This window comes from Lutjanus erythropterus, chromosome 20, assembly GCF_056507025.1.
Source record: "Lutjanus erythropterus isolate fLutEry1 chromosome 20, fLutEry1.hap2, whole genome shotgun sequence".
Lineage (NCBI taxonomy): Eukaryota > Metazoa > Chordata > Actinopteri > Lutjaniformes > Lutjanidae > Lutjanus > Lutjanus erythropterus.
Window position 1 is genome coordinate 11,599,622 of NC_139336.1, and position 144,179 is coordinate 11,743,800.

The 144,179-nt window shown below is 37.1% G+C and overlaps 6 protein-coding genes across 10 annotated transcripts in view; 3 read left to right on the top strand and 3 right to left on the bottom strand.

Moving 5' to 3' along the window:
• The first annotated feature begins 8,319 nt into the window (after window positions 1-8,319).
• On the top strand, window positions 8,320-15,145 carry rassf6 (Ras association domain family member 6). Its single transcript, XM_084746638.1, has 10 exons — window positions 8,320-8,378; window positions 8,534-8,684; window positions 9,626-9,795; window positions 10,930-11,024; window positions 11,999-12,198; window positions 12,303-12,404; window positions 12,606-12,657; window positions 12,757-12,875; window positions 14,453-14,550; window positions 14,688-15,145. The coding sequence occupies exons 1-10, from the start codon at window positions 8,320-8,322 to the stop codon at window positions 14,761-14,763; spliced, it is 1,122 nt and encodes a 373-aa protein (XP_084602764.1). The 3' UTR covers window positions 14,764-15,145.
• A 1,945-nt stretch (window positions 15,146-17,090) lies between these two features.
• Window positions 17,091-19,930, top strand: LOC146308200 (hatching enzyme 1.2-like). Of its 2 annotated transcripts, XM_084746333.1 has the most exons (9): window positions 17,091-17,217; window positions 17,849-17,867; window positions 17,958-18,020; window positions 18,164-18,304; window positions 18,477-18,594; window positions 18,680-18,858; window positions 19,188-19,269; window positions 19,474-19,601; window positions 19,822-19,930. In XM_084746333.1, the coding sequence occupies exons 1-9, from the start codon at window positions 17,140-17,142 to the stop codon at window positions 19,827-19,829; spliced, it is 816 nt and encodes a 271-aa protein (XP_084602459.1). In that variant the 5' UTR covers window positions 17,091-17,139; the 3' UTR covers window positions 19,830-19,930. The 2 variants fall into 2 exon arrangements, with proteins under 2 accessions (XP_084602459.1, XP_084602458.1); XM_084746332.1 differs by having other exon boundaries at window positions 19,474-19,930.
• Window positions 19,931-20,184: 254 nt separating this feature from the next.
• Window positions 20,185-26,625, bottom strand: LOC146308201 (cystatin-8). Its single transcript, XM_084746334.1, has 5 exons — window positions 26,470-26,625; window positions 26,159-26,347; window positions 21,438-21,589; window positions 21,214-21,315; window positions 20,185-20,505 (listed from the first exon to the last, which is right to left on the bottom strand). The coding sequence occupies exons 2-5, from the start codon at window positions 26,241-26,243 to the stop codon at window positions 20,410-20,412; spliced, it is 435 nt and encodes a 144-aa protein (XP_084602460.1). The 5' UTR covers window positions 26,244-26,347; window positions 26,470-26,625; the 3' UTR covers window positions 20,185-20,409.
• A 6,979-nt stretch (window positions 26,626-33,604) lies between these two features.
• il11ra (interleukin 11 receptor subunit alpha) lies at window positions 33,605-89,276 on the top strand. 2 transcript variants are annotated; one of them, XM_084746515.1, is made up of 12 exons: window positions 33,605-33,744; window positions 69,191-69,287; window positions 76,630-76,696; window positions 78,288-78,454; window positions 79,150-79,264; window positions 79,506-79,669; window positions 81,670-81,833; window positions 82,669-82,813; window positions 84,403-84,488; window positions 87,036-87,148; window positions 87,308-87,387; window positions 88,113-89,276. In XM_084746515.1, the coding sequence occupies exons 2-11, from the start codon at window positions 69,191-69,193 to the stop codon at window positions 87,384-87,386; spliced, it is 1,197 nt and encodes a 398-aa protein (XP_084602641.1). In that variant the 5' UTR covers window positions 33,605-33,744; the 3' UTR covers window position 87,387; window positions 88,113-89,276. The 2 variants fall into 2 exon arrangements, with proteins under 2 accessions (XP_084602641.1, XP_084602640.1); XM_084746514.1 differs by lacking the exons at window positions 87,036-87,148; window positions 87,308-87,387; window positions 88,113-89,276 and having other exon boundaries at window positions 79,482-79,669; window positions 84,403-84,551.
• Window positions 89,277-122,641: 33,365 nt separating this feature from the next.
• Window positions 122,642-128,713, bottom strand: tmem267 (transmembrane protein 267). Its single transcript, XM_084746004.1, has 3 exons — window positions 128,644-128,713; window positions 125,361-125,825; window positions 122,642-124,025 (listed from the first exon to the last, which is right to left on the bottom strand). The coding sequence occupies exons 2-3, from the start codon at window positions 125,766-125,768 to the stop codon at window positions 123,690-123,692; spliced, it is 744 nt and encodes a 247-aa protein (XP_084602130.1). The 5' UTR covers window positions 125,769-125,825; window positions 128,644-128,713; the 3' UTR covers window positions 122,642-123,689.
• Window positions 128,714-138,527: 9,814 nt separating this feature from the next.
• Window positions 138,528-144,179, bottom strand: part of cntfr (ciliary neurotrophic factor receptor) — a 282,491-nt gene continuing 276,839 nt past the window's right edge. For all 3 annotated transcript variants that reach the window (XM_084746326.1, XM_084746325.1, XM_084746324.1), the window contains 2 exons: window positions 142,309-142,435; window positions 138,528-140,058 (listed from right to left, as the gene is read on the bottom strand). In XM_084746326.1, coding sequence (XP_084602452.1) covers window position 140,058; window positions 142,309-142,435 — 128 coding nt within the window. In that variant the 3' untranslated portion in view covers window positions 138,528-140,057. The remainder of the gene's footprint in view (window positions 140,059-142,308; window positions 142,436-144,179) is intronic.

Genomic DNA, 144,179 nt, shown 5'->3' on the forward strand with positions numbered 1-144,179 from the left:
TGGTCAAATCTGTCAAACCAACAAGCACAAGGAGACTTTGGCAGATGCTGTATGTTTATTGAGACTTGGATGTCTATGGGTGAGTCAATAGTATTCAGTGGCACCAGCAACCCTAATTCTGCACACTCTGTGCATACACTTTTTTTTTTAAAATTATTTATCATCCTACCTTAAAAATAAAACTGGGACAAAAACAGCAGATTGTTTCTTTGAATTCCTTTTTATTGACTAATGTGCTGTGGATGCTGATGTCAGTGAGAGCTGTTTCCTGGCTTTCATTTTGTTCTGTTTGCCTCAATATCTTATTTTATTCTCCACAACAATCTGACAACCCCTTTCGGGCTCTAGACCCACAGGTTGAGAACCACTGTCTTATGTAAAACACACATTATGTGGTATACATAAAGCAGATAAGCTACAGTACATGATTTTGGCTGCTCTTTCACTGATGACACCCACCACTAGATGACGCTGTCATGCAGGATCATTTGTACTGCCTGACAGAATGCAGTAGTATTGTATTACCATTTTTTTGTCTTTTTAACAAAGGTAACACACCACTGACGTATCTTAAACACACACAAGGAAGTATTACTAGACCAAAAGAGAAAAAGGAAAAACATTGCGGTGTCAAACTACTTTTCAGCTGGGGAGCACTGACTCAGCAGAATAAATCTGGACATCATTAGTACTGATACTCTGACTCCCTCTGCTGACACAGAAATGAACTGCCCTGATCTTCAATCAAATACACTGAATCATGTGTAAACATTTTATTTTATTTATTTCAGGCACTGGAAAATGAAAACAAAAAAATCAGAAATTGGATACTGCATTTCTTGCAGTCCTGCACCCCCATGGACCCCACAGAGTTTGCTCCACCAGGCTTCAGCCTAAAGTGTTTGCATTAGATGCATCCAGTCATCCTGTTCGCTCTCTTAATTGTAGAGTATCGAATTACACCGTTTTTCTCATAGCAGTTGGAATAAACAGCTGTTTTCTCTTGAGAGAGCATAAACACTGAGGCATGGTTACACTTAAAAGTCATATGTGACCCAGGCAATCTTAACGGCACCAGAACAGACTTTTGTTAATGACAAATGTTTGTGCAGAAAAATCTGTTGTTTATCCTTTTAGATCTTTCAACGCTCCTGCTTCAGGCTAGTGCTTTACAGAAACTAAATGTATTCTGTGTTTGGATTAGATATAGGGACATGTATTATTATGAAAAAAGAACAATTGCAATTCTCTGCAAGCCCAACCATCAAGAAAATGAAGGTCCATTTGTTCCAATAAAGATGCAACTACATTAATGTACCTGTGTGGCAAGAGTAAAGCAGATTATCTTTACCATGCCATAAACATCAGCAGATTTCTGTTCTTTATACCACTAATAATGACTTTATCTATACTGGCTACAAAGTACCTCACAACAAACATAAAACTAACACATATATAGTACAAACAACTACATACAAATACAAATTCACAGAACAAATACAGTAAAACACAGGATGAATCCAGTCAAGGAAAAGCGGTTTTAAAATTTTGTCATTTTAGGAGTGATTTAAGTAAGAATAAAGATCTTTTCCCCTGATTTTTAGGCTTGACTTAGAAAATTACTAATAGTGACCTATATCATACAGAGGTTCTCAGTCAGCTCTTGTATGGTGTTAACAAGGCAAAAATATGGCAAACAGTCAATCCATACATGTCTTATAGGTGATCACTTAAATGATAAAGGGCTTTGTAGATAAGAGTTATTTTTCTGAAAACATTATTCAGAAGATGCAGGAAGCAGGATAGGAAGCCTTTTCATGAAATGTGACAATGACATTTCTGCAATGAGGCTTTATGGTTAAGACAAGGATGCTGACTGTGAGGAAATTTGAGAAAGGTCTGGGCCTATAATAATAATATATAATGTAGAAATGACAATCTCCTACGGTCCCATAAAGGGATTCAACAATCTAAAACAGCATCCTGTCTTTAGGTTGCACATTTGACCCAATTACTTTGTGTATCAGATGTCTGTCGTCTCTTTATCTTGTATGAACTTGCAGCTGTCATCTGCTAGGACCAGCTGCATGCTGTCTGTTCTTCAGTGCTCCCACTGGCAGCCTCTTAGTTCTAGAAGGCCATCTTTGGGAAGCAAAGATTTGATGATTTGTGGTCTAGGTTGATACTAGGAAAGGCAGCTTTATTTATTACAGCACATTTCAGACAGAATTCAAGGTGCTTTCCATGGGTAATGAAAAGCCCTAGAATGACATTCAAAAACAGGCAATAAAAAACAGTAAAAATAAATATAAAATGTAAGCTGTTCAAAATGAAACAACCAAAAACCAGTCATTCAAAAATACAGGAGAATGGCAGAGGTTTTTCTATTATTTTTATTCTGATTTTAGCATCTAATGTTGGAGTGTGTTTGAGATTAATCAAGAAGTTGGTTCCAACTTTGTGCAGCATAATAACTAAAATCAGCTTCATCCTGTTCTGACTTTAATTGGCTCCTAAAGATCTATGTGCCTTATTGGGTTTCCATTCTTGAAGGACATCAGAAATGTATTCTGGACAAAGATTATTGATGTGTGAATGCCTGGTAGGAGTGTTCTGAATGAGATGAAGATTTCTGACAAGACAGGAGACTTACATTACATCACATTAGACCACGCTGCTGGAAATGAAAGAGTTTCTCTAAATCTGGTCTAGGTAATTCTTGTTAATTTTTTGAGATGATAATGTGCTGATTTAGTTAGTGCCTTGATGTGGCTGCTGAAGTTTGGATCTAAGTCCTGTTAAAATGAAAAGATTTCTAACTTTTCATTGATATAGCTCTTGAATCAAGAGCAGGCAATAACTAATTCTTTCTCCCTTCTGTCTTTGTTGAGGGGAGTTTACTTGCTGTAAGCATTGATAGAGTGAATCTAATCAATTGACCAAAGATGATACTTGAGTATCATCTGTGTAGCTGTAGCTGATAAGCATCATTATTGTCATGTGTGATTGACGTTAGGGGGCATGTACATGCTGAATTGTCGTGGTCTAAGAATTGAACCCTGTGGGACTCCACAAGTCACAATGATCCACACAGATTTGTCCCCAGTACAACACCCTCTGCCTCTGAGGCTGCTTTCACACGTAAAAGTCCAGACCAAGGTCCAAACCAAAGTTATTTTTTTTTATTTCATATTGCAGTTATTCAAGCAGACTAATGTCATACCTGCTTCTGTTGTCATCACCAGCATGGCCTGTGTCTCCCTATATTCGCCTCTGATTGGTTCGTTGACGGGTGCGCATCTGACATCGGTGTGTTTACAACTGGCAGGTTTATGGAGAAAGATGAATGAACAGATTTACATCGATGTCACTATGATATTATTATTATGGCACCATTACCAGTAGTAGCAAAGTTAAACACCAGCTGAAAAGGTTTTTCCAGTTGACTTTTTGTCCCACTGTGTTCCTGTGGCTCACTTTGTTTTGCGTTGTTTTTCCTTCTTCTGGCTCCGGCTGTTGTAATTTCCTGCAATTGGTCTGAAAGTCTGAAACATTTTGCCAGACCCAAGTCCGGCTTTTTGGTCCAGACCATGTCCTGGGGGAGGTTTCACACCTGTAATTTTGGTCTGGGTCAAACAGAAAAGTCCGAAAGTCCGGACCAAAAAAGGGAGGTGTGAAAAGGCCCTGAGACATGATCTGAACCAGCTGATCATACTAAGAAAAGTTTGGTTGGAGACATTTTCTACATTTATAGATGTCTAGGTTTCATATAAGCATTCTTTCTAATTCATTTTATTGACTACATCTCTATCATCTAACACAAAATCATAGTCCACATTTTATTCTTGAGGAGCTTTTGATGAGGACAAACCATGAAAAATAACTTATATCAAACTGTCAATCTACTGGTTAGCTCCCTAACTATCTCCCTTTCACTCTTTCCAGGCATGCACACACACACACACACACACACACACACACACACACACACACACACACACACACACACACACACACACACACGGACAAAACAGGCGAGTCATATCTGGTGTCAGTTCAGTCTGCCCCTCCCTCCCAACGCTGTTTCAACGTGTTCTGCAATAATTAACCAGCTGCTGCAGTGTGCTACATAACCTCACCTCCTACCACATGCTCTGTACTCTGTACCTATGAACACACACACACACACAGACGCACACAAACACAGACACACACCCACACACATACACACACATACAAGGTACAAGACCTCAAATATGGAGTGAATCAGCTTTATGTGCTTGGAGATTGAAAGACCGACCAGGTAGGAGTGTGTGTGATCACCTTTATTTTATGCTTCAGAGGTGTGTTTTAGAGTGTTTTTAGCATATAACAACTTGAATTAATTCATTATTTACCTGAGTGTATCCATGGTCATCTATGGTCGTGTCTATAGTTAATTTAGTGTATACGACTGTAATAGTGTGCTGTGTTACGTGTTACTGCTTACAATTTTTTAACTGTCAACTTCACAAAACAAGTGTTAATGTCCCAATTCTAAATTGACAACTGTTAAAAGTTAGCATTAACTATTAGCATTAATAATGATCTCCTGTATTTTAATTTGTTAAAAAGACACAACAGAACAGTACTATGTGTCAATCAGTGTAACACTGTGAATGCTTTTTTTTTTTTTCAAAATTAAACAGAAACCAAAAGAGGGACTGAGTTTTAACAGGGGGCACCATCCTAACATTACATCTTAAGGTGAAATCTGTGCATATAAGTTTGAAAGAGAAAGTGATTGAATACAGTACAAAGGTACAGGAGTGGAGAAAAGGAAGGTAGAGGGGGGAGTGACACACAGGAAGGCAATAAAGAGAAAAACTGGGTGTGTCATCGTGTACCTTGGCTTTTTTCCCGCTGGCTATGTTTTTCCAGCTCACCATTATACAATAAAAAAGCTTGTCACTTACTGTGTACATACCCTGCACCCTCTATTCTGCCCTCTGTATCAGTGTGCCACTTGGGTGGCTTAGATATTACATTACATTAACATTTTTACTTCTCCAGCAGCAGTTCTCATTATTACAAGAAAACTTTAAAGGGATAGTTTGGATTATATGAAGTGGGGTTATATGAGGTACTAATCAATAGTCAGTGTATTACCTACAGTAGATGCCCGTTGCATGCCTCCAGGTTGTAGAGGCACAGAGGGCTACCAGCATGGAATCGAAGCAATGTACTGTTGTACTCAGCGTGAGCAGCAAAAGGTATTTTAGCCACTTAAAAAAGTCAGTGTAAAAAACTCTATATCAGTGTAAGTTTACACTATATTTAGAATATTTTCACCCCTTTGCTGTCACACAGCCTTTTCTGACAGGACTGACAGCTACTATACAAGTCAAATATTGCTCTCTCCAAACCAACCAAACTCTGTGGGTGAAATCTGTAATTTTACCTTGCAGAACACAGTAGTTGCTACCATTTCCTCAGTGTGTTAGTTTGTTTGTTTGTGTTATTGGTAGACTTCTGTGTTTTAAAAGGATAGTTTAGATTCAACAAAATCACACAAACAAAGCAAACTAATAAAGTCAGGCTGCAGTAGACCAGTGTGTTCTATGAGGCAAAATCACTGATTTTGCCTGTGGAGTTTGGTTGGTTTGGAGAGAGTGATAATTGGCTTATATATATTACAGTGGTTTCCCCATCAGAAAAGGCTGTCTGGGATATCCTGGTAGCTCGGTTGGTGGGCATGCGCCCTATGTGTTGAGCCTGTGGGTCCTTTGCAGCAGCGGTGGATTTGGTTCAGGCTTGCAGCCCCATTACTGCATGTCGTCCTCCAACTCGGCATCTACTGTAGGTCGTACTGACTATCAATAAGTAGATTATCTGAACTATCCCTTTAAACTTATATGGCAATACTTTACTAGAACTGAAGTGGAACTCTCCATTTTATATCACTCAATAGTGGGAAGCAGCAGTGACACATGACTGTAAAAATTCTGAACAAATTGTGTTTTGTACAAATGACCTAGTTCTTTTAAGCTGTTTTAAGACTGATAGACTTGTTTTGCGAGATGCTTTGGCTCCCAGGCTTAAAGGAGTTGTTTTCCTCTGAGCCAAGTTTAAAAGACCAGTAATAGAACAATACCTGTGTTGGATTATGAACTCTTACACATTATTGACTTTGCAATGTTGACCATTTATCAGTAGTTCTCCTTTTTTGTTAGCTTTGCTTTGACTTAAGTTGCCTCTGATTCACAAATCACACACAGGCACACACATGTAGACTCACACACTCACACAGTTTGGATGTATTTGCTCCAGAGGGACCTGAAAACCTGCATGTTGAGTCTTGAACGGCACAGTGAAGTGTTCACATTAGTTCAAGTCAGAGATAAGTTCATGCACGTGGTGTACCAAAAACAGCACAATAATCCTGTCTACCCCTTCTTTCTTCAACACTTTACTTTCTTTATTTATTCTACAGTGAGGATGATTTTTTTTACTTTTGAAAGCACAGGAATGCCCCTCGTTGTGTTTTTTTCAAACAGCAACTCACTGTGTGCAACCTGGATTTACAAATGAGCGAGTGAGCAGCTCCAAAACAGCAGATGGCAGCTGTGTGCTGTGGTCTTGAGTCCTGCACCTGATCAGCTGACCATAGATCCCTTCTGAGATCCAGAAAATGTTTCTCAGCATGCATCATGCATAGAAGGACCTCTATTATTATATAAAACAATAATTTTACCTTGTGCAACACAGGAGATAATGGTCTTGATCATTGAGTTTTTCTCTGTTTTTGTATGACTTTGTACCTATTAATCATCTAGACCCAAAATACAGTATGTCAAAATAGAGCCACATTTAAAAATACTTGAATTACCCTTAAAGAGTTTTAAATGTCCACATAGATATTAAAGTAATATTGACAATATTTTTTAATTTGTTAACATCTATCATACATCTCACTTATCTTAAGTTGCATTTAATGTTAGAAAGAGGGTGTCATCTAGAATGAAAAGCTCTTTAAAATTCATGTATTTCATATGTGAAACACATTTGACATGTTTAGGTAATGTAATGTAATAAATTCAGACACCCACCATGTTGCACCGCCGTGTTTCTAAAATAGCCCAGACCTAAACACTGGCTCTCAATAAGGCCTTTCACACTTTTTGTGAGTTTTGCTGCCGCCATAGTTTCTCCTACACACTTGGCAGGCAGGTTGCTTGCAATCTGCTATTTCACTGCTACTGAAGATGCCACTAAATTCTACACACTGGTACCTTAACATGTGAGATGTAAGATATCACATGTGATGCCATGTTTCACATGTAATATTACATGTTTCAAAGCATGTGTGATACATTCACACATTTAATTACATATATTTCACATGTGTGTTCAGTACAAGCATATCAGTCTTACCAAGTGTGGGATTTCCTACATTTTCCTATAAACATTTCTTGGAAAACTGCATACTGCACCTTTAAATTTTGTTTTTGAACTGTCAGTCAGAGAGTGTTGTGGCAGGGTTGCTGGGATGACAACTGCTGAATACCTGGGATATTTCTTACCAGCAAACAGGCTGAGACAGAAAGAGGTGGAACGAGTGAAAGAGGAGATCAAATAGGACGGACTGCTGTGTCAATCACAGTAATTCTGATGGAAAGAAGAAAGACAGAAAAAAAAAAATAAAAACACTACAGTTAGAAAAAAATAGAGAAGCCACGTGGATACTCCAACAATCTGTGTTCACAGGCGCAGGCTTCAGCGTCTCTGACCGAAGAATAAACAAATGGCCGGGTCTACACTGTCATCACTGGTTACTGGGTGGAGTACTGTTATTAAATCTCTCGGAGACCAGCAGAAAAAAAAGAAAAGTGAAAGAGTAAAGGCACGACTGAAGGGAGAGAGAGAGAGAGAGGGATAAATATAACACAAAAACTTCAGAGAGAGAGAGAGGGAGAGAAGGTGGAAAGAGATATTTAAAGCACTGGAAGAAGAAAGACAGAGAGACAAAGAGACAGAAGAGAGGAGAGCTCTGATTTGTCATGTTAGAGAAGGTAAGACTCTAATTATATTGTTTATTTTGGGAAGGAGTGACTCTGTGTTGGTTGTCGCTCATTTTCTGTGCAGTTCCTCATTTTATGTTGACACAGTGCTAGTCAGGTGTTATTTACAACAGTAACACGCTCGCTGAGAAGCAACAAGTCTGCAGCTTCCAGCGTTTGTCTCCTGCTTCAAACCCAGTGATGTGATTTCACCAGCTGTTGCTATGAATGATTTGTTCTTCTTGTTTTTTTCTCCCTGCAGTAACTGATCCAACCAAAGATGAATGAAGCAGCCCGTCTCCAAGTGATCCAGGCAGGGGACATGAGGACACTGTCCAGGTGGGTCACGGTTTGAAAACACTTTAGTATATGTAATATATAGGAATTAGCGAACATGATTGTTCTCTTGTATTCCCTGAACAGACAAATGTTTTCCTGTAAATCAGCCAGATTTGGAGGCTGAATACAAAAATATTACATGTTACATAACTTGCGTGGGGCTGCTCTGTGCTGAGTCATGTTCTGCAACGCCATGTGTTTAGTCATTCATTGCTGTTGTGTTTCAGAGCAGAGTTTCTCTCACTATTGGCAACCTACAATTGCTTCCTAAAGGACCAGACTCAACTGCACCTCAGTTACTGTCAGGTATATTATTATTATATTTGAAACGTTTTCTTTTTGTGTTTAACATCAGTTCTGGTTTTCTTCCAATCAGCCTTCACACATTTTTCAAAACTTTGCAGGGAGTCACAGATGGTCTACAAAAGCCCTGAGAGGCAAGCGAGAAAAAAAAGTTGTGATCTGACTTGTTTTCTCTCCTTGGTTTGTGACTAAAGAACAGGTGGGGAAAAGGGTTTTGGCAGGATAATTTCTTTTCACCATATTTTTAAAAACTTTTTTCACCTGTGAGATGCTTCTTTTTTCTTGGTGTTTGTTGTTGTAATGCTCATTTTGGCCCCAAGAGGCTGAAATGCACCACTACCCCATGTTATGTGCCTTGTCTTCAGAGCACATGGAGAAATTAAAACCCTCATGGAAAAAAACGTAAATGCTTTTTGTCCTATGTAGAACATGGTGTAGTGGTGCACGTCAGCCCCTTGTGGCCAAAATGAGTATTACAACAACAAACACCGAGCAAAAAATAAATAGATCACCTGCTAAAACTTTTTTCACTTGTCCCACACATGGAAAAAAAAAACATTCAACAATGTTGTATTTATGGCTTCTATTACATATTTATAATTTGAATTATATAATTCATTTTTAAATCATTTATGGGGTAGTGGGAGTCAGTTTTATGGTTTTTTTAGAAGTTGGGGTGGACATGTCTCCTCCATCCTTAAGCCTTAACAACAGGAGAAAAAACAATTTAGAATCCAGACTATTTTCTTCTCACTTGCCTCTCAGGTCCTCTGTAGGTATCAAAGGACTTACTTCAGGAAAGGTGTAAACATAAGTAGTCTTCAGGACAAATTTATTACTTATTACATAACTGCTTTTGGATTTGGTGCATTAAACAGTATTGAATGAATGTATGACTGTAATTACAAACTGAACAGGAGTCTCTGGGTCTGTGTCTGTAACAGGGTGATGATGGAGAGGTGGTGGTGGAGGGCTTCCTCAATATCTCCTGGGGAGTGCGGAGACCCATCAGGCTGAAAATACAGGACGACAAACAGATTCTTCCCTTTGCTCCTCTGATCTCACCTGATCCCGTCAGCCCAAACAGCCCAGTCAGCCCAATTGGAAATAAGAGGTGTTTTTCACCTTTTGTGTAATATCGTGAATATGCTGTATGTATGATAATAAGCTTATCTGGCCAACAGCCTCATGACTGTTTTTGGACGATTTGAGAAACAGATGGTTGTTCATTGGCATTAAAAAAAAAGAAAATAGTCACTCTGTAAGATTTTCCTTTAATAAACTCAAATTTCCTAATGGAATCATCTCAACATGATGTAATGTCATCTGCGATTGACCAGTTAAAACTGGACAAAGAATGATGAGAATAAACAAATGGGCCTAGAATTTCTGGTTAGTGGACTGATCAGAAATTTAAAATAAATGACCAATCCCATGGCTTGGTAAGCTATTTGTCATTGTCCAACCTTGACAAAATACCTTAACATTTTATTTTTAGAACAATAATGCTAACAAAAGCACTTTTGATATTCAGCAACATGCAGATGCAGCCGTGCACCTAGAATCACCAGGTGTCTATGAGAGGGCCAGTACCGGCCCATTGCAGTTCCCTGCTAGGTCCCAGCCTGGTCCTTGGCTATAATGAGATTGTTCTGACCAAATGTAAAATCTGTTTAAATTTTGAAAACACGCTAGAAAGAAGGCTAAAAGAGACATGCCTTTTATTACTCATTATTCTTCCATTCTATGCCAAGAAAACATCAAAAGATGCACTTTTACAACAGAGCTATGTGAAAAAGGAAACAATACTGTCAGGAAATGAATACTATCCAGGAAGAAATGACTGTCTGTGCAACTGTGTGGGTTGCACTAATCTTCAGTCTATCTGCTGCTAACAAGGCAGATTTGTCTAGACACAGAGCAAAGGATTTTATATTTGCCAACTATACTGACCACTATCATTCAAGCTCCCTAGCGCGTGGGCTTGAGATAGACAAAAATTGTTGACTAACGACCTGTAAAGTGAACACAGCACAGTAGAGAGATCATGCTGATATTTGGGCAGAGCTTAATCCAGTTAAAACAACTCTACATGAGCAAGACTGAGTAGTTCTTGCTACAAGTCATAATTTTCAGCGTGTTCGTCCTTCATGCAATATGCAATAAAGAGATCTTTTAAACAAAGCTGTGTGAATCAAATATTTCACGCAAAGATTAAACAACTTAACCTTTCCTCTCTTCTCTGCAGGGGTATGACACGATGGGGAGAATATGTTGACCTTCACCAGATAGATGAGATGGCCGAGACACCACAGGACAAAGTAGTCACCAGCCCCTTACCAGGTTCTTTTTTTTTAATTTTCCCCCATATTTTCATCCCGTTTTCATTAAAATGTCATCTTAAAAGTTGCATTACTGTACATTGCCACAACTGACCCTTCATAAATCCTGCCCTTTTTTCGTTATGTGCTCCAATAGTAGTTGAGCAAGCTTGGTGTCTGGCAGAACCTCGGCCAACTTTCTCCTTTCCTGCATACAGTATATTTTCCCCAGAATTACAAAGGCATGTCCCCTTCTACTCTGCCTCTTATCTTTCTCACGCCAAAACCTATTCAACCCTACTCAACTTGGCCCAAACCAACAAAGGCAACCGCATGAGCCAATCAGAGTCAGAATAGGGCAGGTCAAGGCTTTGCCATCCTGGGCAAAAAGAAATTACCTCCTGTACTTAGATAAACTGTTTGCTAGGTTCAGCTATGTTGAAAAGAAAAGTGAATTTGTGAGTTGGTTAAAAGATGTTGCTGTGAAAGTGGCAAATAGTCACATTTTAAGTTTGCAAATGTTAGCAAAACACCAGCTAGTTAGCTAGCTAGCAGTTGATGTAGCTTGCTTTTCTTAGTGTTAGTTTTTCTTAGTTTAGCAGTTTTCTACAGAACACAACACTAGCTAGCTCGCCAACAATTGATGTAGATTACATAACTAGTCAGATAGCATATTGCTAACATTAGTTAACTTAAGATTTGGTTTTCTTTTTAACATTGGCGGGCCTAGTAAAACATATTTATTACAGGAAATGGATCAAAAGAACGTTGACCGAGGTTCCAAAAGGTTGTACAGATTATTTCAAGGACATAATATCTTGATTAAATCCTGATAGAACGTATAATAATAGAAATAAATAAAAAATAAAAACTCATTGTTAGTTCTGTTTTTCAGATAAAAATCAATTTATTGCTAACACTGTGATTTACCGGTGTTATTAACTCCAAATGTTGAATATAAGACGTATTACTGGTGTGTCTCTGCACACTCCAAAGGCCCAGTTGTTTATGAGAGCACCACCCTGCGTCCTGTGAGGCAGAAGAACACAGACCTGGAGGCGGAGTCCAACCTGTTTCGCTGTATGAGTGATGCCTCATTAGTCAAGAGGAGGAGGCCTAAGGGAAAGTCAGCAGCACAAAGAGAGAAAGAAAAACAGCATCGCTTTTCTATCAATGGACACTTCTATAATTATAAGGTAGGTTTCTGCTGTCCTTAATCATCTCCTTCCTTTCCTTATTTCTCTTGTTTCCTCACTCCCATCTGTCCTGCAGCTTACAAATCTGTCATTGTCCTCTGCAGACCTCCATCTTTACACCATCCTACGGTACTTCAACCAAAGTTCGTATCACCAGCAGGATGACTACAAATGAGGTCATTGAACAGCTGCTGAACAAGTTCAAGGTGAGCCTTTGGACACTTGGAAACTTTCTTCGAACTGCAGCAGAAATCACAGACTACTAAAGAGTATATAAAGTACTTAAACAACAACAGCAGTAAAATATATCACACAAATTAAAATGCATAATGCAATAATAGACCTCAGATCTTTACAAGGATTTACAATAGATGTTAAAGTATTTTTCTTGTTTGTTCGTCCCTCAGATAGAGAACGATCCTCAGGAGTTTGCTCTTTACTCTGTTCACCAAAGTGGAGGTACTTTGTTTTTCATAACAGATACACACTCAGTGAAATAATTGGACACTAAGTCAGTTTTAATGCTTCACCGATGATGTGTTTGTGCGTGCCGTCCAGAAAAGAGGAAGCTCAGTAACAGGGACCAGCCCTTATGGGAGCGCATACTACAGGGACCCTCTGATGACATCATGAAGATCTTTCTGATGGACATGGACGAAGAGGAAGTCAGCAATGATGTGAGTGTTGTACCCATGCCTCCTGAGGGGCTGAGGTACTTTAAAAAATCTTGGCCAAATAAATTAGTGGTGTGTCCAAAATACCTAAACCCAGAACTGGAAAAATATGAACTTGCTCAACTTCGTGCATGCAGGTGCTCCAGTGAAGCTTCATCTGAATTTAATCAGAGAAAATTTTCCATTGTATATTGATGTCTGTCAGGTGTTGGAGTCAGTCCCTCAGAATAAAACACCAGGACTTTTTCCTGTGCCATTCATCATAGAAACATAACACAATTTTTAAAACACACAAGTGACATATGTTTATGGAAATGCTGCATGTGTAATTATTTAGTGCATACAGGGTATAAATAAAATACTTGTATTCATTATGTGTTAATACAAGGGAAGAAGACAAAGGGTTAGGAAATAAGGGATTAACATTAATTTTGTGCTTAAAAGGGATTTAGAAATAGATTATACTGTACGTAGTTTTTACTTGTTGAAAACCTGTTAATCCTTGTAAGGTAAGGTAAAAAGGTAAGTAAAAATACTTCAGGAAATTAGAAGAAAAGCATATTTTAAATGGAGAACTTATTATTATATATATATTCTTTCAGCTGTGCATTGTTGTTGCTGGTGAACAAAATATTTGACTCAGCCTGGGAAGCAGAAGGGTGTGGTTTTTATAGTTATAACTATAAAATAGTTTGTAGTTTAATAGTCACTTTTATGATTTTAAACACTGGGCTGTTAAATAACGTTTCATTGTTTTCCCCTTTTACACTGCAATCACAGTGCAGTTACAGGGTATATAAACGTCTGACTCATTTTTATGACGCAGAGGTGGTGAAATTCATACAGGCTGCTGGTACCCTGTTTGTACCTTCAGTATTATTCAGAATGTAAAGGGTCATTTAAATTTACTTTTTTTTTTTTTTAGCTTGTTTGTAGCTTTGTTACTCTCTTGTTTCTTTCATTTCTTCATGTGAACCTGTAAATACCCAGTCAGTATTAGTATTATGAATGAACAAAGTATTTGGGCTTTGATGTAATTTAATGCATCACCAAAGAGATGTAAACATGCACAGTATTCTTGTTGGATAGTAGTTGAAAATGAAGGCCTGTGTTACTCATATTTAACCTCTATAGATACACACATCAGAGAAACAGTGATATCTTGGATTTAGCATTAAGTAGTAGTTTAGAGTTAGTGAATGTATTAAAGAAAATGATATAATAGGATATAAAGGAATAACTATTGCACTTCTTATTGAGGTAGCAAAGAATAGAATGGTGCTTTAAATAAAATAGAACATCCTTCTTTTATCATGCAAATGAGGATGTCCCTCTGGTAAGGATCATTATTATTATTTGTTTATTATTTAGAATTGGCAGATTTACTGTCCATGAGTCATAATTCAGTAAGTGAAAGCATAAATGTTGGTGTCTCGTTTGCTATTTTTGGTCAAGTTTCTTCTGTTTTTTATTGCCACAATTCTTTTCCTCTGTCTTAATATTTCCCAGCAGATTTACGATAATTTTGTTGCCCTCTCCTCTCCTCTCCTCTCCTCTCCTCTCCTCTCCTCTCCTCTCAGGTAGCACAGTATCTGAACTTGGAGCTTCCCATCCTTGAACAAGTTCTACTGAAACTCAGAGAGGAGGAGAACAGAGAGGTTCAGAGGGTCATCAGCAAGTCAGTACATCATATTTTTTTGTGCACAGACTATATTAATTAATTTGACAGTGTTTGAAAACACATTGTTGTAGTAACACTACTTCAACAGGTGATGGCGCCAAAATGTCCAGTTAACTCTGCTTTGTGTGTGTCAGGTACCACCACCAGCACAGACTCTTGTCCCACATCCTGAGCTCTAAGACGTCGCCTCACATTGAGACCAGCGTCTGACTGCTGCGGATCTGAATCACTGACATGGGACAAATCATTCATCACAAAGATAAGGATGAAGGACGAGCTATGGATGAACTCTGTACATTTTTTTTAACAGCATCTGAAACTTTATAAACAAGGTTCAAGTTGCAAAAGTTTGGATGTGAAATACAAAGGTTGGAGACAGAATATGACATACTGACACAATCACAGGTAAAGATGTAAGGGTACTTTTTCAGGTTTAGAGCCAGAGTCACTAATATCATTTTTATTCATCGTATGACTTCATTGCATCATTTTTTGAAACTGTAAAATACAGATGAAATGGTAAGATGCTGCTGTAAATAACTGTAAATCAGCGCTGTGTGTTCATTAATAAATATAAGTTGTGGGAGCAGAACGCCCTCTTGTGTTTTGTGTTCTCAGTTTGTGGAGTGTGCCACTGGAACTTTTCAGAGGTTAATTATCATGAATGAATTAATCCACATACATAAACATCTGGAATTGATAGTATAACTTCCCATCTTGTCATGTCATTTTCCATTTTCCATTTTCCACATTTTAAAATGTAACTTCCTTGTATGAATCCATGCATACAAAATACTTCCTGGTTTCTGCTGGTACTTACTGTAGCACTGTAATGGAAACAAGACAGCGAAGAACAAGGAAGTAAGAATTAATTTTGCTATTATTTATGTTTGCTGTTTAACTTTGAGTCATTTAGAATAACTGATGATCACTGTGGTATTGATTCTATCTGTTTGTAATGTGATGTCGCAGATTAACCTGGACTCCCACTTTTTCAGTTTTGACTGCGCACTTGTTTGCCTTCACTGACTGACTCCCTGTTGCAGACATCTTGGTGCTCTCCAAGGACACCAGTGACACTTATTCGACCTTATCTGCTAACTGTTGAGTCCAAACATCTACCAGAAAAGCCTCTTACCTCCCTGTGTACAGGCAAACATTTATCCCAAAGATACCAGATATGTCTGAGTGTTTGGGTAAATATATATGAGATAATTCCCAAAACATCTAGATTGTTTCCATTCGTTCAAATGGAGCAGCCATAACAAAACAGCTGACTTTTCTTAAGCTTAAAATGACTTTAGGGGGAAATAAGGGTGTGTGTGTGTGTGTGTGTGTGTAAACAGAACACTGCTTACAAGTGGAAAACACTGTCATCCTAATAGTTAAATAACTGTGTAGTGTCGAGTGAGCTGTTTAGTGGCAAAGCCTTTATAATCTCCTGCCAGCCCCGCAGACAGCCTCATATTACCCAGCACTGAGTGTAATTTTCCCCTGACATGATGAATAAATGGTAGCTGGTTGTTTTATTGAAGGATAGAGTTTCCATATGATGTTTGCCAAGGAGCCCAAACCAACGTACCTTTTAGAAATGGAAAGAGTGTGTGGCATGGCTTGGCTTTACTGCTGCAGTTGGGGTGGAGGTTCACGCAGAAATGTTTGCTGGGGGATTCCCATCTCCAAAGAAAAGTCAGTCATAACTTTTACTGAAATACTAAATGATGATATTAAATTTCTCTTTGTCAACTGGGCTTTAAAATTGAGGGAGGGGATTCAGTTTGTGTTTTTACAATGAATGTACCAAAGTACTTCAGAACACTTATTGTCCTTTGTTTTTTAAATCTATATACTAAAAATGTATACTTCCAACTTTTGCCTCCCATCAGGCAGGAGAAGTAAAACTATAAAAACCTACATTTTCAGTTAGATGATATTTGAAACCCCTTGGTGTAGACAAGTTAGTGTTGACCAGTGCATTGTTAGTTTGCTTTGTGTGTTCACAGTGGGTTAGGTCTTCTGTAACTGTGTAAACACGTCAGTCAAGTGACTTCAGTAAAGAAGTACAGCTTGTCCATATAGATCTAATGCATTATCAGCGCTTTTATATTAAGATATCCATCAATTCTCCAGTCAGTATCCCTGATAAGCTTTTTAGTGATGCCATATAGATCCGGCGTTGGTTCCCAGGTACTGCACAATGGCTGCCCCCTGGTCCTTGTACTGGGATGTGGATGGGATAAATACAGAGAATGACTCTAACTCTGAATCTCTCATTCTCCTCTGTGTGGTTGAATATGTCACTATAAGGTTGGCCTTTACCTTTACCTTGTGCCTGTGTGTATAAAGTACATGCATACAGAGCTTTTTATCTTAATTTTACAGAGCCTCGTCTCACCGCCACCTGAAAAGCCTCAGGGAGTTCCCTGTTTCAGCTTATCCTTTCATTAAAACGTTTGTTTAGGGGTCAGTGTATTTTCTCAGCAGTAAATCTGTTTACTTGTCCTCCCTTTTCAGCTGTATAAAAGCTAGACTGCAATCTTTGTGATCACTTATTCCCAAGTTTTCTTCATCCACGCAATCTTCAACATGAGGAAGATGAACCTGACTTTCTTCTCTGCGGTCCTGGTCCTGCTGCTGGGCCTTTCAGCGCAAAATGATTCCCTGGTAAGATATATGCTGCAAGAAATGCCTCTATTTGTCTCTGTATTTTCCTTGTTTTCTGATGTTTAAATTCTATTAAAGAAAGTGAGTAACAAACGATAAACCCTCAACAAATTACAGACTGTTCCAAACATCTCACTGAAAACAATGATCTCAACTCATTCTCATCTACTTTAGGAAAAACCTCCCAAAAGACCATTTATGGCTTCATGAGCCCAGAACCACATAAAGTTGGGGTAGGCAGTCTATTATAAACTTTAAGCATAATGTAATTAAAGTGGTCTGAGAGAAGACTAGACTTCGGCTCTTCCTCTTGGTTCTGTTTCCAGGCTTTAGAAAATCTAGCCAGTGACGGGAGACTGGCCAGTCACAGGCTGGTAAGATAGTTGATTTCTAAGTCTCATTCACAAAATGTATATATTCAATGACCTGCGTTTCAGTCATCCTCAAACTATCAATCCGAAGCATACTTTGAGAAATTGTACACAACTCTTTGTGACACACCACCACAGGACAAAATACCAAGTTTTGGCATTTAACAGGCTAAAAAGGAAGGGGCTTGAAGGCAGTGGCGGGTCTTGACCAAATTCAATAAAGTTTTTACTTTGTTTATGTTCACTTTGTGTCCCTGCAGGTGCAACCACAGGAGGATGGTAATTGATTTTTCTCATCACACCTGTTTAATTGCACATATTTTTGCACAATGTGTCTTCATGTTTCATAACTGAATCTTCTATTTTTAGATATGAGGACAAAGAAGTCTCCCCATTTAGACATTACTTCAAAAATTCTAGAGGCAAATAAAGGTATGCTTGATTTGTTTGGGGAAAAATGTCAATACTGTGTCCTCACACACTCACATTATGCTCATAGCTGAGCCGATCAAAATGTTACAAATATGAATTTGTGCATCTAGTGACCATGCTCCCCACACACTGTCTCACTCCAGGTATCAACCATATTCTGGTGGAAGGTGATGTTGCTCTTTCAAAAAAGAGGAATGCCATAAAATGCTGGAGCAACTACTGTAAATGGAGCAAATCCTACAATGGACTGGTTGAAGTACCCTACACCCTCAGCGATTACTTCTGTACGGGCTCAGGAATTCATTTTTGAGAATAACATACAACATACAAAAGTTTTTTTTCAACATGTAGAAAGGAAGTGTATGGATGCTTATTGTATTCATGTCTGAAATAGATCTAGGAAGTTTGGCATATTCTCCTATCAATAAAATGACGTTGTTCTTGTTTTTATTGCAGATGACAATGAAAGGGCCTTAATTGAGAAAGCTATGGAAACTTTCCACAAGAAAACCTGCGTTCGCTTCGTTCCTCATCAAGGCCAGGCCGACTACCTCAGTATTGAGAGTGAAATTGGGTGAGTGCAGAGAGGAGAGGTGATGTTTGGCAGCCTGTAGAGTACGCACACTAACATGTCTCTCTGTTTTAAAATTGAACTATAGGTGCTGGTCGAGTGTTGGAAGAAATGGAGGGCAGCAGGTGGTTTCTCTGTCTGTGTACGGCTGTCTCGATCATGGGATCATTCAGCACGAGCTCCTCCATGCACTTGGCTTCCACCACGAGCATAACAGAAGTGACAGGGACCAGTATGTCAGGATCAACTGGGAAAATATCCCAAAACGTGAGCTCTAAGCCAAAATGCAGCTTCACAGTTGGCCACTAAATATGTAGCACTGACCTAAATTAAATAAGTGATATTCAGTTACTATATTTTTCAGTTATTATCGTTTATATGGAACTGGCAATGCACATTGATTAACCAGTTAGAGAGAAGGGATGATATAAACAGTGATATGATACGATAGTGATATGATACTTTAAGAATAATTTTGAAGGGCCATAACTCCAGCAACACATTGGGAGTATGTCCAGTTGAACCAAGCATTCCCACTATAGGATAAATTTGAGACTTAGCAAAATTTCAGAATTTATTTTTGTTTTATCTTACAGTGCAAGCCTTCAACTTTCACAAAATGGACACCAACAACTTGAACACACCATATGACTATTCTTCTGTTATGCATTATGGAAGGTAACATCTCTTTATGTCATTAAATGTTCTATTGATAGCGATATTACTGTATTTTAGTTTATTCTTTTTTTTTTGCATATTAGCAAGCAGCCTATATACAAAAAAAAATTTCATGGGGAAATATTTTACAACTAAGGAATAAATTAAACAAGGCCAATTTTCCATCAGTATATAATTTTTACTTTATTTCATTTCTTTCTCCAGGACTGCCTTCACATCACAGTATGGAGCAGAGACCATTACTCCCATTCCACATTCCTCTGTGCCAATTGGACAGAGGGATGACATGTCTGATATTGATATCCTCAGGATCAATAGGTTATACAGATGCAGTGAGTACAGTAATCCCTAAGACAGTTAAAGTATCAAAATTGATTTATTTTTTTTTAAGGCTTTTCAATGTAGGAATTTCTAGAGAGAGTGGTTACACACAGAAAACAACATGTCATGTAAACGTAAAGGTCTGAATTTTGGGGTTAGGTTCATGTTTTTGGCACAGGATGAACAAAGGCTTGGCACTTTGTGGTGACTCATCTCTTTCTTTCTTTTCAGACATTTGAAAGAAAATTAAGACAGCTCTGCTCTGCAATGTATACAATCACATTTTTGAATCATTTATTTAAAAAATCCCATCAGTTCAATAAACATTGATTTAAAAATCCACGTGTCCTTTCCCTCTTGCCCACAACACCCTTAATCATGATGAATGACTTAATTAAATCTCAAGTAAGCAATGATTTGCTGTTTTTACATTTTAAGCTATGATATCGAGTGATCTCTGCGCATACACAGTCCACAAAACCATGAAATAAATGAACAAGGAATCAGACATCATAATATACAGCCCAGCTACAAGCCACAGACAACAAATAATCTACATGTTATAGTACCAAAAATCAACATCCCAGCTCTTGGTCACCTTTTCCAAGCTAATTTTATGGAGACCTTGATTTGTCGTTGCTGTAAGGGGTCCATCATTTTGTCATAACTCTATATATATGTATGGATCCACCTACTTCCATCCACCAAAAGATATTTTTTCAGAAAAAAAAAAACATAACATTGTTTGTTTGTATCAAAATGTAATAAGGTAGTCAAAGCTACAGAGCTAAACCATAAAAAAATAGGACTATTAAAAAGTTAAGCCTTGTTTTCAGTCTTCCTGCACTTGTGATGTTCCAGCTTGTGTTTGTCATTGCGGGGGTCAAAACTCACAATAAAACGGCACCTCAATTCCTGAAGAGGGAGAAAAAACATTAACCATTATATAGGCATGGTAAAATCTCCAAAATGTAGCCTTTGTATTTGTATCTGTCTAGGCACTGTCAAAAGTAGTGGAATTACACTAACACATTACAACCAGTACTGGTAGTTACATTTCTAGGAAGGTGCATGACAGGCTACGATGTTGGCTGCAGTATAAGGTACATGACTACACTGTAGCTATGGCTTAGATTCAAATAATAATTGCTGAGTTAAGGCTTATTTATGCTGAATGTTAGATACACATTTGGATTATGGATCAAGCTTTATGTCCATACTGTGTGTTCATTTCAGCAGTCAGCACCTGTTGTCATGCACCAATATGTTTTCAAAAATCCAAAAGTATTGGAAATGATGTACAATTATGTATGTATTTATGGTCATACCATCGCTGTTAAGAGGTACATTAATACAACCACCTTCAGCATCACCATGTTTTTTGTTGTCAGAAACTTTTTCTTCTTCTTGTTTGTGGTAAATTTTGACCTAACTTTGGTACAGCGCCCTCTAGTGGATATAAATGACATCCATGCCAATGCAGAGGAAGTATCAAAGTATGTGGAAGTTATGATTACTTAATTTAAAGTGGATGTATCTATTTCATACTTTAATGCATAAATAACCCTTCAGTTGAATGTAACTTCCTAAACACATACAAATGCACACACAAACCAGATTTACCTTTTTCTCAAAACTGCAGCTTGTCAGGTCATGGTTTTCATCCTTGCGACACTTGGTTTTTCTCAGGACTGCGTCGATCATAAAGTTGATCACATTGGTCGTCTAAAAAGATGAGCAGACAGGGGACCAAACTATTTAGTACATGTGACACTAAAATAAGATAACATGGTGGCGACATGGTGTGTTGTATGTGAGTTCCTTTGTTTCTGAAAGAGGAATCTAACCTGAACTTGAGCAGAAGTGACGGAGACCAGCTTGAAAATCTTCTTGCTCCTGGACTCTTCGTTGAACGTCTGCACAGCATACTGGATTGCCGCCTTAACATCATCTGCCTCTGGACTCTTCTTTCCCCAACCACCCACAAGAGCCACCTTTTCTGTGAGGAAATCAAACACAGGCACAAGCTAAACTTAACAGAACTGCATGACGGATATTGATTAAGTGATGTGTACTTCATTCATACGAATACACAGTCGCACACCCAGTCAGCTGTGTTATTATTGTGTGTGTTCCCTTAGCGGTTTTTATCCTCCTTCATCCTGAAAATTTGCTGTTTCAGTCCAGAACATCAATCAAGGAAATTATAAGACCACCAAATCCTGGATTCATCCAGTTTTACGCTAAGTATGCTTGTTTTACACTGCCAAACCATCTGCACTACTCCGCCAAACCAAGCCTCAATCATCAGGCCAAGGATATAAAGCAGGTTTGCTCAAGCAAAGACAAGGAAAATTTGGAGTTAATAGTTGCGGTTCTTGGATCTTGGGTGGCCTAGCTCATGCTGGTTTTGGTTAGTTTTGGTAACAGTTTTAAGCCACACCAGTAGTGGTGTAACTCAAGAGATGGCAATGTCAGCTGATATCACTTTGGTCCTATTCTCACATAGCCAGACATGTCTCCACACTGCTCAGCACTGTAGAAAGGTCTGGCTCTTCACATGATCCATCTGCTATCGGGGCTTGCTAGTATTTCTTTAAACCAATCACAATTGTTTTGGTTTAACGTTTGCATGTGGGGAGACAAGCCCTGGCATTATAATGGCTAAATCCCTACAAAAGAAAGGGTGACAAACACTAGCTTGTCTACCTTTGTATAATTAGTGACCGGGCGCTGTCAGCATGTAGGTTGCTAGCATGGAGGTTAATGTTTTCCATAGTGATGGGGACTTTGAAAACACAAATAGCAGATATGTTCGATGCTGCCTGAAACATGCAGCCGTCGGCAGGCATATACCCACAGTGATCACAGGTTGTTCTGATAAATTTCTCAGCAACAAAAGTAAATGCTAATGTAATCTCTATAAACATATATCTGCGCATAAAAGCAGAATGCTAAAATGTCCTCAGATGATAGCCAGCGGTTTCCAAGATTGCTGCTAATGCAACCTGAACATTTCCTACTGCTGCAGCTTCACATAAAAAGTATTTAACTGGTGAAACAGGTTGACTTTGATTATGAAGTAGTAACAGGAAATGCAATGTGTTTGAACTTATCAGTTAGTGCTATCTCTCATTTAAAAAAAATGCATTTACAAAACAAAACAATGGTCATTGGCTGACAGCCAGTCGGTTTGAAATATTGCAGCGAGGTATTGAACAAGAAGGAGCAACAGGCTGCACGTCTCCATTTCCTCCTCCTGCTGCGTGCGGCATTAAAATTGGACCACCATTCCTCACAGATTGATGGGAAAAGGCTGTTGCTCCTCCCACAATTCTTTGAAAAATTGCGATATTTTCTCTTTAAATTTGGTTCAAATGTTCATGTCCCCCTCAGGATGAATTGTTATTATTGTATTGATCCTGTAATCTTTATCTGACAACCCCATCAGGTCAAATTTTAATGTAATTTTGCCCTACTTAGCAACATGCTAAACTAAGATGGTGGACATGAAAATTTTAACATGCTGATGTCTCTACACTTGTTGCGAACTATCTTGCAGATTACTGGTACCACCTCAAATACTAACTAAGCATCTGTGGAAAATCTTGTTATTCCTGCCATATAATCACGGTTGCGTGATCCAAAACAAAACATCAAGGCAGGGCGTATTCAGAGTTTCAACATATCACACCCAACTTTGCAGCTGGTTATGAGACATCAGAATGACACCACACTGGAACCTTTCAACTCACTGCAACAAATTAATGCTTTTCCTAAAAAATGTGAAGTTGCTCTTTAAATGTACTTAGGATCAGAATACAAATATGTAAAATCAGCCATGATTGTATGATGTTACATGTACATAAAAGAAACAAACTGAGCAGATTTTATTCTTTTATTATTTTCTGTTAAAATTCCCTGATGTAACACTGGATTCTACTGTACATACAATAATATGGATTTTATGTAATTTTACTTCAACCAAAATATCAACTGTCAAACCAAGTTTGACCACCAGACAAAGACATACTACAAAAAATCCCCTCATTGAGACCAGTAGTAGTGGGTTTTGACTGCAACTTCTATCATTTGCACATTTTAATGTAGCAACAGTTTCCATTTTGTGCTGCAGTGTCGCTCTAAACAGTATAACAAACTATTCCATAAAAGTTGTAAAGCATAAATGAAAACAGAATTCAACGATTTACCAATCCATTTTGATCTATATTCAATTTGATCACTGCGACATGTTCCAAAGATATTGGGACAGAGTTATATTTACCACTGTGTTACATCACTTTTTCTCATAAGCATTTGGGAACTGATGACACTAATTTTTGAAGTTGTGATAGTGATATTCTTTCTCATTCTTGCTTGATATACAACATCAAGTGCTAAACAGCCCCGGATCTCCACTGTCCTGTTATGCGCTTCATAATGCGCCACACATTTTCAATGGGAGACTCGTCTGGACTGCAGGCAGGCTGGTTTAGTACCAAAACCCTTTTACTATGAAGCCATGCTGTTGTAAAAATGTGTCATGACATTGTCTTGCTGAAATAAACACGGATGTCTCTGAAAAAGACATGTCTGGATGGCAGCATGTGTTTCTCCAAAACCTCAATGTACCTTTGAGAATTAATAGCGCCTTCACAGTTACCCATGATGCCATGGACACAGATGCTGGCTTTTAAATTTTGCACTGGTGACAGTCCGGATGGTCCATTTCCTATTTAGTATTTAAACCCTTCCTGTAAATGTTGTCAAAAGTGGAAGTGACGCAGCACAGTGGTAGACATGTCTCTGTCCCTGTGATGTTTATTCGTTTGAACATTAATTATCTTGTATTTGTACTTTTCAATTGAATAGAGGTTGAAAAGTTTTTTATAAATCGTTGCATTCCATTTTTTTTCCCCATTTTTCCTGCATTGATATTTAGTTTTATCGTTTTGAGCAAGTACAGTACATACCCTGTGCAAACCTGACTCTGTTTCACTGCTCAGTAAAACCATTTCACTAACAGAAGCCGCTGATGTTGTTGAACAAATTGGGTGAATTGGTACTGAGTGGCTCTGATTGATTATTTTTCATTCCCAAACACTTCCAAGCCAAACCCCAGTCTGCCAGATTAAACAGTGACTGACCAATGACGACTTTCTCTGACTGCTGGATAAGCCAAACTTTGTGACTCACTCTTCCCAACCAGACGGCAGTGAAGAGTCACTGTCTACAGACTGAGTGCATGAATGCACCGTTTATTTTGCCATTTCCTCATACAGGCACACAATTTAAATGCCCGATGAAAGTTTCTTTAATTGTTTAAAATAATTAAAGGTTGAATCACATTATTACTGAACATGACACTATTAATCTGCTCATAAAAGAGATTAATACTACAGTTTTTTTTCAGTATTACATGTTTATATGCTTTTCCTGTTCATCTACATTCTCAGTGATTAGATCAGATGAGAGGACAAGCTGACAGGTACAAACTCTCTGACTTCTGTGTCATTACCTTGAGTTCTTGCTATGACTATTTTTGTTGCTCTTATGTTCATACAGCTTTCATTTTATTGGTTGTCTTTAAAGTGCTATGAAAACACATTATTTGTTTCATTTCATTGTGACACGAACGCGCAAAGTTGAACCGGCAGGTACAAACATTTTGTTTGACTGGTTTCTAGATTGTGATTTTGGCACAGATGCCCATACTGCCCTCATTGTTGCATATACTGATGAGTTGCATATTGCATTGTCCTTTGAATCAGCCTGTATAGTCTAACTTACTGCACTAACTGTCATCACAAATGATCCGGACACACATTACATTTTATGTTTCTAGAATCTCAGTGACTCTTATAATTCATAATGTTACCTTTTTCAAACAGTCTCATATTATACCAGTAGACAATGAGAAAGTTATGTGCAAGTAGAAAATCCAGATTTAAGGGTGCACTTTCCTCTTGACCTCAGCATTAACTAACGCCAGTTTATATAAGACAGTACTATAAGGAGTTTTAACTAGCAGATTTAAACATACTGTCATTTCAAAATTCAAAGAATGTTTTAATCTTATAATAAATGTTTTCGAGCTGGAACAATTAGTCAGTCAGATGTCAACTATCAAATTATTGCTATCTATTTCAATAACTGATTAATCATTTGAATATTTTTTAAGAAGAAATGTTCAAGTCCATGTCAGCTTCACAAATATTAATATTTCCTGGTTTCTTTTCTCCTCTATGAGGAGTAAACTGGATATCTTTGGGTTGTGGACAAAACAAGACATTTAAGGAAGTCATCTTTGGCTTTAGGAAACACTGATAAAAAAAAAAAAAATTCTGACCTTGTATGGGCCAAACAACAAATTGAGAAAATGTACCATCAATGTGTTTGCAGGTTTTGTCATCAGTCTGTTTCTTGCTGTTTCTTGCAAAGTCTCAACTTTGTTACCACTTTTTGAAAGTGACATAAAGCTCCAAAGTTTGTCTTTTCTTTTACCTCGCTTGCCTTTCTGTATCACCCCATGTCTTCACTCATTTGTGTCATCCATATCAGCACTTACTTGTAGTGACAGGTTCCTCCACAGGCTGATCTCCCATACACAGCTGGACAACTAGGCATATCAGCACTGTCAACGGGAGCGACATCTTTACTTAACAACCAAGGGATAAGACTGGTGGTGGTTCAAAACTCCAGAAAAAGTCTTCAGATGATGAGGACACTTTACTTCAGCTGAACCGCTTGCAGAAAACTGAAAGAAGGGAGACAATGAAGAAAGTTATTTTTAAAAAAGCCAACTGAATATACAGTAATAGAGTCAGACAGTGTGAAAAATGACACTTAAAAGATAGAAACAACATCACAAATCTTTACCTGTCTGATGTTGAAAAACTAGGACTTCACCGAGTGAATGCTGGAGCAACAGTGAGCCTGACTGAGAGAACTAATGTGAGTGAGGAGGAGAGAAAAGGGAGGGTGTCAGTAGTGAATGGCAGCGGCTGTTCAGCATTTAAGCTTTGGCATGTTTAGCATAAGCCAGTGAAGACCACACCCACCCTCTGCCAATGACGCCATGTAAGGATTGAATGTGAGTGTGTGTGTGTGTCACAGAGAGTGTGTATGAGGCTGGGTAGGTGGGGTGGGTGTCAGTGTGGATGATTATCAGATGTGTGCCATTGTGTGTGTGTGCACTGGCGTTTCCGTGCTCTTTGTGTGTTGGCATTCCTGTGTGTCATGTGGATGTGCAGCCTGCTGGTGTGACGTGTCTGTGTGAATGTTGTTGGTTTCTTTTCACAAGTGGACGAGGCACTTTTGAGTGAAATGTGACTCACGCTCAGCTGGTTATACCTGCGGTGAGTCACAGTGCAAACTATAGCGCACAGCAGAGCCACATTACATCTATATCCTGTCCAGAACATGTGCTTGTTTTGTTGTCGTAAAGGGTTTGAACTGCACAGGCATCAGCGGGTGGAACTGAGTGGGATTAATGAACTGGAAGGGTGTTTGTTAAGGATGCCTCTCACTCAGCTTTAAAACAGAAACCCATAACATGAAGAAGAAGAAAACATTGGTTAATTTCTTGCAAATGAAGTGATTCTTTGGTCCACTGGGGGGCAGAAGACCCCAACAACAAGCTGACATATTTTTGCCTTATGAAGATTTTAAAGGTCCAGTGTGTAAGATTTATGGGGATTTACTGAAAGAATATGGCAGGAATGGAATATAATATTCATAAGTATGTTTTCATTAGTGTAGAATCGCCTGAAAATAAGAACTGTTGTGTTTTCATTACATTAGAAGCTGTTTATATTTACAGACACGGATCGTTTTTCATCATGGCTGCCATGTTGCACCGCCATCCTCCAGAATGAACAAATAAAATACTGGCTCTATAGAGGGCCTTGCGAGTTTTGTGGCCATTGCAGTTGGGCTTACATGCTTGGAAGGGGAGGGTGAGGCTATTCTGTTGTTTGCAATCTACAACCTCATTGCTAGATGGGCTGGGTGGTACACTGGTGAAAGGTGAGCCAGCAAACGACTTGAGTGTTTTACACATACTATTAACAAATACTGCCCTTGTATACCCTTGCATAATGTCAGAAAGGTATAAAGATATGAAAAATAGATACTACCCAAGCTTACCACTAGATGCCACTATATCCTACATACTGCTGCTCTTCTCTGTTATATTTGACTCTGCTAACTTTGTCTGTCTGCTGTTTTGTGCTTGTTTATTCAAGCTTTTTGCTGAAAACAGCATTCTACTGCTGCTAGAAACAAAATTTATGAAAGCGATGAGACTGAACTAAACCAAGACAATGAGCTATAACAGGCTAAAAAGCTCTGTGGAGCTGCAGAGTTTAGTTAAAATCTTGCATAGCATTGTGAGAATTTGACTCACTAAACAGATTAAAACAGTGTCAGAATAATGTGCACACAACAACAACCATATTTATATGAATATACTGCTATTTGGTGCAGGCTATAGGAGGATGGAGTACTCATACCCACTTTTATCAGTGAAAGTCTCAGTACTTTTTATGTTAGTGGTTTTTAAATGTCATGAAACTTTCCACTCTCTCAACTCTCAGTTTTAAGTTTGGACTGTGGGCGTTGTTGGTAGCATGAATAGTTGCTTGTCCATTAGTTGGCAGGATAGAAAACCAGTCAACAGATTTTTTATGAAAAGAAACAAGTGATATTTTTTGCTTTTTAATGGAGGTTCAGGCTGTTAACGATGCAAGATGAGGCAACCACCATTACTTTCTGTCCCACTGAAGTAAGGCTTAGCCTTTTGGTATAGTACTACAAATAACAATAAAAAGGCAATTAAGTATCAGTAAACAGGCTCAAGAAGCATAAAACTGTATACACTAAAAAAATAGCTACATAGGTAAGATGATTACATTCCTTACAAATAAAATAAAGAGCACAATCAGATATTTTCTGTGGTATCTGGTGTGCATGTACTGATATAGTGTAAGCAAATTCCACTCTGTCTGCAGTTGAGTCTCTCGTATGTAATGAGTCAGAATGCACAGCAGGGGGAAGCAATACCTCATCACATTATTCAACAGGTGGACAAAGTGCTGCATTTTCAGAGTCAGGCACTGAATCAACAGCTGTGTTTGATGACAGATATGCTTGAATTCAATGAGTAAATATTATGAGCAGTCAGTTTTAAAGCACTGTGGCCTGGAGATCGGAGCAAAAAGTCCTATAGAAAGGGTTATGTCTGTAGTTCATAATCCTCAATAGTCAGTGTGTCTTTCAGCTACTCCAGACAGTTACTCATGACTGTTAAGTTACTGTATGTACCTTAAGATCTTGAAGAAAAGTCTAAATTTTGGATTTTAAGTAGGTTAACTTTACAAACTAGTCAGTTTAGGTCTTTGTTAGACAATAAAACATGACCGTCATACAGCACATTATTATAAACTTATTTTATCATTTATTTTACAGCTTGTGTTATAAACAAGCATCAGATAAATAAATATAACTGTCATAACAGTGGTAAATGTTAGGAGGAAGATTTAGTTCCTACTTAAAAATGTATAATATGCATAATAAAAACAGAACCACACTTGCTAATGTGAAGCCTTGAATCCTGATGCACAAGATTGCAGATGTGTATGATGGAAGAGGTTTAAGATAGTAGACGTAAAGGCAAAATGAATAAAGATAGCTTAATGATATTCAAAAAAAAAAGTCTGACAGCTCTGGTGGAGGAAGTGCAGATAAAGACAGGTGAGACAAAGGATAGGCAGATGACAGGTATGTTGGCTCATATGGTGATGTAGATGGCAGATGGACGAGCAGATAATCTCAGGGCCAGACAAACAGAAACAGTTGAAGCATGCAGATGGAGGAGCAGTCAGAAAAACGAGGAGCAGATGTAGTCCAGTCCAACGGCACCACAGACTAGGGCCTCAAAACACACAAAAGATTTGAATTAACGGCACTCTCACATGGCCTAAACAAAAGTGTAACACAATATTACATTAAATTGTGCAGGTATTCTGACCCAAAAAGCGAACATTTTTTAAAAGAATGTAAAAATCAGAGCAAAGTTCTTTTTTACGCATGCATGGAGTTCACTGCTCTCCTGCTCCTAATGAGACTGAAACTTTTTCCAACTGCTCAGGGTCAGTAAGGGGCTGTCTGGATTTGTTCAACTGGAAATCCCCCTTTTCAGCGGAATAATTGATGTCAGTGTTGTTTGCCTAATGAGTGGACTGGACACCAACTGACACAATTTTCATCCAGATTCTTCCCGTCCAGTCTGTCCAGAGCGAAGGTCAAATATACTTCACAAATAAACAGTCTGAAATAAAGCATGAATCTACTATTATGACTGAAAAATGTTACAGGGTCATTATATTATTAAATGTGCAGTATTTATACTTTGAAAAAACAACTTGATTGCATTTTTCTCTTATCATTAAGGTCATACCATTGTATATATGTTGGTGGAGTTTTTTTTCCTTCTAACATATGGAGGTTGTCTGTAGCTAATCTCACATACTAATGGACCCATCAGCCTAAAAATTTGTTGTGTACATTTATGACTGTATGCTCAAGGGCCTCTTGTGGTTGCAGTAATTCACAATTCTTGGAAATCCTCAGAAAAACTGCTGCTGATTCCTCACTCCTCTTAACCAGCCGGTACGGGCTGCAAGTCATTAACGATTCTAAGTTAAAACAAGGCTTACCTACTAGTGGTGTTGAGTAACTACCTAAATATTATGTGTAATTAAATTATGTTACAGTTGCTGACAAAAGATATGTAATTAAATTACAATTACTAATCAAAATGTTGATGATTACAAAGGGGGTACATCTGAATATTCTTTTCAGGTTGCCTGGTGGAGATCTTTTCTAGTTAAATATAATTTTTTGTGTACATAACAACCCTGTCTATTCTGCACTTTTATTTGTTTAACTTTGTTGTCCTATCCCTAGCTGTTACCTCTATACTAGAACAACAGAAAACTGCAGTCAAATTCCATTTATGTGTACACGTACTAAAAGCTGATTCTGATGCTGATTGCACTTCTACTATACAGTATATTGGCTATATTACATGAGAAATATGAAAAAGTAGTTCAAGCAAACGGACAGTAAAATCTTTATGAATTCTGTATTAAATGCTCCATAATTGTGCAAGACTGAAGATATTACAGTACGGAGTTATCTGTTTATTAGGCACAACTGTGCAATTGAGTGCAATACAATATGACACCCGTGTTATTAATCTTCCCTTTGTGAAGCCCAAACTCTTCAGTTTCTGTTGACTGTGCATCAGAGAGGTGCTGATTCCAGCCTGCGGTCATTCTGAGGCTTTGTATCAGACGGTTACACTGACAAATGTGTTTTCACATCCGCAATTCACGAGGGAGTACAAAAGGTCACCGCTTTGGATAATGAGACGTTAGCGTCATCTAATTTATTGTCTGCGAAAGCATACAGCACTGGCACCATTATTGGATTTAATGTGTTTTTGTACTCGTAACAGGTAAGCGACATAATGAGTGAAAGAATAAATAAATAAATAAATAAATAAATAAATAAAACAGGGACCTGTCTCAGGCAGAGTACAACCTGTAAAAGCTGGTTGTACTTCAGTCCATATCTACATGTGAAGGGGTTCTCGGTTTTACTGAGTAAATATATATATTATATAATGATTTGTTTTTGGTTCAATTGCCTGAGTGATGCTACTTGTTTAGCTATTTGACAGCCAATCATGATCTGTTTGGTTGTAATGAGCTGGTTGAGGAAAACAACATTTGTGGACTTCAGTTTCCACAATATATTCAGTGCCTTTGTACACATGTGTAAACAATTAGCGGGAGACAACAGTGTACACAAAATGTCCCTCACGTCCTACATGTTCCAACCACTAATTGAGATAATTGATGTTATCCCAATGTGTTTATCTTGGAATTTAAGCAACTAATAAAAAAATGATCCAAGTTGAATATAAGTGAAGGTCAGCATGATAATATCAGCAAAAACTTGTTTGTTTATTTTCACATAATTCATATTTATTCATCTTAGTTTCACATCATATATTTCCCCTGGTCATCCATGCCTGTCGTGCAGTGGCTCTATGCCTCTCAGTTTCAGAAACCACTGCCTCAAACTAAGAAAGAAACTCATCATGAAAGCAAAAAGTTGCATATTGTTGCATTATTTGAAAATAACCTAGATCCAAATTAAATACTATTACATTTATATAGTGTTTTTAAAAGCTTTACACCAAAGGCACACCAAAGGGCACGCTAAAATCTCAAGACACACCTGCACTCATATCCATGCAAAATAGCCTCTACAACCAACCTAACCAACAGAAGCAACAAGTACTACCCGAGTGAAGGCAGAGTTCCCAGAGTGTGGGTGGAGGGAAAAAAAAGGCGTTAATCAATCTGGGCCTTTGATGTGTCACATAATTCCCATCATACTGCGCCAGTGGCAAAAACGGGTTCTGTTTGACTGAGGGTTTTTAAAGGATTTTTTTTTTTTTGAGTACAGAATTTGCTTCCCTTGTGAGGCAGCTGGATTTGCAATATCTCAAGATCACGTGGGAATCCATCTTGTCAGGCTTCAGGTTATCTGTTTGTGTCTGCACCAAAAGCGGTGCGGCCAATCAGCATTCTAGCATCCTGGGCACTAGGACACCCATAAGTGAATTAAAAATTCAGTCATAACATTTTGTGTAGTTGTATATTGCTATAATCAGATATGGTTGTCACAAAATCCCACGGCACACCATTTGGGAGCAACTGCATTAATACATTAAAATCAAGTTTTTTAATAGATATGTTTACTGATTTGCTAGAGCAAAACAAAACATAACATTTTCAACCCCACCTCAAGAAAAACAGAGGAAAACAACACCTAAAAAACAACGCATTAGCTCACAAACATGGATATGAATACATGAAGTAGACAGCACATAATGTAGGACAAACAAATTTAACAAAAAAATCCATATTACATAAACCTTCTAGTGAGTTTAGTAGAAATATCCAATCCTCTATAATTGGGGATCACTAACCTCCATGCCAAGGCCCCCCAATCAGCATTAGCTTATAGCAAGGTCCCCCTTTTTCAAACTATATCTCAAAACCCAAAACGGACTGTCTTTTTGTCCTCTGCTGGGCCAGTGCTTCAAAGGAACACTGATGTTTAGACAGTTTTTACTTGTAGTCATTCTTAACTTACAGTGGGAAATCCACACTTTATGTATGCTTTATCATCCTTGCAAGTTTTACTACTTTTACTCAGAAGTTCTTCAGCTGAGCTTTTGTCAGTATTTTTTCCTTTTCAAAAACATGTTCTTTTTTGTGTGTTACCACTAAATTTCAAAAGCAGAGCATAGCAGATAAGATTTTTATATATTTACAGTATATTATTATGAATTATACTTTATATTAATTTTCATAATGATCATTTGATCTTACTTAAAACATTGCCAGCATCTTGCTGAGGCTGCCCACAGTGGGCCTCTCCTCATTTTGAAAATCACTGCAATGTAGAACATAAGAGGCTCCTGTGTTCTGATTATCAATTTAGTTTAAAAAGAGAGATTAAAAAGGAGTAATTGTAATATTTTAATCACTGGCTTTTACAGGTAAACTAACTGCATGGTGCATACTTAGTTTGGTCATTTCATACATTATTCTACAATAATTCAAGTTAGTTTTCTTAAAAAAAAAAGAAAAAGTTTTGTACACAATATCCAATCGGGCCTATCACCTATCACCTGTTTTCTGCAAAGTTTCACCTGGATAGTGACGCAAATATCAAAACCATCAAAATCCTGCATCTATTTCTTATCCATGCCACATTCCTCAGCCCTCAGGACAGGGATCACTGCTGATAGCTCAGCCTCCATAATCCCTTTACAGTTAGGACCCGCCCACTCGGGCAGATGATTGACAGCCGGCTCCTCCAACCAGGCGTCGGCCGACTTGTCTGGCCTCCGGTCTCCCCTCCTCCTCCTCCTTGTCCGACTTTGTTGCTCTGTTGCCCCACTAGCCCGTCTCCAGTCTCTCCGGGGAGCCGAAGAACAGCTCGAGAAACTCACAACCATGGAAGGCGACAATATAATAATGCCTGTCTGACTCGGCGACATTTTCCAAGGTGAGTTTTGTGGTTTTAAACTGCTCGAACCGGAGCGGAGGAGGGAGTTAGCGGCTAGGAAGCTGCGTGTGTGGGGGGCGAAAAGTTTATCCGCCTCACTACATGGGACAGGAGGGAACAGAGGGGAAATTACTCCAATGTTATTCACTGTGAGGATGTGTCATGCTGCTAGCTTACATGTTTGTCTCTCTTTAGCATGTGTAGCACACTGAACACTTGCTATATAACATGTCTTTTAATTTTAATATTATTCCTCCAACAGCGGTACATAAATTGATGACTTAAATTCATCATGTGTGGTAATTTTACGTCTGCTAATTGTGAGTTAAACTGAACATGGGCTGTTTCTTCCCTGAGAACTGATGAAACGTTTCTGCAGCTGTGTTTTGGGTTCAGTTTAATTTACACTTTTTGTTGGTGAGGTTTGCAGAAAAAAAACACTGGCAACACACAACAAAATCATTAGATGTTATTGAGGGAATTTGGCTTAATTTAAAATGTAATATATTGTTAAAATTAATGGACTTTGATAGACTAGAGCCCGACTGATGTGTCGGTTGACCAATATTATTGGCTTAGTACTGGCCTTTCCCAGCTATATTGGTCTAAATCGGCAACAACATAAATTTTGTTCGATATGAAATAATTTTTTTATTTGTTTGGTTTTATATGCAGCAATTAATGTATATTTGATTTTTTTTTCTTAATTCAGGTGTAATTTATAGGTATGTTTTACTCTATTTGTGTTTCTTTATTTACAGTTATTTAAATACCAGAGAAAGTTTACTGTTTCCGTGTACTGTTGCCATTTTGGACAATAATATTTACTGCTAAATGTAAAATATTCTGCCTCCATTACGTATCTTCATCACCAGTGTTAACCACTTTTGAGGAATCATTGCAAAAGAATTGTATTCATGAATATAGTCTATATTCTGTGTATAATATTCTGTACAAAGAACTAGGGCTGCCACAAATGATTATTTTCATAGTCGATTAGTCGGTTGATCATTTTCCCAATTAATTAATTAATAGTTGTTTGCCTATAAAATGTCAGAAAATAGTGAAAAATGTTGATCAGTGTTTCCCAAAGTGCAAGATGACATCCTCAAATATTTTGTTTTATCCAGAACCCAAAGATATTCACAAATAGTGTGTGATTAATTTAGTAATGGATTAATAATTGACTAATTGTTGCTGCTCTGGCCAGTATATCGATATTGGGATTTTTTAAACTCTCTAATTGATGTATTGACATAGACCCCAAAAATCAGTATCAGCTGGCCTCTAATAAACTCAGCCTATGTATTAAGTTTTGTTGCAAGTGTGGGTTGTGAGTTATGGCTTCATGTGTCTGCAGCTCTAAATATTGGTCTTTTTACATGTTAAGTAAGGTTGACAGCTCAATACATCAAAAGCAATGTTGTTGCTTTGGTTTTCATTCATTTGTTTTGCTCATAGCTCTCAAACACAACCACAGGACCACGCTTGGCAGTGTGTATATGAAGCATTGAAATCTCTTGGAGTCATCCAAAAGCACTTGTTGATGTGATAAACAACATTAAGTCTTCTTCCTGCTCCCTCTTTTTGTATAATTATATGCACAATTATACTCATGGGGCAACAGCAAAGGTTAATGCACCGAGTCCGCAATTAGAAACAAATACTGTGCACATGTATAGAGAGAGAGTAAATGACAGAGACAGTGGGACGGGGTCTCACTACAGATGTGCATTCCTCCAGCCAGTGGAGTGATCAAGCCTTAAATAGAGCCCAACAGGAATGCAAACAGACCAAGCAGAAAGACGAAGCCTGGGGGCGTCTCGGGAGTAGAACAGGGAAGATAGGTGGTAGAAGAAGAAGGGCAGAGAGACAAGGCTTTGAGCTCTTCTTCTCCAAATTACTTCAGTTTATTGCTTTTTATCAAATGTCCCCCCATTTTAAGCGGATTGTGGGTCAAAGTTCATGCCATATCTTCTGTAGCCTAAAGCCACTAAGAAAGTCAAGGTTAAGTTGTTCAGGAGGAGGGTTTAAATGTGGGATCTGTGTTCTTGCTTCGCTGTGTAACGTTGCACATTGCAGATCAGTGGCAGAATTTGAACCTTACCCACAAATCCTGTAACATGACGTCAGCATTCACTTGTGTTTATCAACCAGGCCTGTCTGTGATGCTTCAAAGAGATGATACAGTGAAAATATGTTGAACAGAGCACATTTTGTAGAGGACAGTGAAGCAAATTTTCATTCATGTGTTGATTTTAGTTCGGAGTCCTGTGGTTGGTCTTTTTTTTTTGTTAAATTAACAGAAAATTACACATCTATGGAGTCATGTTGTATGCATGTACATAATGCATGAAAGCTAAGCTGAAGGTAGAGATTACTCTACGCTTGAGTATTAGGATATTATGCTTTGTGATACCACCTCGATTCTCAAAAACACTTTATTGTGATACATGCAGAGATTCCTGGCAGTGGTCCATTTTGTGTTGTGTCTAAACCCCTGACTGCAAGATAACAGTGTTGTTATCTTTGCTGTTCTGACTGCAATTAAAAGTAAAGTTTTTAATGAATATGGTGGTGTGTTCTTTATGCTATGATAATTGTCCTAAAATGAGATAAAAATAAAAAAATAAATAATTTAAATATTGCCATGCTCACAGTAATGCAATATATTGAAGTGTAACCCCATATTGTGATGCATTTCATATCACCATATTCGTGCCGTTACACAGCTCTACTCTTTATTTTGTGTTGCTATATGGAATAATATATACCACAATTTAAATTAAATGTAAAAGCATTTTTTCCTTATTTATATGTTTGGCCTATACATTGAATATTTTTTTTAACATTTTTGTCCAGGAATTGTGGCTCTCACATTGTTACTCCTTGTTGGTTTAAAGGGGGGGGGGGGGGGGGGGATTTGGGGATTAATGAAGGATTTTAGTTTGATGTAACAAGCTCAAACATTGCTCAAGGTGTTATTGTCTTGTTCAGTAGAGAGGACTCGTGATCAGTTGTTGGATGGTCAGAGGTTGGCATTTCAGGGTAAAGTTGTCCCTATCACATTTGGCTGTTTGAATTGAATTGGCCAAATCATAATTGACTGTACTCACCAATTTATGACTTTTCCTCTTTTGTGGATAGGTGATTTGTCACTTTGTTGCTTGAGAAATGGAAGTGAAGTGTTAACACTTTTGGGCTGTAGTTTGTTGAATGTCTTTTGACCAGTTGAAGGCAGTTTTATTTCTGCATTCCTGTATTGGAGTAAAACGGAAAGATAGTCTTGTCTTGCTGATGTTTTGCTAATATGTCCCAGCTTTTCAGTGGTTCTCAGTTTGATCACTGTTTATTCCTTTGCTTTAAAATCCATTCAGTTAATTTAACTTCATCAGCTGAGTCTATGCAGAGAGACTGGCTAATGGAGTCACTGTGGGCTCTGTTGAGAGAGGAGCCAAACACCTGGCCACTCCCTGCAGCATTTTTGTCAGTTACAATAGTGTTTACTGTCAATGGATTTTACTTCAGACTGGGTGGCCCAGTCGGGAAGACGTTCCTCCTTAGTTTTAATCTCCAGCTTGTCTGATTCACATTGCATTAAAGCAAACTGTGTAGCAGAACATCAGGTCTTCCACTCTCTTGACCACTTTACCGCTGTGAAAACTAAATGTACACAGAGGAAGAAAAACGAGAGACACCAGGCACCTTGCTGTTTACCTCTGGGAAGTTAGTCTACCCACGGATTCCCAAGTCTTCTGTCTCTATAAAAGGAAAACTGGAGTGTATTTTTCGCTTTACAAACATTGTGACCAAAAATCTGTAAAAAGAGTATTTAGAAATACACTTGGTGAACAAATGTGTTCTTTGGATTTGGGGACTACAGGGATGTCCAAAAAAGAAAGGGAAATCCAAGGTGCTCGGATTTATGAGAATAGTGAAATACATTATTTCAAATATGGCTGAGCCAGTCAGGATGAAAGATGAAATATACAATGTTGCTAAAAGTTAAAAAGTGTATGCACATTCAGTCTTTGAAGCAACAAATGTGAAACTTTTAGTTTAGTTTGGCTCACAGAACCTTCATTGTAATCAATGTGGTTTTTTTTCTTATCAAATTTTTATGAAATAACACTTGATATGACTCTAGCAAGCCAAATTTTGTATAAAAAAAGTTATTTGCTAGGTTTCTCAAGATAAATACCTCTAGATACAGTTAAAAGGATAATTAGAATAATTTTACTGATCGATAAACGGCATATTAGCTGCAGATGCCGGTCTGCACACCATACTTGCTTTTGAGAGCGAGATTTGGCTCATATAATGGCATTTTTCCATCAGAAAAGGCTGTCTGAGACCGAGTTAAAGTGATGAAAATAACAAATAATGATTTTTTTAATGATGGACCCTTTTTTTAAGTGTCTAAAATACCTTTTGTTGCTGGCCCTGTCCACAGCAGGATATTGCTCCAATTCCGTGCTGTTACTCTTTCTCTGCTTCTCTCTTCTCTTCTTCTTCTACTGTTGGCAACACACTGATTATTGATAACTACCTGATACAACCCCACTTCAAATAATCAAAACTATTCCTTTAAGGGTGGGAGTAACTCTGTAGGGGTAGCTCTCAAGTTATCACCCAGTTAATTAAATGAATTTTTAGAGAACAGTAACCAAGACAGATTTAACAAACATCTCTCCCATTATTCAATCAAAAAAAATCCTTAGCTTTACTCTGTCATGGATTCAGACTTTCCCTTTTTGCTGTTGGGTAAATACAGACATACAATGATTTAACTTAATCGACTTCAGTTCAGCTCAGTTCAGCTCAACTCACCTCCAAACACCTCATTCTAGTTTGAGAAAGGTACTGTTATTCAGCTCTCCTTCTGCTTCGCCTGATTCCCTGCAGACAGCTCCCACTGGCAGTCCAATCTCTGCACTGGCTCCGGCCAAAAACCACATACGCACACACATACACACAAGTATGCAAAGGCTCCACTTAGGCCATCATTCAGACTCGTGCATCCACATATACATGCATTGAGACAAACTCAGACGATCCAATACTTTTAGTGCGCACACACTCGCATAATCACAAGCACACAGAGCTAAACTCAGTCCAAGCCTCCATATTCTCCTCTCCACACTCATATTTCACTAGTCACACACAGAGGGCCCACGGCAATCAACTTTAAATTAGAGAGAAAGCTGCTCCAAGAACTTTGGAGCACTGCTTGCCAGGTCTGAGGCCATACTGTTCCTGGGGTGTGTGTGTGTGCACGCGTGTGTGTGAGACAGACAGAGCCAGCTCTTGATATTAAACCAACTTCGAGGGGCCTAGAGTGGGGTATTTCTCCTTCTTTGTGCTGCTGTTCATGCACTTTTTATCTCGATTCATACTCACTAGGAGCTTTGCTCAATTGTTAAGAGTATTTGACAAGTTTTTCTGCAAGAAGGAGTTGTAAGTTATAGAATCACAGCCAAGCTTGCTCATTTCTTTATCTGCTATGATTGTCTTCATTTGTTTCAGTTCCCACGGATCCAAGCCAAGATCAAGTCACTTGATCATGTGGCTTGGGGTTGTGGCTTCTTTTGAGGTCAACTGACCAATAAGGGAGTGATAGTGAAAGTGTAGTATTTGCTGGAGGGTTTTTCTATCTAAGAAACAGTGAGCCATGCTCCTTGCTGAGCTAAAGCTGTTGCCTATTCTGCAAAAAAACTCGCTGGTATGATGGGTGACTGATGATTGAACACATAATGGCAGCTCTGCAAAGGCACCCTATACTCACTCTTTCATATATGGGAACTGATGCCAAACATCTGAAGTGTTCTGCATCTGTTTTAGATTGAAGAACTTATTTTTGCCAGCAGACTCCATTTTTGACTCTGGAAATATCTCCACATCATCTTCATCTGGCAAGTTACGATGTAAAAGATTATAATGGATAACTCCTGTTTAGGCTATAAGACTATTAAAGAACAATGCTTATCCAAGAAATTCAAGGTATTTCAAGATGAATTCAACATAGAAATGTTTAAGTGTTTTTGTTTTAAACGACACATAAAGACAGTGAAAAGAACAAGCTGTGTTGCATTAATATTAAAATCAAAACTGTTTTCAGAGTTTGATAGGACTCAATATCAAGCGTGTTATGGATGATTGATTATAATTTGAGTCACCAACTCTTGTTTATTTCAGTTACAAAAGCAGTTTTCTTACTTGTAGGCTACAGAAATACTATCTCTGAAACTTCAGTTTGAAGCCAAATGAAGGCATCATGTTTGTTAATGATTAGCTGAGGTATGATTGTCTGTGATTTTGTGGATTTTTGTTATCTTGTTTTGCATTTATTTAGCTTAACATGCTATCAACAGCTGTAAGGGAAGAAGCTGCAGGAGTATGAAGTTTCAAGCTGCACTTACGTAATGGATCCATTTCTAAGCAGGATGAGATCAAAGTTTATTGTGCCCACTAATGCCCATCATCTCTTTGTTTACTTAATCTTAATACGTACTGTAGATGTAGTTGTTCTTACTTTACCACCGAGGCTATTAGTTTACAAGAGTGAAGACATTAGATACAGTATTATACCTTAATTCTGAACAGCAATACATTTAAAAGAGTTTTTTAGAGTTTTTCACTTTGGTTGTATGAGGTCCTTGCCCATAGTCGGTATATTATAGAGGCAGCGGGAGTACCAGTGTTGGAAGTTAAACAATGTACTGCTGAGGACGTGGTCAGCAGCAACATCTATTTTAGCCTCCAACAAAAAGGCCCACCTAAAAAAGTTATACCAGTGTACGGTTACACTATATTTAGGATATTTTTGCCACTTTACCTTGCCAACAGACAGCCTTTTCTGCGCAATGCCATCTACTGTAGGTAATACACTAATTATGGATAAGTACCTCGTACAACCTGACTTCAGAAAGTCCAAACCATCCCTTTAAGGGTAGTCTTCCTCATTAGGAAGTGCTGACCAGTTATTCACAGTGGCCAGTAACCCCAACTATAACTCTAAAAGTGTTATCCTCTCTCATCCTTTGTCCGGAGATGGTTTTTTAATGGGATCAGAGGTCAGTTTCTGTCATGACAAGGTAGCCTCTACAGTGGGCAACATAAGGGGACTGGTTGATGCTGGCAGCTCTGCTGTATGCTTATCACTTGTCGGGGTGAATAACTGGCTGTCCTGAAAAACTGCGTGCTCAGAAAGTTCCAGGAAAGATAAATGTTAAAGACTGTCCTTCCCATGCAGATATGCTCTGGTCCTCTACATACACCCACTGCAGGAAAGTTTAACCTAGCATTATTTTCTGCTGGTCACAGGGGAAGATAAACCCCAAATTCACTGACTTCTTTTACCATGAATGCAACCAACATACCAATATCTCAAGAATTAATGACTATGTAAGAAATACTGTGCACGTTAGACATATTGCTGCAGCTGTGCCAGTGAAAGCAACATCTGTTAGGTTAGCCATATATTCTGTAACTACTACTCTGTCCAGTGCAGTGTTGACTCTGAAAATACAGCTAACTGGGGAGATTATTAGAGCTTGGCAGTATATTGGCCTGTGCTGGAAAAACGCTCTATTGATTGTTCAGTATAAAGTTCTACCTCCAAATCATGAGCAGGTACTTGCCAAACCAGCATGAAGAATACCGTGGATTGATTTACAAGGTGCTGTGGTAAAAACGCTACCAGCATTTTGGCTTCTTGCTGTTGACTCCCACCCTGCAGGTGTTCATATTTACCGTCGCTGCCATCCCGAAAGTGTTCTGTTTGTGAGCGAGTGGTGTCCAACTTGAAATTAAAGCAGTTGTTCACCTGAGCACATAGATCTACCATCTTGTTATTTGAAGAGATTTAGTATTGCAGACTCACTTTGCTGTTTCAGTGGGGTACATTCTCAGAAGTGAAATCAAGAGACCTGAGAGCTAAAGGGGAAGATGAGAAATGGAGGTCTTATGTTTGCCTTTGTTAAGTGTAAATAGTGGTTTCATGTCTGTCCCCAGTACAAGTTAGGCAGCCAGAGAACTTCATTTTGTTGTGTCCACATTTTCTAGTGAAACCAATAGCCCGTACGGTGGAGTTTCATAGTTTTATTTTACTTTGATGTACAGATTTTTTGAAGTGTGTCAGTGCTACCACTGAAACAAGTACTGCCACAGTACAAAAGACATTGTTTTGGAACCAGAAATCACTAATCTCTACAGTGTGGCTTGGAGGCAGTTTATGCTGTGGCTTGAAAGACACTGACAATACTGGCGACAGCATGGTTAAACTTTAGATAGTGTGGGTAATTCTGTCACTGAGTCTTTAAGAGATAACGTTAGAAGATGGAGCTGTTTAAGGTTGCAGGTTCTGATTCCCCAAAAAGTGTGGAGACAATGTGGCATCAAGTATTGGACGTATACAAATCTGTGGCACACACGGTTTAAAAGGGACATTTAGCTAGTGTGATTAATGTGTCTTTATGTAGAGTCATCTAAAGCAGGAAGGTGGAGAATCAGTTTTGAATATGTCAGCTTGTGCAGACCATATTATTGATTTATTTGTATTATTATTTGCATGGGATGGAAATTGGAGTGTTGCCTGTAACATTTGTAACCTTTAGACCAAAGGTTGGCTCTGGAATAGATCTGAGGCAGTGAATTGATTTATTGATCAGCAAAAAATCAAATCAGCAGTCATTGTTAAATGTCAAATTGATTAATCATTTAGTAAAACTAAGTAAAAAAGGAAATCCTTAAATGTGATAATTTGACAGTCTTTTGGTCACATACGGAACCCTGCATACTGTATGTTAACAAACAGGTTTTGGATTTTGGATTCTTGGTTACATACAACAACACATTTGAATGACTCAAATTTGGTTTTGGAAAATTGTAATCAGGTTCTTTCACCATTTTCTGACATTTTTTTTAGACAAAATGGTTAATTTAAAAAAAAGGGCACAATAACCATTAATGAAAATAGCTTAATTGTTAGTTGCAGCCCTTGTAATGTGATTTATTAGTTACAGTTTTTTCATTATTTCTTTATTTTAAAATACATTGTCAGCGTTTTTTTTTTAACTGTTTTGCCCCCTCTACACTGTCTTAAGTGTATATTTTTAAAATAAATTAGCAGTTTATGGCAAATTTAAAGTCCCCCTTCACTCAAAAATGTGTGCTGCTTGTTGTTACTTGACCTGGATGTTTGAGCTTCACTCAACAGAATGATGTATGGGCAGATCTTGTTTTCTCATTCATGAAAGAAGAGACTTTCTCTGTGCTCACCTTTAATCTCAGTGTAACACCTGGATTTACCAGCACTACATCACTAGCTAGTCATGGTCGACAGCATGCAACTTACACAAATGTTGTGTGGAAACTTGACACCTCAACACGGAAGAAATCTCATTGAACTTTTGAATGGTCATTATTTGCATATTTGTAGATTCTGGAGTTTTAAATAAGGGAGAAATGGATGCAATTTTTAACTAGTTAATTGAATTCTGTTGTTGAAAAACCATGCAAGGTGCAAATAATTGTTCAAAGCACATTATTATTAAATGTCTTAAAATGTAGCTTTAATAACAATCAATGTTAAATTGTTATATATCTTTGTCTAACAGTAGTAAAAAGGAGAGATGATTGACGAAATTATCATATATTGTATTATTTTGTATGGATCACTTTCTGTCTGCAATTGCCCGGAGAGTAAGAGAGACTAACATGAAAACACACTGACAAACACCCATTAAAAGCAAAACTAGAGCTTGTTTTTCATCCTGTACATGGCCTAATTGAAAAGATGAAAACAAGCCCTGATATATCCAGTTGTGCTGACTGAGTACAGACATTAAAATGAAGAATCTAAAGGAGAGGAGAGTCTAGATGGCTGGCACAAGCTAAAAACACTCCTGTTAATGTTGCTCTGGACGAGAGTTTCAACTATATGGCTAAACTCTAATGGTGCTTGGTCTACTTTTAGAGGACGCCCTTTGTTTGAAAATGTCACCACTCATCACTTTGGGTAATGGCATCATCTAAATCACTAAAAGAGAGTGAGATGTACCAAAGAGAGTATTTTAGTGGACCACTTTGTGTTCATGTGTTTCCGCGGCAACAAGATGACTATTTTTACTGCACAGGTCGTACATAATTGATAGAGTTGTCTGTTTGAATTACGTGACAGAAGTTATGATTTAGTAACGATGTCTCGTGGGTAGCAAAAGTGTGTGTTTGTGTGTGTAAGTGTTATGACATAATTCCGTTGGAACATCTTTGGAAGATAAGTATGAACCCGCAGCAGCCTTTAACACACATCCTCTCTATATTCCCTCTTGTTCTTCTCTTTCAGTTTTCTTTTCCCCTCACTTCCTCTTAACCTTTCTCTCCCTGTTCTTCCTCTGCTTTTTTATTGCTTCATTTGCTTTCCACCTATCTGTCTGCCACCCTTGCTTTCACTCCCTCCTTGCCCCTGCATGTGTTTGTTGTCTTCATGGAGCGTTAGAGGATATATGTGTGTTATCGAGCATGGTGATCATATCTGATTTGGCAGGCAGGTGACAGAAACAAATGAGAATGAAGCCAAGACTACAGTCACAATGTTTCAGAGATGAGTGCATGTTCACGCAGTAGATTAAAGTCGCTAAATTCTCATTTTTTGTCTGTTTTTCCCCTTGTATTAGTGCAGAAATCAATTCTAATATTGTTGTGCCATTTTAATTGGCTAAAACTAACCAACCTTCACCATAAGGGTGGCATCGGGACACAGTCACATTATATAAGTTGTCATGAGTGATTGTGGAGGAATTGCAGCATCCTGGTGTTAAATGATGACCTTTAATTTTTTAAAGGACAGGACTACTGTCAGATGTACTATAGTTGTGCAACACAGGAAGGGTAGGAACACACACTCTTGTCCTCCATCCTCCACCATGTAGAGTCTGAATATACATGTACATTGGAACTGAACTCTTTGATAGAGGGTCTTGGCTCATGATCAGCAACACCGCATAGTGTCATCTGTCAGCACAAGCACCATAACTACGTCAGTCAGCAGCCGTAGATTTGATGCTTATGACAGAAGCAGCAGGAACCTTGAAAGACAATCTGTGAGGACCTTCTCATTTGAAAGCAAATTTCGATACCTAAAGAGTCATGACAGTTATTTTTTTATTTTGCTGTTCAGATATTTCATACTTCATTTTAGTCCAGTTATCTGGGTTGAGTAAAATGCTCAGAGTAAAAACAGCTGTTCTCAGGTCTTTGAACAGCTGCTTCCTTCAGAATGATTAATTATACCATAAGGCTGTTTTCTTTTTGTTAAAATGGATTTTATAAAATAGGTATTAACAATAGTATCATTCAGAAACTGGTTTCAAAGACACGGTTTCAGTACTGTTAGCAGTTTTGAAAATTCCTTAATGATACCTTACCCTAGTGAAATGGGAAGACACAATCTGAATACAAGCTGTATGTAAATAGGACCTGTGAGCCATCATGTGCAGTTTAGTTAACAAGTCTGTGTTCTGTAGATTCATAGACTCATGTAGATTCATTCATGGATTCATTTGCTGTGATTCTTCTTAAAAGATTTAGAAACATGTATTACTAGCATAAAGAATTACATAATTAAGGGCCAATGAATTGCTGGGAAATTGTTGCTGATTTCAATTGGTCCGAATCACGTCGGAGTTCTGAGCTCATACTTATCATATTTACCTTGAATCGTCGGTAGATCAGACTTGGCTAAATATGGCATTGTCTGCCGACTGCAGATTGCTGGAATCTTTCTGCCAAACTGAATGTTCTTTTGAAGACAGTTTTATTGCCTGTCTTATGGTTGGTTGCAATGAGTCAAGCAGCCGGTGTCGACATCAGTGCATTTCAAAAACACTGCTCGGACATGAAAATCTATCCTTTCAATCTAGAATAGATAGATAGATAAGAGAAATGATCCTAAACCTTTGTTTTTTTTGCCAAGTGTATGGCATTAAAAACATCACATTGAAGATGATAGATAATACATGGCAGTCAAAAAATACTGCAGCACGGAAATATGCAGCAAGCACTGATGCTTCATTTTTTAATAACACCACTCTATTTTCAATCATCCTAAGGATTACAGAAGCAAACTGTTAGTAACTAGTTAACTTTCGGAGGTTGGAGGACAAAGCCTTTTGTGGGCAGGGATTCAGCTGCTATTGTTAAAGCTGAATTGAAAAGACCAATCTTTTATCTATGTAAAAACTGTGAACAAAGGTAGCTACGCTGCCACCAAAAACTGTGTCAGTAAATTAGGCTGAAAAAAGGGTGTAAAAACTGTGAATGAGACAAAATATCAAATCAAATTCTGCATTGGAGTGTAATGGAGAGAAGAAACAAGCCTCTGTGTCCTGTCCTGTGGAAAAGCATAATTGACAACCATATGGACTCTGTTTGGTTGATTTTTAAATGGGTCGTTTTCCTGGGACAACATGAAGCTAATGTGTGAGATAACATGTCTTACTTTTTAATATCTGTAGGTCCATTTTCCATCCCCCTGTATGTGTTCACACTTTTAGAAAGCACATAAAAAGAGTTTAAACCCTAGAAATGAGATAACAAGTCCAAATATATAAAAAAAAATATTGTAGTTTTATCAATATTCTTTACTCTTGGGTAAGGAGGAAAATATGGGATATCAGTTGAAAAGAAAATGACAGTGCTATGCAAACAGACTTACTGAATAAATGATGACGTACATGAGTAATGTAAACACAAGTGAAGCGAAAAATGTGGCAAACATCAAATCTGTGTGCACTGATAAGGAGACCGTTGCCTTCCTCAAATGAGTACATGATAAAACAACAAGAAATGCCGTATTTCTGTCACGTTTCCATCTGGTTTCCCATTGTTTGAGGTTTGACTGGTTTCTGCAACATTTTAATGCAAAGTTCAACTAACTTCTACTACTTTGATATTAAATTTGTGTACGTCATATTAAGTTCAACATTAACATGGATCAAGCATCAACATTAACATTAATTGGTCATTAGACCTATTGACAATAACTTGATTTTACAGCCTAATTAATTTTTGTACAACCCCAATTCCAAAAAAGTTAGAAAAAAATAGTTAATCAGTTTGAACAGTAAATATCTTGTCTTTGTACTGTATTTATTTGAATACAGATCGAAAAGTCTTTGCAAATAATTTCATTCTGTTTTTATTTATGTTTTACACAACATCCCAACTTTTATGCAGTTGGGGTTGTACTTGAAAGCTGAAAAGCCACACATTATCTTGCGAAACTTGTAAACATGCTGTATTTTCTAATAACATGTTATATTTGGCGAAGGTTGTCGGTTGTGGAGTAAAACTAATATGTGAGCTAGCTCATGTAGAGCTTTTCTGGTTTGACAGATTTTAACTCTGCAAACCTCCCTCCCTCTGATACTGCCTTTGATCTTTAAACAGGCTTTTTAATCTGTCTCCTGGATCGCTCAAGAGACACACACGCACACACATAAGACACGTACACACAAACAGAGTGTGTCTCAAAATCAACAAACTTAGAAACCAAATCATGGCGGTGCACTGTTAATCAGCCTCCTATCTGCCTTACTATCTCAAATGAGCGGGTTGGATAGTAGGCTGTTTGTGAGCCAGGTCTGTGCATCGTGCAGCAGAGCCAAACAGTCTGATGAGGGCTTTCTCTTTACTCATCTGTTTTGAAAGAAACTTTATTATAGTTTATGTTGCATCCTGTTTCCAGCAACTAATCCAGACCTGTAATGAGGTTGCTGATGATTTTTTTCTTGCAGAGGCCTTTCTGTCGATTAAAGTTGTAACCTACTTAGCGTATTGTATTAGTTCACCAAACATATTTGCTCTGATGTCTGGTATTGTCGGAACAGTCATGCTTTAGATTCTGCTGTGAACAGTGCAGATGAGCTTATTGAGTCTTCATTTCACCCTGACAAATATAGGGTGTGTTTGCGCCACTGTCTGACCTCGACTGAATAGTCCTACTGTAGATTCTCCAGTGTATACTGCAGCTCATGCGTCCATGTGTGTGTTTTGCCTTAGCTTGGTGTACAGCGTATGGGGGCTGTTTGCTTTACTGTGTGATCTTCTTGCCTGATGCAGTCAGAGAGTGTTTGATTCAGCTTGGCATAAAAAAACCAAGCTGCCAAAATTGTTTTTTTTTTCTTTTTTTCCCGTTTGTAATGGTGGTTTAGAGTTGATGCTCAGGATGATATGTGGTAGCCCACCAATGTAGCTTATATAAAACTTTTTTTACTTTATTTTGCACTTTGGATTTTGTGCCACCAAAATGTTAAAAGCAATGAAGATAAGGTTTGCATATTACACATTTAGAAAGAATACAAAGTATCCAAATGCATCATTCATAATTTCAACCGAGGGCTGTGTATTAGCAAGAACTTTTTTACACAGTCACGGATGATAGATGGCAACACAAAGCAGAGGCAGCATTGCGGACAGTTATTCTTTTTTCTGACTAGGCTAATTGACGACGCATATCATTGACAATACTTGAAGATTTTTAAAAATTCTTTGTCTTGTCTTGTGGTGCCACATATTTCAAGCTATGTCCTGTACGTAATGGCAAGATGTCAAATTTGGAGCATATCTTTTATTCTGATTTCCACCTGGATATTTTATTTAATGTATATACAACAGTTGATGTATCTGGACATGGTATACTATATGAGGCAAATGTTGGCTTAGTATTTGAACCGGTATAAAGCATATCAAAAGATCTCCAGATATGCTTCATGAACGATCCATATTCTTGCAAGAATTTAAAAATGATATCTCCCAATTTTCTTTTCTATCTCATTTCCTCTTTCTCTGCCCTGCTACCTCCTGCCTTCTCTTTTATTTTTTCTACCCCTCTTTTCTCCTTCTCTGACTTTCTTTCATTTTTGCTCACACTTTTCCCTTTTCTTCATCTTTCCCACCCCCTTCCCTCTACTTCTCTCTCAATTTCAGGTCTACTATTGCTCAATCTGCAATGAATAAAATATAAGCAAATCCCAAATGATGAGTGCAGGATTTAGAAAAGCGCAAATCACATGGAGAGAATTACTCCCTGTGGTCAAATGATGCAAGTTCATCATGCGTTTAACTTATTTTTGCCTTTACACAGTTGAAAAGGGAAAACATGTGACATACCCTAATTATAAACACAACAGCACAATGTGTACCAAAGGGGGTAATCCACAGGATTTTTTCTTTTGGTCGTTTGTTTTTATTTGATATTTTTTTCTTTGTTTCCATTTTTCCATTTGGTTTTGATTTGTTTCCTTTGGTGCAAAGAGCTCATTAGTTTGATTTGTTTATATTTTTCTTCTCCATTGTTGGTGTGAAAGCTCATTATTCTGGTGGTTTTCCAACATACTTTACAGCAAATGATGGTGTGTTGTCTTCAAGAATTTATGGCTGCTATAAGGCCTATCGAACCTCAGTATCTTTTTGCTACTGGCTGTAATGTGTCTGTAGCTTCATGACAGCTTTTGATTTAATCAGTATGTTGCTGGTTTTAAATGGTTTTATTTAGGTAAGGGTCTTGTACAGTTGCTTGTGCTCAGGCAAAATTTATCATTCAACTTTGGCTTCTTTAATTAAATGAAAGAAAGGATTTTTAGAATATATGTTAATACATCTTAGGTATCAGTGATCACTCTACAGTTGTTCTGTGTTCATTCCAAACAACCAGACATATAAAGTCACTTCCTGCCAGTGGATTTTGTCTATTAAGACCCACCAAGTATTTAGTTTAGAACATCCTAAATTAAATTCTTTTATGACCTGTATATACATTCAGTCGCTGTTGTGTTTATAGAAGTCTGTGACTAGCAGAACAGGCATTTACTTATATGAGAATGTGGATTACATCAAGGTTGGCCTCTTCTGTACATCTGTGTCAGTCTTTTTTTTTTTTTCATTTTTGTTTGTCTCGTTTCCAGCAGCATTTTTGAGCAGGCAGTCAGACAGTAGTAATCAAGAAAACATGGCCCGTTTTTATGCTCTCATAGGATAGTTTTTTCCTCTGGTTTGGAGTCTGCTGTGACTGGAAGTTAATCTTACCGTTTCACTGTGCCCTTGCGGATAGTTGAATAACCAGTGAGGTGCATAAAACACAGCTGATTTCACCCTGTCTGTCTGTTTTCTCTTTCTCTCCCTGTTTCACACACTTCTGGTCCATCTATTCTTTCTCAGCAGGTCTATATCTTTCTTTATTTTTCTCTTTTACTTGTTTGTCTCTCTCCATTCTTTTACCTACTGTACTAAACTGTACTTCTCTCCCTCAGCGTGTCAGGACAGTCAGTCAGCCAGTCGGTAGTAATAGGGAAAGCATGGAGTTCCCAGCAGAGTGACTCATCGCTCCAGCGAACAGGGGTCGTGTGTGTGTGGGTGTAGGATGGCCAAAGTGTGTTTGTGTGTGTTGGTGGTGGTGGGGCTGTTCTATGTGTGTGTGTGTGTGTGTGTGTGTGTACCATAACATGTTTGTGTAATTTGGGGGTATGTGTTTCCCATGTTTTTCCTTCCTGTTGAACACATGGCGAAGACTCTTTTCCGGCTATGTTAAAGGTCATCTGTCGGTGAAAGTCAAACACACATTAATTCATGCATACACAAACACACCCACAGCCATAAGGATACCATGAAAAAAAAAGTATTTTTCTTTACTGCCTCTGTAATGCTTTATCTCTTTTTCAGTATTTGTCACATGACTCTGATATTCGAGTTTAACTTATGGTACAGTGACTACATGTCTTATTTTGGCATGTCACATATTATTTTCAGAATTAGTCAGGGTACTCAAAACGGCCGTCATTTGGAACATGATTGATACTATACATGCTCGAGGACATTTTCCAAAAGAAAGTTTACACAACTTGAAATTTTTCACTTTTCTGCCTGTATGACCACAAATATATGAATAGATAAGGCCAATTTCAGTGTTCCAGAAATATAAGAACTGTGTTGCTGTTAATATATTGTATATGGATGTTATGAAAATATAGATATATGGAAAAAACATGTTAATTTTCATGGATTTTGGGGAAATAAACAGGAAGTGGGATACAGGGTTCAACATTAACGTTTTTTTTTCACTTGTACAGTCAAGCAAGTGGGTAAGAATTCTACTTGCCCAAATCCATTTTCACTCTCCCCTATACAAGTTATTTTATTCATTAGCAGTTATCAGATAATGCCTTTGACAAGCCATGTCTGTGGTACTGCGTACCCAGGTCAATCCCGTTCTTCTGATGAAGAGCAATCACACTGGAGTATGCAGTGAACGGCTGCGTGTTTTTTGAACAGTGATATACTGTGGTAATCAGTTTTGTGATTACCTAATTAGCCTCAGTGTTTAAGCCAGACAAGGGGTTGTCAGCAGCCCTCTCAGCTGTCACGCAAGCGAGATGCTGCTGGCTCTTGTTTTGGCACCCCAGCAATGTTTTTTTTGGAAACTTAATGTGCCTTGAAATAAATTACCCCATTTTATCCACCTGTCAAACTTGTGGTAAACTGTGCAATATAGAGTGGGACTTTTGCCCACATCCTCTAATGAGTGGTAGTGCACATGTGCAACTCTGTGATATGGTCACTTTTTAGTCAATTTTACCACTCACCCAATCAGGCAAGTGAGATGTTAGATTTACCATCCAGTTGTGGCATTTTACTTTTCCTTCAAGGTGAGTCCAAGGGTCCTAGGGTAATGATGAAATAGTCTTAACAAGACAACTATGAGCCAAGTTATAAAGATGTATACGTATGATGTCTCTGTGTTTGACTGATTTATGAGAGTGAGAAGGAGTGAGATATTTGACATAAATTGCATCGATCAAGGTTCACTGAGAAAATGTTGGATTTTTAATTATTTCAGTTGTATTTTTTTATCTTCACTAGATAGTTTGTTGGAGTTGGACGTGCACTATTTTTTACCTCCAGGATGCTTTGCGGTCAAATTTGACCAATTTGTCTTATTACAATGACATAGTGTCAAAGTGAACAAATGACAGTGTTCCTGAAGACAACACAGTTTATCATATTTTTGTGTGTATTCATGTGCATGTGTGTTTCTCAGTGTTGCATAAAACAGCAATCTTCAACTATCTGCTTCATGTCTTTATAATTGCTCCCAGCAGTAGCATGGCGCCAGTCAAATGTGCGCGCTTTTGCACACACACAGAAATACACAAACTCTCAGCTCACACAGCAGATCATCAGAGTGCGGCTGAGCAGAACTGGGCAGAGTTAGTTGGCAAGCCAACTTGCTGGCTTATTGACTTGGACTGAGTTTGGTACAGCTATCGTCAGCAGCATATGTGTTTGAGTGTTTGTGTGTGTGTGTGTTCATGCATTTGATACATATACTTTTTTCTGGATCTGATGATAAGCCACCAACCGACACATGACTGATGTATCTATCGCAGTCAGAGTTTAGTTCAGTGTCTTATCCATGTACTCCGTCTCCATCTTTTGGTCTCTGCCTCTCTGTGTCAGCTTTATTTTTTTTTCCTTTTTCTGATGATGGATTGGCTGTGCAGGGCTAGGATAATAATTGATCACACAGCAAAGATGTGTGTCTGTGTATGTGCCTGTGGCTGTGTCTGTCTGTGAGGCCTTGTTGGATAACACAGAGCAGATGTGGGTGGGTAGGTGGGTGTATGTTTAAAGAGCCTGTCATTGGCTCATACAGAGCAGATGTTTGCTGGGCCATCGTCTTCCTCTGGCTACCAGCAGTATTGATTCAAACTGTTCTGCCACATTTCAGGTACTGAACCAAATGGCATGAATTAGACTAAGAGTGCATAAATGCAATCACACACTGTTGGGTTGTGTGGTTCGTCATAGCACAGTGATAAATCAATTGACAGATGTTTAGGTTAGTATACAGATGACTGGGAGTCTTAACTAGGACACTATCGCTATGGAATTTTCCAAACCGCAGTGTTGCGGTTTACGGTAATATTCTGGTACTGCCAGCTGACTCCAGTTGAATGTAGTCCAAACAGTTAAGCATAGTTAAACTCAGCCAAACATGTTGAGAGGTGAGATCACATCCACAGTTGACTTTGTTTGTGGAAAAGTTTCCTTTGTCACCTTTTCGCACTTGGTTCATTTAGGTTCACTTTCCACATTTACAAGAAAACCAGAGCTTGTAAACAAATGTCAGAAGGACTTCTGCTTTTCTATAGCTGGTTTGGTCAACATTCTGATTCCTAATTAACTGCACTTCAGTCTTTTTTAAAGAGCATGAAATGCAGTTGTTTACTGTTAGCCACCCCACGCTAGTATTAATGCCACTAGTACAGCTAGCATGTTCCGTTTGGGTTTTTTGTCCTCCACCCAATGGCTTGTAATGTTTTTTATGAAAATTTTACAAAACAGTAGGGCTGCACAATGAGTTGAAATATTATCTAAATTGCAAAGTGTAATATCCACATTGCAGAAGCAGCAATATTGTGATAAAGGTGAAATGCGTAACAAAACAGTATTGTTATGAAGTTCTGTAGTGTTACAGCGGTGCCCTAACCTACAAATCTTGATTTTTTTTTTTTTTTATCCATATTGTGCAGCCCTACCAGACACTCAGTAGATTAACATTTTTTGGGGGTTGGTGAGTGAAGCAAGCCACTTAAATATTTTAAAAGCATTTAGCTGGTAGCTAGTGCTAATGCTGGTCCCTACTTGGTTTCACAGGAAATTATAGCTACAGTGGAAGATGCACTCATCATTTAAATCTATCAGTCTCTCCTAGAAGGCATTCATATAGTTCAAATGCTAATGCATTCAAATAGTTGTATAACAAATGAAAAAAGAGCTTGAAAGAGTTCAAACCCTGCTTACTTTCTCACTTCCACACAGATGGTCGATCACGGTGTGAAGTATGTGTGAATGTTGGAGTCCCATTTTGGGAAGTTACAGAAAATGTCGGAATCAGCCATCCCAATCCACCGTCGGAAAGGTGTTGGGGGAGGGGATTTCCGAAAGTTATTTGACCGTGCAACAAGCGCTGGCGCCTTAAGTCTCTGGGAATAGCTACAGCTTACATTTGCGACAGCATCACCTACTTTAAAACTGAAGTAATGCTGAAATAGACTAATGACGGTTACACACCTAATACGCAAGGATGCATAGTTTGCGTGATATGGAGCATAGAATGATGAATGATATTCGAAGTATCTGAATATAAACAACCACAACAGTGATTTTCTTAGCTGCTTACATAACTGTGGGAATTCAGAGACGCACAAAACACCGATTAAGAATATTGGCCTGGCAATGGTGCAGTTGCATGTTTAGTGTGAAAGGTTGGGTGCAAGTCACTCTTTGCAAAGCATTCAAAGCAGCGTCTCTCTCCCAAAGAGTGACCTGAAAACTGTGATACCTACTGAATCATGACTTTGCATTCTGTTACACCTTGAGAAGAAGGTTTGCCATGGTTCATGTTGGCAGCCAAGAAGTTTTCTAGTAGAACATCTGTTTGGCCACTCTGTTTGTGGTGCTTTGGCTCTGCCTTGCAGGAGTGCTTGAGAGCCCCTAAGCTGGAACAAAATGTCTTGGCTTATGTAAGTGATTTTTAAATGTAGACTTTCAAAAGTTGGACATCTCACTGGGAAAAAATAAACCCTTCTCTTTAGGTTACAGAAATGACATCTGTCGTCCTTGCTCTGAAAAAACAGATTTCTCATCTCCACTACATTGTGTAAAAAACCTTCAGGTGATTCTTTATTCAGGTTAATAATATGAACTGGGCCTCGTCAGCTAATTCACAAAGTGGTATTTTTAATATTAGAGCACATGGATGCCACTAAATGATTTATAAGCTGAGGAGTTCTAGTTCTACAGTTTGGATGGAGCATTTGATGTCATCAAATTGTTATGCAGGTTTCTTTGCATATAAATTTACTTTTGTGCTTATTATAGATCAAACATTTAATTTGGTCCTAAGTTTTCTTTTGAGGTGCAGTTTTACAGTAGTAATTTGTTTCCTCTGCCAACAAACTGCTGTTTTCTCAGGAGATTTGACTAGTGATGCTCTGTGGTTAGCAGTGTGACTCTGCCAGTCTTTAACCATTTTGAGCCCTCAGAGCCTCTTCGGATCTTCCTTTCCTTTCAATACCAGAGTGGCTCTGTTTGCATTAGCACATGATGGTGTTAATGATGGCTATGTCTTTTTTGTTTGTTTGTTTGTTTTTCGTTTTCAAAAAAAAAATTCTAAGCAGTGTACACCTTGCTGCATGCAGGAGATTGAAAGTTGTTTGTGGTTGGCTATAGGCCTAGGAGTTGTCATCTAGTGCTGCTCACACTTTCTCTTTCACACTTGTAGGTCATCATCTTTCAGTTAGGGATGACTCTTTAACCCTGCAAAATTGAATAAGTCACCACACATTTCCTTAAGAAGAAAGAGGAACTACCAGAAAAGTTCAACTGATGTGTGATCAGCAGACTTAGCTGAGAACTTCCATCGTCAGCTAAACTTTTGTAGGTCATCACAACAGCTAGTTGGATTTCCATGTTCTATATTTCATTGTTAAAGTCAATGTGGACTTTAGTATGAAGTTGATGTTGAATAAAAGATAATCCACTCTGAAGTTATTGTAATTTTTCCCCAATGATTTGACATAAATCAAGTTGTTTTTAGGACTGAAATTTAGTATTTTCTTGTCAATAAAATGTCAGAAAAGGGCAAAACATTACCTGAACAGTTTCCTGGAGCCCAAGATTGCATTCTCAAATTGTTTTTCTTGTAAGATAAGATATCCGATTTACAATGCTATAAAAGAGATCAAGATATTGGACTGAAAGACACTAGTAAAACTGCTTACGATTACGTGTATACAATCAGAGTATCTCACACAAGCCATAGTCAGTGTTGAGCAAGCCATAATTAAGGTCTTCAAAGAACCATAAGATTTATACTAATCTTCAGCTCTATACTCAAAATACAATGGAGTCAGAGGGCTTTATTTTCTCGCCAGGGTCATTGCCGTTTTTAAAAAATATTCTTGTGGTTGTTTTATAATATTTTGGCAGGTACTAAATTACCGATATTTACCTCCTTCTCATGGCTGACACCAATAAGATAATAACAATTCTGCAGAACAATTTTCTGATTTTGTATTTTTGCACACCAGAAGGTAATAAAAGCCCAGCATGTAGTGAGCAAAGATGGATTATATATTGTTCCACAGCACTGACCAAACCAAGTTGAACTAGCATCACTATTATAACAAAAACAAAGAAGAGTTCTGAGGGTTCAAATGTACATTTAAAAAACACTTGGCAACTACCTTTTGGGTTTAATAGGGCATTTTGCCTCAGAATTCAATTTAAATGCTTTGACATGATCTGTCAAATCAGACACATTATTATAGCTAGTAATTTCATTATTGGAAAAATAAATAGTAATACAAATTTCCCATTATGTGATGATTTATCAACAAATGATGGAATCATGTACACAGAGACGCAATTATTTTCCCCAAAAAGCCACAATAACATGTCATCACATTTAAGGAAATGAATCATACACGCCTAAATACCGATTCAAGATTAAAGAAAAGAATGGCAAAAATGTGGGTTGGCATTCTTCTGAGATTCAGGTTGATGCGTGATGATTTTGGTTGGTTTCAATATTGATTTGTCATCAAACTGGAAAAGCTTTGGTAAACTCAATGGGATATCCATTGCATAACAGAACTGTCAAAACAGGACAAAATCAGAGATCAACTTGATTGAAGTGTTGGACAGCTGTGTATTCTCTGCTGGTGTGTGTGGCACATCATGCTCTGTAGTGTTTCCATGGGTTTACAGTCTTATTCACATGGACATGTACTATCACAAATCACACATGTATCACAATTGTACTGGGAAACATCCATGTGGGTACAGTTCAGGGGATGTGTGTGTGTGTGTGTTTAGTTCAGCCTTCATCCCATTATGCATTTCAGCGTGTGTTTGTTTATATGCAAGGCTGGCTTCAGTATTACAAACTTGTAGGCTAGCTGGATTGCGGTCCTCATTCAACCGTGTGTGCGTGTGTGTGTGTTTGCCTGTGTGTGAATAGCTGGCATATGGTAGCCATCTTGCCCTGGCGGCAGAGCTGGAGGAAATTCCAGCGTTGTAGAGCTAAGGCCAAGATACTGCCGCCGCACACACACAGACACACTTGCACACAGCACAGTACAGGTTTGTGATACTTGCGCCAAACACACACACAAAGTAATATTGTTAATTTTTTAAAGGACTAACAAGGAAAATGCTTCTTTCAATACCGAGCCAAGAGCGTTTTTTTTATTTTCTGATTGCCTAATGTATAAATACTTAAATAATATTCTCACTCTTACTCTCTGTTTCTCTCTCTCTCACACACACACACACTCAGACCTTGGTCTGTGGATTGGCTGGGTGCTATCTCTGTACACACATGGCAGCTATTACTCCTTGTGTGTTTAGGCTTGGGCAAAAGTTGGAAGTGAGCCTAGAATCTCGACCAGCAGCTCAACCGCTAGATAGTACTGGCTCAGCTTAGGTTCTGTAGGGTCTGTTTTTCTGTTTTCAGTGTTAACCATGGCTTAAAGTATTTATATAAGCCTGTCTGTCTTCCATGTATCATTGTAGGTGTCCAACTTTATGTAGGCTATATACTGATGTGATGCTTGTTGTGGTGGCAAATGCCAATAAAATCCTTTGTTTTGCATAGACTCTGCATTATTCTTGCCATAGTCAAACTTAAATGACACATATTGTGAGTGGTTAAGTGCAGTTTGTTCAGAATTTTAAGCATATACAGATATACAGTCAGAAGTGTATAAAAAAAGGTTTAAAAACAAGCAAATAAAAATCACAATAAACTGTAATATTAAATTGCAATATTTGAGAATCGCAATACATATCAAATTGGCACCCGGATATCCCAACCCTATTGTCCCAACCCTAATTGCTATTTTATACACACATAATATATAGGAAGCCTTTGCTACGAAGTATATAGGCTACATGTCAGCATAATTTAAAGCCTTAAATTTGGTACCTGTAGGCCAACATGTTCGCCTTCTCATCTCTTCTTCCTTTCTGTTTTTCTGATCTGTCTCTCCTCCCTGGCTGGCCAGATATTTCCAGCCATGCTTTGGCTTCCTTGGTAACAGATTTCCTATGCTTATCGTCTTTTCTTATCCTCGTCAGGAGCACGGCCTCTCATTTTTCCACTTCACCTCTTTCTTTATCTCGCATGCACTTAAGACCTGTCCACATTAGATGATTTTGATGTCAGAGCCTGACTGAACCGTTCTGTCTCTCCGTACTGGATACTAATAACATTTATCTTTCTCTCTTTATGTCTTTTATCTGTCTCCTGTCTTTTCTTACTCTTTGATTTAAACTCTCATTAGCTATTGCTAGGATCTTGACTGGATCAGTCTTGGTAAATTTTATGGTGCCTTACATTGCATGTGCCCTACCAGTCTGGACCAACCAAATGTTAGAATTTGTAAAGAAAACTTAAGTTCAGTGGGGCTCCAATTGATACTCAGTGCCACACAAAGCTTGTTTATTTATCAGGGTTGTATAACAAAATGTATAAACATTTAAAGTCTGACCAACCATTAGGTTTAAGTGTTTCCCTTCAGCTCAACAGTTCATCAGATTATCCTGCAGAGTGAACAGGCACAGCATGGAGACGTCTGCCTTTGTCCATGTTCAATTATTCCACTGGGACTCATGTAGCTAAGTGGGGAGAGGAAAAGAGAGAGAAATTTCTTTTTGAAAATATAGGCTCACACATACCTTGTTTACTATTACTATTAAGCATATTTTTGCGTCTATTTTATATTTGGCTCAACAGTGACATCCCAGGCAAATGGAAAAATGTTTGTTAGGGTAAGAACAATATCAGGCATTGTGTGATCTGTTGTTTTCATGTGTGTTTGGCGCCCATCTGTGCTCCATTTCTCATGTGTTAACACCTTTCTGATGGGACGATAAACATGAAGTCAAGAGCAGGCGCTCTGGCCAAATGCTACAAAGGAAAATCTCTTAATAAAGCACAATGAAGGAAAGAGACAAAAAGCAAACAGAATTAAAACAGCTGCTAAAAAAGCTAAATATAATTTGCAACAGTCAAATAGATTTTGACATTGAGTATTATCTGGGAAACAGTAAGTATGACAGTAGAGGCAGAAAAAAGACAGAAAATAGTGTTAGCTATCTTCATATACTACAGTTTGTAGTTTATAATTAAGGCTTATGGTTTTTGACCTTAAAAGAGTTTTATGTTTGTCTCCTCTTGTCATTTATTCCACTGATGTGCTCATACATAAACACTGCATGTGTCTCTATATCACACTAACATACAGATAGACACACACACACGGAGAAAGACACACGTCCATAAACAGACAGGGAGCTTCACATGTGGAAATACAACACATACACCAACACGTCAGTCAGCAGTGTTGTTATCGCCTGGAAAGGTCAGACGGGCAGGGTGTGCAGTGGTTTCCATGGTGACCTGAGTAAACACCAGCGCCATTGTAGTCTACCGCCACCCTCTTGGCTTGACCTCCCTTTGTTGTTGGTTTAGTGCATGAAATGCACACACACACACACACACACACACACACACACACAGAACACATATTCTCACACACACAGTAACACTAGTTCTCTCACGCTAACACACACACACACACACACACACACACACACACACACACGCACGCATAAATCTCTTAGGTTAGCTAATTCCTCAACTTGTCATCATTTCCTTAGTCTTGAACACAGGTACCCACACTGACACACACAAACACAAACACACACTGATGACCAAGTTGTGTAGGCAGTGGGCTAAATTAAACATTAGTCTTTGTTAATCTTTAATTTATGGCACAAAGTCTAATGACCTGTCCTCATGAACAGGACATCCTGTAATCATTTGTTGTTATGTCACTGGTCAGCAAAACAGCTGTGTGTAAGTGTGTGCACAAGACATACTCTGGCTGAATACATTTCTGACCTCAGAGACGTTTCTGTGTAAATTTATTAGCCTGTTTTTTGAAATTTTAACTAGTAACATCTACATTTCTGCCCATCTGTTCATTTTGTATTGAAGCACCCGTTCTCTTCCTCCCTCCCCCCTCACTCCTTTTTTTCCCACTTTTCTCTGTCTTCTTCCCGTCTCACTGTCTTGCTTCGTCTCTTGTAAAGTCGACTGAATGTGCAGTGGCATGCCAGAGTGTGAGTGAGTCACCATGTGGGATTGTGCTGCCACAGAGAGGACTGGCTAAAAGAGAGCCCTTTTGGGATTGGATTACTCATTGCCAGCGCGCGCACACCTCATTTAACTATGGACTTCTTTTTATCATCAACTCCAGATTTGCACTTAAAGAAGTAAATCATTTGTCCGTCTGTCTTTCCTCACCACTCCTGTCCTTGATTGATTTCTCCCCGGCGCGTCTAGGCACAGCTATTGTTTGACTTTTGCCAGGATACCTCAGCTTTCACCCTTGACCTCATTATTGCTGCTGGCTCGGATGGAATGTTCTTCACCCAGGAATTTCATAATGTTCTGTTTCTGTAATTATTCTTAATCACTCTGGTTGTGGTTCTGGTGTGGATCTACCAAAATAGGAGCACTTTTATTTCCAAGAACAAATTGTGTATTTGGCTCTTTGCTGTTGTTTTGCATCTTTTTGCATGTGGGAATACTTCCTGGTGACAATATCCATGGCTACATTCCCTTGTCTATTCTAGTTCTCACTGGAAGAGTTACAGCAGAAAGGTGACTGTTGGGAGTGAGTCACAGAATAGACTCGTGATTACACACTCACACACTCACGCAAAATCTATGGAAAGAAAGAGTGTTGAAATTTGAGAAGCTCATAGTGGTCCTTCACATTGTTAGCATACTGTTGGGAGTTGTACTCCCTAACATGGCACCTCTTTTGCATTGAACATTGTTTTTCAGTAATTAGCAGACTAAGTGAGGGTAGGAATTTAATCCCTAGCCACCTGGCAGGAACCTTATATACCTTAGAGGCATCATAGCCTACTATGGACGTGTTTACACTGGATGAAAGAGTGGTTTTTCACATTTAGCTTCAGAAAAACCTCACCCAGCTGCTGAGGAAAGTGGTTTGTGGTAACATCAGGCTTATAGAGATTCCAGGAGCAGTATGACTTCCAGAGGGAGTTTCGGTGTATCATTAATGCTGATAGGCCGAGGAGTGAGCTCAGTTGTGCCATCACTGGTTTCACTCAACTGTCATGGGTTTGTTTCTGTTGCATCAGAGGAAAAGAGAATTTTATTCCCAGGAATTTAGGTAAAACCTACACTGCCGATATTAAATTAAGCTTTTCTTTTGTTCTTTTTTTCATATTCAACAGACTTAAATTAACATTTCATGTCCAAAAAGGGGGAGGAAGAAGCAACATCCTTGAAACTAATCCATCAATAATCAATGAATCACATAAACCCACTCTGATCCCCAGCAACCATCCCCACAACTAAACCAAACAAACAAACAAACAAACAAACATAGTGTGCCCCTGTACTGCTTGTCTGGCATGATCCAAGCCTGCTAAAACCCTAACATGTCATTCACACACCGTCACACCACACAGATGGTGTGTACATGCACATGAATGCGGCTTGAAATTTAGCATCTACAGTGAAGGTTTAGGGTAGAACCATGTTGTAAATGACATCTTTAAGGTCAACTTGGCATGTTTGGACTTGTCGAGACTTGGATTACAGCAGATCAGCACTATGGAGACATTTAGGTTTTTTTCTGTTGTTTTCTTTACATTTGAAAATCTGTGTTTTTTGGACTAAAAAACTAAACCCAACCTTCAATCGGTGAGAGAGTGAGTAGTTAATGACTGAATTTTCATTTTTTGGTAAACTATGCCTTTAACATGCTTTTACATTCCCCTTCCTCATTTCTGTACCTCGCAGAAATAATTTGTAAATCTTCTTAAACTATGTGATTTTTTTTTTTTTTGACTTTGTTTGATTTCTTCCTCCAGTCCATTCCATATGTGTACTAAGAGTCAGAAAAAAATGGCTCATTTTCCCCCACTCTAAAAGATTAAGGGCCGATGAATACCATATTCTCAAATCGCAAAACTCAACACAGAGATAACATTTACGGTATCTAACCCCCCAGGTTTGGTCTTTTCTTTGGCTGAGGGAGCACAGTTTGGTATAAAATATGCTGATTTGATGATCCTCTTAACGTGGCCATTTGCCAGTAATAGCTCCAAATGTTTGGGTGGAACCTGAGATAGTCAATGTAGACATGCCTCTGCATTCATTACACAGAGTTAGAACAGATCCACCATACAGATACAGCAAAGGTATTAGAAAAAACTACTCATGCAACAGCTGACGCTAAAGTATGAGCACGAACATGTTGCTTAAGGGCGAAAGGGACAGATTAGCACTTTTTTCTCAGAGCAGCACTGTTCTTAGAAATCTTTGTGTAAATAGGTTTACTGGACCTTGTACTGTGTGGATTAGAAGTGGAAAATAAAGAGTTCCTGTGCAGGAAAAAACAAGTAGAGAGGCTGAAAATAGATTGCTAAAGATGGAGGTGGGGTACAGATAAGAGAGTGCAAATGGGAATTGATAGAACGGAAAAATTACACAGGAGTGAAGGAAAAGGTAGAGGGAGATGGACCTTGCATTTTCTGATCTCTAGTTCCTCTGGAGGAAAGCAGGAAATGGGAAGAGGGTAAACCATTATAAAATATGACCTAAATATGTTTACTGAACCTTGAAAGTTCTGGCATCAGAGGGATGGAAACCGTAGCCAAGGACTGAATGCGGAGCAGAGTGAGAAAAAAAAAAACTGTGTGCCGAGGTCTGAAAAAGTAAACGACAGAGACTGAAAGTGGTGGACAGTGGGAAAAAAAAAAGTGTCCTTGGGATTTACCATCAAGCTAGAGTTTGCAGACAAGCATCTAAATCAATATTCCCTTAACCAATTTCAGCCCATCAACAAATATTTACTGCTTATATTCACTAGAGCCAAAGGAGGAAAAAAACATATTCTCTACTCATTTATTTATTTATTTTCATGCAAACAAGGGCAATTTCCCATTCACGGAAAATAGAGTCCTAGCAATGACACATAAAGAAATCACAGCTGTTAAACTGCCATTTTTTGTTGGACACACTGACATATGTTAATGCATGGAAGGAGCAACATGTAGCAAGCGCATATTCAAAATGAGTGCTGCAATCAAAATATCATAGAGGTTGATATTGAGATCGATAGTTAGTATACAGTCTATAGTAGTAGTGAGTTGTTTCGGCGCAATGGGATTTACAAAGGAGGACACTGTAGCTGTAGCATTGTTGTCAGAAAAGCTAATATTTCTTACCATGTTTCCTTAATCTCTGATGACTTATCATAGTCATTTTCTGATTTATTACTGAAAATACATTACATATTTTTCCTTTAAAATGACAATAGATGATAATGAAATAAATAATAGCTGATTGTGTATTATTATTACTAGTATTGTTGTATTATGATAGATTTTTTACAATCCTGTCCATCAAAATGACAGACATTGGGAAACTTTAATGCAACCTCTGACTGACATACCCTCTGTGTTCCCTCTCTCTGTCAGTAAAAGAGTCCATTGAACTGAAACACTTTTGAAGACCCCTGCTCTACTTGCATGTTACAACATTTCCTCCTCTAGCTCCGAAGCGGTACTGAAAGTACTGAATTTGGTGATTTATTGTTGAGGTGGATTCAGAGAGGTAGATTTGCTTCACAAGCACTTTGAATTTGTATGGACATTGTGTTTTTTCTTTCCCTGACTCTTCATTGATTATCCTGACACAGCAAGCTGCAAACTTTTTTCGAGCCACTGTACAAGCTGATGGGGTGTGTATTTAATACTTTAAAGATGGCGTATCCCTTAAGTGATATGCACAATCAGAAAAAAGCAGTGCATGTATATGTTTTGCATGTCTAATTTTACTTGGACCTCAGTGGGGTGTGAACTCCTCTGTCCATGTAAATAAAGAGTTGACCAGTGAACCAGCTGAGTCGCAGGTACAGAATGTGCTGCATGTAAAGAGGCTTAAGAAAGAATGAAGGGAGGGATGGAGAGATGAAGAGGAATGTAAGCAAGCGAGGGAGACAGGAGTCAGTGAGATTTGAATTTGCTGAGTGAGCTGTGTGAAGTTGCAGTGCCGTAGTGGTGAATGTAACACGGCCATGCTACATCATAAGACACCAGTTGAAGCAGAGGTTATCTCTGCTCCCCTATAAAGTTTTCTGGAACTCTGTGTACATATTTAGGGAATAAGATTTTGTGCGAGTGTCTTAGTCTCAACTGTGCACTTTTCTTCATCTGTTTTTGGCAGATGCTCATGCATGCACCACTTGACTGGAAAAGGAGGTGATGAAATCTTCTATCCATTGATCAAACTGAATTCAGTAATGCGTTGCATGTGCATTTTGCTCTTAAATTGCTAAAATATGTTTTGGAGGCCAGGCCAAGGTGATGTAGATTAACAAATGGTTTGATAATAAATGGGCCATGATACTTTTCCCACAGTGGTGAAGTTGTTAATGGTGTGTTTTATTTAAGAGGATCAAACTTTTTAACCTACAACACAGCTAGTGTGAGAAGTAATAGAAAAAATGTCTCAACAAAGAAAGGACAGGCATAAAAAACAAGACAAAGTGAAAGCACAGTTATTGAAATTTAGCATTAATGGATGGTTTTCTTTTAAGCTGTTTTAAACGTTTTATAACCTCACATAAACCAATTTCACAGGCAATAAATAATGCTGTGGCAGAGAGTGATGACATTTGAGAGTCCATAAGAAAGACAGACTGCTCAACCTGTCGCCTGGCACCATTTACACATGGACAGAAGAAGTTGGACAGTAGTTGGGATGTGTCTATGTAAAGTGAAGGTGAATGCAGGTTTTTTGACACCATCATACACCTCTGGTTGTTACAGGTGCTTGAAACCAATACATTTCAATGTGATGTTTTGAAGTTTTAAAATAAGTGCTTGGATTTTTGATAAAGACCTCAAAGCGGCTTGAAATTGTAACTGTATTACCTTCATAATGAATAGTTTGGTTTTTAGATAAAGAAATAAAATAAGTCAGATCGAGCCCATTTGCTTTTTGCCTTTTGCACTAAATGAAGACAACTCCTCCCGAGCCTCCCAGAGTGTAGCCACTCTGCACGTGTGGCTCCATTTGTGATCTGTCGGTCTTCGTTCATTTGTGCCTTCTGAAGGAGCAGCCAGTGAGAGGCTAACAGGTGAAAACATGCTGAGAGATTTCACTGAGCATTTGCTTGAAAATTAAAATAAAAATGAGAAGGATTTTGACATCTAAGTTATTTGTCTAGTGATTGTTTAATGTAGGCTCAGTCAGGTTGTATGGGATGCCAGGTCTATAGTTTCTCATCCTTATTTAGAATTCTATCTTGAAACATAATTTTGGTTGTTATACTGTAGCATTGATTTAATGTGAAGAAATGAAATTGGGCCTAATCATTCCTGGTGCTGGAAAAGCTTGAAAACGCTTGAAATTTGCTTGACTTTGACTTCGGAAAAGGTGAAGGAACCCTGTTTGGTTTTTGTCCTCAGTTTTCCTGCCTCTCTTTTGTTTGGTAGCGTCCCATTTGCTGAAGCCAAAAGTCATCGTCCTATTTTACTTACACATCTGTCACATCATCACCCGTATTAATGTTAATCAGAATCTGAAATGTACCTACAGCACAGTTCATCTAAAATTCACCAACACATTGTCACCATTGTTTAGACTCTGGCGGCCTCTCAGCACTTGTTTGAACCAAACATAACACCTTGTTCTCCTGATGAAAAGTTCTCCACACTATATTTATTTTATGGTTTAAACAAACTGATGATCTGTTTGGCAGCATGCTTGCAGAGATGCCAAGAAGAAGAGGTTACAGGTGCAATCTTAGCCACCGTGAAGGTTTAAAATGACTTAACATTTTTTCCAGTGTGTTTGTGTCAATCAGTGTCGCACACAGCTGTCAAGGCATTGATCTGTGACGCAGCTCTTCCAAAAAAAGAATTGAAACTGAGGTGTTTGTCTTGATGTATTTTGGCAGCGCATCTAAAGTAAAGTAAGTAAAACTTAAGAAGCAACCCCCATCATATCGTAGTACAAGACACCTTGTTTCCATCGTTTGTAGAGCTGTCTGTCAAGATTTATGACATACGATGTTCACTTAACAATACTCATAGCAAACTGGTCTTTGTGAGCTCTCTCTGGCCACCAGAGAAGATTCAAAAGTGCATAAATCGCTGCATGACTTGCAGTCAGTCTTTGGAATAAAATGCTTCATATAGTGACCCAAAACCTTTTCCTTTATGCAAAGAAATTTGAAAAGGAAATTCAAATTGCTTAAATCCCTTGCTGTGGTTGGCTACACATATGCACATTTGATATAATGATTTAGGGCTGAACTAAGAATTAGTTTGATTGTCAGTTGATCTGTAGATTATTTTCTTGATTAATAAATTAATTGTTAGGTCTATAAAATGTCAGAAAATGGTAGAAAATGTTGATCAGTGTTTTCCAAATCCTAAAATGACATTCTCAGATGTCTTGTTTTGTCAGCAACACAAAGATATTCAGGAGGATTTCTTTTTGTATGCAACAACTCAAAAACTCCCAGTGGTAATAAGATTTAAAATGACATTGAATAAATGAGAGCATCATTTTTTACCTTGTGTGGGCTTACCTACTTGAGTGTGTCATAGTGGTCTACATCAAAAAGAAATAAAAACCTCCACCGTAGTTGGTGGACATTACTTCATCCCACACTCGATTTGTTTGCCTACTCTTCTCTCTGTCTGCCTTATGTGTTCATGTTGTAAGAATCCAGACCACAGTCACTGAAGGTGTAAAAGAAATTATTATGTAAGCTGTCACTGTTACTGCGATTCTCTCTTAACTCATCACTCATTCATCCCACATTTTGTTCTTTGTGAAGCAGAGTTTTGTTTGACATTGAAAGGAATCCAGTCAAATAAAAGAAGCGGCCTTTACTGCTTTGTGTTGACTTCATCAGACTATTAGTCAACCCACAGAAAATGTCTCACTTGGTCTCTTTAGAAACTTGGCATTGAATGGTTGAAAAGGTGGAGCAAGATGATGAACAGAGGAGAACTCATTTCTTCTTTCAAATGTTGAATGATCACTGCTGGCTGAAAAACTGAATTTCAGTTCAAACCTTTCAGGCTTAATGTAATTTTATTTTTTATTTATATATACTGCACTCTGTGGTACATGTCTTTTGTATGCAGTTGTCTGGGTTTAGATGCTCTGGACAGATTTGTATAGCATTTTTTCTAAACATTTATAAGATCTTTGATGAGGCCTAGTTGCTTTGAAATCAATAATGCATGTGGAGCTTGCGATCATGATTTACGTTCTCTATATATCATTCTCCTCATTGACAGTTGCAGAAAATGTTTAAAGATATATAAGGTTATATAGAGTTTTAGTGTGCTGCAAGCTGTTTGTTCATTTTTCAGTTGTATTTCTTGTCTTTGACCGGCATTTAATCGAGGTTTTCTATCAAGCAGTCACTGTTATGGCGCTAATTTCACCAACATCCTATTTGAACAAGAATCACAACATGCTAAGGACATAACGAAATCATTTTTATGGGCCTTTAATCTCCCCCTGCCAGTATGGTGGTGCAATTAAAAGTGTTGATGTCTCTTGTGAGGATATGTCACATGCAGCTCTATAAAGAGAAGTGGCACCACAGATAAGATAAGTGTGTTTGGCAACAGGTGTGTGACTTGCTTGGCAGGTCACAAACACATAGTCTTTCACTCTTTATCACATGCATAGATGGGTTTTTTCTGTCTCCGTCTCACACACACACACTCACACAGAGGAGTTTCCGATGTCAGTAGTTCAGTTGTCATGTGTGTTCTGAGGCTGAATCAGTTAAGATTGTGGGTGCATTAATAGCTAATGCAATAAAGAAACAATAAAGTGTTTGTGTGTGCGACACAGAACAGAAATGTGAAACACACTACACACAGTGTTTCAGAGTGTCAGTGATCTTCATGAATACAGCTGTCTGTTGTAAATGCCACTTGAGGATAAAAATATCAGCAGCATCACATCACACTCCTACAAGTCTGTCACACTGTTCAAGACAGATAAAGTGTAGATAATTAATTTTTTTATAGTCATATACTGTAATGTACAAGGGCTATCAATTAATCTGTTGATCATTTTCTCAGTTCATTGATTAGTTGTTTGGTCCATAAAATGCCAGCAAAAAATGTCCACAACCCAGATATATTCAGTTTCATGTCTTAGAGGACTGAAGGAAAATATCCACCTTCAAGAAGCTGACAGAACAATCCTTTCGGGTCCAAATCAGTTTAAATTGCATGTATTGTGTCTGCTACAGCAGACTTTTTCAAAGTCTAGGACTGTGGGCCTCCCTGAGACAAAGCTTGAAAAAGCCCTGCCTCAGAATTTAAAAACCTCTGTTCTAAAGCATGGCTGTAGGAGGTGGGGTGGTTGTATATTTAATGCCAGTCTGTAACAGTCAAAATTGCATTGTTTCTCTATCTTTGTAGACAGAGTAATTCTCATAGGCATGCATGTTAGCATTGTCATTGTATGTTAACATGTTGATGTTTAGCCATGCTAGTATAGCAGAACCTGTTGTCCTGTTTACCATAGTGCCACCGCCAGACAATTATTCTAAACAAATGCACTTTTATACTCTACTGGTCTCTATTCTTTATGTATGCACATCTTGGTTGGATTATATAGCAAATGTGTTCAGTTGATTTATGGCACAAAACTGAAAGATGGATCTGTTCTCCAGCACAAGTGGAACTAAAACTTTACTTTTTCCCAGAGTTTCTGGGAAAAGCAAAGTCAGTGGAAACAAAAAAAACATTTCCAACATATTTTCCCTCAGTTTTTTATTGGAAATGTGTTTTTAATTTAAGACTTGCACTAACAGTTCCACTAGAGAGATAGAGGCTATCAGTTGTCTTGATCATTGTCTTTGCATTTTTGCACTTAATTTGACATAGAATGTGTATTACTAAGGAGAGGCAGGCGCTGTTTGATGTGTGAAGTGATTACCTGCAACATGTAGTTACAGAGCAGTTTTTACATTGGTATGTAGTTGCTATAGTGAGGAAATTGACCAGAAAGAAAGAGAAGTTCAGACTGTTTTTTCAGACTTTTTCTTTTCATACCAATTTACTTGTTCAAAATGGACTCAAAATGATGATGATGATGATGATGATGATAATGCTGTTGCTGATGTTGTTAGTGCTTACTGCCAAACCTTTTAGGTTTTAAATAACTCCTAATCATTTTTCCTCCTCCTTTCCAAACTCTCTCTCTCCCCCTCTCTCTCTCTAGATGCCAGGCCCTTTGTCCAGTCCTGTGTGTCTGACAGTCATCTGGTTTTTATCTTGGTCGCTGCGTCCCGGTCGTGCTCAGATTCAGACTGATGAAGGTAATGCTGGCACACGTATGCATGCACACCACGCAGAAAGACACGTTTTCATAAGGACACATTTAAAACACATACACATAGAAACACACAGTCTGGTAAGGATCAGGCACAGGCTTCTTTATGGACTATTTTGGGCGCTCTCGACTTATCTTGGCTCAAAGTACTTAAGGGATCTAAAGCTACTGCAGAAGAAAGGAGGGAGGAAACACATCCAACATTTAGAATAAAAACTGGATACACTCTTAGAAATAAGGGGTCCAAAAGGGCTCTTCCTGAAGGACTAAGGTTCCTCCCAGAACCATTTGCTTCTGAAGGACTTTTTTTGAAGAAAGGGTCACAGAGAGAACCATAAATAAATGAGTAAATAAATAAACCTTATATGATGTTTCAACAAGATAAGAAGTTCTCTGATCAAGACTTTTCTTAGTTCTACCTGCAACCCAACATAAAAACGTTCTACCAGAAACCAAATAAGGTTATCCTATGGGGAAAGACAAAGAACCCTTTTTTGTACGGTGTTAAGAAAAGTCTTGATCAGAAAACTTCTTTTTGTGTTGAAACACACTGTTGTTCATTTTAATGGCTCTCTCTCTCTGTTCAATTTTGGAGTTGCAACTTCAGTTTTTTCCATGTTGAATTGGAAATCATGTTTTCTTGGATTAGCCTAGCACTCTGCAAACAAGAAATCTATTGTTTAAGCGTTTTTCTTACCTCACACAGCACTACAGGGATCTGTCTGGCATTAAGATATTGACTCTTGTTTTGCTCTCTCTTTTTTTTGAAACACCGTTCTTCCCTCTTTGTTTCTGTCTCTTTTTACATCTCTCTATTATTGTATCAGCTTCTAAAATCAGCCAATTTAATTGATCCAACAATAAGAGCACTCACCCTTAGCCCTTCAGCTGAAACCGTCAAAGTTTTCCCTTCCCATTAATTCTACCCTACAGCAGCTCCACGGTCCTTTTTTATTGTTTGGAAAGTACTGAGTTTCATCCAGCTTGCAATTTCTGTCCACCCTGCCATCTGATTTCAATGTCAGGAGAAACTTTCAGCCTTCCCATGTGCATTATAGTGTGTGCGTGTGTGTGTGTGTGTGTGTGTGTGTGTGTGTGTGTGTGTGTGTGTGTGTGTGTGTGTGTGTGTGTGTGTGTGTGTGTGTGTGTGTGTGTGTGGACTTGTGTACTTAAATGCATGTTAGTGTGTTCATATGTGTGTGTGTGTGTGTGTGTGTGTGTGTGTGTGCACACATGCACATGTCTGGGCCCTCTTGCCAAAGGCAGAATCAGATATGAGTGGAACGCTGCGGGTTTGGGGAATAATGTACTTCACTGCCAATAAAACATGAATACACACATTCAGACCAGCCAACTCTTAGCACTGCACCACGGCCTCAGGTAACACACACACACACACACACACACACACACACAGAAACAGAGGAAAGGGAGTTTGTGTGTGTGTTTTCAGTGGTTAAAGGAAAAAAGAAAACCTGGTTAAAACTGGTGGGAGACACATTGAATAGAAAGACTAAGATAGAGGGAAAGATTGACACAGAGGGAGAAATAATTAGTAAAGAGTCAGGAAGATTTTAATAATATGAATTATTGAGATATTAAATTTAAGAGGAAATTCCATTTTTTAGCACTTTGAAATTCTTGACTTTTTTCTTGTTAGTACAGGGCTTGACATTAAGCTTTTTCAGCCACGTGCCTGACTGAAATAGCAAATGTAGGCCTATTTAAAACTCAATAAAATCAGCAGGGATTTAGACAAATATGTTATACTTTTATTCTTTTATCTTGGTAAGGTTTAGAGGGCAGAACTTTTACTTGTGAAGTATTTTCAGTGGGGTTGGTTTTAATGCTTTTGCTTAAGTAATGCACCTAAATACCTGCACCTCTGGTTAGCACACCCACAGCCTAAGCACACCTGTGGGAAGGCCAAACCTTCCCTTTGAGGAACGTTGCATTGTGGGTAGCCCGTGCACGTGACAGAGTCTAGTGAGTTTATTGTTAAAGTGAGTGTTTCCTGATGTGTGAAGGGTAGTTATGTTTCTATAATCAGCCTTGAAGTGTGGAGATAAGTTCAAGCTTCAGTATCATAGTTACTGAAAGCCTGTGTGTTATTTTTGCTGCCACAGAAAATAAATAAAATGTAGCTAGCAGGTAGCTCAGCACTTGTTGAGCATAAAAGATGGACACCTGGTTGAGAGCTGACAGAATCTCCTGGTTATACTCTAAAGCTAATCACAACACTCAATGTGTAGAATTTAGTCACATCTAGCGAGGAAACATCTCCCCTCACCCTCCCTTACCAAGTATTCCATTTCTACCATATTCTGCAAATAGATCCCCTAAAATGTTACACAGTACCTTTAAACTGAGACCTCCAGAATTCAGGTCTGTGAAACAGCTCATCCTGTCACTCTGTGACACTAACGGTAGCTCAGGCAGGTGCAGGGCAGAGCAGTCAGCAGTCTGCATGGATGGAGTCAGTTTGATATCAAAACATTGTCAGACCTGACTCAGCTGCAGTTTGTCATTATTATTAGTATAACTGGCTAACTAAGCAGCTATGGTACTTTGAAGTGGCATAATTATGTTGATTATATTAAATATACATTCTGCAGCTGCATGTTAAGATTATTTTTTAAACAATTAAACTATCAATTATTTTTTTCCATTAATTAATTCATCTATTGATTCATTTGCTGATTAATCAACCATTTTTTTTTATTATTCAATTATATAATAATTAATTTACCTAAAATTCACATCAATAACTTGTCTCATTAATATTTCAATATTTTATTCAATCATAATCCTGAAAAATAGCCACATGAAGCACATTAGTGTAATGATAATAGGGGCATAATTTAAAGTTAGTCTAATTTCCACCCTATTTAATAGACTGTCAGATGCCTGATCAGAAAATACTTGACTTCAAATCAAAAGGAGCTGTGATGCATGTTAATTTAATAACTAATTACTGTACACTGTTCACTGAACTGAAAAATTTGTATTTTGACTGAAAACTTAAATTGGTTATGATGTGGAGTTATTTCATCACGGGAGTCATGCAGGTAACATGATCACTGGGAACGAATTTTTGCATCAGTGTGACCCAAAGAAAATACTTTTCTTCATTTTTCTGGTGACTGAAATGAATTATAAACTGTAACTGTCTGTAACGTTATTTTTAGCCATTTCTCATATGTGGCTGATGAAGTGAACAGAAAGTACAAAATGGCCAAGTAACACTGTTAGATGACGTGATGTAAAGTTAACAGCAGCAGTGCAGACATCACTTTTAACATAGGGTTGATGAAGACACTTCTAGAATATCTGTTTAAAATGACTTCTTTTTTTTTTTTTTAAGTTATGTTTTTGGGCTTTTCTTGCCTTTATTTGATAGGATAGTTGAAGAGTAGACAGGAAAGAGGGGTTAAGAGAGGGGGGGTTACATGCAGAAAAGGGACGCAGGCGGGAGTCGACCCAGCGTCTGCTGCAGAGGACTGACAGCCTCCATACATGGGGCGGACGCTCTACCAACTGAGCTAAACAGCCGCCCCTTAAAGTGACTTCTAAGATGGACTTGAACAGAAAGATGTTCCACGTGTTGTTTGGGTGATGATACTAAGTAAACAGGGCGATGCTGCTGCAGCTGCAGGAGGGCAGGTCTCTCAGTGCTTCACCTCCAGTGCTTGTGTGGAGCAGCTGTCCTGATGAGATAAGTCATATCCAGTTTGTGGAGCTAAAGACAGCCAAATGGTTGTGTCTCTGTCTAAAATACTCCCACACTTTAGATGATTGCGGCGATGATTGCTCTTTGCAGCTTGTTCTCCGGGTGAATCCATGCTCTCACCTGGGGGCTGTACTACAAAAGATACACAATCATGTATTGTTTAGCACTGTGCAGACCACAAATACACGCCCAAAGTTCAAGTGTGATCATCTGACTGCTCTTATTATCTGTCGTGTTGCACTGTTTCACTGTTTCAGCCATTAAGCTACTGATGAAAAATGGCATCATAATTGATAACCATGAATAAAACTATTAAAATGTCAAAAAAGAGCGCTTCCCTTCAGATTAAAAAAAATCATAATAAGGTGTATTTATCATTGTTCACAGTGGCCCATAAATAACTGCTGTCTTATTAGCTCATAAGCCTTGTGTTGTGTGATAAATTGTTTCCTACAACAGAATAAACAGGCTTCCATTTGCTTATTTCTATTTTTTTAAGTCTCAGTAAGGTTCATTGTCCTCCTCTCCGTGTATTTGTCTCCTCCACTCCGCAACCACAAAATCACTGTGGAGTACTTAACTGCTCTTTTCTCCAGCTGTTTCATTTTGCGTAGCCACTAAAACAACAGCAGAGAGGCCAGAAAAGTGAGCTTTAGGTGTCAGTGAAAACCAAGTATTGAAAAGGCCTTCAGTAAAGCCTTCTACTTGAGTATGTGTAAAATTTAATTCAGAATTAACTTAGTTGGTCCCTGAAGGGCAGATGAGGTTATTGCAGCAGGTTAAACTAAAATAAATATACCAATACACAAAATTTAATAACAACATCCTCAAAATGCTTGCCTGGTCCCTTTGAGCGTCACGAGTCATAAGTGATGTAAACAAAAAGGTCACATTTTCAAGACCCAACAAAATATTTCATCCTTCGGCATACCACTTCAATCCCTGTAAGACTTGTGATAAAGAGAGTAAAGGAGATGAAGACAGTTTTGTATGAAAAATGAAGGGGAAAAACAAAGCAAAGACCTGGGATAAATTGTTTGTTACCAAGGGAGGAGAGGCCAGCAGGGAGTGTGCATGCCTGAGTGATTGAGGTTTAGAATTAATGAAGGTGTGTGCGTGGCAGACTGGCAGTCAAAGTGATGTTTTTCCACTCCAGATCTACTGTAAATGCCAGCTTTCATATTATGGAGCCAAGCAAAACATGCACACACATACACGCACACACTGCAGATAGAGTATCAACTCAGCAAATTACTACAGTCACCACAAATATTTGCCCAGGTATACACTGCACTTACTATCAGCACAAATCCACACTACTGATGGCAATTGCATAGTTTAGTAGCTTGCATCTCATCATTTAAAGGTCCATTGTGTAAGATTTATAGAGATTTATTGGCAGAATATGTCAGAAATGGAATATAATATTCATAAGTATGTTTTCATTAGTGTATAACCACCTGAAAATAAGAATTGTTGTATTTTTGTTAGAATGAACTGGAAGCAGGTGCTCCTCCATAGAGTCCAGCATGTTGCTCCGCTATGTTTCTACAGTAGCTTAGAATGGACAAACCGAGCGCTAGCTTTAGAGAGGGCCTTTCACATTTTGCATGAGTTTCGCAGCCAGTGAGATTGTCCTACACACTTTGAAGTCGAGACTGAGATGACGTGCTTACAATCTGCAAGCTCTTGGCTGATGCCACTTAATCCTGTGCCTTCAAGTTATTGATATAAATGGATGTCCTGACCTGTCAGATATTTTTTAGACACAGTAATGGTACTCTTGAGCTGGTGGAATGGTAAACCTGTGTCATTATGTAACAGACAAATCTATATAAAACGACAAGGCTACATCAAGTTTGTCTGCACATGAAAGGAAGCAGATATCTATGGTTGTATGCGTCCAGGCTTGGAGATGAAAGGTGTGTCACAAACCTAGTTCTATGGGAGTACATGGCTTTTTTGTGCTGCCTAAAATGTTTCTTGGGTAAAAATACTTACCATTAAAACTGCAGATAAACTTGAAGATATTTATGGGAAGATACCACTGGAGGTAATTCTGGGCAGAAATAAGTAAAAAAAAAAACATGCTGCATTCAATTTTACTGGCTGCCTTCTTCCAAATTCACCTGACAGTGCTGCCCCATTTCAGTGGTTGCTGTAGAAATGTTTCCTATTTTTTTCACAGAATGTTGTTATTTTGTAAAACTGAGGACTGCACGAAGTGCACCGTTTGAGTCAGTATCATACGGGAAACAGCGACACGTCAGTTCTGGAGTAAGCAGCAACTTTGCTGTGCATTTCTCTGCACTGGCCAACAAGCGATTCTGCTCCTCTGTTCTTTTCCAATCACACATCGAACTAATCTTTATAGTAACCCCATGATTTTGAACCATTTTGTGTGTTCCTGGATAAAAAGCAGACCCTCGCCTTGAATAATTATCTGTGAGGAGGGGCTCCCCTCCTGCCATCTGCTCTCCCTGTCTGTAGACACAACTGAGTAATATGCGACATAAGAACATAATTTCAAAAACACAACCACAAACAGCAGTGATACTGTTTCTAATAAATGTAGTGGATGGACAGCTTTTGATATCTCATCGTGTGTGGGTGGGGGTCTGTGGAATGCAGCTCCAGGAGAACAGCAGGAAGAAAAAGAGAAAAATCAACAGTAGTCGGAAATCATGGGAGGCATATTTCATCATTTATCAGAGTCAGATCATTTATATCATATATAATATATTGTTTATAGTAGATTATCCGTGTATTCTCTCACCAGATTCACTCATAGAGTGTGGAAAAAGTAGAATAGACCCTGATCGTGAGCCAACTGCAGAGCTATGTGGCACGCTCTGTGTGTACAGCCTGGTTGGTTAACATGGGTGGTGACTGGAAGCAGGCAGCACTTTGCTGCACTTTCACATACTGGGTGTCCCCTGTGTCAGTCGTCAGTTTTCCAAAATCCATAGCACTCCAGTCACTTGTTTAGTTTGGGTCGTTGTGAAATTAGTCCATGAACTCAAGACTATGTTGAATCCTCTGTAGTCGATAAATCCATCTTATGGACAACCAAATAAAGACAGTGACTCACAGAAAGAAGCTCAAAGTTGTGCCAGTCAACGAATTTGAAGCGTTGAATCTCAATCAGATCAGCAGCACTAGTCATTTTTCAAATTACAAGGGATCATGTTTTTCAGTGCTTGTGTCAAAAATGTATCTAAATGGAGTTTTAGAGCAAATTGTATCTGTATCTTGTTGTTATCTTCTTAACTGCTTCCTTGTCTGTAATTGAAGTGGATTAGCTGATACAAAGTATTATCATTATAATTGTGATAATAATAAACTTTCAGGAAAAATAAAACAAACGGGAGCAGCTTTATACTCTGTGCCAAAGTCTGCTCGGCCTAGTGTCTGCAGGATCCCTAACCTTGTATGGTCATGTTATTGTGATAGTGTTTACACCGCTGTAAATGGTGGCGCTTAAATCACATTAATACAGACAATGCAGACACACAGTATGTCAAATTGAGCAGTGTGCAGATACTGTAAGCCAGACAACAATGTGCTTTAATGTTTTATGTGATGTCTGTGTTTGCAGTGTCAGGCGTGCAGTATGGGCGCTTGGAGTCAAATGTGACACTGGCATGTGGAAAGTCACAAACCGGGTAAGGAAAACTATATAGCTGTTGCATTTATTGCCTTCATACAGGAACAATTTCTTTCAATTTTTTCATAAAAGTTTTATGAAACAATGTATTTATTTTAGATTTTTCCTTTTACACACAAAAAAAGATAAAATACAATCAGGACTAAGAGCATCAAACATCACTTCCCCCCTCCCCCCTCCAAAATGCCCATAATGGACAAGATAAAAATGGTAAAACAATTTGAATAATAAAATACTGGCAATAATGCGTAATTTATAGTAGTTTTCGCACACTGCAATAAGTGTTACTGGGAGAAAGACAGAAGCAAAACTGAAAAAGTTAAAAATGAACATTTGGAACAGCCAGATACAGACATACTAACAGGATAAATCATGCATTATGTTCTCTTACATAATACTGCAGCGTACTCATCAATTTGCACACATAAAGAGGCAAAAATAGACTAGAACAGAGTGAAACCACAAGGCATTTTAAGCTAGAGGCAGTAGGAGTAATGGTCAAAAGTTAACAATTTCAGTAGCCATCTAGCCATATTCATATACTCAATTAAGCATATTCTTTTAGCTTTCACTGAAATATGCAAGTACTTTAATTGCCTTCTTCAAGAAGAAAAGAATAATAGTGAACATCAGCTAAACCAAAGTGTTGCCCAAAGTGTGGCCTGTGGTCCAGTGTTGAACTCCCATAAGGTCCAGTGAGCCAGCTGCTTTTTAACATAAAGACTATGTAATGTATTTAGTTTGATGTTGTTTTGTGATGTGGTTATACATTTTGTCTGCCTGCCAGGGGCCGCAGATGCATATTAGGTATAAAGCTAACTCTGGCTCAACGTTTGTGTTCTGCATTGCCTCTTTTAAATAAACAAATCTTTAAACTAGACCACTGTGCAGCACCCAAGCCAGCACTTTGGTAAAGGGCACTTAACCCAACATACATGTTTTAGCTGTTGGGGGAAACCGGAGGATCTAAAGGAAATGCCCATGGCCATGCCCACAAGGAGAAGATGCAGACTAAAATTTAACTTTCAAGTGAAAAAAAAAATCAATTTTCTTTTTTTTAATTAGACAATAAATCACTGTTTTTCCTGTTTATTTTCTGTGATATAAAATGCTCTTTAAATATGTAGGCTTCATAATTATTCATTATTTTTCATAATGTTAGCACGAAGGGCAGAGTGACACTTGGGCACCCCTTATCTAAACCATCCTTTCTAAGAAATGTCATTAAAACAAATAAGATGTCATTAAAAAACTGAAGTGTACAAATCATATGAAAAGACCTGATTCTACTATCAGGTACTATGTGTGTAGCATGTGTGGCCAAAGCCTCATATATCATATTCCTCTGAGCAATAGACCTCTGTTGTTGTCCAAAACTTAAAAAACTAAATGGGATTCATTAGCAGTAAGTAGCAGTAAATAATTCCAGCCATATCCGTTAAATAAAAGTTGTAACATGTCGATTTAGCTATTTGAAACTTGTGATAATGTCTTCAAAGAGTTCCATCTTGGTTAAGGTCTTGAATTGAGCATATGGCTTGCTTATTAATTGTTGCTTAACTACTAAACTCTAACATGTTCCCCACCAGGATACCTGTGGTGTGGCATCTCAACCACAGCTCACTGTTACCATCGCACAAAGTGACATCAGATGGAAGCTTAGTCCTGCTGCATGTTGACCACTCGGCGCAGGGCAACTACAGCTGCTATGACGACCGGGGGCTGCTCCTCCACTCTGTCAAACTCAGGCTGGGCCGTAAGTGTTTTTGTTGTGACTTGTCCAAGCTCGTGGCCCCTAATTTTGGAGTTATTACACTTTTAACAGGTCTGCTTTACTTTTAGCCTCACACCATGGGACTGCAGCTTTAAAAAAATGCTTTTATGTGTTTTTATGTGAAGAGACAGCATCCCAATCCCTCACAGTTCAGTTCATTCTTTGGATAATTCAGAATTAAAGGAAGTTTCTGTTTCTCATACTCGGACATTCTCGTCCCTCTCTAGAGTTTCAACATACTTTCCACTGTTTCTTGCTCTCCCCATTGTTTGAATGAGTTTATTCTTTTGATGTTTAAGCTTTGCTGGCTTTCTGGTTGTAATAACACATCTTAGTACAATAGTGACAATGAGAATAGCCCTACTGGTCCTCAGAGGAAACGGGCTTATCGCCTGTGACATGAACAAAGCCCCCCACTTCCTGTAAATGTCTCAAACAGGAAGCGGCTCCCTAAGTGTGCTTCCTTTTGAGGGATGGGGAGTTTTCCATGGTACTGGCCAAGCCTCTCCTGACATATTTTGGTTCATGATAAGGACACCAGGGCACAGAGCTGTTCATTATAGACTCGAGGACAAGACAGAGAAGCTTTCAAAATATTACGTCTGGTAGGGTCCTTAAAATAAAACAAACTAACTCTCTGTCCTGTAAACGAATCTGCCCGACTCCCCTTTTCCCAGATCCCCCCGGGCCGCTGAGCATTTCCTGTCAAGTGCCCAACCACACGCATGTTCGCTGCTCCTGGGTGGAATCAGTAAAGACGTTCCTGCCAGCCAAGTACAATGCCTCCTTCAGGTAAGGGCAGGGTACTGCAAGTGAAACAGTAACGCCCAGGCCCACATTCAGAATGGGCTATGAACATGCTAAATATAGTGCCTGTGCCACAGAGTGACATTTTGAATGTAGTGTATTTAGTGTGAGTCTGTATCCTGATGTGAACCCTGTCTATGCCTCTGTGCTTCCTCTCTTTACTCTGCCACATGTGGAAACTTTTAACCATAACACATTACAGCATTGGTTATCCAACTTATTCAAGGGGGACCGATCATGAGTGGAGGCCATGTGCCATGGACGTCGTCCGCAAGCACTGTGACGTATACCACCCAGCCTTCTGGCAGACCATCCATACCCTGCAGATCACAGAAACCAACGGCCTGGGATCTGAGACGTCATCTAGGCGTGTTAAGCTACATGAGCTGTGTAAGTTCAAATAAAGCACACAAGCATCTGTTGTCATATTTTGTGCTTCATAATGCACCACACATTTTCAACGGGAGACCAGCCTGGACTGCAGGAAGGCCAGTCTAGTACGCGATCTCTTCCACTATGGAGCCTCGCAGCTGTAGTGTGTAGAATGTGTCTTGGCATTATCATGCTGAAATAAGCAAGGATGTCACTGAAAAAGATGTCTGGATGGCAGCATATGTAACTTTCAGCATTAATGAGGCCTTCGCAAATGTGCAAGTTATTATTTTTATTATTATATTCACAAAAAAGTGTTTATCAGTCTGGACATGAGACAGGCTGGACAAGCGAGTATAGGCTGAGAAGGATTCGCAAATCATTGCATTCTGTATTTATGTCCCAACTTTTTGGGAATCAGGGTTGTAGTTGAATAACTTTCTTTGACCATGTTTATGTGGTTAACTTCTGAGATAATAAACTACAGGGTGTCCACAAAGTGTACTGTGTACTCAGTGGTTATCAAAGTTTTTAATCATGAAAGATCACTGATGCCATTGCCTCCATTGATGAGGCTATGCTACAGCGAACATGGCAAGAAATCGAGTACTGTCTTGAAGTGCTTCTTGCAACTAATGCTGCCCATATAGAGGTGTATTAAATGAGGCAAAAAAAACTTCAATATCTACTCTTCATTTTAATAATTTACACAGATTTGTCTGTTCATTTGCTTTTGTAATAAATTTGTTAAATTGTAAAGAGACTTTATGGACACCCTGTATTTTGAGCCATAAAAGGAGAGAAGTTATTTTTTTATTTTAATTTTACCCTTACTTCTCTACTGACATGTATAGAAAACCAAACCTGACATTCCTTGCACTTTTCCATGCAGGTATTTTATTTGTACAATTTATGTATGACCTGTGAACCACTGAGCACATATTAATAATATTTTTTCTTTGTTATATTTTGTTATAACTTTGTATCAAATGTACAAAAAAAATGTAAATTAGATCTTTTTTGCAATGTAATTTGAACTGCGTTTTCTTCCAGTGTGAAGTAATTGGTAGATTACAAAGCTATGCTTTCAAAGTAGCTTCCCCAACTCCGTACACAGTGTTCATGTCTTTATAAAAGCTAAAGAAGGCATCTGCTTTTCCTGTTTTCCAAATTTCCATATACATATACCTTTTCATATTTATATACATGTATTAGACTGATTAGACTACATGAGCATTGCAAGGCACATCCATGGATGCACACAAACATGGAAGAGCAAACGTTCATGTAAAGATAAAATGAACTCTTCATTAAAGAAAAGATGATGTATTTTTTATACATTCATACAACACCCACATACACATCCACAGACTTACACACAAAATGTCATCATCTCTAATGCTGTACATAATTCTTCCACCCTGCTCTTGTGACTGTGCCCTTTTGGTCCTCATTTAATGACCTCAATTATCTTGTTTTGCTGCATGACGTTCCTGTCACTCTCAAGCAGAGCTATTGAAAGTGCCCTTGAGACAGTCTGCAGAGATAGTGGAAGCTGCTCACCCGTTTTTCTCAACCTCTGCATTGTTTTTTATCACAGTGGTTTGATATGCGCTTCATAATGTGAATAGAGTCTGGGGACAGCATTCAGAGAATTAGTATATGGTTCTAGTAATACCACGGTGATGTAGGCATAGAAAAAATGGCAAGTTGACCAAGCAGTTTTTGATTCAATGTTGGATTCACTGTAGTTTTCTCAAAGCCTGCAAAGACATGGCAATACAAGGTCAGTTCATCAGAGAAAAAATGACCGCACCAATAAAAAAACACAACCAGATTAAGAAATCGAGCATTTATATCTGAGCTTTGGTTTGCTTTGTTACATTTTGCCATCTTGTAATCGAAAGTAAATTACTTTTCTAAATTGTGTCTTATTGTCTTTTAAATAGTATTCCAACCACAATGGAAATTGTTTTGGCTGAAACTCACATTCTTTCTTTATGGCTCTTTCTTTGCAGTGAAGCCAGACCCTCCAGAGTCAGTGATGGTGAAGGAGCTAGAGGGCTATTCAAAGAGGCTTGTTGTCTCATGGGACTTTCCCTCGTCATGGCCGCTCCATGATGCGTTCCCGCTTGTGTTTCAAATCAGATACAGGCCTCAGGGCTCTATATACTGGTCAGAGGTTAGTAAGCATTGTTGATGGGGGTACAGTATCATAGACTGTGTAAGAAAATGCAACTGTAGCTTCTCACATTTTATCAGCAGTTTAAATAAAATAATTTGTTTACTTACTGTCAGTGGTCACAAACCTAAACACCTTTGGTCATTATTTTTGTAACCTAAGACAATCACAGAAAATGACACTTAACAAAAACAAAAAGAAACATTTTTAAAAAATGGGGTTGAAGTGAAAATGTCAAATGATTCCTTTATTAAATATTGAAGGAGACAAACCCTGCTGTCTCCACCAGAAATCAGTCCTCATGATCATCATAAACTACTCAAGTTTAAAATGTGGTTTTGCAAAATTTTAGGTCGATACATTTTTATTTTTTGTTGGTTCCTCATCACATCAAGTGATGACTTACTGCAGGTAGTAGGTTAACTTGTAATGACATTTATAAAACATATATGTACAATCTATTCTTGTCAAATGACTGTCATTCTTGAAAGGGTTAAGTCGCTTTTACAAATTAAGTCCCTATAAAGGAACTAAAAGAAAACAACAGGAATGTGAAAAAACAACAGTTTCACTTTTCAACCCAAGTCTGGCATGCATCCGATGAGTCTCAGTCTTCTTTCAAATGGTTTTCATTGAGCTTTTGCTTGGTGTGTCATTCAGAACACACACTAAAGCCAAAAACAATTTAAAAAATATGTTGGCAATGTAGCGCTACAGAGCTGTTTCCTGATCTGAACTTTCGTGACACGTTGATGTGATGCCACCATCAGGACATCAGTTTTTCTCTCTGTTCACTGCTGCTTTCTTTCTTCCTGTCTCTTTCTCCATCAATCAGATTTACTCTGAGGAGAGTCCGGTCGTAATTTTGGACGCTCTGGCCGGCCACATCCACCAGGTTCAGGTCCGAGCGCGAGACGAGCCGAACTCTGAGAGCCAGTGGAGTGAATGGAGTCCACTGCTTCTCGCCAGGCCCTGGCAAGGTCAGAAAAAAAAAGACCATCCACCACCATTTTGATAGGTCAAGCCAATTTATTTTTAGAGCACATTTTGAAGATTTTGATAAAATGTGCATTAATAGTTAATGAAATTGTAACTACTTAGATCTATTCAAAGTGTCATTCATTTTTCAAGCAAAAAAATATCCCAGAATCCTGATCGATTGATGATCTTGAATGTGGAAGTTTACTGTTTTTCCTTACCTTAACAGTGCACTAAACTGATTATCTTTGGGTTGTGGACTGTTGGTCACACAAAACATTTTTGGGTGATTTGAGTTTCAAACTATTTTATTATGTTTTAATAAAAATCACTAGTTGCAATGCTGTATGTTGCACAGAAAACTAATGAATAATCAACTTGGATCTCTGTATTAAGCAGAGATGCCTCTGGTGTCAATATACAAAGATCACTTCTTGACTTCATAGATATAACAAGTGTTGAAAACTTTGCTGCCAACACGCACCAGGCAAAAACAGAAAATATATCACATTGGAAACAAGCTATCATTGTAATTAAATCCTTGATGTAATTGTTGTCCCCAAGGTCCAGGGTGGGTGGGGTGGGAGGGATCCAAAGAGAGCAGGTGGGTAAGGCAAATGTTTTTATTTTTTGTGTTTAGTTTCTTTATTTTCTCATGGTTTCTTGCCAGTTTCATACTGATTAATGCATGGCCATTTGTGATTATATTAATTTACTATTTTGATGATCTATCAACTTGTAACCCCACCCGCTACAATATTACGTTTACAAATAAAAAAAAAACATAATTTCGTAATGAGTGTTAAAACAGCAAAAAGAAAGAGTTGGGTCTAACCCTTTCTTTTACTGGTAACCAGGGCAGTGAAGGAGAGATGTAATCTCTTTTCCTGGTACCTGTGAGGAGTCTTGTTGCTGCATTTTGGGCTTGCTCTAGGTGAGATAAAACTGACTGGCATAGAGAGAACTGCCACTCCTAAAGTCTTCACATCCATACACAGGAAGGAATGATTTTAAATTTTGCAGAAGTCTGACTCATCAAATATAGACTGTGGGTATAAGCCTGCTGTTTGCCGCCTATTACAGGCAGCATTCTCCTCTCCTTCCGCTATCTGTGTGCTACAGTTTTTCAAAAACGGGAATCCACAACTAGCCCAGCAATCTACACACTGAAAATGGCAAGTTACCCTAACCTGGTCACTGATGGTACATATGTAAATAAGCTAATCATTAGCCATTTTTATGCCAGGGCTCACCTCCACGCGTCAAGTTCCCCCACGATGACTGTTCTGCAGGGCACCATCGCTGCATCCTGGGTTTTGTGCTGTTGCTGCCCAAGATGATTGTGATTGGTCAAGATAAATACAGACAATAATAATAACAGTACTGTGGAGATGGCTGTTCAAGACTGATTTCGCATTGATCTGGTTGGGGATACACGGTCATGCAGCAAGCAAACTGTATCCCGTCTCTAATACTATGACCTTAGATTTGCAGTAGTTTAACAACAGAATTGGTACTTTTTGCATTTTCGTCGTTATTCACTTGAAAAAATGCCTAAAAATGTGCATGTGTGTCTGTGTTTGTTGTACAGTCTACACCACCCCTGAACCTGCAGACGACCTGCCAGATCCAGATCTTTTCCCCATCAACACAAAACCTGAAACCTCCACTACAAAGTCATACAGTAAGACTCCTTTGTGTACTCAAATGATAATTGCTTTGTGACTGTATCCAAAAGCTACATGTGCTTGTGTTGTAGCTCAGCAGTAGTACAATTACTGTCATTACTGTTATTGTGATCCTGCTACTTCTTCTACTCCAGTTGTTTCTACTACAATTGCCAAAGCTGACACTATAATAATTGCTACTTCTGCTTAAAATACAGATACTCTACTGTTACTATAATTATTACTGCTATGTTAAGTACATCCACCGCTACATTGCTATCTTTGCCAGTATTACTACTATCATAACTGATTTGACTTGAATGTGACTTTTGAAATAAGACAAGGCTGTTCCTTGGTTGTTTTCAACCAAATTATTTGTCCTCAGACTGTGTTTGCGCCTGATAAGGTAGATTATGTCAATCATAGCTAATCAAACTGCAGGAAGAGTATACTTTTACCTCACTTGTCTGGCAGCAACAAGAGGCCATATTAGGCATTAATGCAGCAATAAGTCATTGTTTACTGTTTTTATACTCTACATAGAACAGTGCATGTGCCTCATTCCTGGTGTCATCACCAAATTGCATATAACTGCAGTAAATTGTACCTGCAGGGTGTTATGTTTCTACTGTATATCCTCTCCTGGATGAAAAGTTAAGTACATAGCAGCTCACATATATAAATGGGCAGAAGCACAGGAAAAAGCAACCTACATTTGCAAGCATTCACATCTTAACCGTATACATGCAAGATATACACAAGTATACACTTGTAAATATACACACACACACACACACACACACACACACACACACACACACACACACACATTCAGTATACACAAAGAGACAAATAACACAGTTCTGGCAGCACAGTAGAGGCTGAGAGTTGGCTGTGACTGACACCGTCAGATTTCTTTTAGCTGGTCTGCTGGGAACCAGATGTCTTCTTCTGTTTTCTGAGCGTGTGTGTGTGTGTGTGTGTGTGTGTGTGTGTGTGTGTGTGTGTGTGTGTGTGTGTGTGTGTGTGTGTCCACTGTCATCTGCAGATGTGCTCGTAAATTGTTTTTTAATCTTGTAAATACCAAGTGCTTTTGCACATTTTAGTGTTGATGTGTATGTCTGTGCTGTACGTTTCTGTTTTCAAAGAGAGTTGTTTACTTCTCTCAGAATGATAAATGCATGTTTGTGTGAAAGCTATAATGGCTGATTTTAAATTAACTTCTCACCAGAGACTAATTAAATCAGAGAACACACACATACCACTTTTTTTCTTTCTTTTTTTGGTCTCAGACACAGAAATGCTAAAAATGAAATGAATGTACAAAAGTATGGAATTAATATTTCACAGGGTTTTTGCTTTTGTACATGAGTTAATGACAAGAAATCTTCCTTTAGATCACAACTTCTGTTTTTCCTTATTTCATTACAGTTTTTTTTGTAAAGATTTGCTTATTTAACATGCTTGCTTTGCAGTGCTATTGCAATACACAAATATCACCAATTGTGCATGAAAAAATAAATAAATTCAAAAGGAAGGGAAAGAAAAGACCCTTATATGCACACACAAACATACCTGCAATACAAAAATAATCATTATAAACATAGTCATGATACTACATATACTTAATTATAAAGGTAGAACAGCAATGACACGATGACATATATGACGTGTAACTTACCTGTTGTAGTTAAGTAAGAAAATATAGAATGGAAATAAATAAAAATAAAAATAAAACACACACACACACACACACGTATATATATATACATATATATATATATGTATATATATATACATATATATATGTATATATATATATATATATATATATATATATATATATATATATATATATATATATATATATATATATATATATACATATATATATATATATATATATATATATATATATATGTATGTATATATACATACATATGTATATATACATATGTATGTATATATACATATGTATATATACATACATACATACATTTATATATATGTGTGTGTGTATAGAAATCATTAACTCGATTCAACCATAGACTGTATATTTAATAGGATTTCAACCTATGTATTATACAGTCTGTGGCTCACACTCACTATTTAGACTGCACTACTCACAGTTGCTACATACTTTATTGCTCCTTGATGTATAAATCAGCAACTATTTTTTTTGTCCTTCCACTTTTTTAATATTGTGTTATTAAAATTTGTTGAGATATTGAGGGAATTTTTCTGAGGATATATTGAAATTGAAAATTGAAATAAATAATTTAAATGAGTAAATTCACAAGGGTAGAATATTCATTTGTCTTGTATTAATTCTGACTATGAGCAATAATGGAGGATCCACCCAACATTTCACCACACTTAAACATCTGTCACTTCTATGATGCATCTGTTCCTCTGTTTCCCGCTCAAACCTCCTCACCAGCCTTTCATCTGTGATTCAGCTCTCTTCTCTGTTGCATCAACTTTTCTTTTCTCTGTATCTCCCCCCTGAGTGTTTTGTTGACCCCTCCTTGTTGTTGTCTCTCCCTCCCCCTCTTTCTCTTCCCATTCAGATCCTGCAGAGGATGAAGGTAATTTGGGTTTGGTGATTCTGCTGGTTTTGTTCTCCGTGGTCATCCTCACCACCGTCCTTTCCCTCATCTTTGTTGTGTGGTAAGACACACACACATACACACACATACACACACACACACATATATCCCACATCCACAGGCCACAGCTGTGTGGTCTGTCTTTTTTTCTCTCTTTTGCGAAGCATGACATTTTTAAGATTTTTTTTCTTGGTGTTTACTTGTTGTTTTATATTTCCAGGGTGAGGCAGAGACGGCGCGATCATGTGACTATACAAGAACTTGCTTCTATGGTCAAGATGAAGTCCATGCCAATCTAATGTGAGACATATAATTTGTTCTTGCACATTGTTGTTGTTTTGTTTTGCATTTTATGTCAGATTTAATTTCTTTGTCGCTGCACGTGTTATGAATATGTTGAGTTCTCAATGATAGGTACACATGGTTGTTTGTGTTCTTAGTTTAGCTTTTTTAGCAGATTCAGACTTCGAAGCTAGTTAAAATCCTAATTAAGTGTCACTTCATTTAGATTTATCACTATACCACAAAAAGCCCTCAAATGGGAGCACAACCAATGAGAAGAACGCAGTGAAGCTCTGCCTTAGTGAGAACTGAAATGGTTCAAAGTGCTGCTATAAACAACATTCAGACAACCCTTCAGATAGCCAGCCAACTTGTGATTATAAGCCTAACATACACACACACACACACACACACACACACACACACACACACACACACACACACACAAACTCACACACAGATTATAACCTTGAAAGTATGTCTGCATATCTCTCATCCTGCTCTGTTATTTAAAACTGTGCTTTTAAGGCAGCGCTTAATTACATTATGATTTATTCATGTTTTTTAAAGTTGCCATTTTTCTTCCATTTTCCTCCATCTACTCTCCTTCATATCCTCTCTTCTTTTCTCTAACTTCTTTTCCTGACTTTCGTCAACTTGTTTACTGTTCCTTCTCCTCTCCTCTCCTCTCCTCTCCTCTCCTCTCCTCTCCTCTCCTCTCCTCTCCTCTCCTCCCCTCTCAGGTTGATTTCAAGCATCTTCTCCTCATCAGCCCGTTCTAGGGCTCCTCCTGAGAGTCAGCCTCTGCTTTTACCACTGTAGAATGCTGGCCATCCGTATATCATTACACTACCCAGAATGCATCAGCCAGAGTCCATCCAGGACCACAGGGACAAACCTACACAAGGACGTTTGCAGAGAAGGGTAAAGTTACCCAGCATATAAAAGCTGACTGAAGGGTACTTTTTGTGAGATTTCCCTGGACATATCCAGTGGACACATCTAACTGCACTACCCACAATGCATCAGTAGACTCCACCTACATGTCCTACATTGGGACAGGGAAAACAGACCCTACTCTGTTTCTTTAAGTTCACTACAGCAGCTGCCATTCTCTTCTCAGCGGACTGTAGGAGCAACACTGCGTCAAGATGTCTGAGTTCATTCACAACCGATGCTGCTTCACGTGGACTGACTCCTCAACAATTTTGGAGATGAGTGATATTTTATTTTTTTAAACATTTGAACTTTTAAGCAACAAGTAAGGACAGGAAGTGCAGCTGCCAAACAGGAGAACATTTATAGGCTTTTCTGGGACAACTTGCCTCGATTTTTCACCCAGAACTCCTTGCGTTCTTTTGTTTTGTTTTGTTTTGAGAACCATTGATTCAGTGTGCGTCCCTTATTACATCGACTGACCGACCGACTCAAATGCTGTGAAGGAAGCATAACTTCTGCCAGTCTCTCTGTGTGTGTGTCTGATGCCAAAGCAGCAACTTACGGGCATTATGGTCTCAGCTGAGGGGCAACCTGTTACTGGCTCCTGACCTGAGGGGAGGACAAGGAGAATGAGGTCCGGGGTGGGTGGGTTGGATTATCTAGACTCATTTATGACAGTTGATTTCATGTTGCATGATATGCTTGTGTTTGTTGTTTGATGTCTTTAGCACAGGTGATTCTTTTGTTTCTTTTGTTATACCTCTTTCTGTCCATCCATCCACTGTTCCTGAATGTGTGTGAATGAAAGACACACTTGCGGAAAAAGAAAGAGAGAGTTAAGAAAAGAGAAACTGGCCTTTCACAAACCACCAGCATTATGAAATTACACAGATACTTGGTTAGCTAGAGAATATTAAAATATAGATATTCAGCTGTCCTGTGTAGACACCAAAGAACCCCAAATAACTTACTTACTTTTTAAGCGATCAAATATTCTCCTTGCAGGATAAAAACAGTCAAGCCCAGCCTGGTTGATCTTATCTTAGTCTATAGCAAATCTTTTTTTTTTTTAAACATAAAGCCTTTAAAGAGTAACTAAACACCAGGATGAAAAGCAGTGTTGTGCTGCCCTCTGTAGTTGAAAGACGACGCACCCAGCACCACTGATGGGAGTGGTCAGAAGTGTGTTTCAATTTGTTGTGCCATTAAATACACAAACAGTGACGTCACAGGGTCCCCAGGTACACCTTAACATCACTGCAGTGAGGTTAGAAGTTAGCAACTATAGGTCATCAGATCACGATTTTCAGTGGGTGTTGATTTGTTCTTTAAAATCAGGATGGCGCAGTATCTTTGTGGCTCACAGGTAGTCGAACAGTATAATGATGTTTTTGGGTCTCTCTTCTGAAATACATGCTTAATATGACAGCGTCCACTGTAGGACTGAAATGTAAAATTTTCATTATCAGTTAATCTGTTTAATCTGTCTGATTATTATTATTATTATTCCACGAAATGTCAGAAAATAGAGAAAAAGTCCTGATAAAAATTTCCAAAAGTTTAAGGTGATGTCCTCACATTACTTATGTCGGACAAGGCCCAGTATATTAAATTTACAGTGATATAAAAGTGAGAAGAGCAGCAAATCCTTATGTTTGAGAAGCTATAACTGGAAAATATTTGGCACTTTCTTGTTAAATGTTGAATCAGTCAGTGAAATATTACTACAAGCAATTCCGGGCTTCAAACTTTTTCATGGTTCAACAAAAAGAAGCTGTTCTAATGACCCAAAATCTAAGCTGCAGGCAGCAGTGAACCTGTTTCAAGCTTTGAAAAATCACTTGCAGCACTTACAAAACTGTACAAAGTGCTGCTATTTGCGCCCCTTTATTGGTTGTGAACGAAAAGGACATTGATTATTAATTTACAACTATATTAATTATGATTATAATAGAAATGTGTATCTCAGTCCCTCAATGCTTACCAAATTTGGTGTAGACAAAGTCGAAATCCAAAAAGAAGATGTCACATACTGTTTTTCACATGTATGCACATTAGCAAAAAAAAAAAAAAAAAACAATGACAAACTTTTATGGTCCAAGAGGCCTTTTTGTGGAGCACATTGATTCTACACTTGCAGGGTTTGAACGCTGATTATCACAACATTTGTTGACTGACTAATAGATTAATCAACCTTCAGCACTAGACCTTTGTTACACAATTAAAGTTCCTATGATGCCTTTTTAACTTGATAAGACTTCACAGTGTGATTTCGTTGGTCAGTCAGGATCACGTCTGGTGAGACTGATACTACCTGCAGATAAGAGGAATAATGGGAAAATAAGAGGCATAATTTTACTAGAGTTTATTAAAAAATTAAAGTAAAAATATAACTGTTGTGGTTACATTTTAAATTAGAACTCAGTTACACAAAATAAGTGTTAGTGATGAAATAAAAAATATTTTGTAGTTTTAAAGGTAGAAATGCATGATAACAAGCCGCTTTGTTTTATTAGGGAAAGCTCGCAGGCTAAAAAAGCACTTTGTTTTCCACCAGAGTGATTCAATGAAAAATCATCTTACCTAAAAGAAAAATAAAGTCTTTGAGGAAACTGCTCTCATGACCAAGACGTTTTGGGTGTCTTCTGGATGGCGCTACTGTGGGTCAAAAGGAAATGAAGGTGGATGCAGAAAGCGCCGCAAGTTTTGACATGGGGTTCTTTTCACATGGTTTAGTAGGCTCTCACAATCACTGCTACCATCACCACAGACAAGGATGAAATGGCTTGTAGGCAGTTACTATGGATACGTATGATCCTATGCACCACTTTAAGTCCAGATGAAACAGCGCTTCGAGAGTATCTAGTTTCCGTATCGTGACGTATTTCTGAGTGAAACAGGACAGGCGGGCAAAAGATAATGTGAGGAATTTGATTTGGATGTTGAAAGGTGGGCATGTCTGTGTCTTGCATCTTGGCTCTGTTATTAAGAGTTAAAGATTGATTGATGGGTGGATGTCATGATATTATTGGTTGGTTTGAAGCTGCGTAAACACACATATGTTGTTACACAGGACAAAAACATGATTGTATTTTGATACAAAATACAAATTGATTTTTTTGGCTCTTTTTTGGGATCTGAATGTTTTAAAAAAAAACATTTTTCATTTCATCTAATAACAGAAACGAGATGCACCAGGAAGCTTACTCTGCATTAAATTAGAATTATTTGGCAATATGTTACAATTTTTTACATTTTTCAGTGCATCATGGACACAAATCAACCACAGAAACAGTAGTGATACGTATTGATTCTACTAATCTGACTTCATTTGGTAAGAATATGTCATATCCATGACAGACCAGTCAGGCCTTCACCAGCTGGTCAATTATCTCGTGAAAGCTGAGTTTATGTAGCTGAATGGCAGCGTGTTGCTGGGTGGGTGCAAGCATGAGATGAGCACAAACACGACTGGCTGACAAGAGCGACTCTCGCTCACTGTACTCGTGTCCCACGTCCCACCGACTCGTGGAAAATGAATGATTTCTGGGTGGCCAGTGCTAACCGTATGAAAATCCCCAAATACCTCTAGTACAGTTTATCTGGTTTAGTTTTAGTGCTTTTGACACCTGCGCCTACAAACCTTGTGTCCTGGCTGACTTTCTGCAACAGATGGAAGTGAGAAGCTCTACTGTTTGAGTGGGTGCTCTCAAAAAAAAAAAAAAAAAAAACTTTCTCTCTGTCTGTCTTTCTTTCTTTTGGTCTAGTGGTTGGTTATATTCTGTTGATCCAAAGCTGTGTAGTTATCAACCAATTGATTGATTGATTGATTGATTGATTGACTGACTGTGTAGTTTGTGTCAGAAACACAAGGTGCATCTAAGTCAAACTTTTTCCAGTTTGACGACTGTATGTTCTCTCAAGCTAGCTCCACATATTATGCATGAATCCAGTTGAAGCTTTTTTGTATATTATTGTATCACATTTAAAAAAAAAAAAACATTTCATGTATGTTTATTATAAGTGATGTTTATATGTAGAGAAAAAAACATATTCATTGGGGTAGTTTCACAGACATGGTTTAACTCAGTTTTATAGTTCAGTATATTATATACAGTTTAATTCTGAAATCTACGGAAGCCCGGAGAGGAAAGTAAGGTGGAAGAAAGAAGTTCATTCATGTTCTGATCTAAATTGTTTTCTCTCCTGAGTTTAGGAATTTAACAAGTGAAAAAAAAAAGTTTTTCTTCCAGGATAGTTGTGTTAAATTCTTAAAAATCTTTTGATCTGTTGAAATTGTTCATGTTTTATTCCTGGTCTGAATTTCTTCATGCACTCTAAACACAAGGCATATGTATTCTAAGTAAGTTATGTAACATCACTGTCGGTCTTTATTTTAGGCTAGAAACGTATTTAGAACATGGGGTAGTGGTGCAGTTCAGCCCCTTGTGGCCAAAATGAGTAACACTGATGATCCTGACCAATAAATAAATAAAAAGTCACCACCTCGTAAGTTTTTCCCCACCTATTCCACAAATAAAGAAAATAAAATTATATTGATAATAAGGAACTTAGAAAGATTATCCTGGTATAAGTAGGAGAATTTTTTGGGGGGGATCAGACTGATCAGAAAATGGATCACCATAATTTTCTTTTTCTCACTTGCCTCTCAGGGCTTCTGTAGAAAATCATTAGGCATAACACGCATTTTATTTAATTGGAGAGTAAGATCTTTCTTATTAGTATTCTTTATTACTGTTCCTATTACTTACATTGCCTTTGCGGTTTGTGTAGTAATTCCAGATGACATTGCATTATAAAAGCTCAAAAGTAACTGAAGGGAGATTCCCACACAAAAGTAGTTTTGGTGACTGAAGGTAATCCATGTCTGGAGAACCATCCCAGCATTGTGTATTTGTGTCTTTCTACCCAGTTATATGAAGCTGTGTTGCTGTACGATTACTGTATGGACATTGTGTTTACTGAATTCATCCAACTTGCTTTACTTTAGTGTTCAGTTTCATTCTTTTTTTTTTTTCAGTCAGATGAATGGCAGTTTATTTTTTAGCACCTCTTGAGGTCCTGTGACAGCATTCACAAAGAGTTTTATTTTCAAATTAGATTTGACAGGGATCTGACCTACTTTCTGTTTGAATCGGAGAGGAATGTTTGCAGACAGATATCAGATGGCTGAGTTAGAAAATGATAAAGGCAAAATATTCCATAAAAAAATCAAAATGGTCAAAATGACATCAAAAATTCATTTTATTAAACTGGATTTGAAAATTGTTAACTAGCAATGAATGGGCCAGTAATGAATGAATGTAAGATGGTTTTTATGTCATTTTACCTCCAAATATTAATTTGCCAATAATTTCCTTCAGTGTTTAATTAAATAAATTTTTCCTAATTTTACCTGTAAGGTCTGGTTGAAGTGACTTTAATCAAGATCATGGACACACTACCTGCTCACTCGTAACTTAATGGGGTAGTTTGGATTATTTGAAGACGGGTTGTATGAGGTACAGTATTTACTGATAGTCAGTGTTTTACCTACAGTAGAAAGGGGTTGTCTAAATGTAGGCTATAGTTTTACTTTGCCATCAGAGCACTCTTTCCAAAGGGAAACCACTGTTAAATAAGCCAAATATTGCTTTTTTTCACACCAACCAAACTCCACTCATTTTACTTTGCAGAACACAGTAGCTGCTGGTCTGTCGCTGCCTTGATTGGTTAGTTTGTTTGTGTTACATTGTGTGACACTGGTGTTTTAAAAGGTTAGATCAGAGTCATTGAATTCACAATTGCAAAAACAGTAACAGATCAAGGCAATGCCAAAGAGAGAGTGATATTTGGGTTATATATCGGTGGCTTCTCATTGGAAAAGGCTTTCTGAAGGCAAATATTTTTAAATATAGTGTATGGCACATATCCATACACACACTCACACATAGTACACTGCATTTTAGCCTCTCATTTTTTTAAGTGGCTAAAATACATACATATATAGTGTACCTCATACAAAACAATCCAAACTATCCCTTTAATTACTGTAGTAGAGTGCTAAAAGTGACATGAGGAGAGATATTTTGCTGGGTTTCACAGGCAACAAAGTTAATATTTTTACAATCTAAACAGGAAAATCAAAGTCAAATTATTTTTTCCCTCTTGCTGAAAAAGGTTTTTATGATACGTTTTTCAAAGGCACTTTGCTAGGTCAAATTTTATAAATAAACCATCCATGAGATTGAATTTTATGCGGGTCATGTGCAGTATTAGTGACTGTTTTTTAACCCTGTCCATCCTGTATTTAAGGTTCATCTGTTGTCTGTAAGTATCGAGTTCCACCTTTCTGTTTCACTCTAGTGGTGTTTTCTGTTTTTGTCGACACACTTGTGGTATTCTCACTCTTTCTATGTTCCTCTGCAGTATGTGATGGCAGATGGAGCCTGTTGGTTTTAGTTCTTATAACTCAAATTACACTCAGGCATCCATTCTCAGATGTACATAGTCCTACTTTTGGTTTTTGTTTTTTTGTTTTTTGCTTTATGTGTACGACAGATATCACCATAAGCTGTTTTTTTCTTCCTGTCCTTGTATGTGTCTGTGAAATAAATACTATTTTATCACACTTCTTATGGTTTCCAAGCTTTCTTCGATATCTTCTATTCATCTTCCACTAAAACTGCACCTGTGTGCTCATCAGAAACAAGTTTGTCTGTTTGCTTCTTCTCAGTGTATTGGTTGGTTAAAACAAATGACAGTTCAGTGTGGCTGGCTGTAACACTGGTGATAAATGTCAGCTGTCTGACGTCCAGAACATTTCAATTGCCCGTCTCTTTCTCACGCTGCTAGTATTGTTTGTGTTTGTGACTCTCCAAAAATTGACCGAATTTCCCCTAAAGCCTGCTGCAGCCTCTTTCATGAAGTTTCCATTACCTGATTGTGATGGTTTCTGATGAATTCCAAATGCTCCAGCCGGCTTTTGTTGTCTTTGTGAAAGGGTCTTTTAAACATGCACAACTGGGGGAAAGTTGCCCTGGTATTCTGGCTCCACTGCCCATACCGCAAACATGCCGTCATGGAGGCTTTAGCATCTTCAGGGTGTAAGTCTCAATTACCGGACTGTATTCTTTATTATTCTTCTGGTTGCCATTATGATGTGGACCACTTTATGCCTTTGTAGATAAGGAAACCTTTCCTGAGGAATGTTTTGCTTCATATTTCTGAGGAACCAGAAATATGAAGTACAAAGTGAGTTTAAACCCTAAGAACAATGGAGAAGACAGTGAAAGTCGTTTTATGTAAGTTGCGTTCAGTGGAATGGCAGCTCTGACTCAGGCCAACACTTCCTTCCTGCTGTGTTCAGGATATTCCCTATTAGCGGCAGCTCAGCACAATGCTTTGAGAGAGTCCCAATACAAGCACTCAGCTGCTGGAGGTCAGCAGCACGTGCTGATAAGTGCGGATATGTGACATTCTTATTAACGGCAGTCACTGTGGTCACAAGTTGCAGTTTCAGGATAAATGGCCAAGTAGTTGTGTCTGCTGATGCACAGTACTACAGGACACCCTCAGAATGGACACAGTTTAGTTAAGTTTAGGTGCAAAAAACTACTTGGTTAGTTTTAGGCAGTGTTGTTATCAAGATCACCAGGGTTTCTGCAAGTGTAAGCAATCTCAAATCTGATTTTTTTTTAGGCCCTAAAATGTCATAAAGGGAAACACTGGCAGTTATCATGTCATTATCCAGTGAATGTTGATGGTAAAGGTAGTCAATTGAAGCAATGAGTTCCTCAGTGTGCGCTATACTGGTCAAGAAAGGTCATGGACAAAAGGAAGAACAACAGATTTTGCAGAATTAGAGCTCCATTTTTTTCAGTCAATATAGCATAACTGAGAAATTCATTGCTTTAACTGACTTCAACTGACATTTACCATCAACACTGACTGGACATTCACATGACAAGTGCAGGAATATGATTTTGACAGATCTTAACATTTGACTGGATGATGAAGTTACGTTTATAACATTGCTTTAATTTCAGTCTTGCTTTCAGGTGTGTTTTGGAGAAAATAAATTATTGATTATGGTGTATCAGCTACAAAATCAATCCAATGTGATACCAGTATCCACAAATACAAACAATGCAGCCCAACATTAAAACCTGAGATGCACTGAATTTTGCATGTAGTGGCTAAATATCAGTTATATGTGAATAAATCCATTCTCTCTGCAAGTTATCCGGATTTTCCTTCATATCCTTTGTTCTCTTTTTGCAAGTACAGACATGAAATAAGTGTTACATTGCATTCATAATCATTTTGAAAAGATTAAGTCTTAAATTTAACTTGTCGAAACCTGCAGAAACCCTGATCACCTAACTCAAGACCGAGTCCGAGACCAGAGTGTATAAGAACAGTGTACTGAGGCTGAGACAAACCAAGACTTAGCAGGGTTGAGACCAAGATCAGACCAGTGCAACTCCCTCACTGCATGACGCACTTGAGATAAAACTGATCTGAAACATGCGCATTCTCATAAACAGTAACTCGCAGAAAATAAATGAAGTGAAGATCCCATGTTCTATGTGATGCCCGTTGATAAGATTCCTTACTCCCTGAACTTATGAACCCTCGAGGCAAGATGTTTGCAATCTGCAAATCCACCACTACATGCCACTAGATCCTACACACTGGTCCTTTCAAAAAATGGTTTGATTTTGTATTTCATATTTTGTGTAATTAAAAATAAAATCAATTGAAAACAGAAAAGCAAAAAGGCCACTTTATTCATATTCTGAGTCACTGGCTTGACTGTGTTTTCACAAATAAAGCCTCACTTGAGCACAGTGAGATTTCAGCGGATTACAGGCCTTGTTTTGCCACATCTAAAATCATATCAGAGGAGGGTTCAGAAAGCATTTTAGCCTGAGGTACGATCAGACTGAAAAGAATGTGCAACATTTTGCTACGGGTTCCGGATTTCAGAACATGTCCTCAAAACTGCGTGCAATGTGCTTTGAGGTACATTTTCTCTCGTTTGGTGGGTGTATCAGAGGCATTATCCAATCTACAGCGACATGTAAACATCACCGAATTTAGGAGGGTAATGTGTTTAACACACCACTGTTTCCATTTAAATAAATGTGTTACCTTTTGTTGGGGCTGAACACAGACCTGGAACAAAGCAACCTTGTAAATTACCATATCCAGCATCAGAATATGAAAAAAAACAAAAAAAAAATGCCTTTTTCCTTTCTGTTCTCTAGTGAAATTTCAAGTTAAATACTGAAAAGGACTTGCAGTAAATTGTTTGTGTGGTGCTGGACTGTTTTTCTGTAGCAAGAGAGAACGACTCACCTCAGGTGACTGGACTAAAAAGCACATTTCTACTACTTAACATTGATTTCATTCAGTGCATTTTCTTTCCAATAAGGATGGGCAATTTGGCAAAAAGAAGAAAAGTCATAACAAAACATGTCTGTTTGTAATGAGGATGATGTCTGTGCAGAAATCAGCATGTTTGCCTTTTCTACAATGAGGTCTGACTGTAATTAACCCTCTATGGTACACATTATGATGCCAGTGAGGGAAAAAATGTTTGGAGTGTTTTTATGTCTCAAAATAGACTAAATAAACATAATCTGAAGAAATTTTATTTTTATTTTTATTTTTTGGAAGTTTTTGGGGTTCGTTGCCTGTAGGCAACATTGTACCATAATGGTGCATAAGTGAAAAAGAACGTTCATTTTCCAATTTGAACATGGTTTATTTCATAAACATATGCAAAAATATTCAATAACATCAAGAAGTCACAATTCATTTTAAATTTTAAATTAAAAAGAATTATGAAAAGAATTTAAATATATGTATGTATGTATGTATGTATGGTCATATATATGTATGTATATATGTATGTATGTATGTATGTATAGTCATATGTATGGTCATATGTATGTATGTATGTATGTATGTATGTATGGTCATATGTATGTATGTATGGTCATATGTATGTATGTATGTATGTATGTATGTATGTATGTATGTATGCTCATATGTATGTATGCATGGTCATATGTATGTATGTATGGTCATATGTATGTATGCATGGTCATATGTATGTATGTATGTATGTATGTATGTATGTATGTATGGTCATATGTATGTATGTATGTATGTATGTATGGTCATATGTATGTATGTATGTATGTATATATGCTCATATGTATGTATGTATGTGTATGTATGTATGTATGTATGTATGTATGTATTCATGGTCATAAGTATGTATGTATGTATGTATGTATGTATGTATGTATGGTCATAAGTATGTATGTATGTATGTATGTATGTATGTATGTATATATGTATGGTCATATGTATGTATGTTTGTATGCATGGTCATATGTTTGGCCATATGTATGAATGTATGCTCATATATATGTATGTATGTATGTATGTATGCTCATATGTATGTATGTATGTATGTATGTATGTATGTATGTATGTATGTATATATGTATGGTCATATGTATGTATGTTTGTATGCATGGTCATATGTTTGGCCATATGTATGAATGTATGCTCATATATATGTATGTATGTATGTATGCTCATATGTATGTATGCTCATATGTATGTATGTATGTATGTATGCTCATATGTATGTATGTATGTATGTATGTATGTATGCTCATATGTATGTATGTATGTATGTATGTATGTATGTATGTATGTATGCTCATATGTATGTATGTATGTATGTATGTATGTATGTATGGTCATATCCCTCTATGGTACACATTATGATGCCAGTGAGGGAAATGTGTTTTTATGTCTCAAAATAGACTAAATAAACATAATCTGAAGAAATTTTATTTTTATTTTTATTTTTGGAAGTTTTTGGGGTTCGTTGCCTGTAGGCAACATTGTACCATAATGGTGCATAAGTGAATAAGAACGTTCCTTTTCCAATTTGAACATTGTTTATTTCATAAACATATGCAAAAATATTCAATAACATCAAGAAGTCACAATTCATTTTAAATTTTAAATTAAAAAGAATTTTAAAAAGAATTTAAAAAGTTTCTTGGCTAAATGTTGCCTGTAGGCAACATTGTACCATTTAGGAACAACCCATTGAAATAAATGTGTAAAGTATAAAACTTTAAACTACTTAAATATACAAAGATAACCATTACCATAACCATTTGAAAAACAAAAACAACAAATTCCAGTGTTTGATCATCACTGCTTCATTTCAGTGCATGTTTTGTGTCAGTCCCCTGTGTCTTTCCTGACATGTGTTGCCATCACTTGTGGTGTTGCTGCTCAGTGCTTATGGAACTCCATGAAGCAGTTTTTTTCAGGAGTGAAGCACAGGCAGGTGACACATTTTGTGCACTGTGATTTCACTATACCCTTACATCCAGGGTATCTGCATCTGCCCCTTTTCTCCACCCAAATAGGCCAGTGGTCAGTGTTGTGTTTGCTATAGTGATTCCATAATGGTTCACTGTTACAGGCAATATTGCAACTTTCCATGATGGCACGTTGTTGCCTCAGGGCAACAGCTGCATTTTAACAAGTTTCCACTATTAAATTAGTAAATAAGTTGCATGAAACTATCAAAACAAAGTTTATTCACCTATTAGTGTGAAGACATTTTTTTCCAGGTGGAAAAGGGACAGGAAATAACTTTTTGAGAGTCTTTTTTTGCAGCAAGATAGCAGAGCTGTCTCCTTAGAAAAAGCTCGCCAAGAAGGGTTTCAAAATCGCTTCCTGGAGGTCATGTGACAAATTAAAGCATTGTTAATGGTTCCCTATGGTTTTACCTCTTTTTAAAGTATCGCATCATTTAAAGGGATGCATTGTGGAGATGTGACAGGGCAAAAATGGGTTTGTTGCCTGAGGGCAACATGTTACCATAAAGAGATATGCTCATATTTATGTATGTATGTATGGTCATATGTATGGCCATATATATGTATGTATACTCATATGTATGTATGTATGCATGGTCATATGTATGGCCATATGTATGTATGTATACTAATATGTATGTATGGTCATATGTATGTATGTATGTATGTATGGTCATAAGTATGTATGTATGCATGTTCATATGTATGTATGTATGCATGGTCATATGTATGTATGGTCATATATATGTATGGTCATATGTATGTATGGTCAAATGTATGTATATATGTATGGTCATATGTATGTTTATATGGTCATAAGTATATATGTATGTATTTATACTCATATGTATGTATGTATGTATGGTCATAGGTATATATGTATGTATGTATGTATGTATGTTCATATGTATGTATGGTCATGTATGTATGTATGTATGTTCATATGTATGTATGCATGGTCATATGTATGGCCATATGTATGTATGTATGTATGGTTACATGGTCATATGTATGTATGTATGTATGCTCATATGTATGTATGCTCATATGTATGTATGCTCATATATATGTATGTATGTATGTATGCTCATATGTATGTATGCTTATATGTATGTATGTACAGTATGTATGGTCATATGTATGTATGTATGTATGTATGTATGGTCATATGTATGTATGTATGTATGTATGGTCATATGTATGTATGCATGGTCGTATGTATGTATGTATGCTCATATGTATGAATGTATGCATGGTCATATGTATGGCCATATTTATGTATGTATGTATGTATTCTCATATGTACGTGTGTATGTATGTATGTATTCTCATATGTATGCATGTATGTTCATATGTATGTATGTATGCATGGTCATATGTATGTATGTATGTATGTATGTATGTATGTATGGTCACATGTATGTATGAATGTATGTATGCATGGTCATATGTATGTATGCTCATATGTATGTATGTATGTATGTATGTATGTATGCATGGTCATGTGTATGTATGTATGTATGTATGTACGTATGTATGTATGTATGCATGGTCATATGTATGTATGCTCATATGTATGTATGTATGTAAGTATGCATGGTCATATGTATGTATGTATGCTCATATGTATGTATGTATGTATGTATGTATATATGTATGTATATGTGTATGTATGTATGGTCATATGAATGTATGCATGGTCATATGTATGTATGCTCATATGTATGTATGAATGGTCATATGTATGTATGTATATATGTATGTATGTGTGTATGTATGTATGGTCATATGAATGTATGCATGGTCATATGTATGTATGCTCATATGTATGTATGTATGTATGTATGTTTGTATGTATGTTTGTATGTATATATGTATGTATGTATGTATGGTCATATGTATGTATGTATGTATGGTCATATGTATGTATGTATGTATGTATGGTCATATGTATGTATGTATGTATGGTCATATGTATGTATGTATATATGTATGTATGTGTGCTCATATGTATGTATGTATGTATGTATGTATGCTCATATGTATGTATGCATGGTCATATGTATGTATGTATGCTCATATGTATGTATGTGTGGTCATATGTATGTATGTATGCTCATATGTATGTATGTATGGTCATATGTATGTATGTATATATGCTCATATGTATGTATGCTCATATGTATGTATGTATGTATGTATGGTCACATGTATGTATGTATGCATGGTCATATGTATGTATGTATGTATGCATGTATGCTCATATGTATGTATGACCATATGTGTGTATGTATGTATGTGTGTATGTATGTATGTATGGTCATATGAATGTTTGCATGGTCATATGTATGTATGGTCATATGTATGTATGTATGTATGTATGTATGTATGTATGGTCATATGTATGCATGTATGGTCATAAATATGTATGAATGTATGTATGTATGTATGTATGTATGTATGTATGGTCATATGTATGTATGTATGCATGGTCATATGTATGTATGTATGTATGCATGTATGCTCATATGTATGTATGACCATATGTGTGTATGTATGTATGTGTGTATGTATGTATGTATGGTCATATGAATGTTTGCATGGTCATATGTATGTATGGTCATATGTATGTATGTATGTATGTATGTATGTATGTATGGTCATATGTATGTATGTTTCTATGCATGGTCATATGTTTGGCCATATGTATGAATGTATGCTTATATGTATGTATGCTCATATGTTTGTACGTATGTATGTATGTATGCTCATATGTATGTATGTATGCTCATATGTATGTATGTATGTATGGTCACATGTATCTATGTATGCATGGTCATATGTATGCATGTATGTATGCATGTATGCTCATATGTATGTATGTATGTATGTAGGTATGCATGGTCATATGTATGACCATATGTATGTATGTATGTATGTATGTGTGTATGTATGTATGGTCATATGAATGTATGCATGGTCATATGTATGTATGGTCATATGTATGTATGTATGTATGTATGTATGTATGTATGTATGTATGTATGTATATATGTATGGTCATATGTATGTATATATGGTCATAAGTATATATGTATGTATTTATACTCATATGTATGTATGTATGTATGGTCATAGGTATATATGTATGTATGTATGTATGGTCATATGTATGTATGGTCATGTATGTATGTATGTATGTTCATATGTATGTATCCATGGTCATATGTATGGCCATATGTATGTATGTGTGCATGGTTGCATGGTCATATGTATGTATGTATGTATGCTCATATGTATGTATGCTCATATGTATGTATGCTCATATATATGTATGTATGTATGTATGCTCATATGTATGTATGCTTATATGTATGTATGTACAGTATGTATGGTCATATGTATGTATGTATGTATGTATGTATGTATGTATATATGTATGTATGGTCATTGTATGTATGTATGTATGTATGTATGGTCATATGTATGTATGCATGGTCGTATGTATATATGTATGCTCATATGTATGTATGTATGCATGGTCATATGTATGGCCATATTTATGTATGTATGTATGTATTCTCATATGTATGTATGTATGTATGTATTCTCATATGTATGTATGTATGCTCATATGTATGTATCTATGCATGGTCATATGTATTTATGTATGTATGTATGTATGGTCACATGTATGTATGAATGTATGTATGCATGGTCATATGTATGTATGCTCATATGTATGTATGTGTGTATGTATGTATGTATGCATGGTCATGTGTATGTATGTATGTATGTATGTATGTATGTATGCATGGTCATATGTATGTATGCTCATATGTATGTATGCTCATATGTATGTATGTATGTCAGTATGCATGGTCATATGTATGTATGTATTCTCATATGTATGTATGTATGTATGTATGTATGTATATATGTATGTATGTGTGTATGTATGTATGGTCATATGAATGTATGCATGGTCATATGTATGTATGCTCATGTGTATGTATGCATGGTCATATGTATGTATGTATATATGTATGTATGTGTGTATGTATGTATGGTCATATGAATGTATGCATGGTCATATGTATGTATGCTCATATGTATGTATGTATGTATGTATGTATGTATGTATGTATGTATGTATGTATGCATGGTCATATGTATGTATGTATATATGTATGTATGTGTGTATGTATGTATGGTCATATGTATGTATGCATGGTCATATGTATGTATGCTCATATGTATGTATGTATGTATGTATGTATGTATGTATGTATGTATGTATGGTCATATGTATGTATGTATGTATGGTCATATGTATGTATGTATGTATGTATGTATGGTCATATGTATGTATGTATGTATGGTCATATGTATGTATGTATGTATGTATATATGTATGTATGTGTGCTCATATGTATGTATGTATGTATGTATGTATGCTCATATGTATGTATGCATGGTCATATGTATGTATGTATGCTCATATGTATGTATGTATGGTCATATGTATGTATGTATGTATGTATGCTCATATGTATGTATGCATGGTCATATGTATGTATGTATGCTCATATGTATGTATGTATGCTCATATGTATGTATGTATGTATGTATGGTCACATGTATGTATGTATACATGGTCATATGTATGTATGTATGTATGCATGTATGCTCATATGTATGTATGTATGTATGTATGTATGTATGCATGGTAATATGTATGACCATATGTATGTATGTATGTGTGTATGTATGTATGTATGGTCATATGAATGTTTGCATGGTCATATGTATGTATGGTCATATGTATGTATGTATGTATGGTTGCATGGTCATATGTATGTATGTATGTATGCTCATATGTATGTATGCTCATATGTATGTATGCTCATATATATGTATGTATGTATGTATGCTCATATGTATGTATGCTTATATGTATGTATGTACAGTATGTATGGTCATATGTATGTATGTATGTATGTATGTATGTATGTATGTATGTATGTATGTATGTATGTATGTATGGTCATTGTATGTATGTATGTATGTATGTATGGTCATATGTATGTATGCATGGTCGTATGTATATATGTATGCTCATATGTATGTATGTATGCATGGTCATATGTATGGCCATATTTATGTATGTATGTATGTATTCTCATATGTATGTATGTATGTATGTATTCTCATATGTATGTATGTATGCTCATATGTATGTATCTATGCATGGTCATATGTATTTATGTATGTATGTATGTATGGTCACATGTATGTATGAATGTATGTATGCATGGTCATATGTATGTATGCTCATATGTATGTATGTGTGTATGTATGTATGTATGCATGGTCATGTGTATGTATGTATGTATGTATGTATGCATGGTCATATGTATGTATGGTCATATGTATGTATGCTCATATGTATGTATGTATGTCAGTATGCATGGTCATATGTATGTATGTATTCTCATATGTATGTATGTATGTATGTATGTATGTATATATGTATGTATGTGTGTATGTATGTATGGTCATATGAATGTATGCATGGTCATATGTATGTATGCTCATGTGTATGTATGCATGGTCATATGTATGTATGTATATATGTATGTATGTGTGTATGTATGTATGGTCATATGAATGTATGCATGGTCATATGTATGTATGCTCATATGTATGTATGTATGTATGTATGTATGTATGTATGTATGTATGTATGTATGCATGGTCATATGTATGTATGTATATATGTATGTATGTGTGTATGTATGTATGGTCATATGAATGTATGCATGGTCATATGTATGTATGCTCATATGTATGTATGTATGTATGTATGTATGTATGTATGTATGTATGTATGTATGGTCATATGTATGTATGTATGTATGGTCATATGTATGTATGTATGTATGTATGTATGGTCATATGTATGTATGTATGTATGGTCATATGTATGTATGTATGTATGTATATATGTATGTATGTGTGCTCATATGTATGTATGTATGTATGTATGTATGCTCATATGTATGTATGCATGGTCATATGTATGTATGTATGCTCATATGTATGTATGTATGGTCATATGTATGTATGTATGTATGTATGCTCATATGTATGTATGCATGGTCATATGTATGTATGTATGCTCATATGTATGTATGTATGCTCATATGTATGTATGTATGTATGTATGGTCACATGTATGTATGTATACATGGTCATATGTATGTATGTATGTATGCATGTATGCTCATATGTATGTATGTATGTATGTATGTATGTATGCATGGTAATATGTATGACCATATGTATGTATGTATGTGTGTATGTATGTATGTATGGTCATATGAATGTTTGCATGGTCATATGTATGTATGGTCATATGTATGTATGTATGTATGTATGTATGGTCATATGTATGCATGTATGGTCATAAGTATGTATGAATGTATGTATGTATGTATGTATGGTCATATGTATTTATGTATGCATGGTCATATGAATATATGGTCATATGTATGTATGTATCTATGTATGGTCATATGTATGTATGTTTCTATGCATGGTCATATGTTTGGCCATATGTATGAATGTATGCTTATATGTATGTATGCTCATATGTATGTACGTATGTATGTATGTATGCTCATATGTATGTATGTATGTATGTATGGTCACATGTATCTATGTATGCATGGTCATATGTATGTATGTATGTATGCACGTATGCTCATATGTATGTATGTATGTAGGTATGCATGGTCATATGTATGACCATATGTATGTATGTATGTATGTGTGTATGTAAGTATGGTCATATGAATGTATGCATGGTCATATGTATGTATGGTCATATGTATGTATGTATGTATGTATGTATGTATGTATGTATGGTCATATGTATGCATGTATGGTCATAAGTATGTATGTATGTATGTATGTATGTATGTATGGTCATATATATGTATGTATGCATGGTCATATGTATGTATGGTCATATGTATGTATGTATGTATGTATGGTCATATGTATGTATGTATGTATGGTCATATGTATGTATGTATGCATGGTCATATGTATCTATGGTCATATGTATGTATGTATGTATGTATGTATGTATGTATGTATGTATGTATGTATGTATGCTCATATGTATGTATGTATGTATGTATGCTCATATGTATGTATGTATGTATGTATGGTCATATGTATATATGGTCATATGTATGTATGTATCTATGTATGGTCATATGTATGTATGTTACTATGCATGGTCATATGTTTGGCCATATGTATGAATGTATGCTTATATGTATGTATGCTCATATGTATGTACGTATGTATGTATGTATGCTCATATGTATGTATGCTCATATGTATGTATGTATGTATGCTCATATGTATGTATGTATGTATTTAAGCTCATGTGTATGTATGTATGTATGCTCATATGTATGTATGTATGCTCATATGTATGTATGTATGTATGGTCACATGTATCTATCTATGCATGGTCATATGTATGTATGTATGTATGCACGTATGCTCATATGTATGTATGTATGTATGTATGTAGGTATGCATGGTCATATGTATGACCATATGTATGTATGTATGTGTGTATGTATGGTCATATGAATGTATGCATGGTCATATGTATGTATGGTCATATGTATGTATGTATGTATGTATGTATGTATGTATGTATGTATGTATGTATGGTCATATGTATGCATGTATGGTCATAAGTATGTATGTATGTATGTATGTATGTATAGTCATATATATGTATGTATGCATGGTCATATGTATGTATGGTCATATCTATGTATGTATGTATGTATGGTCATATGTATGTATGTATGCATGGTCATATGTATGTATGGTCATATGTATGTATGTATGTATGTATGTATGTATATATGTATGTATGTATGCTCATATGTATGTATGTATATATGTATGTATGGTCACATGTATGTATGTATGCATGGTCATATTTATGTATGTATGTATGCTCATATGTATGTATGTATGTATGCATGGTAATATGTATGACCATATGTATGTATGTATGTTTGTATGTATGTATGTATGGTCATATGAATGTTTGCATGGTCATATGTATGTATGGTCATATGTATGTATGTATGTATGTATGTATGTATGGTCATATGTATGCATCTATGGTCATAAGTATGTATGAATGTATGTATGTATGTGTGTATGTATGGTCATATGTATGTATGTATGCATGGTCATATGTATATATGGTCATATGTATGTATGTATCTATGTATGGTCATATGTATGTATGTTTCTATGCATGGTCATATGTTTGGCCATATGTATGAATGTATGCTTATATGTATGTATGCTCATATGTATGTACGTATGTATGTATGTATGCTCATATGTATGTATGCTCATATGTATGTATGTATGCTCATATGTATGTATGTATGTATTTATGCTCATGTGTATGTATGTATGTATGCTCATATGTATGTATGTATGCTCATATGTATGTATGTATGTATGGTCACATGTATCTATGTATGCATGGTCATATGTATGTATGTATGTATGCACGTATACTCATATGTATGTATGTATGTATGTATGTATGTAGGTATGCATGGTCATATGTATGACCATATGTATGTATTTATGTGTGTATGTATGTATGGTCATATGAATGTATGCATGGTCATATGTATGTATGGTCATATGTATGTATGTATGTATGTATGTATGTATGGTCATATGTATGCATGTATGGTCATATGTATGTATGTATGTATGTATGTATGTATGGTCATATATATGTATATATGCATGGTCATATGTATGTATGGTCATATGTATGTATGTATGTATGTATGGTAATATGTATGTATGTATGTATGTATGTATGGTCATATGTATGTATGTATGCATGGTCATATGTATGTATGTATGTATGTATGTATGTATGTATATATGTATGTATGTATGCTCATATGTATGTATGTATGTATGTATGCTCATATGTATGTATGTATGTATGTATGTATGTATGTATGTATGTGTATATATGTATGTACGGTCATATGTATGTATGTATGTATGTATGGTCATATTTCTTTATAGTACACATTATGATGCCAGTGAGGGAGATGTGTTTTTATGTCTCAAAATAGACTAAATAAACATAATCTGAAGAAATTTTATTTTTATTTTTATTTTTGGAAGTTTTTGGGGTTCATTGCCTGTAGGCAACATTGTACCATAATGGTGCATAAGTGAAAAAGAACGTTCCTTTTCCAATTTGAACATTGTTTATTTCATAAACATATGCAAAAATATTCAATAACATCAAGAAGTCACAATTCATTTTAAATTTTAAATTAAAAAGAATTATAAAAAGAATTTATATATATATATGTATGTATGTATGTATGTATGTATGTATGTATGGTCATATGTATGTGTGTATGTATGTATGGTCATATGAATGTATGTATGCTCATATGTATGTATGCATGGTCATATGTATGTATGTATGCTCCTATGTGTGTATGCATGGTCATATGTATGTATGCTCATATGTATGTATGTATGTACGTATGTATGTATGTATGTATGTATGTATGCATGGTCACATGTATGTATGTATGTATGCATGTATGGTCATATGTATGTATGTATGGTCATATGTACGTATGTATGTATGTATGTATGTATGTATGCATGGTCATATGAATGACCATATGTATGTATGTATGTGTATATGTATGTATGGTCATATGAATGTATGCATGGTAATATGTATGTATGGTCATATGTATGCCTGTATGATCATAAGTATGTATGTATGTATGTATGTATGTATGGTCATATGTATGTATGTATGCATGGTCATATGTATATATGGTCATATGTATGTATGTATGGTCATATGTATGTATGTTTTAATGCATGGTAACATGTTTGGCCATATGTATGAATGTATGCTCATATGTATGTATGCTCATTTCAATCAGGAGAGACTACGAGTAAAAGAGAAATGGTTTATTGGCACATGCATGATATATGAAACATCAACAGTCTTTGGCGGTTAGACCTCAATGAGGTGAAACAATATGTATATATAAATGGGGGTGATGAAGCTGTAGTGAAGAGAATCCCCCGGGGTCTAGACACTGGTGGTGGTGGTGATGATGAGGTGCAAAGCAGAGACTGGTGAGGTGAAGTGGCTCTGGACTCCTGCTGCCTGGACCTGAAGACTGGAGGAGAGGGCGTCAGGGAGGATCGAGGTGAATATCTTCTGCTACCTGGGTCCAGTGACTGGAGGAGAGAGGGGTGGAGGAGGGTCGCGCGATTGACTGAATGACAACTGATGGAGCAAAGACAGAGGCGATTTAAAGATTTGGCAGCAGCAAATTGACTGGCTATCGCGACCGTGGCAAAATCTGAATGGATGGTAAAGACGAAGGTGAACGCCCACAAACAGCTGATTACAGGCAATAGGAGGAGAGAGGCGGAGTAAAGGAAAGTTGTGAATGAAGGCAGCGTAATAGAAGGTCTTCCTGATTGAATTTACGCTGAGCTACATATGTATGTACGTATGTATGTATGTATGCTCATATGTATGTATGTAATGTATGCTCATATGTATGTATGTATGTATGTATGTATGGTCATATCCCTCTATGGTACACATTATGATGCCAGTGAGGGAAATGTGTTTTTATGTCTCAAAATAGACTAAATAAACATAATCTGAAGAAATTTTATTTTTATTTTTATTTTTGGAAGTTTTTGGGGTTCATTGCCTGTAGGCAACATTGTACCATAATGGTGCATAAGTGAAAAAGAACGTTCCTCTTCCAATTTGAACATTGTTTATTTCATAAACATATGCAAAAATGTTCAATAACATCAAGAAGTCACAATTCATTTTAAATTTTAAATTAAAAAGAATTATAAAAAGAATTTATATATATATATGTATGTATGTATGTATGTATGTATGTATGTATGTATGTATGGTCATATGTATGTATGTATGTATGTATGTATGGTCATATGAATGTATGTATGCTCATATGTATGTATGCATGGTCATATGTATGTATGTATGTATGTATGTATGTATGCTCATATGTATGTATGTATGCATGGTCACATGTATGTATGTATGTATGCATGTATGGTCATATGTATGTATGTATGTATGTATGTATGTATGTATGTATGTATGCTCATATGTATGTATGTATGTATGTATGTATGTATGTATGTATGTATGTATGCATGGTCATATGTATGACCATATGTATGTATGTATGTGTATATGTATGTATGGTCATATGTATGTATGCATGGTAATATGTATGTATGGTCATATGTATGCCTGTATGATCATAAGAATGTATGTATGTATGTATGTATGTATGTATGTATGTATGGTCATATGTATGTATGTATGCATGGTCATATGTATATATGGTCATATGTATGTATGTATGGTCATATGTATGTATGTTTTTATGCATGGTCATATGTTTGGCCATATGTATGAATGTATGCTCATATGTATGTATGTATGTATGTATGTATGCATGTATGGTCATATGTATGTATGTATGTGTATGTATGTATGTACAGTCATATGTATGTATGTATGTATGTATGTATGTATGTATGGTCATATCCCTCTATGGTACACATTATGATGCCATTGAGGGAAATGTGTTTTTATGTCTCAAAATAGACTAAATAAACATAATCTGAAGAAATTTTATTTTTATTTTTATTTTTGGAAGTTTTTGGGGTTCGTTGCCTGTAGGCAACATTGTACCATAATGGTGCATAAGTGAAAAAGAACATTCCTTTTCCAATTTGAACATTGTTTATTTCATAAACATATGCAAAAATATTCAATAACATCAAGAAGTCACAATCCATTTTAAATTTTAAATTAAAAAGAATTATAAAAAGAATTTATATATATATATATATATATATATATATATATATATATATATATATATATATATATATATGTATGTATGTATGTATGTATGTATGTATGTATGTATGGTCATATGTATGTATGTATGGTCATATGTATGTATACATGGTCATATGTATGTATGTATGTATGCTCATATGTATGTATGTATTCTCATATGTATGTATGTATGTATATATGTATGTATGGTCATATGTAAGTATGTATATATGATCATATGTATGTTGAAATTGTGTATGTATGTATGTATGTATGGTTATATGAATGTATGCATGGTCATATGTATGTATGGTCATATGTATGCATGTATGATCATAAGTATGTATGTATGTATGTATGTATGTATGGTCATATGTATGTATGTATGCATGGTCATATGTATGTATGGTCATATGTATGTATGTATGTATGTATGTATGTATGGTCATATGTATGTATGTATGTATGTATGTATGCTCATATGTATGTATGTATGTATGTATGCATGTATGGTCATGTGTATATATGTATATATGTATGTATGTATGTATGTATGTATGGTCATATGTATGTATGTATGTATTGATGTATGTATGTATGGTCATATGTATGTATGTATGCTCATATGTATGTATGCATGGTCATATGTATGTATGTGTTCTCATATGTATGTATGTATGTATGTATGGTCATATGTGTGTATGTATTTATGCTCATATGTATGTATGGTCATATGTATGTATGTATGTATGTATGTATGTATGTATGTATGCATGCATGGTCATATGTATGACCATATGTATGTATGTATGTGTATATGTATGTATGGTCATATGTATGCATGTATGATCATATGTATGTATGTATGTATGTATGTATGTATGGTCATATGTATGTATGTATGCATGGTCATATGTATATATGGTCATATGTGTGTATGTATGTATGTATGTATGGTCATATGTATGTATGTTTGTATGCATGGTCATATGTTTGGCCATATGTATGAATGTATGCTCATATGTACGTATGCTCATTTCAATCAGGAGAGACTAAGAGTAAAAGAGAAATGGTTTATTGGCACATGCATGATATATGAAACATGAACAGTCTTTGGTGGTTAGACCCCAATGAGGTGAAACAATATGTATATATAAGTGACTGGTGAGGCGAAGTGGCTCTGGACTCCTGCTGCCTGGACCTGAAGGCTGGAGGAGAGGGCATCAGGGAGGATCGAGGTGAACATCTTCTGCTACCTGGGTCCAGTGACTGGAGGAGAGAGGGGTGGAGGAGAGTCGCGCGATTGACTGAATGACAACTGATGGAGCAAAGACAGAGGCGATTTAAAGATTTGGCAGCAGCAAATTGACTGGCTATCGCGACCGTGGCAAAATCTGAATGGATGGTAAAGACGAAGGTGAACGCCCACAAACAGCTGATTACAGGCAATAGGAGGAGAGAGGCGGAGTAAAGGAAAGTTGTGAATGAAGGCAGCGTAATAAAAGGTCTTCCTGATTGAACTTACGCTGAGCTACATATGTATCTACGTATGTATGTATGTATGCTCATATGTATGTATGTATGTATTTATGCTCGTATGTATGTATGTATGCTCATATGTATGTATGTATGTATGTATGTGTATGTATGTACGGCCATATGTATGTATGTATGTATATATGTATGCATGTATGGTCATATCCCTCTATGGTACACATTATGATGCCAGTGAGGGAAATGTGTTTTTATGTCTCAAAATAGACTAAATAAACATCTGAAGAAATTTTATTTTTATTTTTATTTTTGGAAGTTTTTGGGGTTCGTTGCCTGTAGGCAACATTGTACCATAATGGTGCATAAGTGAAAAAGAACGTTCCTTTTCCAATTTGAACATTGTTTATTTCATAAACATATGCAAAAATATTCAATAACATCAAGAAGTCACAATTCATTTTAAATTTTAAATTAAAAAGAATTATAAAAAGAATTTATATATATATGTATGTATGTATGTATGGTCATATGTATGTATGTATGGTCATATGTATGTATGCATGGTCATATGTATGTATGTATTCTCATATGTATGTATGTATGTATGTATGTATGTATGTATGTATGGTCATATGTATGTACGTATGTATGCATGGTCATATGTATTTATGTATTCTCATATGTATGTATGTATGTATGTATGTATGTATGTATGTATGTATGGTCATATGTATGTATGTAAATATGCTCAAATGTATGTATGCTCATATGTATGTATGTATGTATGTATGGTCACATGTATGTATGTATGTATGTATGTATGTATGTATGGTCATATGTATAACCATATGTATGTATGTATGTGTGTATGTATGTATGGTCATATGAATGTATGCATGGTCATATGTATGTATAGTCACATGTATGTATGTATGCATGCTCATATGTATGTATGTATGTATGTATGCATGTATGCTCATATGTATGTATGTATGTATGTATGTATGTATGTATGTATGTATGTATGTATGGTCATATGTATGACCATATGTATGTATATATGTGTGTATGTATGTATGGTCATATGAATGTATGCATGGTCATATGTATGTATGTATGTATGTATGTATCGTCATATGTATGCATGTATTGTCATAAGTATGTATGTATGTATGTATGTATGTATGTATGTATGTATGTATGGTCATATGTATGTATGTATGCATGTATGGTCATATCCCTCTATGGTACACATTATAATGCCAGTGAGGGAAATGTGTTTTTATGTCTCAAAATAGACTAAATAAACATAATCTGAAGAAATTTTATTTTTATTTTTTATTTTTTGGAAGTTTTTGGGGTTCGTTGCCTGTAGGCAACATTGTACCATAATGGTGCGTAAGTGAAAAAGAACGTTCCTTTTCCAATTTGAACATTGATTATTTCATAAACATATGCAAAAATATTCAATAACATCAAGAAGTCACAATTCATTTTAAATTTTAAATTAAAAAGAATTATAAAAAGAATTTGTATATATATATATGTATGTATGTATGTATGTATGTATGTATGTATGTATGTATGTATGGTCATATGTATGTATGTATGTATGTATGTATGGTCATATGTATGTATGTATGCTTATATGTATGTATGCATGGTCATATGTATGTATGTATGCTCATATGTATGTATGCATAGTCATATCTATGTATGCATTCTCATATGTATGTATGTATGTATATATGCTCATATGTATGTATGCTCATATGTATGTATGTATGTATGTATGGTCACATGTATGTATGTATGCATGGTCATATGTATGTATGTATGTATGCATGTATGCTCATATGTATGTATGTATGTATGTATGTATGTATGTATGTATGGTCATATGTATGTACGTATGTATGTATGGTCATATGTATGTATGTATGCTCATATGTATGTATGCATGGTCATATGTATGTATGTATTCTCATATGTATGTATGTATGTATGGTCATATGTATGTATGTATATATGCTCAAATGTATGTATGCTCATATGTATGTATGTATGTATGTATGTATGGTCACATGTATGTATGTATGCATGCTCATATGTATGTATGTATGCATGTATGCTCATATGTATGTATGTATGTATGTATGTATGTATGTATGTATGGTCATATGTATGACCATATGTATGTATGTATGTGTGTATGTATGTATGGTCATATGAATGTATGCATGGTCATATGTATGTATGGTCACATGTATGTATGTATGCATGCTCATATGTATGTATGTATGTATGTATGTATGGTCATATGTATGCATGTATTGTCATAAGTATGTATGTATGTATGTATGTATGCATGTATGGTCATATCCCTCTATGGTACACATTATGATGCCAGTGAGGGAAATGTGTTTTTATGTCTCAAAATAGACTAAATAAACATAATCTGAAGAAATTTTATTTTTATTTTTATTTTTGGAAGTTTTTGGGGTTCGTTGCCTGTAGGCAACATTGTACCATAATGGTGCGTAAGTGAAAAAGAACCTTCCTTTTCCAATTTGAACATTTTTTATTTCATAAACATATGCAAAAATATTCAATAACATCAAGAAGTCACAATCCATTTTAAATTTTAAATTAAAAAGAATTATAAAAAGAATTTATACATATATATGTATGTATGTATGTATGTATGTATGTATGTATGTATGGTCATATGTATGTATGTATGTATGTTTGGTCATATGTATGTATGTATGCTTATATGTATGTATGCATGGTCATATGTATGTATGTATGCTCATATGTATGTATGCATGGTCATATCTATGTATGCATTCTCATATGTATGTATGTATGTATGTATGTATGTATGTATGGTCATATGTATGTATGTATATATGCTCATATGTATGTATGTATGTATGTATGTATGTATGTATGGTCACATGTATGTATGTATGCATGGTCATATGTATGTACACTACCATTCAAAAGTTTGGGGTCACTTAGAAATTTCATTATTTTTGAAAGAAAAGCACTGTTTTTTTCAATGAAGATAACTTTAAACTAATCAGAAATACACTCTATACATTGCTAATGTGGTAAATGACTATTTTAGCTGCAAATGTCTGGTTTTTGGTGCAATAGCTACATAGGTGTATAGAGGCCCATTTCCAGCAACTATCACTGGTACAATGTGTTTGCTCATTGCGTCAGAAGGCTGATGGATGATTAGAAAACCCTTGTGCAATCATGTTAGCATACCTGAACACAGTTTAGCTGGTTAGAGAAGCTATAAAACTGACCTTCCTTTGAGCAGGTTGAGTATCTGGAGCATCACATTTGTGGGGTCGATTAAAAGCTCAAAATGGCCAGAAAAAGAGAACTTTCATGTGAAACTCGACAGTCTATTCTTGTTCTTAGAAATGAAGGCTATTCCATGTGAGAAATTGCCAAGAAACTGAAGATTTCCTACAACTGTGTGTACTACTCCCTTCAGAGAATAGCACAAACAGGCTCTAACCAGAGTAGAAAAAGAAGTGGGAGGCCCCGCTGCACAACTGTGCAAGAAGATAAGTATATTAGAGTCTCTAGTTTGAGAAATAGACGGCTCACAGGTCCTCAACTGGCAGCTTCATTAAATAGTACCCGCAAAATGCCAGTGTCAACATCTACAGTGAAGAGGCGACTCTGGGATGCTGGCCTTCAGGGCAGAGTGGCAAAGAAAAAGCCATATCTGAGACTGGCCAATAAAAGAAAAAGATTAATATGGGCAAAAGAACACAGACATTGGACAGAAGAAGATTGAAAAAAGTGTTATGGACAGACAAATTGACATTTGAGGTGTTTGGATCACACAGAAGAACATTTGTGAGATGCAGAACAACTGAAAAGATGCTGGAAGAGTGCCTGACGCCATTTGTCAAGCATGGTGGGGGTAACGTGATGGTCTGGGGTTGCTTTGGTGCTGGTAAGGTGGGAGATTTGTTCAGGGTAAAAGGGATTTTGAATAAGGAAGGCTATCACTCCATTTTGCAACGCCATGCCATACCCTGTGGACAGTGCTTGATTGGAGCCAATTTCATCCTACAACAGGACAATGACCCAAAGCACACCTCCAAATTGTACAAGAACTATTTAGAGAAGAAGCAGGCAGCTGGTATTCTATCTGTAATGGAGTGGCCAGCGCAGTCACCAGATCTAAACCCCATTGAGCTGTTGTGGGAGCAGCTTGACCGTATGGTACGCAAGAAGTGCCCATCCAGCCAATCCAACTTGTGGGAGGGGCTTCTAGAAGCGTGGGGTGAAATTTCTCCAGATTACCTCAACAAATTAACAGCTAGAATGCCAAAGGTCTGCAATGCTGTAATTGCTGCAAATGGAGGATTCTTTGACGAAAGCATAGTTTGAAGGAAAAAATTATTATTTCAAAAACAAATCATTATTTCTAACCTTGTCAATGTCTTGACTATATTTTCTATTTATTTTACAACTCATGGTGGTAAATAAAAGTGTGACTTTTCATGGAAAACACAAAATTGTCTGGGTGACCCCAAACTTTTGAACGGTAGTGTATGTATGTATGCATGTATGCTCATATGTATGTATGTATGCATGGTCATATGTATGATCATATGTATGTATGTATGTATGTATGTGTGTATGTATGTATGGTCATATGAATGTATGCATGGTCATATGTATGTATGTATGTATGTATGGTCATATGTATGCATGTATGGTCATAAGTATGTATGTATGTATGTATGTATGTATGTTTGTATGTATGGTCATATGCATGTATGGTCATAAGTATGTATGTATGTATGTATGTATGTATGTATGTATGTATGGTCATATGTATGTATGTATGTATGCATGGTCATATGTATGTATGTATGTATGTATGCATGGTCATATGTATGTATGTATGTATGTATGGTCATATGTATGCATGTATGGTCATAAGTATGTATGTATGTATGTATGTATGTATGTATGTATGTATGTTTGTATGTATGGTCATATGTATGTATGTATGCATGGTCATATGTATGACCATATGTATGTATGTATGTATGTATGTGTGTATGTATGTATGGTCATATGAATGTATGCATGGTCATATGTATGTATGTATGTATGTATGGTCATATGTATGCATGTATGGTCATAAGTATGTATGTATGTATGTATGTATGTATGTTTGTATGTATGGTCATATGTATGTATGTATGTATGTATGGTCATATGTATGTATGGTCATATGCATGTATGGTCATAAGTATGTATGTATGTATGTATGTATGTATGTATGTATGTATGGTCATATGTATGTATGTATGTATGCATGGTCATATGTATGTATGTATGTATGTATGCATGGTCATATGTATGTATGTATGTATGTATGTATGTATGTATGGTCATATGTATGCATGTATGGTCATAAGTATGTATGTATGTATGTATGTATGTATGTATGTATGTATGTATGTATGTATGTATGTTTGTATGTATGGTCATATGTATGTATGTATGCATGGTCATATGTATGTATGTATGTATGTATGGTCATATGTATGTATGTATGTATGTATGGTCATATGTATGTATGTATGCTCATATGTATGTATGTATGTATGTATGTATGCTCATATGTATGTATGTATGCATGTATGGTCATATGTATGTATGTATGTATGCTCATATGTATGTATGTATGTATGTATGTACGGTCATATGTATGTATGTATGTATGTATGTATGTATGTATGTATGTATGTATGGTCATATCCCTCTATGGTACACATTATGATGCCAGTGAGGGAAATGTGTTTTTATGTCTCAAAATAGACTAAATAAACATAATCTGAAGAAATTTTATTTTTATTTTTATTTTTGGAAGTTTTTGGGGTTCGTTGCCTGTAGGCAACATTGTACCATAATGGTGCATAAGTGAATAAGATCCAATTTGAACATTGTTTATTTCATAAACATATGCAAAAATATTCAATAACATCAAGAAGTCACAATTAATTTTAAATTTTAAATTAAAAAGAATTTTAAAAAGAATTTAAAAAGTTTCTTGGCTAAATGTTGCCTGTAGGCAACATTGTACCATTTAGGAACAACCCATTGAAATAAATGTGTAAAGTATTAAGTATTAATATACAAAGATAACCATTACCATAACCATTTGAAAAACAAAAACAACAAATTCCAGTGTTTGATCATCACTGCTTCATTTCAGTGCATGTTTTGTGTCAGTCCCCTGTGTCTTTCCTGACATGTGTTGCCATCACTTGTGGTGTTGCTGCTCAGTGCTTATGGAACTCCATGAAGCAGTTTTTTTCAGGAGTGAAGCACAGGCAGGTGACACATTTTGTGCACTGTGATTTCACTATACCCTTACATCCAGGGTATCTGCATCTGCCCTTTTTCTCCACCCAAATAGGCCAGTGGTCAGTGTTGTGTTTGCTATAGTGATTCCATAATGGTTCACTGTTACAGGCAATATTGCAACTTTCCATGATGGCACGTTGTTGCCTCAGGGCAACAGCTGCATTTTAACAAGTTTCCACTATTAAATTAGTAAATAAGTTGCATGAAACTATCAAAACAAAGTTTATTCACCTATTAGTGTGAAGACATTTTTTTCCAGGTGGAAAAGGGACAGGAAATAACTTTTTGAGAGTCTTTTTTTGCAGCAAGATAGCAGAGCTGTCTCCTTAGAAAAAGCCCGCCAAGAAGGGTTTCAAAATCGCTTCCTGGAGGTCATGTGACAAATTAAAGCATTGTTAATGGTTCCCTATGGTTTTACCTCTTTTTAAAGTATCGCATCATTTAAAGGGATGCATTGTGGAGATGTGACAGGGCAAAAATGGGTTTGTTGCCTGAGGGCAACATGGTACCATAGAGGGTTAAGCAATTTCTGCGATTGCTTAATGTCAGAACCACTGACATATTTTAGTCAGTGGTCTGGACATAATAGTGAGATTAGCTCGTGTTTACCAGTCATTCTTTCCCTGCTCATTATCTCACTGCACTTCATTTAGCGTGTACGTGTACCATTTAAACATATACAGTGTGTATTGACACAAACTGATTATATATACAGGATATATTTTATTGAGATAAAAAGAACACTACATTAAAATCTTGTTACTATCTATACTGGTTTTACCATGGAACTCAAAACTGTCATAAAAAGCATATTTAACAAATACAAAATGAAATTCAAACAAAAATAACTTAAGATGTGCAAAATTCAATATAATATTGCATTAATAAAGGTCACATTGTAAACATAAGCAGCAGTAAAAGAGAACATTTCACTGAAAATGACAACTAAAATGGGTCAGCAGCCATTAACCCTTTCTTTCCAAAATTCACTTTGTTTAACAGGTGTAGTACAGTGCTTCAAATCCTTTCTTTGTACCTTCCAAGAGATAAAAGGGAAATATTTTCTAAATAATTAAAACACATGATAGTGCAATAGCAGCAAAACAAAGACACCCACACAACTAAAAGCATAAAATTAAAGTAATATCTGAATGTTTTTATCTATAACACACTGTGCAATGCTCAGACTTTTGGACCTTATTTTTTTACCAAATTAACAAATTGTGAATTCCTGTGGCTCACTGCAGCACCCTAGTGGACAACAATCATCACTACAGCTTTAACAATCAGCAGCTTCACATGAAAGAAATATGAATATGAAACTATAATTAAAGAATAATTATTCAACTAAAAATCTGCCCCAGCTCAAGAAGATCGAATCAGACTCTTACCATCCATCACCTACAACCCTTTTACACTCAAACCATTTCAATTACATTCAAATAACTATGAGTTCCTAAAATCTATTAAAATCCGCTATCCACTCTATTACAACATATTAGGATTATGCATCATTTAAAATATAATAAACAGCACAGTTATGGAATAAATGTGTGTGATCCATCTACATCTAAACAAGTGTGATGATGTCCTCCTTCCTACATCTAAATGTTCTGTGTTACAGTGAATAAATAGTTCAAATAAAACAGTCCATGTCCCTTTTGCAAGTCATGGTTTCACCACTGAGAAGCCAACTGGGAATTTCAGCATCAGTCCTGAAACAGTATCATAATGAAAACACTGCAGTGGAACAACACACAGCAAGTATAGCAGGCTATCAACAAGTAAGATGAAGATATTACCAGCGAAGCAATCATTCCCTTCAATGTATTAAATGTCAAAAATAAAAATCCAGCATCTTTCCAGTTCCACAGAGAGGTCACTTAGGACACCATACACCTATCACTGACACTGAAATACAAAATCAACAGCTGTCAATTCATTCTTTGATTTTGCTGCAACAACTGAGCCACATCTTAACACTCTGAAGTGGACTTTCCTGTTAAAAAAAAAAAAAAACAGCAGTTTTGTTAGTTGTACAACAGTGGAAAGCCAGAAAACAATCTGAACTGTGCAGCATCTTCAGCACAGTGTCTCTTCAAACTTGTCACTTCCGAGGTTGATTCATGCACACAGCAGAAGAGCCAGTTCACCTCTTAACAAATACAACCAACAGAACTGGTGCTTTAGATTAAACTAACACCAGTGTGTTAGCAGCTTATCCAAACTTTTAACAGTTAAAACAGGTTTTGCTGTAGGCACACTGACCATGTTTACATGCACATTAATTTTTCACTATTATTTAGATAATCACAATATTCTGAATTTGATCTAGGTCATGTAAACAGCATATTCTGTCTGGATATTCTGAATTATAGCAGTATAGCATTTTCCAATTAAGATATGTGGGATACACCATTATTATTCAGGTTTTAGGAGCATTCTTTGGACATGTTATCAGCACATTTGCATCTCAACAGGGGTTTTTACCTTTAGTTTGTGACACACGTCCTCTTACCTTTTTACAGTCAGCTCTGTGTGTTACAAGCCAACAGTTTGCCGGGCCTGCGGTAGAGATACACGCACAAAAGAAAAGCCCACATTTCTGATCTGAAGGAGGAGCTCATCTACTTTTAAACATTATGTAAAACGTGGATCTCAACAGGTTTTTGGACATCCCCAAATATCACAACAGCAACTTTTTCAAGATGTGATTGAATGAATGAAAGAGGGCGGCTGTGTTTGTACAGTCGAACAACTCCGCCAGTGGTGCAAAATTTTGGAAAAGTAGTATTATGATGCAAATAAGAAAAATGGTTTAAGCAGCTTCAACTGTTCAACTCTTCTATAATCGGAATGTGCTCAGCTAAATGTAAATGGGAATATTAGTGGGAAATTAATTTTTATCAACCATGTGAACAGCTTCTTAGGAATGCTGTCTTTTTCTAAATAAGGGCAAAAAACTGAATAATTTGTGCATCTAAGCGTAGTCAATGCTGCTGTTTTGAGAATAAGAACTAAATCCAACAATGCCAATTCAAGTCAAAAAACAAAGAACAACATCCTAATCCATGACCACTGCTGACGAGTTTGGCACTGAAAACTCTTGATTTTCAAAAACTGATTTCTACAAGAAAAGTTACCTTTGACTGGACAGTAAGGCTCATTCAAGCAGCAAAAAGAGAGTCTGTGGCAGAGAGGCCAAAGATCAGTTTTGTTTTGTGGTTAATAGTTGGAATATGGTAGTGATTTAAAACCCACTCAACAATTAAAGTATAATACATTAAAGTTCACTACTATGGCAGGTGGAGCGATTTTTAAATGCACAGTAGATTAACAAGTGGTGAGAGTGACACTGATAACAATATGCCAGTGTGGTTGACCTTTGGTTGTTGACATTTCCTTGAGTGGTCTTAGGACGAGGACGGATGGCGATAGTTCAAGGGTCAAGGAATAATATGAACACTTCTGTGATTGGTGGAGGTCAAGTCTCTCTTGTAAGGGTTTTGGTAGATGAACAGAGAGCAGGCAGGCCTCTGCAAAACCATATATCAAAGCTTTAAAGGGTCACTCCCTAAACACTGAAGACAGTTATTAGAGATAAGATTAGATAAGCAAATAGGATTCTGATGCACTTCCATCTTACCAGAAAAAAAAAAATCTTAAAGAAGAATGACTGGCACGCATACTGGAGCATTCCTCTTTCAAAAAACTCATTTGTTATTTTTACACACGTCTTCTTCCATTTAAATTTGTTTTGTTTGTTTTTTCATTATTATGACAGTTTCCTCGTCCTTAACTGGAAAAAAAAAGTTTGTTAGCCAATATTTCTCTTCACCTAAGTGAAAAAACATGTTAAGTTCCTCTCCCAGCATTGTTGTTTAAGTGCCACAAGTGTTTTCTCCAGTAATTTCAAGTATCCTAAAGTTGTTTCACACAGCGAAGAACGTTTTTTTTTTTTGTCAGGAGATCCGGATCAGATCAGCATTAGATGTCATCAGTGACGTCTAAACATCGATGGCCACCCCATGTTTGGTGGAGATCACATCCCTGGTTCCTGTCAGATACATGAGCACTGAACACAAGTGAGGAAGCGTTGCTGTGGTGCTGACGTACAGCCAGTAGGGGAGCGGTGCCGTGTTGCCAAACGGGCACACCCACAGGCCGTGGCGCACGGCATCCCGGACATGGTGCGTCGCCATGGAAATGAAAAGCATCCATGGCAAGGAGCACCACGCGTCTTTGAGGCGTCCGATCCACATGAGGAAGCGGAGGGAGAGACAGAAGACGGGGATGAGAGAGGAGCAATGCAGAGGAGGACGCTGGGGGAGCGAGACAGCAGCCTGAAGGGAAAGAGGGAAATACCAGTAAGTATTCTGCAGGATGTTCCTCAGTAAAATAATATCATTCCACAATGTACATGCACACTGTTTGCTACAGAGGTTCTGCATAATTGTTTGTCTCACTACTGATAAGCAATTTGCTTGATTTCTAATAGATTTTATACGGTATTGCTCAACAACATTTGATATAACATTCATCTTACTCTAAAGAATCGTTTTCTTACCATCTTTCAGTACCTGTGCAAAATCATCTCAAAGAGTTTCTGAATTTCTTTTCAAGCAAAAATGGCTGATACCCGACAAACACTTGCAAACTCTGTTCAAACACTGACTGTGTCACTGACTGTCTCTCTTCTCATAGACTGCAAAGTAACAGCAGGGACACACAGGAGGAGGAAGCACCGTGAAGTGCTGTAACACGTCAGTTCTCGAGTGATGAGCAGCCCGGCTGAACTCACCAGAAGCACATTTCTCTGTGCTGACTCTGCTTATCTGCTCTCTTCTGATCACATGTAGAGCTGATCTTTATGATAACCTCATTAATTTTAAGCTTTTTTTCACCTCATAGGAGGTCCCCACCCCTGAGGAGGTGCATATGAGGTGTATATTTTATCATTTATATCATATATATTATATATATTGTTTCTAGTAGATTATCAGTCTGTTATCTGGCCAGATTCACTCAAGGAGCATGGACACCAAAACTATCACTGAATTGGGAGTCGGCAACAGATTTCTGTGCTGTGGCATGCTCTGTCTGCTTTACTGATTAACATGGACACTGAAAGGAAGCAGGCAGTGCTTCCGGGAGCTTTGGCCCCGTGTGTCCCCAGTGTGACAGGGATGCAGGTTTGGCACTGCCTTTTGACGACAGGTTGAAGCTGCTTCCAATAGAAATGACATCGTCAACAAAGCCCCACAAATGCCTGATTTAACTAAAGGATTACGCTTGTTCAGTGTTTGGTACCTGCGTTTAATCATCTCAAAATGAATTTGAATATTTCTGGTGTCAAACACCTACAAACTCTGATAAATGACTGACTGACTTTCTCTCCACTCACTGCAAACATGGAGTGCAAAGATATACAGTATTACTGATCAGCATCACAGAATTTTCAATTTCATTTTTCCTTTTTATTTTCGTATTTGTTTTGCCTCAGCCTTGCACACGAATGTGACCACACAGAGAGTGGTGCATCTTAAGATAAGTAGACTTGCCTGTTGTATAAATTAGTTATAGACTTTAGCAGACTGTCAGCACACTGTACAGATTTGCCATGTTTGGCATATTTCCAGACTTATTAAATGTGTAGATGAACCCTCAGTAAATCTTACCTTTAGTGACAGGGATCCAGCCATATAGAAGTGGTCCAGGTCTATGATTGATGCCAGAAGGCCAGCCAGCAGCACCTCATACAGATCACTCTTTTTCCTCAGTCCAATAACAACGGCCCACGACCACAGCCCCACCAATCCATGCGTGGCATTGTCCAAGGCAGCGCGCAGCCACAGGTGGTGCTGGATGACTGACAGCTGGAGGGCGTGGTCTGCCACAACGCAGAACATACCGAGTCCTGCTGATGCCAGCAGAGATGCAGAGCTGAATGTCTGTAGGAGGGCCTGAGCTTTCTCCGTTTCCACAGCCAGGCTGAGGGGTACGGGAGCACCTTCTCGCCCGAGACCCACCCCCAATAACGGGGATGAGGAAGGGGAGGAGTCGAGCTTGGAGTAGAATCCTTGCATGTTGACAGATGGCTGCTGGGGCCAATTGCCACTGAAGGTCAGCAGGAGTCAGACAGACTGGAGAAGAAAGGAAGGAAAGAAGCAGAGGGATTTCAGATAGAAGAAGAAAGAGGAGAAGAGACGTGTGGTCAGACTGCAGGAGGTGAGGCTGGGTTGCAAAACACAACATGAAAGGCGAGGCAGAGGAAGACATCAAATAAGACTAGTGTGACATGTTACTACTGTAATAAAGTCATCTTTGAGCTAATGTGTTAACATATAATGCACAAAAAAGCATAATATACATTGCAAATAAATAATTCTACAATGTGAAGATGCATACCTCTATCTACAATAGTACAGCATCTGTCAGTAAAAGTAATTTTAAGAAAGTTTTTTTTTTTATTGTTAAATAAATACACCTCCCATGAGGTTTTAATAATGTGTCTTATATTTATTAATAAAATAAAAATAGAATAAACTTTAATGTCACATCAGGGCAGGAAATTTGTGTTTTTTCCAGTAGTAAAGACAACAATGTGCATGAGTTCATACAAATTATATGAATAAAACTCAAAGGATGAGAGTATTTTACTGGTGTTTCTTCATAATACTGACTGTGCTTGGAACAAAGATACACATAACGTATGCAAGAGGCTCTCTATATATTGTTGTTTCAATTATTTGTCCATATACTAAACATTATGACAGTGGTGCGTCACCCTCCACAATAATAAAAAGAGTAATATCGTGATATTACATTTACCAAGTTTCATTTTTACACCTGTGAATCTGTTCATGTGGTGTCTCCAATCAAACTGAATAAATAAATCATGTCCATCAGCTGGAAGAAGTGCAGCACTAAAATGATGTCAATTTAAAATAGTGAATAGTCAGCCAACAATCCCTGTCGTCTGATGCTGATAAACGACAATGTCTACAGGCAGCCTTATATGTCTGACTGCTGTGGAACAATATTAGACCTCCTCCTTGTGAGTTTTGGGAAGGTGTTGAGAAAGTGTCAAGCCCTGTCGCAAAACTCTCAACCATCCTGCTATAAACGTTTGCCTAAATTTGCTCAATCACCATCACCTTTTCTAAATGTGAACATTTTAAACATTTGTTAATATTAACATGTTAACATCCTTAATAACAGTAAATTTAATGAAAATTGTTAACAGCAAGCATAGCCTATATTAGGGCTGCATGATTACTTTGACAAATACTGTGATTGTGATATGATTCATTATTAGTGGGAATTAGGGCTTCCCACTGGTACAGCAGCTCTGACACGACTCTGACTCCTGAGAAAATGAAGACACAGCAGGTTCAGGTGAGGACAGGAGGTGTGAAGTGGCTTATATTAACAACATAGCAACTTAAAGTCCATAGTGTTTGGATTTGTTTTTGAGAAGTCAGAAATTATTTATGCCCGTATTTTGAACGAGAGTTGTGTGTGAGGTTATACTTCAGACGCATTTTGAGTCGTTTCCCCTTGTGCTCTTAGCATTTAACAGGCAGCTTATTTTGTGCCCCAAACATACCTTTAATTTATTAAATTAATATCAAAAATGTGGGACGACTTGTGGACTAATGGCCTGAACTGATGGCTACTAGTCAACTAGGAAAATCTTAAGTCAGAGGGAGGTCTGGTGGGAATTACCATTCTGAATCACAATTTACACTGAAAAATGTTAAATTCTCAATGGTGTGATATTTTTTTTTTTGTATAAAATAAACATGTATTCTGGAGATCAAGAGTTACAAAGCAACTTCTTCCATGTGCATACCGCCCCTGGCCATATTACTCTCTCATGGTAGTTCAGTTAATTTTGCAATCCTAGTATATATTTGTTTATTACATTATAATGTATGCAGCTGAATGGCATAGTTTCTGACATCGTCTGCCACGCTGTCTTTCCAATCCACTGATGTTTTCAAATCTACAGCATTGAAAAACATCAAAATAACAAACGTAAGCTAACTGGCTGCGATGATCATGTACAGTAGATTGTAATATGCATGGAATAATGGAATTACACACGACTTATTTGTTTTGATATTTGCATTATATACCATCCACTGGCCATTGGAAAAAATATCAATCGACCACTAATTTAAAATACAGGAGTCCTAGTCTAAAGCTTAGCCCCGCATTTTAAGAAACATACTTTTTAAACTACATTGTTTTTCATGACAAATGCACAAAATAAAAGCCCGAGAGAACATATCTGTCCTCCAGCTCCACACTTACAGCCAAACGCAGCGTGTTCATATCATAGATAATTACCACAGCTCATGGAGTCTTCTGAACCCAGAGGGGAAATAAAAATAGGTCTCTGTCTCTCATGCAACTGAGTGAAATGTAGGACAGATATACTCCGCCGGCAGACTACCTGAATTCATCTCAACATTACAGGAGACTCTGGCTTGTGAAGGGAAAAAAAAAAATCTTGTTTCACTACGCTCCTGAGTAACGTTATAAAATTTTAATCATTTAGTTATTTCTGTCACTTGCAGACAGCTCCAGGTTATCTGTTGTACCTTAATCAAGACTAACTACACTTAACGTCATTTTATTGGTCACTCACAGCTTACAATAACCCTTTTATCAGGACAGACATGTCAGATAACCTTGTCTTACCGAGCTACAGTAATATCACTGACGGTGACAGCAGGCTAGCTAGGAGCTAACAGGCTAACAGCGACAGTGAAGGATGCTGCTTTGTGTAGGCGGACAGCAGCTGTCACGATTAGCTTCGCTAAAATTGCTGTGAAAGCACGACATGACATGCTTCGCCTGCAATTACAGTGTGTAATGCACGTGTATATTACCCAATTCAAATGTTTTCAGTTCATTCTTGATAAACCGGTAGATAAATATTACGATACTCACCTCATTTCCCCGCATTAGTTGTCCGTCCGCCACCACCAAGCTCGCCACTTCTTCTCCTGTTGGGTTTTGTTGTAGTAATGATGGACAGCAGCGCTTTGCTGCCACCTACAGTACATGGGTGGAATAACCAGATATCAACAAAGGTCCGTCCTTTGTCCTTATGGAGGGTCTAATTTATGTCCAGGAGGACAATAGGCACAGTTTTATCTCTAAACCATTTGATGTAGTATTTGGCATGATGAATTTCCCACCAAAAAGTGAAAAGTAAATAGGCTAACTGCATCATGAATGGGAGATTGTTCCCCAAAAGTTTTAATTGCACATTCTCAGAAGGGTTGAGATTTTTTGTTTGTTTGTTTTTGTTTTGTTTTGTATTGTTTTTTGCTTTTGTGTTTTGCTTGTTTCTTTTTTTAAGTGTTTAAATGTTTCCATATTTTATCTTTTGGACACACAACAAATCCATCCACTTAAAAAGTAAAATATTTCACCACATGTTCTCTGACTCAGAGACTATTTTAGGAAATTAATCAAACCAACAAACAGTGGTGGACAAAGTACTCAACCCCAGTACTTGAGTCAAAGTATAGATACTCCTGGTCAAATATTACTCAACTACAAGTGAAAGTTGCTCAGTCAAAATTTTACTTGAGTTAAAGTACTATAGTTCTTGCTTTTAAAAATACTTAAGTATTCAAAAGTACATGTTTTTAAAAATACTTAAGTATTCAAAAGTACAAGTCTGTTAAATAACTGAGATTTCTTTCTGTCTTCAGGAGCAGTATATACATGAATTATGCTGTATTTTTCACCCTGATAAAAACAATCCAACTTTAAAAGCTACCTGGAATAATTAATAATTATAATAACATCTTGAGATTTAATTTTGTCTTTCTCCTGCCGTCACCATTACCACTTTTTGCTTGAACGAAAGAGGGAGAGTTTGCTTGTGCTTGTTAGTGCGCCTGGACGTATTTCTGCTTTTACATCAGTCCCATTTGAGAGGAGCTACTGTGATTGGTTTCTTTCTGTGAGGAACACAGCATGTGACCAATTGCATTTTAGAAAAAGAAAAAGCAGCAACAGCTGACTTCAACGATGTGCTCAGTCAAAAAGTAACAACAACCTTCCTAGAAATGTAGTGGAGTCAAAAGTACAATATTTGTCTTTGAAATGTAGTGGAGTGAAAGTCAGAAGTTTCCAAAAAAAACAAATACTCAAGTAAAGTACAGATACTCAAAAAATGTACTTAAGTACAGTACTCAAGCAAATGTTACTGTCCACCACTGCCAACAAATGACAGTGAACCTGGCTTGATTAATGTATTCACTGATGCATATAAAAAAAGATAATAAACATGGTGTATCACGAATATATATAATAGATTACAAACCTCCAAAAATTATTCTACTGTCCAAGTATATGAGAATTACTGGAATGATATTTGAGAAAGTTAGGCTAAAATACTTCCAACTCATAATCCTGACAAATATTCTGCTAGAAGAGCATAATAAAATACAAATTTCATGTATTTTGGGGCTGTCTTCTAATCCATTCATTTTGGATAGACATTGGCAATAAAATAAGGGACATTTTTGCAATAGAAGTTGATTGCTGTTTTGTCACATTGTATGCAGGCAAAATACCAGACAAAGTCAGGAAGAATATCGTTAAAAAGTTCTTTTAGTTGCAGGCAAACCCTCCATCAAAGGACAACTGGATAACAATTTTCAATGAAATACACAGTATTAAATATTAATGTCTAAGTAGCCTATTAAGTAGTAAAGAATTCAACCACTGACTGTGCTAAATCTTGTAGTGATTATGGCTCAGCCCTTTTCTCTTTATTAAGATGTAATTCAAATGTAATTAGTGCAGAGGTTGGAGGTAACACTTTCTGTTTCAGGGACTACACACCATCAATTATCAAAATGTCCAGTTGTGTCCCTTTTCAACTTAATTCAATCTTCCATTAAATATTTAAGCTTATTGAGTCCAACATGTCAATAATCTAATACATTCTGAAATTAACTTTGCATAATGTAATTATTCACTTATTTATCCAGTGTGGTTGTGTTTTCAAGAATCTATGGCATTGTGCACCCTGCCTGTCACTAGGACTACGATTAAACACACTAAATATTCATTGTTGAAGACTGGATGCCCTATTTACTGGTCAGTCTTGAAATATGAGTTGGAGTTCTGGAGAGCTTGAGGTGACATCTATATAGTTGTGTAGCCCTGTGTAGCTAAAAGTATGCAAGTAACAGTATGAATCTTAACATTTCTGGAGGACCTGTAGACAGACAGGTGTGTATAACGGGTCTATAATACAAAACAAAAAGATTCCTGCACTTGCAATCCAAGGTTTTAGGAACAATGTTTTGGTACAGCAACTTTCATCGGGTTATAGGTAGGTTAGGTAAATGACTCCATGATGACCAATCAGGTCACACTACAAGCTGACATCATTCAAGACAAGAGGGATAGACTCTAGAAGACCAACCAAATCAGAATCACATGTTGTCAGTTTTTTATTTATTTTTATTAATTTATTTTTGGTATGGTAGTTTTTTGTTATATGGGCACATTTTGAATTATATATGAAATCTTTTTTTCTACTCATTAGTATATTTTTTTCTGCCTTTGGCACTATGATCTATTTATTTAAGCTGCATGTGTCTATGAATTATGTAATTTTATAGTGCGAGCTGATTGGTCCAGGTGGTTTTCAGACTTTTTAATGAATGATCTTAGCTTGTAGTGTGACCTGATTGGTCCATGTGGATTACAATACCTATCTTAAGGAGTCTCTCCTTGTGTCTTGCAAAATAACTTGATGAAAGTCGCTGTAATTAAACATTCTGAATAAAATTTGGATTGCAACTGTAGGCAGTGTGTGGGAGTCTTTTTGTTTAGCATTTCAAGGGAGATAGAAAAAGTAACACAAATACAGTAATGTGGTCACTGATATCTGGTAATTATTTCCTGATGTGAACTTTTTGAATTGGCTTCAGCAGAGAGTCATTTGATCCAGACATTTACAAAAGACAGATCTCACTTTTGGTGGCTGCAGTTTCTCTGAGGATCAGTAGAGGGTGAACGAGACCACAGAATGAAAACAAATGACTCTGAACTACAAACAGTCACTAACTACATGCTGTAACTAAATAACATGCAGTGAATATTGTCAGTCGACGATTGATTATAAGGCACAGACACGTGAAAGAGCCCCCAACCCTCCTATGGACACCAGACCCCCACAATGAAAGAGACACAAAACGATGTGCTACAGCTAAACCACATTTTGCAGCTGAACTGGAACTCTCAGAATGTCAGACAAAAACACAATTTATAGATTTTGTTGGTCATTGTTTTGCTGTCATTTTAGTGTCTTTGAGGTAGTTTTGCGTCTCTTTGAACTTGCTTGTGTCTCCTTTTGCAATTATTTGTAATCTTTTTGTGTCTCCTTGTTGGCATTTTTTCTTTGTGGTCATTTGTGGCTCTTTGTAGGAATTCTCTTTCTCTTTGTGGTCATTTTGTTTCACTCTGTTGTCATTTGTGTCCCTTTGTAGTCATTTGTATGTCTTTATCGTCATTTTATGTCTTTTTGTGATCTTTTGTGTCTCTGCTGCAGACTCCTTGAGCCCTTGGGGCTGTTCCCAATATGACCACTAATCCATCTGTGCTGTTTGCAGCCTGGGCCTCTTCCTAAAACAAATGTTTACACTGATGTTTCAGGATCCAAATATGTTTGAGACTAAGCTAATGAAAAGTATAGTATATATCAAACCGACAAATGAAAAAATGTCACCTTGCAAACAAATGTTGCATTTGGTTTTTGCCAATATTTCTTGTGAATACAGGAAGAAAAATCCCAATATTAAACCCTGATTGTCAGATAATATTGGCTCCCATATTTCAAATTAGACAAACCTGCTGAGTGGAAGGTTTTTAAATGGGTGTGTCAGTTCAAATGCCGAAACTCACCATGCAATAAATTTAAATTTCACCACTCATATAAAATCCAATTTTAATAACGTCTCTATTAAAGATCCAAGATCATATCTGTAAAGACAAGTTTAATCCCTTTTAATGGGATGTCTTTAATGAGTCTGGTCCTCTACATCAGCAGGTAGTCATTTTGAATTTCAAATTCAATCTGTGGGTTTGCTTTTTCTCCATATTTAGTGATCTTACGCAAGCTTGTTCCTCAGTGTCTCAATGAGCTCCATGTTTGCTGATTAATTCTATTTCTGTGTTTTGAGTGGAGTGTCACTGTCCACAGAACTTTGCTTTGTGATTTAAAAAAACAAAACAAAAACCTGTCTGCTTTTCAGAGAAACCTGAAAAAAGCTCTGGATCATGTTGTTCAGCTTCACAATGAGCTGTGTGATTCTTTGAAGGACAAAATAAAGACAGCTGAGCTTTTTCAGACCCAAAATGGCTCAGACACAAAATGACTCACCAAGCTGGCCATTTTGGCTCGATATTGAGTTTGTTGAATGGTCTAAAGCTCGTCTAGATTCATCTGTTAAACGAAAATAAGCCCCAGTTCTTGGAGAGAGTGACACGATCAATGCAATCACCACGTTGTGAAGAATGAGGCTGCACTCCACTAACATTTCTGTGCTCAACAGAATCTTCAGTTTCACTTTCATGTGAGAACTCTTTCTACGGTATAAAGAATATAGTACCTTGTGAAACTGTTGTTGTGATGCTTTGAGCGTCATTTAGTTCCATTATATTCAAAAGTTGGCAGACATCTCTATGGTCAGTGTCTCCAGAAGTCAGCAACTCACACCAGAACAAACTAGACAGATAAATAGCGCTAAAAATAGATACTGATTTTGGGTTGACCTTCCCCTTTAAACAAGCAAATGTCGACAAATATACATTATGCAATATGCAAAGGCAGAGTGATGGGAACAGGAATGTCTCTGATGACGGTAGGACATCTAGTGTGGTTCAATGATTCAGCACCATGGAGAGAGGCAGACTGAGGAGAGTTGACTCTGCTGCCCTCCAGTGGCCAAATTAAGATGAACTCTTGTTTCATTTTTCTCTAATGGTGCAAAATCAGTCCACAAAATTATTTAAAGTAACAAAGTTTTAAATATTCCCATTTAAAGTTATCAGAAAAGTTGCCTGCTTAGAGTGAGACAAGGTTCAGATTTGAGCATTCAAGCCAAGTGTGTCTGTTTTTTGGGGACATTTGTTAAAGTTATGTTTACACTTCTTGGCCACTTTATTAGGTACACTTGTACATCTAATGCAACCCTGTACAACAGCAGAGCCAAACTGTTAACCTTTCTGTGTTTATTCAACCACAGTATAAGTTTATTACTGAGGTGTGAGTAGTGGTGTTGTACTGGACTACATTATATTAAAATGTGTCTCTATTATCATTCCCTCCTCACATTTGTAAAAGGGGCAGACAAAACATAAAAAAGACCTCTTAATACAACCTCAATAATGAACACATATTTAAATGAATATCTATGACAATCCAAATATAAACTACTGTCTTACCAGCTGGACACACACAGGCAGGTAGGACCACATTACAACCAGCAGAAAGACATATCATTGCTGTAAAATCTTAAACTAAATACAATTTTTAAAACTGAGAGAACATGATCAAATTTGTGGATTTGTTATTACTTGTCTTTCCCCGTCTGCTAAATGAAATCATTATACAACATCTAAACCCATTTACCAGTGCCACTACCAGAGTGTAAGATACATATAGAAAAACTACCATTGGGCCACACTTTACCCATAGAACTAAGAAACATCACATCTCAAACTGTTCTCTAACTTTATAATATAAATGTTACAGGACAATCAAACATGCTGCCATAATCCAGAGGAGTGATTATGCACATTTTTTTATGCTATATGTTTATGTTACTGTTTTGCTATTTGTGTTTATGTGCTTTTGTATGTTAACTTTTAATTTTGTACATGTCAGCCACCTGGGATTGCAGATGAAAATTGGCCTGGATGGCTAAATCTGGCACATTTTAGATGATGGACTAAAATAAACATAAAAACAGCACCAAGCAAAATGGAACATTATAAAGGTGAAGTTCATGGCTGAGTTGTTGTATTGGATTGCATTAGATTTTACAGATGTAACTAATAAAGTCTCAACTGAGTTAAAAGAGATAACTGGAAGAATCAGACCACTTCTTTATTATTGGGGGGAAAAAAGCCCAAATATGAATGTCTGCACAGATTTTGTGTAAAGTAAACAACTCATTGCCACAAAAAAGCAAAAGCAGAAGTCTTCCAAAGAAGCCACATTTTGATGTATGTAATGAAAGTATATGCAGCTTCAACACTGCGTGAAAAAAAACAAACCAGCTAAAATTAAAACACTGCATGAGAAACTGAAAGAGACAGGAATTGTAAAAGAGATACAGAAAGTCATGGAACCAAGAAAGAGAGGCGGCAAGTGGAGTGTTTAAAGAGGCGAGAGCCGAGAGGCGGGTCAGGAGTGAGAGAAGGAAGGAGAGATGGTGTCATTCATCCAGTTATCAGTGAAAGGTCAAACTGGTCATTAGAGCAGAGCAAGGCTGCTGGAACTGACAGGCGCTGGACACACACACACACACACACACACACACACACACACACACACACACGCACACACAGTCTTTCCTATATACCTGAGGTTAATATGGTTCACATCAAGGTTTCAGAAAAAGAGATCATGGCTGAACATTTCAACTGCCATTTAATCAAAGTCTGGTTGAAATATCAGGTGAAAGTTTCAATAATGCTGTTTATTAACTCTTTATTAACTAATAAGACCAAAATCATGATTTTCTGTGACAATTTACAACCCAAAGAACAAGGACAATATGACTTGTCCTCACCAGTCTTACGTTGTCCTGTCATTGCATGCATATGTTAATTGGGTTCTAATCGACACCCTGATTTAAAAAAAGAAATGCCCCAGTATAAGCAGGGGAAGAACAGAGGAAGGAAAGAGTAATGAATGCAATACCCATGGCAGCAGCAGACAATCTTGTCTGTGCACACACACACACACACACACACACATACACACAGAAACACAGAGGACTCCAGCTGACAGCTGTTAGATGGTGTATTGATTTGTCCTCGGTCTCCAGATCGGCCTGCCAGAACTTGTCAGAATATTGAAAGAAAGAGAGACAGAGAGAGGGAAGAGAGACACTGAGACAGATCAACGAGAGGGAGGCACAGAGAGTGAGAGATAAAGGTCAAAGGGGAAGTTTGACCACCATACTTTCCTGTTGGTTTTGGTCCAGTATGTGTAGAATTACAGGATTATTCAGGTTTAGAATAATGTGAATCTTGTTTTCATAGGTTTTGGCATCTTTTCCATCAGGTATAATGACATTGTACTTACCAAGTGCTGAGATCTGAACAAGAAGCACGAACAGTTGGACGATTATACAGGTTTTGCATGAAACCCCATTTTAACCAAATTTACTTGGCAGAGAAACTAAAGAGTAAAATTATTGCCCAAACAGTTTGTCATCTGATAGTCTGAACACTTGTCAGACTTTATTCTTGGAGCATCACAGTGTTCCCTATGGAGCCCTTAAGGGGAGATTGGCAAAAAAAAATCTTAAAGTTTCTGGTGTGCTAGTTATAACTATCCCACACTCACAAACCCCATACTCACAAGAAAGTCTTTAGGGTAGTCAGCATTTGGAGGTACTGGATCACATGACACAGGATAGTTTCTGGTGCACACCAGAAAGATTTTTTTTTTTTTTTTTTGCCCATGCGGTACATGTTATCATACAGTGTTCAAGCTGTGGGAGAAAATAGTCACACACTCATAGCCAAGATGCAACCTGTAGATTTTCATGGTGTGTACCTCTGCACTGGTGATACCCATCCTGAATATCACAGAAGGTTCATTCAGCTTTTCAATGTAAGACTAAAATTCAAGCACTTTTAAGTTACCTAAACTAATAATTTCTACTCTCAAAGTCGTAATTAACAAATGTAAATTGATTACTAGAAATACAACTGTGAAAAATTAAGTTCACAGAATTCCTTTATACCCACATCAATCAATTTATATTCTTACTGTTTTATTTTATCAGCTGTACATCTTTGATTGTTTTGATCATGATTATTTAAGGCTTGCTAATTTCTGCACAAGGAGACAAACAGATATGAAGACAGGACTGTCTCATTTCCAGTATTAAAAGAAAAAAAAAATCTAGCATTTTCCTAACTTTGAAGACTTTGTAAAGTCCCTCTATCATAACTGCTAGAAATAATGGTCAAAGGTTAAATGCAAGATCAGAAAACTTCCAAGAGTCTTTTTTTTTTTTTTTTGCAGTTGTGGGGTCAAAAAACAAAGGGAAACAAAAAACAAAGAATACACTCATGTTGCTGTCAAATTCTCCCCTTTTTAAGTGAGTAAGATTGACAAGGTTCTGATCAAAGATGGTCCTCATCAGGTGAAGAATCTTTTGAGCGACTCTCCATACAGATCTGTGAACCAGGACGATGACGACAAAGTGGCAGAGCTGTTGTTAGTGGGACCAGCAGGACTCAACTTTTTGACATGATGAATTTTTGGACAGATATTTATGGTGATGAAACATAATGACTTATCCCCTGACTTTGTTTTAAGTCTTGTTTTCGTTGAGTGAGAAAATCTGTTCTTTTTATAACTGCATTTTTCATTTTGTGCATGACATGAGAAAACTAATATATTTAAAGGAATAGTTCAAGGGGTTGTATGAGGTACTGGTATATTGCCTACAAGTAGATGGCTGCTGACATGCCCACAAGTTTTGGGAAGCAGCAGGAGAACTGCTGTAAAGCAATGTACTGCTGTGGACAGGGCCAGCAGCAAAATATATTTTAGTCTCCAAAAACCTCAATATCACTTTCTAGTGTATGATGTATTTAGGATGTTTTCACCACCTTACTTTGCCATCACACAGCGTTTTCTGATGGGAAACTGCTGTTATGTAAGCCAAATATTGCTATCTCCTATCCAACCAAACTCCACTGGCAAAATCAATAAAGTTACCTTGCAGAACACTTGTTGTTCGTGTACCAGCGTGCGACTGGTTATGTTGTTTATGTTGTTGTGTGACTGTGTTTTAAAAGCTCGGTTCAGGTTCACTAAAGTCAATGTCGTGTTTTGCAAAAGCAGTCTGTATATGCAATATTTTGGCTCATGTAAATAGTGGTTTCCTGTTGGAAAAGGCTGTCTGTACATTGCTTAGCTTCCCTGCTGGTGCCCCTTTTTGCTTTTCCGGACTTGCTGTCACCACCATCTGCTGTTGGTAATACACTTTAAACAATCTGAACTATCCCTTTAATGCTAAATAGTTGAGGCATAATGCAATCAATTAAAAAAGAATGGACACAAATCTTCTGTGTTGACAAACCAACTGAGGATACACTTGAAGTGCCAAGAAAAGAAAAATGAAAGTGATGAATGATGCGTCGCACCCAATCAGCACTACAGTCCAAACAATAGACCGAGCCATCACTAATCACCCGTGCAGCACTAATACAGCTCATCTGAACGAGCAAATGTATAATTCTCCCATCGAGCCGAACTGAGAAAAACATTCTCTGCAAGGTCACAAGTATTGATTTGGAAATGAAGCAGTGTTTGTTTATGGTAGAAAGTGGCAAGTGAGAAATGCGTCGTCACTGTTATTACATTGAATACTGCACCTGTGTCTTCGTGCCAATTTAAAAAATGATGTCTTTTTGCTGCTGCACTGACACCTCAACTCCATCTTGTTTTTTTTTTAAAGGAGAAAGTAATCTGGTGAATAGACGGCCGAGATAAGGTGCGTCCTCAGACTATCAGATCGAAAAGGCAAAATGAGAATGAGGCCAGCGTGTCATCATTCATTGTGAAATGGTCACATTTAATGGTTGAAACCTGTCATTGTATATACATCTATAAAAAAGACCCCAGGTACAGGTTACGACATTCTACTGCTAATACATACATTATTATTATTATTAAATAATAAACTTTTTGTTCAATGTTAAAGTTACATATCATAGTTTACAAAATAGGATCAAGGAGAATTAAGCCATTATGAATGTCTGAAAAAAAAAAAAAAAAAAAAAAAACTAAAATCCTCTATGTGTGTTTTTATTATTTGTCCATAAAATAAAAAAAATACAATAAAACACATCAATATTCCTTTGAATAACATAATATTAACTGGTGATATTGGCTATTGAAATGTAAACTGCAAAAAGACATTTTTTTGTATGTTTTTAAAGGCGTCAGAAAGCAAACTGTTTTGTGTTATTGTATTTTACAGCACAGAGCAGAATGGAGAACCAACATAGCTCCAATAACCGACTTTGTCATCATCAGTACAAAGTCGAGCTGAAACAAATGGGTGGGCGAATTGTTCAGTCTCAAATCCACTTTATTTTTCTTTTTTTTTTTTTTCTTTACAATCCAGGTCCTCTTTGCCAGTCGCTGAAAGCAGAGTGTAAAGCTAATTGTCTAAATAAGCCAGACTACCGTTACTGAATTCTTCAAAGTGTTAGTCCTCAGATCGACTCGCTCCGTCTGTTCGATTCAGCCCGTCGGAGTTGACAGATTCAGAGTCTGATTGGATGTTTTTGTGATTTCTTTGTTTAACACAAACAGGAGCTGCAGGGTTCCTCTGATTCGTCCCAAGTTTCATTCGTGTACCGTTTGAGTCAATCACACACATACACATCTTTCTGGGGTTTCTTAAACCCACAACGAAGGCAGACACAGGCTTCAGGAAGCTCAGTGAATTGTTTGGGAACCATTTTGTCGGGGGTGAGTCTTTGGCATGATGATTTAGCTGTATGGGGACTGCTACGGTGACTATACACACAAACACACGTGCGAATGCTCTACATATTTGTGTGTTTGTCTGTACGGTGCTGTAATCTCAGGAGAAAAATTAGGACTATCAATTGATGAATAAAAAAAGAACAAAAAAGGTCATGAGGAGAATAATTTGTCATCTGAGGAGCTGATATTTCCCAAAGCGAACTGTTGTCTGCCAAACAAAGTCTGCTGTGGCCCTTCAGAGCCACCAGGGGGTAGTATAAGACTGTTTATGCTGATACCACTGCTGCTGCTGTTGTGGTTGTTGCTGCTCCTGTTGCTGCTGCTGTTGTTGTTGATGATGGTGAGGATGCCGCTTTCAAAAGTTCCTCTGAAGAATTCACCATTAATCAAAAATGCTGAATCGCATTATCATCGTCTGATTTCATGTCTACGTAATCTCGGTGAGTAACTGTGTGATGGACAGAAATGATCAATGCACTGTATCCTTGAAACATGTGCAAAATAGAAAAAAGACCAGCCTCCTCCTCCACCTCCTCCTCTTCCTCCTCCTCCCACTGCCTTCAGGAATAAGACATTTACATCTGGAAAAAGAGACAGAAGCACAAATTAGGTTGCATCTCATCAAAGTATCAAAAATAAAAGTACTGGTTCTGCATAAAAATAAACCTCAGACTGATAGATATTCTATTATTAGATTGTAAATACTGATACATCAATGTGCAAGTAAACTGTTGTAGCTAGTTAAGGTGGAGCCAGTTTTAACTTCTTTATCATAATAATACATATAAAAAAGTTCAGGTACACAGGTTTGCATTCATCTTTGGGACTTTTCTCTTTTCTTTAACGTTTGATCTTACTTTTTAAAATAAACCCTGTGTCTGAGAAGTTTGCTTTGTATTTTATAAGCTTATCATATGTTCTTCTAGGTACCTGTGAAGTCGCTATTAACTACAGCTGTCAGATAAATGTAGTGGAATAAAGAGGAATATTTCCCTCTGAACTGTGGGGGAGCAGAGATATTAGTTCGCATTAAATGAAATTACTGAAGTAAGGTACAAGAACCCTTGAATATAAAAACTATTCATTGAAATCAGTTTGGAAATATATATGTTTTAGTGCTTTTTATCCAGAAAACCTGCAGCTCCTCCATTTACTTCACAGGTCAGTCTTGACTGGTAGAATATGGTGGCAATGTTGACGCACAATCCAAAAGGCCACTGTGGCGTCTACATGTAGATGTCAATGGTTTGACTCTTATGCAATGGAAATATTGTTCAGTAAATAGGACAAACCTTAGATACTGCTTGGCAAGGGGAGATATTTCTTGTCTGCTCAGCTCATAGAACTCTTTGGCTCAGCTACAAGGCTAAAAGCTAATGCTATACAAGCATGATAATTAACACTGCGTACGGATGACAAACAGTAAATATAATTTTTAAGTATGTTTAACGACAAGACCAGCTGGTTATCTAGCCATGTCATTGTCCCTAAATCAATATCTAGATTTTCATGAACAAACGATATACCATGTGTTAAACTGGCCGCAGCCTGAAGTGGCGAGTTGAACAGCAGACAAAATGAGAGATGATCCCTTAATGTGATACAAAGTCTCAATAAGTTCAGAGGGTCAGTGCACTTTTTGCGGGTTGTGTGTGACAGTCGCCATCCTGTGGCGTTTAGATGATGAAGCACTGAACATCTACACTCAGTGTTGTAAACAAGATATTCATATTCTGCCTGATACTATAACAAATTAAACACACCGCTAGGGGTCTCTCACATAAAAACAATAACAAAAGACAATCTGATGACATTGTGAAGTGGTGTGGGATCATGGGAGTTGTTATTTTCACTTTTGAAGAAAATCATATGATATGACTCATGACTCCGTCCCTCACTCTCTGACGTATCCTGTGCTTTCATGGCAGTTATGGCAACTAGAAACAACTTAGCAGCGGCTAGCAGGAAAAACACCATTACCTTGAATAAATTACAGATTTCTATGCATTTGAAGATTGACGTTCTCAGGCATTTTAATGTGAAAACGTTACATATAATAGGTTTAACTGGAACTACTTAGCCTGTGTCCACTCACAAGAATTAATGGCCACTGTGCAGCCAGAATCAAGTATTCACTCAGACCATGGTATAATATAAAACAGGTCTGGGGAGATAATGCTGTGCACACATTACAGATTTCCAGCTGAACTGTCTGTAGTAGAGGGTATAGCAGGGAAATTAGCATGAATGTGTTTCTACCATATTCATCTAACTAAAGCTGGCTCAGTTCTTCCTCCAGTGGTTCAAATGAGCAGCAGGTGTTCAGTCAGAGATGCAGCCATGTTTAATGCCACTTGGTTAGAGTGTTATTACAGGGCTGCTGTATATCAGCGTTTCTCTTTTGATCGACTGGGCTGAAAAAAAAACATCTCCTGTTTGCAGACCTTCACAGTCTGCTTTGTTGTAGATCCATAACATTCAGCTTATTAGCATTCATTGTTCATGTCTACATCTGCGATAAGACGCGTACTATTACAGCATGATTTATTGCGTAAAACTGTAAAATTAATGGAATGGGACAGCTTCGGATTGGATTTTACCTCAATCCCTTCAGGGGTTCTGCAGAAAAATATGAAGAAAGACCCCCTGCTGGGTCGTAAAACTAACTCACCCAATCGTTGTTGCTCTTGTTCTATTAAACATGCTCTTGACATCAATAGACGTGCATCGGCTTGCCAATATGTGACTGAATGGCTGAGTTTGTAATCAATTCAAAGATGAGGTGAGGGGCTGTAGACTCATTACAAGAGTGTGTGTGTGTGTTCGCTCACCACATCAGCAGCAGCAGCATTCCTAACAGCAAAGGGGAGAAAAATGTGAGGAGCCTGGCAGCTCTGCCAACTGGTGGTTCAGCCTTTTGTGGTGCGTTGGAGGACGGTATGGGGGAGGTCTTAGTCTCTGGAAAAAACAATCAGAAAACACAATAAACCTCACTGGGCATATTTTTAAGCAACTCCTCAAAATCTTCACTCCGATTTTTTCATCAGTTTCTTTTTTCTTTGGTCACGTAGTGCTACAATCGTTTTCATCCCAAGAGCAAAAACATCCAAGATGCAGTTCTGATGAATGGACACTGAAAAATGCTCATCATACTGGGAAGGACCAGACAGAAAGGGAAATACAGTGCAGAGTGAAATCAATTCCAATCAGCAGGCGCAATCAATATGGGACTTGTCAAGGCGGTTATGAAGTGAACTGGACAATAGAAATCTCATTCATGCTGGAGCCGCGGGGGGAATCGGGGAGAGAGACGGACAGAGACAGAACAAAAAAGAAAGATAAAATATGGAGACGGAAGTATGAGAAACGGCAAGAGAGGACGGAGTAAAAACCCAGAGGTAAAGTAGACAGAGACTGGAGCAAGAGGTGGATATATAAAGTAAAAAAAGGGGGATAATGTGCATTGCGGCACTTCATATACTACTGATAAGAGATGGTCTAATACTCACTTTGAAAATCTACCCATTTACACACCCATGATACGCTGCATATTTTGATTTTACAGCACATAACCAGAGCTATAGACCGACTCCAGTCCCATTTAAGTCACAAAACTGAGAACTTGAAACTTTTTTCTAGCATTTGACTGCACTGAGACCTGACTCCCTGAAGATTTTACATAAAGCAAAAACATTCGTGTCTCATGTTTTGGCCTGGTAAAATCCCAGAACTGCGGAAGCCCTCGGAGGAAAGCAAGAAAAAAAGGACTCATCTAAACCGTTTTCTCTCCTGTGTTTATGACTTACAGGCATAGCATGAAACATTTGCATTGAAATAAACAATGTATAGACTCATAAACATAACCCCTTTCAATCACTACTTACGACCCACTAGAAGTATGGGGTGGTGGCTGTATCTGCAGAGTATCTGCCGTCTGCCTGCATTTCATTTTTTTCTCACTATTTTGCTGTGTTTGCAACAATCTCATCAACAGGTGAAAAAAAGCTCTTGCCAGGACAGTCTCTAGGCCACACTCTTGTGACTTGCTCTAACCACAGAAGACCTAAAACCTAAAGATGGAGTAAGCAAGTCTGGAGAAAGAAAGTTGATTCCAAAAAATGTTTGGATAGGAGAACTTCCATTATACTTGATACCGAAACACATCAGAGAATTTATGTAAAGATTCCAAGGTGGTCAAATACTGACGCTTTAAGTTGGGTTAACTGTTGAGTCTCAATGTTTTGTTGAGTGACCCAAAGTCAAAGCTTTGGTATTTCACAATCTTGGAATGACACTCAACAATCAAGTATTTTCCTCCAGAATCGCTTATCCCACCTTTAATACTCAAATCTGTCTTATCTGATGCTCAAGTATATGAGGCTGCTGGTACAAAGCTTATGGCAAACAAAAATGTTGGAAATTACAATGTGCCTAAGCTGTTTGAAGTATTTCAGTTTGGTTTTGCACTGCTTGACAAATAAAAATATCACAGTTTAATGTTTTATAAAACGGGGCAAGTGCTACAGCTGCAGGCAGCAGAGTACACATTAACTCATGCACAATGTTTGCAACTCAGTCTTGAACCCACAGCGTTTTTTTTTTTTCCTGGAGAGAGAATATGATTTCCCTCTCCTTCCAATTAATGACTGTAGTGTAGTACTGTATTGGGAGTGGGGAGATATTAGAAGGAAGCAGCCAGGTG

Excerpts from the sequence above, each read along its gene's own strand:
- rassf6 (XM_084746638.1), top strand. The coding sequence starts at position 8,320 with ATGAATGAAGCAGCCCGTCTCCAAGTGATCCAGGCAGGGGACATGAGG. Across the intron at positions 8,379-8,533 it reads GACATGAGGACACTGTCCAG|GTGGGGCTGCTCTGTGCTGA; the intron begins GTGGGTCACGGT and ends TACATAACTTGC. Across the intron at positions 9,796-10,929 it reads AGCCCAATTGGAAATAAGAG|GGGTATGACACGATGGGGAG; the intron begins GTGTTTTTCACC and ends TCTTCTCTGCAG.
- LOC146308200 (XM_084746332.1), top strand. The coding sequence starts at position 17,140 with ATGAGGAAGATGAACCTGACTTTCTTCTCTGCGGTCCTGGTCCTGCTG. Across the intron at positions 18,021-18,163 it reads AATTCTAGAGGCAAATAAAG|GTATCAACCATATTCTGGTG; the intron begins GTATGCTTGATT and ends GTCTCACTCCAG. Across the intron at positions 18,305-18,476 it reads CACCCTCAGCGATTACTTCT|ATGACAATGAAAGGGCCTTA; the intron begins GTACGGGCTCAG and ends TTTTTATTGCAG.
- LOC146308201 (XM_084746334.1), bottom strand. The coding sequence starts at position 26,243 with ATGTCGCTCCCGTTGACAGTGCTGATATGCCTAGTTGTCCAGCTGTGT. Across the intron at positions 21,316-21,437 it reads TCACTTCTGCTCAAGTTCAG|ACGACCAATGTGATCAACTT; the intron begins GTTAGATTCCTC and ends TCATCTTTTTAG. Across the intron at positions 20,506-21,213 it reads GCTGCAGTTTTGAGAAAAAG|GAATTGAGGTGCCGTTTTAT; the intron begins GTAAATCTGGTT and ends CTCCCTCTTCAG.
- il11ra (XM_084746515.1), top strand. The coding sequence starts at position 69,191 with ATGCCAGGCCCTTTGTCCAGTCCTGTGTGTCTGACAGTCATCTGGTTT. Across the intron at positions 79,670-81,669 it reads TGTTAAGCTACATGAGCTGT|TGAAGCCAGACCCTCCAGAG; the intron begins GTAAGTTCAAAT and ends CTTTCTTTGCAG. Across the intron at positions 87,149-87,307 it reads TCCCTCATCTTTGTTGTGTG|GGTGAGGCAGAGACGGCGCG; the intron begins GTAAGACACACA and ends TTATATTTCCAG.
- tmem267 (XM_084746004.1), bottom strand. The coding sequence starts at position 125,768 with ATGCAAGGATTCTACTCCAAGCTCGACTCCTCCCCTTCCTCATCCCCG. Across the intron at positions 124,026-125,360 it reads CTGGATCCCTGTCACTAAAG|GCTGCTGTCTCGCTCCCCCA; the intron begins GTAAGATTTACT and ends CTTTCCCTTCAG.